Source organism: Adiantum capillus-veneris, chromosome 9 (genome assembly GCF_014529385.1).
Source record: "Adiantum capillus-veneris isolate H3 chromosome 9, ASM1452938v2, whole genome shotgun sequence".
Classification (NCBI taxonomy): domain Eukaryota; kingdom Viridiplantae; phylum Streptophyta; class Polypodiopsida; order Polypodiales; family Pteridaceae; genus Adiantum; species Adiantum capillus-veneris.
Genome location: NC_140939.1, coordinates 33,089,704 through 33,233,882, shown reverse-complemented (window position 1 = coordinate 33,233,882; position 144,179 = coordinate 33,089,704). Strand labels below are relative to the sequence as shown.

General features: G+C 41.9%; 1 long non-coding RNA gene across 1 annotated transcript; it reads right to left on the bottom strand.

The window, feature by feature from the left end:
• Positions 1-62,999: 62,999 nt before the first annotated feature.
• On the bottom strand, positions 63,000-142,164 carry LOC147450312 (uncharacterized). The gene is made up of 4 exons (XR_015189106.1): positions 142,076-142,164; positions 131,497-131,661; positions 110,134-110,227; positions 63,000-63,278 (listed from the first exon to the last, which is right to left on the bottom strand). It is a non-coding gene; the product is annotated as an uncharacterized LOC147450312 (long non-coding RNA).
• Between the last annotated feature and the right edge of the window lie 2,015 nt (positions 142,165-144,179).

The following is a 144,179-nucleotide window of genomic DNA, read 5'->3' as shown; positions in this document are numbered from 1 at the left end:
TACATCAGAACAACCCACATTGATATTTCCTCCTTCTCATTCGTTGAGATGGAAACACAGCCAGCAGAAGGGCTAGGTGGCGAAGAAGAATTTCAAGTACCATTCACAAACACTGATGAAGTTCCAATGGTCCAGTTGTCAAAAGCTGAGGAAGATGCACTTAAAGAAACGATTACCCAGGAGACATAAGTAGTGGAAAGCAGCAATGGATTGGGAGTTGAGAGTTCTTCATTCTATTTATGTTACTCAACTCACTCCCAACCAAATCAATGCACAATGGCATCAACAATCACTACCATGTGCCTTGATCAAGGTAGAGCTGCTACAGGTCAAGGAGAGACTTTATAAAGACATACAAGTAGAAGGCGCAGATGAAGTCCACCACAAGTGGAGAAAGAGATGGCTAAACAAGAATCCTCGACACTTGATTCTGTTTACAAGAGCACCTGCGGCACTTCAAAGAGACCCAAATTTTTGTCCTGTACCAAGAGTAAGGACGTGGCAAGCACATGAGGCAATGACAAAGAAGCGGCCTACATGGCTGAATTATCCGAGATTGCCAGCTCCAGAGAAGGGAACGTCGACAGAGGAATACATGGTGAAAACCCTAATGGACGCCATGGCATTCTTCAAAAGTCTCCCTCATCTCTCATGTGCTATGCTTTACAAAATTTGCCGAATGCTGCTCACAAGCATTGAAGTTTTTCATGAGCCAAAGTAAGCAGGAGCACCGGGGATGTCCTTTCTTGAGGGCAATAAGAGTCTATGCTACGACCTAAGCAGCCAATTTACCGAAGAAGGCCTCTATGGCTTCTACGCCCACCGTATGTTCTTGCCATCTCATAATATGTTAGCGTTTAAGAAAGCGTTCTACACAGGGTTCTTCACTTGGCAAATGAAGAATTTTGGGCCAGTAATCAACAACCTAACTTCCAAATTCGTAGGCTACTCTGCTGTCGAGCTAAAGAACAGAGTCACTATGCAATTTTTGCAGGTTCTAAACAAAGAAAGGAAAATCAAATATGAAAAAGCTTTACATGCACTTAAGGACCACCTCACCAGCCATCAACCCGAAGATTATTTTAGCCCATAAAGTTGTATCAAGGGACGACACATGCGGGGAGGGGAAAAATGTTAGCAGCAAGCTAACTCGGATACCATTTTTTGGAGCTCTCCTTGTAAAAACACTTATTATTTTCATAAATTGGGAATATTGTAACTCCTATTTTTCAAATAAAACTTTGTAAGTGATGAGCCGGGGCTACAAGCTTCGAGATTCTATCAACCTGTCTTAACCCATCTTTAGTTAGAGCTCCCAGAGTTTTCACCACCAAAAACCTTGGCTAAGGTATGAAAGCCAATTTTTGTAAGTTATTTTCAAGTTTTGGATAATGAAATACATAGTGTGAGCTAACGGCGCTCAGTTCTCTCCTTCTCGCACTTCCTACTCCCTCCCCGATTGTCCCATTGCAGTCACGTCTGTTGTCTTGCAACCGCAGGTAAGAGCTCTACGCATTGACGTAAGCATTTCACAGTATTTTGTAGCTTTTGGGGTCACCAATCCGCAACCTAATTTCATCATAATTAGGAATTTAAGCTTGTAAATCAAAAACTAAATATAGGCGGGGTACTGGGACATTATTGCTAAGCATTTAGATACATTCTGGGTTGAAAACGATTAGGTCAAAAATCCACTGCTGTTAATATGTATGATTTTTTTAGTTGGCCTAAAGTGGGATTTGAGACCATAAGCATGTGTGTTTAGGTCTTATAAACATGTCCTAGAAGTTTCATTACGTTTGGATGTCATTTGATGCTGTAACAGATGTGATTTGTTTGTCGATGAGCGATTGGCTTTTGGTGATTTCAGTCGCTTGAGTGTAGCATGAGTTAGATGCGATTTGTTTGTTGTTTTCCAAGAGATTGAGAACCTCTTCTAGCCTCTATGCACTAGTCGAGTCAGCTTCGTCCCATGGATTGACAATTTAATTGTGGTTCTCGCTACATCTGTAATAAGATAGGAGTGAGGTTAGACACCCGTCCCACAGTGGGCTTCCACCCTTGGCCATGAAATTGAATCAACCTCATTGTGATGTGGAAAAGAAAGAGGGAGAAAGAAGGGGTTGATGTTGACAAACAGAGAAAGAGATGGAGATGTTGATATGCACATACACACATAATAGTACACAAAGAAAGGGGGAGACAAACTCTTACACAATCTTCCGTAGGAAGGTGATTAAAGACGCTCCATATCCCAAGACACAAGTTATTGTAATAATTTGCACTATTGAATCAAATATTTAAATGCTATTATTGAGCAATTGGTGTATTTCATTATGCATATATGTTTCTATCCTCAAATTGAGATACCTCATTGGTAGTAAATTATTGTCAAGAAATTTTTTTCTAAAGAGATAGAAGGGAGAGAGAATCATAAATGTTAAAAATCATATTCAAAAACACACACTCGACATGCCACATGAACAATCTAGCCCAAGTCAGGTAGCTTATCTATTGGATAGCTTTCAAAGATGTAGAGAGAGAAATGGCATGGCTTCCAAAGTTTATGTTGTGGTATGTTGGATACATCAAGGGACTAAGAAAGTTAAAACTTATAAATATGCGACATTAGTTGAGTAAATGTACGAATCTATGGGTGTAGTATCATATGGAACCATGAGTCACTCAACCAGCACCAATAATGACACTGTAACACTTGAAATACCAATTTGAAAATGGTCAAAGTGCACAAATTTATCAGGGCGGTATGGATTGCTACTTTGTAAAGTTAGAGAAGAGACATAGTGAGTTCAAGGACATAGTGAGTTCAAGGACCTAGTGCGTGTGGACTATAGTGGTGACCGATACTTTGATGATGAGGGGACTATAGTGGTGACCGATACTTTGATGATGAGGGGATAATGTATCTAGTTGTGGAAAATCCCTATATTGTGGACAAATGGGGAATGACAGGCACAAAAGACAAAGTTGACGTAGAGCCTAAGGATAAGCCACTTAAGTTGGATATTCCAAATGCAAAGCTAAGCTGACTACATGAAACAACATGGGTCAACAAGGACAACTTGTGGGGGTGTACAAGTACGATAACAAAGAGAAAATGTCTCTTACAAGTGTGATGAGCCCTACATTGGGGAGTTGTCAGAGCACAAACAATTGTATGTCTTTACATACATTGAAGGCAGAGATACCCATGTAATCATGCTTGATAAGTATGGGCAAAAGTACTCCACAATAGACCATAAATAACTTGAGAGGTATACATACTTTGGGGGTCTTATCCATTAGTATTATGTCACTCCAAGCACATTTAGACCTACATATTGAAAACAAGACCAGAATTAGAAAGATTGAGTCTGGATAGAACGAGGATTGTTGATTCAATTAGTCAACCTCAATTTTTAGTGTCGAGATTAATGGGATCCTTGGATTCAAGGGTTCCAATGGCCACTTACAAGGGCACTAAAGATCCAAGCATGATCTATACGACAAGAATTCTAGATACCTAGATAGAAGCAAGAGATGTGCAACAACCTGAGGAGAGAACTATAGCAACTAGAGTTCCTAGTGGGGGATACGAGGCTAGAGATGTCCTTGTAAGAGAACGTTAAGTTGTGAGAATGGTTCAAGAAATGCAACGAATGCGAACATCACAAATAGCAAAGTGTGTTGCCAAGACGTACAATGGGTTAGGGGATCCATATGCACATGTTTCACTCTTCAAGCAAGTTTTGAGATCTAAATAAGTAGTGGATTTACATACTCAGTAGAAGCAATTTGGGCTAGCATTGGAAGGATCAGCTTCAGTGTGGTTCGAACTATTGAATAGCTAAGATTTACCAAACATAGATAAACTTTTGCAGTGGAATTCTCTAAAAGGGGAATCAAGAACAATAATGTGTCCCAAATTAATGCTTTGAAGCAAAAGGAGAACGAGAAAGTGAAAGAAGATTCAATTTGTTTCAAACAATACATAAAGAGATGTCATGTGCTAGAGTTATCACAAGATGAGAGATTAACAGTTCTCTTTATAGAGGGCTTGAGGAACGAGACTCTCAAAAAGAACCTACACTTGAAAGCATGCACCACATTTGAGCAAGTCACCAAAAGCATTGTACCTAGTTGATTTTTGCAAGGCTTACAGAGAGGTATCCGAAGATGTAGATAATGCAACTAGTAGTTGTTAAAGTTTTCGCATATCAAGTGAACTTCCCAATGTGATCCCATTATTTAGTTTGTCTTTTAGGTATTTATTTTATTTATTTGTGAAAGTCTGGGTAGGGAAATTTACTGAGGTTGCTATATAAGAAACCCCTTGCCTCCATTGTATATTTCATTCAGTTATTCATTGCCAAGGTTGATTAGTTCAAAAGACTCTCTCTCTCTCTCTCTCTCTCTCTCTCTCTCTCTCTCTCTCTCTCTCTCTCCCGTGCTCACTCCCCTTGGTCTCTACGCTTCTGCACCGTTGACTTTGACATGGTAACCGAGCAAGGTCATGCTTGAAGACCCTTGGAAAGGAGGAGCAAAGTGGAGGAGAAGAACACATTGCTGATGTTGCCCCCTCACTCATTGTCGCTACCCTTTAGCGTTTTAAAATGTTGTTGGGATAGTGGGCTGCCTGCTCTGCAGGCAGTCACTCGTCAAAGCTCTTGTCTCTAGCATTTCAAAACGCTATCACTAGCATTTCTAGATAGCAGAGCAGGCGTCAACTATTCCCTAGGCTATGCATTTTAAAATGCTTGCCATCTTTTTTCCCCGCAGCCCTTTGTTAATGGCATTGTTCCCAACCCCTTGGTGTCCATTGCATTTTGAACTGATATTGTTTGCCCTTTGGCCCCCCTCTGCGACAAGTGACAGTGCCCTGGTGCCCCTTGCATTTTAAAATGCTACTCTGCAACCAACAAGCCTCCTTTTTCCTCTCTTGCTACGTTTTAGAAAAAAAAAATGCAAGAGCTTACAAAGGCATCTTGGAAAAAAATTAAAAAAAGAGACAATGGCATGAAAGAGGGTCCCACAAGCAGTGTGGGGCACAAGAGACACTAGGTGCGGCTTGGGAGACGAAGAGGCGGGAAATTAAAGTTGCAGAGAGGGATTACAGGGAGAGTGTATAGCAACTTGGGAATTGCAGACAAGAGGAACAACTTGGAGATTGGAGATTAGTTTTTGGATTGGTTTGTGCAGCCACCCTTGGAGTGCAAGAATGTTTCCAAAAATTCAAGATCTTGCAACTTCATCATGGTCTTCCCTTGCTCAAGCACCACTGACAAATTGAACAACAATAACTACGCTCATTAGAATTTGATTATACAACTCTAGTTCTCACAAAAAAAATTATGGTATGTTGTCAACAGCTCAAATCCCTGTCCCACGAGGGATTCCCACAATAGGTACACCCCCCTTCAAGATGACAAATATCTCAAAACATGTGTCGATTGGGATGTGGCTAACGCAAAGGCAATGTCGGCCATTGCATAAATTATCACAAAGGACCTTTCTCCATCTATTCAGACTTTGAAGATTGCCAACAAAATGTGGTTCAAGCTTGTAGGAATGTTTAATCGGGATTCTACAATGTGATCAGTCACCCTTCTTGGATAGTTATGTGCCATCCACTTTCCTCGAGGAAGTTCCATGCAATCACTTCTTATGAAGACTAAATTTATTCATGATCAACTATTGGCTATGAAGAGTGCACTGACAAGTACTCAATTAGTAGCTTTCGTTCTCACAAAGCTACCTAAAGAGTATGAAACTGTGGCTAGGACACTTCGGCTACAAGTCACAAAGGAAAAGCTAGAATTTGATGATCTCGGCTCTTTTCTCATTGAGGAGGACCCCATGTTTGTAACTCAAGGCAAAATTCAAATTTCTAAGACAGAGGAAGCACATGGTGAAGAACTTGCTACTTTGGATTCCAGAAAGAGGACGAAGTATCGTTGTTACAAATGTGGAAAGCATGGTCATTTGGCCAAGGATTGCAAATCCAAAGGCAAAGACATAGATTCTACAAAGGACAAAGGTAAAAGCAAGCAACAAGAGAAAGGAGTGATAGTGACTCAAGGAAGGACAATAGAGACGTTGTTGGTGTGGCGGTGACTACACTAGCACGGACTCCCACCTTCTAGTCACATGGAAATCCGTGTCACCACTAGCTTAAGCCAGAGAGAGGCTTGTGAGTGGCATATAGGGGCAAGAAGTGCTCCATATAATTAATTTAGACCCTTATGCTGGATTTCACGTTATTGGTGTTTGGAACCATAGGTTAGAGTTCAATGCACGTGCATCTGGTAGGGAGCCAATCAGACATCTAAAACACTATGGATGGGTGCACCTATTCATTGTTGCTAGTATGCTGTTAAGGCGGTTACGCGCCTAGCGGAAGCTAAATAGCGAGAACTGAACCAACAACAGAATTTGTCAGACGAGGACGGAGCTTGACCCGCAGGCGCATGGAAACAACCAGGTGGGTGTCAAATCACCTACTCGACCTTCTAATGACAATCACTACTAAGGAAATCAAATCTAAGTTCTAAAATACGCAAGTGACTGAAATCCGTACTACGAACGAATGCTATACGAAACAGGATCTAGAATCATCGAATCGATCTCAAACTCAAGGGGAAGTCTATGCACTAGGTAAGAACAACACCCTAAAGACTTGAACTGCAAAATCAACCTATAACCACTCCGTGCGGTAAACGCGTATGAAGACAGGCCGAAAAATACAGGTGACCGAAACTTGACCCCGATGGTACTAATGTGTAGCTCTACTCGTTGTGGTTCTATAGATATGCTGCACGCTCTATTCCGACACACGAGTTGGAAGAAAACTCACACCGAAGCTCGTAGGAACTTACCACACATAGAAGCCGATAACGCGCACTCTTGGTATCAGTGCGTAGCTCTCGCCGTTGCTAACACAATGGCGGTGTCGCTTCTCCAATGGCGGCTCCGTAGCTCGCGTAGCAAGGAGATAAGACTCTCTCTCTCTCTCTCTCTCTCAGACACAGTCACGGCGCTCCAAAACTCACTTTGATTAATTTGAATGCCCCTTTAGGTTACAAAACTTTGGCTTATATACCTCAGCCTTGGAGGTGAGAACATCTCTAATTATTTACATCAGCAGGTGAAATTACGTCGGGTTTACAAGCTGGAAACTCAATTGAGTCCCGTTACTTAATGAATGGCTCAAATCAAAATTAATGTCGGAAAGACATTTATTACAATCAATGGTTACGAAATGATGGGTGTGAGCAAAAATGCGGGTGTGATCCTCTGCTGGGTCAACACTCCCCCCCCTCCGCGTTCATGTCGTCCCTGACATGACTTTGAGGCTTGATCAATAGAGTCCTGTAGTCTTGAGCATCTGCAAATGTGATTCGTAGCGTAGGTTGCCGATGGTCAAGGTTGGGCCGAATATTTTGCTTTCGTGAGTGAAAAAGCCGGTGTAGAAAGCTTCTTCGAATGTTTGCATGTGGAAGCTAGGCAAAAACATAATTCTTTGGTATAAGAGATGTAACACCTTTGGTGATGGCTGCAAAGAAAGATCATACATCATATCTGTCACTGTGTCGGCCGTCGATAGTAGACTCGAGGTCGTGGCTTTATCTGGCGCGAACACTTCAATGCATGCTAAGAGAGTCCTGCAGATTTTCTTTAGCATCTGACACGAAAGGTCAGGAGAGCCAGTAAAGAGTTTGATGGTGCCCGTTAGGGTTTTCACCATGTAGGCTTTACCTATTCTCTCTCCTTCCTTTGGTCCTGGCATCCTTGGGTAATTAAGCCAATTTGGCTTCTTTTCTGCAATCCTGCCATGCTCTTTCCAGCTTCTGACTCTTGGCACCGGGCAGAAGGTTGCATCCTCCCGAATCTCCTTTGGAGCCTCTACCAAGTAGATGAGGTAGGCTGGGTATTTGTTCAGCCAACCTTTCCTCCATCTAGGTTGAGAATCTACAATCTTCTTTGATTGTTCATCCTTTGTGATGTCGCCTTCGTAAAGAGCGACATACTGCTCCTCCTCTATTCTCTTTTTCGTCTTTATCACTTCAAATTTCATCAGAGGGAAAGGCAGGCTGGGTTGCATCCACTCTTCATGGAGCACTTTTGTGTCTAAACCTTGAAGTCTAATGGAGATGAGGAGTCTCCTTTCCCATTCCATTTCCGCCTTGGCACTTTCCTCTATTGACTTTTCTATTTGGTCCTGGAGCCTTTGTTCTTCTCCTTCATAGATTCCTGAAGTCGAGGCCACTTCTTGAACTGGGGCTGGATCTTCGATTGTGGTTGCCTCTCCAGTTTCTGGTAGCTCTATGGCTGCTCCCCCTGCTTCTTCTTGAGGTGTCTCTGTTTCTCTTCTTTGTTGCTCTTGGAGGTCTTGGAGCTGTTTGCGGAGGGCCTCATTTTCTGTCCTTAGTGTTTGGTTTTCTGATGTGAGCCTCTCCTCTGCAGCCAATGATCCCTCCGCCATGTGCAATCTTTGTACTTGCTCTAACCTCAGCTCTCTTTGCAAACTTCTGACCTGCTCTTCCAGAGCTGGTACGAGGGCTCCCTCTTGTTCTGTTCCTGCTCTGCTAGCTCTAGGGGTGGTCCTGAGTCTCATGATTGTCCTTTCTTGAAGTTCGACTCTTTCCCTTAGCTCAATGAGCTCATCCTTGGCTGCCTCCAGCTCATCTTCTATTCGCTCCTTTGCTTCCTGTGAGCTTGTTACCTCTCTTGAAGCTTCGGCTAGTTGGAGTATCAAGCCGTCTCTCTCGTTTTCTGCGTCGTAGAGTGATGCTTTATGACTTTCTGATTCAGTCATAGCATTCTCTAACTGCTTCTGCAACTCTGCTTCCTTTTGTTTTGCTGTCTCAAGTGCTACTTCCTTTGCTCTGGATCTTTCTTTAATCTTGCTGAGCAGTTCATGCACCATGTGCATGTCTTTTTCATCTTCATCTGTCAACTTGACAGCTCTTTCTGCCACCACTTCCAATGGCTTCGGCTCGTCCATTTTTTCTTCACCCTCCATTGTACCCTTTGTCTTTTCTTTCGTCCCTTTCCGATCATCTTGTTTCCGTAGGGATATCCCATAAACTGCCACTAGGGCCTCTTCTTCACTGTATCCGATCGCGACCAGATCCTCATAATCATCTTTCTTTTGCTGAAATGGATCTATCTCCTTTTCCTTGGTCCCGGCCTCCGGTTTTTCCATAATTTCTGTTTCTATTTCTATTGTGGTTCCCTCCACAATAATTTCCATCTTCTTCGGGCTTGGTACAACAGTAAAAGAGGGCTGATTGTCTTCAGTCACCTTGGCTTTCCCTTTGTTTGCTTGCCTTACTGTCTCTTTAGGTTCAGTAGTCTCATCTATTTTTTTCTTCCCCTTGTCGTCCTTTTGCAGCTCAGCTTTTAAAAGCTGCACCTCCTCTTCAGTATAAGGCTCGACAGGTTGCTGCTCCAGTATGGCCTCCGACTCCTCATAAGCTCTAATGTATTGATCATATTGATCAACATGAGGCCTGGCTGAGCTGGTTCCGACTTTACTGGGGTCTGGCACCCACATTTCTTCGAAGTCCCCCTTTAGAGCTCTTTCCGCTCTAAACTGCTCCACCAGCCTTTCCATCCTTGCGGATTTTTGACTTTTGGTTTGCTTGGGATCGGCCTTCTTCTTCACTTTCTTCTTGAGCGGCTCGTCCACGGCCTCTTCAGGTTCTGAAACTATTTCTAGTTTTCGGCGTGCTCTTGTGGACGCCCTCTTGGATACTTCTTGCTGTTCTTCCTCCTCATCGGCTTCTCTGAGCCACTCATTCTGGGAGGGAATCTGTGGACCTTGATCCCTAGCTCCAATAGCTTCATAAGCTATTCTTGTTAGGATTTCTCCTCCTCCTATGTACTTTGGCTTCTGGTTGTGCATGGCGATTACTTGCTCGTGGATGTATTGAGCATAGTTCACCTCTTTTGGCATGTTGCTCTTCAGTGCCCATGTGATGGTTGTCGCAATGGCATGGGGTGGTGTAGTATACTTTTGGGGTCTTTTGCTGCACACATGGAAAAACTGGTTGTATAATCGGCAAAGGGTTGCAGCTCTTTGATCTGCCATATCTCCGTAGGTTGTATTTTGTTTCTTTGATCCATAGACCTCTATGGCTTCCCTTCTTTCTCTGACAGAACTCCCTTTGTTGTGCAGCTTCAATGCATCTGCAATGAGCTGTGGAGTGATCTGTACTTCAACTGTTTCTCCATCCATGGCTGTCAACGTGGCTTTCCCATCCTTCTGAATGGATGTTGCCAACTCATACACCCTTCTTGTGTCTACACCTGATGGTCTCGAGGTGAAGAACCTGTGTAAGTCAGCCTTTTCCAGGTATCTGCTTATGTTCTCTGATCTGCTATAGTCCACTAATTCTCGTGGGATCATAGGTACATCGACCGATTGCCCTTGAGGATCTCTGAAAGTCCCCTGGTAGATCTTTATTTCTTCTTTTTCTAGTACTGCTTCCTCCATCCAAGTCTTGGTTGGCTTGAGGGTTTCTATTGGAATATCAAAAGGTTCTGCCTCTGCAAGAGCATCCTTGATGGTTGGTCTTTTTCTCTTAGTTGCCGATGACTTAGCGGAATCCATGGATCCTGTAACTCCAATTTCAGAAGTTAGCGTCTTTTTAGTACTGAAAGCCGAAATGAAGCTTTTAACTATTCAAATGACTTGAAAATTGAAACATGAGCTATTCAGGGCCTAAGGATGCAATGTAGGTGAAATAATATGCAAACTGGGCTCAAAAACATGCTTGAGACATCATACGCGTATGATGTCTTTTGTGTCAGAATGACTTCATATTGGTTGTGCTTGTAGCTGATAGTGTATACATGAGTATCATATGCTTGGATTTGAGTTTGGATCCCATTTGGTCAAGTTTTGGCCAGTTTACTCCAGTTCAGGCTCTTGACAAAATTTTGAAAGGGAATTGGATTTTATGATCCAAATTGGATAAAACTTGGTGGATTACTTTCAAATGGCATGTAGAACACTTCTGTTTGGTGGTTGAAGCCCTGAGATGCCAAAATCACATAGTGAGACATCATACGCGTATGATGTCTTTTAGTGCATTTTTGACCAATTTTCTCTATAAGCTTGGTTTTGGCTTTAGATAGGCTTATTCAGTGGATTTATCAAGTTTGGATAGAATTTGGACTAAAAATGGCTCTGGAGACATCATACGCGTATGATGTCTTTTTCATCAATTTTTCATGGGATTGGTTCTGTGGACTCTCCATGTGCTAGTGAAGGACTGTTTATACTCAAATCTTGGTTTGGACTTGAATATGTTGGATTTGGGACAAAAATAGGCTTTGTATGAAGGATTTTCTCTTAATTGGGCTAATGGGGTGATCCACTTGACCAAATGGTTCCAAACTTCATATGTAGCATGTATTAGATATATATAATGGATGTATGATGACAAATGAGCATTTTTGGCTCTGTAAGTGCAAATAGACATCATACGCGTATGATGTCTTTTGTGTCAAAATGGTGCTTTTTGGTTCCAGATAGCTTGTAGATGTGTTAATCAACAATCCTACAAAGTTTCAATGAGTTTGGAGTTATTTTGACAAAATTAGGACCAAAAATCAATTTTATGGCCTTCTTTGCGTCTTTTTGGTTTTCCTTGGGTTTTCTAACTCCAATTCTCATGATACTTGGTTCATAGGATGTGATTAACATGTGGAATGAGGCTATGCACTCAAATGTTGAAATGAATGTGAAAATCATGCTGTGAGACATCATACGCGTATGATGTCTTTTCTTGAAATGTTGGTCTTTTTGTGCAAAGAATGCTTTGTGCTAGTGCCCTAAGCCCTGCTAACTAGTTTTCAACTTAAAAAGTCATCAGTTTAGCTAAAAAGCCCCCTTATAGGCATTTCAGTCTTCGAAGTCGTCTTTTTGCCTGGAGTTGAATTTCTTCAACTTTTCTTCTTGAGAGTTGCATTTCCAGCTCATTGGATATGTTGTGAAGCCATCCAGTTGGTTGGACTTGACTTTGGCTCCCCGTTCTCCATCTTTCTCCATTTGGTTGCCCGAAAGCGTCTTTTTCACCATCGGTAAGTGAATCAGCTTTCTTTTGGGTTTTGCTTGCAAACATAAGTCATCCATGTATAGTTGAAACTGCTTGTGAAGTTTCATGTCATTTGGTCGTCAATTTTAGCCGTTATGCCAAAATGACGCTTTGTGTGTCCACAGCCGAATCGGTTGTTCCGACCTACTTTTGGTGGTCCAAACCTGGAGATACTCCATGGTTGCATTGCCCTCGATGTTGTTAAGCTTCCTGAGAAGTTTTGTGTCGTTCCGACAACTTTTTTCTGTTTGCCTCTTGCAGGCTCTGTTGACCTAGGGTTTTTCCAGTCGTTCTTTCTCGAGCTTTGAGTGCTAGAAACTCATCTCCTATACTAGGGTAACCCACCTCTAAGTTCTTGCAAGGTTTGGTTAGGCGGTTGTGCCCCTACCTAGCGTTCCTCCCCATTCCCCGTCTGCTCTTGTTTCTTGGTTTTGGTGAGTTTTCGCGACAAAAGTTAACGATAAGCATCAAAAGCTTATGGCAACGAGTCTACCTCTCATGTCTGGTGTCCTCTGAGCTCTCGTAGCAGTCGTAGAAGGCGGTAGAAGGTCGGATGCTCCTTTGTGCTCTTTGCTCTTTCCAAGAAGGTAATAGTGGAAATGAGCTTGATAGTGAAGTGAAAAATACTTAACTTCGGGCTTCCCGGATCACTTGTTACCAAATTTGACATGTGCTCCTATCTCGCCGTGAAATGCACTTTAGGATTTGAAATTTCTCAATTTGGACTCTGTTTGACCTGTTTCTGAGAAATCTGTCCACTTTGCCAAAATTCTGTCATTTCGGGCTTTCCGCAACTTTTTCAGAATTGTACCCAATTTTTATCCTGGGTTGCCCTTGTCATTAGGACCATCACCGTCTATTCTTTTCTTTTTTCCGATCTCATTTCACCTGCTTTTTTATTTTTCTTTTATTTTTATTAAGAAAATCATAAAAAATAAAAGAAAATAGCAAATTGAAGCCAAAAATTTCCAAACATACACGATAAATAGCTGGTAACCCTGTGTATATGAATATACACTTCTTTGTGATTTCTGGACTTGGATTACCACTTTTTTCCACTTTTTAGCTCTAAAAACACTCTTATTTAGTGATATTTACACATCTAGAGACCCAAATTCATCATCTGATCTCTTCTTTGTTGCAAAACAAGGTATATAAGGGCATAAATATTATCAATATCCGCAATCAAACATAAAAAATTGCAAAATCATGTAAGACACTGCCCTTGTAATATAATTTTTGTTTTTCTTTGTTTTTTCCGCTTGTAGCTGCTTTGTAGCTCCTGTATACCTCCCCCCCTCCGAGTCTGAGTCCTCCCGGACGACTATGAAGTGTCTTTGGGTGAAGCATTGTAGTTGTTTTGGTCATAAGTTCCCAATGCAATTGTAGAGCGACGATACAACATTCTTTCCAATAAAGCTGCTCTTTGTTTGATTGAAGATTGGTGGTCGGGTTTTGGGTTGGTTTTGGCACTTCTTTAGTAGAATCAGTAGATGGATTCTTCGTTACCTTGTTGTCTTTTTTCGCAATCCAAATCTGCTTCCGCTTTGCTTGTGCTTGCCACAAACTCTTTGCAACCCAAACCTGCTTTGTTCTGTGTGTTGATTTCCTCGCCTTGAAATACCTAGGAGTTTCCGTTGATTGTATTGAAGGGAGTTCCTGTTTACAAATCTTTGGGATCCAAATTTGCGTGCTGTAGCTTTGTGCCGTCATGACCTTCTTTGGAATCCAGATTTGTTTCACTGTCCTTGATTGTCGGGGATCACTCTGTTGTCTGGTATTGAAGACTCTGTTTTCCACCTTTTTGTTCTCTGGCACAGCCTTTTTTGGTCTCCATACCAACTTTGACTCCGTTGTTTTCCAAGGTTGAGCTGTTATATTATTGCTTGTCTTCCTTATCCACTGTTGAGAATTCCTCGTCGAAGAGTAATCCGGTTGTATAGAAACTTTTGGTTGCCATTGCTCTTCTTTTTCTCTGTTTGTTGTTTGCCCTTGTCCGTGGATTCTTCCTTTGGAGTTGGCTCTGCTCCTTTGGTGAACTTAACTGATTGACTTTCACCTTCGTATTTGATAAGCACTGATTTAGAACTCCAGTCAATCATTGCATTGTATTGCTTCTGCCATGGTTGTCCTAGCAATAATGGATGTTGTGTAGCTTGGTCTTCAACCACGTAAAACATATGAGGATACACATATTGGTTAATCTGTATATGTAAAACTGTGCATCCGACAGTTTTGATTGAATTCTCAGAGTAACTCTTTAACTCTTGCTTGGCAGTTTGTAGTTTAGTGTCATTTGTCAATTGTCTATACAAACTGAGTGAAAGTAGGTTAGCTTGAGCTCCTGAATCCAATAGTGCTTTGGCTTTGATTTGGTTGGTCCCTACTTTGCATTCAATGATGGGTTCTTCTTTGTCATTTCCCATTTCTGTTATACTAACTGCGTTTATTCGTATTGCTCCTTCATTGCGCTGTTTCTGACGCAGTAGTCTTCTTTTCTCCATTCTTTCCTTCGCCTCGGCTTGCGCTTCCTCCTCAATCTTTTTCTTTTTCTGGACACGCAGCTTTTCTTTATGTATTTTGAGAAGCATGTCTTGTGTTAGCGGCAACAGATACTTTTTCACTCTGCATCCACTAATCCAATTGGGCATTTCTTCTCCGTCTAATGTAGCAAGCTTGACGGCTCCACTTGGTGATAGATCTTTAATCACCAGAGGTCCCATCCCTCGCTTTTTAAGCTTTTTTGCATGTTGTTTCAGAGTGTAAACTAGGACATAGTCCCCAACTTTAAACTCTTTAGTCCGCACATGCTTATCAAAAAATTCCTTTTGTCGCCTTTTTTGAGCGTAGATAGAAGCTACTGCTTTTAGGCGAAGCTCATCTAGCTTTTCCAGGTCATCTATTCTATCAGAGAGCTCGTGCCCTGTCCACTCTAGATCCTTAGCCACCCTTAAGGTTGAAATCAAGAATTCTAATGGTAAGATAGCATTTAGCCCAAAAACCATGTTATATGGGGTCGTTCCTATTGATGTTTTATATGCTACCCTATATGCCTATAATGTTGAATGCAACTTCTGGTCCCAGTCAGTTCTCGACTCAGATACAATCTTCGTAAGGACCGTACATATGGTTTTGTTTGTTGCTTCAGCTTGTCCGTTTGCTTGTGGATGATACGGGGCTGATTTCCTATGGATTACCATGAATTCATCTAGAAGGATCTCTATCACTTCATTTATGAAATGTGTGCCTCGATCACTCACAATTTCTATTGGCAATCCATATCGTACAAAGACGTATTCATATAGAAATTGTGCCGTGGTCCTGGCATCTGCTTTTTGAGTTGCCTTTGCTTCGACCCACTTTGTTAGATAGTCTGTAGCCACAACGATGTATTGTGCATGAGTCTTATATGCAGGAGGTGAAATGGGTCCGACATAATCAATCCCCCATTTTGCAAAAGCTCTTGCCCCCATCATTGGTCTAAGCGGCATATCATCTCTTTTAAGTGGTACTTTGGTCCGCTGACAGTCATCACACCGTTTAACGTATTCCTCAGCGTCCATATGTAATGTTGGCCACCATATTCCTGCGGCTAAGACAAGTTTTGCTGTCTTATCACCTGAGAAATGGCCTCCACCTACTCCTCCATGAGCTTGCTCCAGGATTATCACATACTCAGACTCTGATGCGCAAATCCTAAGCTGGTTGTCTTTACCTCTCTTATAGAGTTGATCTCCTATTAAAGCGTAATCTCTAGCTTCTGTCTCTACAGATTTCTGACGAGCTTTTGACGTTCCTTCTGGGAAAGTTCTATTTGTGAGATATTCAACAATATACTGACTCCATTCTGGAGCGATCATTATCTGATATAATGTTGAATACTCGGCTGGCGGTTTTGATGAACATACAATACATACAGTGACATATTCATGTACGCTTTTTTTCATTCCTGGCCAATAGACTCCCAATTGTAACAAATTCCTATATGTGTTCCTTCTTGAACAATGAAATGCACATTCCTGAACATGTGCTTCGCACAGATATATACTATATTCCTCAGGATTGATGCATAGTCGTAAAACATGATCATTTCCCAATTGATACAACCTTCCTGCAATCAATTGAAGATTCTTGGATTGCTGAATAGCAATATGTTTTAGGTTGTATTTCTTCTATCGAACTCTCCTCCATAGGTTAATAGGTCAACGACATTTTGAGACCACTTAGGTATCATTTCTATGTTGAACAAGTACGCGTCTGGCATGTCGTCATCTACTCCTATAGGGTCTTCTCCATTCGTCAATCGCGAAAGATGATCAGCTCTAAGATGTGTTTTTCCTTTCTTTACTACTACCGTGAAGTCGAATTCCAGTAAGATAATGAACCATCTCACTATTCTCCCGGTATTGCATGGTTTATTCACTAGGTAGAGCAAGGCTTGGTGATCCGTAAAAAACACAAACTTGTTGGCTAGAAGATAATGCCGAAATTTCTTCACAGCATATATCATTCCTAATCCCTCTCGCTCTGTTGTGGTGTAATTCTTCTCTGCATGGTTGAGCTGTCGACTGGCGTAACAGATAGGAAAATCCATGTTTCCTTCTTCTGGCTGAGCTAGAATGCATCCTATTGCATATGCTGAAGCATCTATGTGCACATGGAATATCTTCTCCCAATCTGGTGATTTCAAGACTGGAGCAGTAATGAGTGCCTCTTTCAATTTCTTGAATGATTCCTCACATTCCTCTGTCCATTCAAAGTTCACTATTAGCCTGTAAAGTGGTTGGCCTATTATAGCGTACATGTAAATGAATCGTCTATAATATCCACAATGTCCCATAAAGCTCTGTACTTGTTTCGCATTGGTTGGTCTAGGCATATCCACTATAAATTTTATCTTCTCTAAATCCGTGGATATTCCGTTTTGTGAGACAATATGTCCCAGAATTCTGCCCTGTCGGACCATAAACACACATTTCTCAGGATTGAGACAAATGCGATATGTCCTACATTTCTCAAATACTTTTCTTAGGTGTTCTAGATGCTCATCTCTCAGTAGAGAATGTACACATAAGTCATCCATGTAGATTTCTAGAAACAGCCTTAAGTATTCTTTGAAAGCATGCGTCATCAGCCTCTGGAAGGTTGCGGGAGCATTGGTTAGACCAAAAGGCATAACCCGATAAGCATAAATTCCCCACTCCGTTGCAAAAGCTGTTTTATGTTGATCTTCCAATGCTATGGCTAGCTGGTTATATCCTGAAAAACCATCAAGAAAGGAGTATGCTGTTTTCCCTGATACACGCTCTAGAACATGATCAGTTATCGGCAGGGGATAATTGTCCCTGATTGTTGCAGCATTCACTTTCTTTAAGTTGACACACACCGGAGTTTTCCGTTCTTCTTAGGTACTACCACAATCGGAGATACCCAATCAGTGTGTTCAATCTCGTATATGAATTCAGCTTCCATTAGCTTATCTATCTCCTCCTTGATTCGCTTAGCAAAAGTATCATTATATGTGTATGGTCTCTGTCTGCTAGGCTTTGCGTCTTGTTTCAGTGGGATTGAGTGTTGGCATATCGATGGGTCAACTCCCTTTAAGTCCTTATAAGACCATGCAAACACATCCCTATACTCTCTGAGAAGACTCAAAAGTCTCTCTTCCTCGCTTGGAGACAAATCTGTGGCTATGTACACCGGTCTAGGTGGCTCACCTCGAGCTGCTAAATCAACTTTTTTTGCATCCTCCGGTCCGTCATAAGATTCGTTCTCCTTCCTCTCTCGAATAGGTGGGGTTAATATCACCTTCCTATCCTCTATTGTGAATTTCCTATAGTGAGAGGGAACATCCATGTTTTCCTTGATTTTGACGTTTTCGTCCTCTCCACTCTCAATTTCTGTAGTCCAAACTTCTTTCAGAGTTTTCTTGAGCTCTCTGTACTTGTTTCTACGTTCTAGCTTGGACTCCGTGTGTTCTCTGTTGCGCTTGTTCTTTTCTGATTTTTCTGTTTCAGTTTTCGTTCCATTATTTTGAACTTGATTTCTTGAGCCTCTTTTGTCTTTTCGTAAGCTCTTTTGATCACTGCCTCTCATTCTTCCAGAAATCTTATCCTTAACACAATCTTCAGCCTTTACTAGCATTAGGAATTGATTTTTTCCTCTTATTCTAGGCATCGGATTGGTTCTAACCTCTTTTGTTTTTTTCTTTGCTCTATAGTGTTTCTGGCGTTGTTTAGTTTGGTTCGGAAAATCATAAAATCGGACATCCGTTATAGTTTCTTCATTTCCGCTGGAATTGTCCGTTGACTCGTTGTCTGCTTCATTTCCCCACTCAGGATGATCGGGAATGTCGTGAAACACCTCTTCTTCATCTTCCTTTTCCAGTGTATCGTTCTTTTCAGTTTCTTTTTTGAGGACAGTTCTCAACATGAAATACGGAACCACATCGTACCCGTCCTTGTCGCAAAATTTCGTTGTGGGACCATCCGGAATTGCACAAACATCTAGGGTTGCTAGAATGTGTGTCCACTCTAATGGTTCAAACGTATCCTCTGAAAAGGGTTCTCCTACATAAGTTTCGTCTTCGATAGCCCTTTCTAAAACACATTCTTCTCGTTTCAGACTTCCACATTTCGAAGCTCCACACATCCATAACTCCTTGGGTTTACCTAACCAAGCTGGAAATTCGGATCCCGCCAAAGTAGCTGAATCAAACTCCTCTACCGGTGTTCGGTTCACATCTTTGTAGCTATGGTCTTTCAGGTTCACATGTGTAGTGGTTTCCATATTTCTCAAGTATATGTGATCGTAGCCCCAATCTTGGACCATTTTCAACTGTCTCATGAATGGTCTTCCCAGTATGATATCATAGTTATTCTCCTTGCCAAAATCGACAATGGCGAAAGTATGTTCGTATTCAATGCTGCAAGAAGTCACTACAACTTTCTCTAATAACCCCATAGGTTTCTCCATGTGTCCATCTGCTAATTGGAGTTTCAACCTAGTCTTCCTTAGTGCTGGTTTCCCCCATTTTTTCCAGATTTCTTTTGTAGCTATGGCTACCCCAGCTCCGCTGTCTAGTATTGCCATTGTGTTCACTCCTTGGAATTCAACTGGTAAGGTTGTATTCCCCTCTTCACCTTCGCAATACTCTCCGACCTTGTTTAAGGGTACAGGCTTAGCGTTCTTTTGTGGCTTGCTCAGCTCCTCTATGCTCTCTTGCAATCTCGATGTTGGATCTTTTATCCCGAATTTCTCCAAGCATTTTCCTACAGTGGTCCACATATGTGGTCTTAGCCTCAAAAGCTCAGCTAGAGTGATAGTGCATGTCACTGGTGTTGACAAAATCTCTATCAATCCTTGCGAGTCCATGACTTTTTCTGATGAGATTTTTCGTGAGGGAAGTGCTCTAATCTCGGATTTTGCTTCATACTCTCCTAAGTATGAAGGTAAGGTTTTCAGTGAATGAGGTTTGCTCTCCATTGTTCTAACAGAGCCCCCATCTCCCCAGTAAGATTGCAGATCCAAGTCTACTTGAGATCCTGCCTCAAATTCCACTATGGGAGGATTCCTGATGTCCTTTTCCCAATTTGTCTGATTAGCTTGGCAACTTAGCTCGTTTGCAAAGTTTGCCTCTCTCACTTGTTTCCAAAATTCATTGTAATCCTCATCTTTTCCGTAAATCCTCTGTATGACTGGATGAAAACTCTCTATCTCCTGATCGGTTGTGTTCAATACTATGCGGTCATCCGTTTGTGTATTTTCAGGCTTTTGTGCACTGGGAGTCTTTTCAGCTACCCGTGAAACGATAGTCTCTTGCTGAATTGGGTTTTCCTTTCCACAATTCATTGTTTCTTTTGGTGGTTCTAATAAGGCTTGTGCAGTCTCGATCATTCTCTGGCACATTTCAAGTCTCTGCTTTTCCAATTCCGCGTTTGGGTATGTCATCCACCTCTGTTCTTGTGTTTGGTTGTTCCTTAACCTAGCTTCGTAAGCTCTCATCAGTGCGTCCAATGGTTCGTGTACCTTGTCTACTAGCACTGATCCCCCGGAGCTTAAGCTCGTTGTTTCTTTGATACTCTTTTGTTTCGTTCTTTCTGGGCTCATCTCTCGTTTCCCGTTTTGACTCTCAAGTTTTTCTAATCTAGCTTTAGTTTGCTTTAGTTCCTCAGCTAGAATAGCGTCTTCACGTTCTTTTCTCAACTTCATGCGTGCTTTTCTAGCTTTCCATGTGTTTTTCTGACTCCGCGGTCCTTGACTAACCACTTCAGTCGCTAACTTTCCATTCTCAGGTTCTCTAGTGGTTTTCTTAGCTTGAGCTCTAGTAACAACTTGCGTTGGTATCAGAGTTTCATTTTCAGACCCACTGCTGGTAGGAATAGTTTCTAGCATATTCAATGTCGACTTTTGCACTTTGTTTGGATTCTTTGAACAATCCTCAATGAAGTGAGTAACCCCACACTCAGTGCAATAAGCGTTAATTCTAATGATTTCCGTATGTGGGCAAACATTCATCAGATGGTCACCTCCACACTTGTAACAGGGTCCTAGTGCTGGTCTTGGTCCCATTTGATTCGTCCTTTGTGGATATGATGGTCTTTGTCCTGTTAACCCTCCATGAGCTATGAACATCAAGGTTCTTGCGTCCATATTGTATCTCTCTTCATCAGAAGCACTGGTAACTGTGGGTATTCCAACATTCCCCATCATGCCCCATGGTTCTGGTTGTTTTGGTTCTTCTGGTGGGTAATACACTGTCGGAGACATGTGTGCACCCGATTCTTCGTAATAAGCTTGAACAGGCACTAAGGCTTGTTCTTCCTGATTCTCTAAGGTTGGTGCATATCTAATGCCCACTGGTCTTGCTCCTGGTAAAGGTGGTTGTTGTCCCAATACCGGTTGCGGTCTTTCTATCCCCATAGGTCCTGGTACATTTCCCGTTGGGTATCGAGGTACTGGATGTATCTGAGGTGGTGCTAATTGAGCAGGAGGTGCATACTGGCGCTCCCTTACATACCCTTTGTTGTAATAACACTCCTCTGTTGGATGATTTGTCCATTTTTGTTCAATAGCACACCATTTCAGTGTTTTTGGCAATGGTTTTTGGTATGGTGCCATCCTTTTTAGAGCATCTTCTATCATTTGCTCTACATTTGGCATGTTTGTTGTTTGAACATTCTTTTTAGTGGTAGTCTCGCTCGCTATGGAGGAGGAGCTACTGGATGCAGAATCTGTATCCGCTGACACCTCTCCATAAACCGTACAGTTATCCACTAAGTACAATGCCTCTCTCGTTACTTGCTCGAAACTTGTACAAGCTTCAAGTGCAAGTCCTTCTTGAGAGTGTCGTTCCTCAGTCCCTCAATAAAGAGAACAGATAGTCTGTCATCTTGTGGTCGTTCACGTACTGGACATCTCTCAATGTATTGTTTGAAGCGAAGTGAAGCTTCCTTCACTTTTTCGTGTTCTCTCTGTTTAAAAGCATATATTTGTGAGACCGTATTGTGCTTAATCCCTCGTTTTGAGAATTCCTCAGCAAACTCTCTTAGCAAATGGTCAATGTCATGGAATCCCCCTATGTTCATTGGTTGAAACCATGTCAATGCAGTACCTTCTAGAGTAAGACCAAATCCCTCGTATTGTGTATGGAAATCTGTTATCTGCTCAGCTCTTAAGACTTGCTTAAAGAGTGACACATGTGCATACGGATCTCCTGAACCACCATACTTCTTTGGCATACACTTGGCTACTTGAGATGGTCTCATACGTCTATGATCTGCTACCAATCTCATTGCTCCTGTGTCCCGGCTAAAGCTTTCTCTAGCATCATGGACTTCATGGGTTACCCTTGTCGGTTCCTCTGCCCTGAATCTACTACTGGGAGGTAAATGTGATGGTTCCGCTTCAAACCTTGGACCTGGAGTGGTATAGGTGGGGATTGGAACTGCACTACCTCGATTCGTCTCCATTGACTCTCTGGAATGTAATGATCCCATTGGTCCGAGCTTCGAGTCCCAAGGTTGACTGAAAGAGTCAGCAACCTGAGTTCTTTGTCCTCCTGTTGTCATTGAGTTTTGCACTCCAGTTGTTGGTGCTGGTCTATGTGAGCTAGAAGTAACATAATACTGATGTAGTGGTCCCCCAAAGTATGTATATCCTTCTAATTCTTTCTTGCCCATTGTTGAGTATTGCCTGCCATACTTATCGTAAGCGGCAATTTTCACTTCCGATCCCTCTGTGTAGGTAAAGACATAGAGTCTTTTTTTGTCTGTCAACTCTCCGGTGTAGGGTTCTTCACATCTATAATAGAGATCTTGCTCCCCATTATTATATTTGTACAGCCCCACATAGATGTTATCAGTGTTGATCCTTGTAGTTTCATTCTCTCTTCTTAACCTCGCATTAGGGAAGTTCATTATTGGTGCTTTCTCCTCGAGTTCTTCATCTATTTTGGCTTTGGTGCCCATCAATCCCCACTTGTCCACAATGTTAGGGTTTAGGACTACCAAATACATGGTACCCTCGTCATCTAGATATCTATCTCCGCTATAGCTCACAGGCACTAAGTCCTTGAACTCACTAGGTCTATCTTCTATCTTTACACAATAGCGGTCCATTCCATCTTTGTAGATCTTGGCACCTTGCTCATTGTCGTACTGGTATTTTATGAACAATAGCTTCATGGTGGCGGAAGGGTTTGATGATCCTGCTGCCATATTTTCTCTGTTGTTCAGGTTCAAGTGTTCCAAGTTTTCGGTAAAAATCTCGTAAGATCTCTCCGAAGAAGTATCAGAGACACTTCCTTCAAAGATCGGCTCTAATGGTTGCACCCAACTTTGGTTTACACTTCCCTCGGTTGATATGACACTTGCTGGTTCCCCTTGTTTTGGTTGATTATTCCGGAGATTCCTGCCCGATCTCAAATTCATCAATTCCCCTAAAGGACTGTAACTTTTCTGTCTCGGCAATTTGTTTTCCCAGGTTTTTGTGGTCAGAATTGATCCAAACTGATTGATACTTGGTCAATTGTTTAATCTTGTCAGTTGGACATCTTCTGTTTCATCAAGTGAGAATTTTGTTGCAGTTATGCTGAAAAAGACATTATACGCGTATGATGTCTTTTTTCACAGATTTTGACTATTTTGGTTATGCTCACTCTCAGTGGCCCCTTTATGCTCTGTTCACTCACAAAATTCAGTTTGAACTCTGTTTGAGCAAGTTATGGCTGGTTCAGGCTTTTCTTGGCAATTTTCTGCTTTTGACTTGTTCTTTGGGTCAATTGTGATCCAAATGGTATGAAACTTGAAATATAACCTCTAGACAGCTATTACAATGGATCTGTGTTAGCAAAGTATCAAAATATGTCCAAAATTAGGTCAAAGACATCATACGCGTATGATGTCTTTTTCATCAATTTGGGTCCAAACTTGATATTTATGCTTTCTACAGTGTTTGTAACAATCTTGTCAGGTCAGATTTCAAAAATAAGCAGTGGAAGTGCCAAAAAACATTATACGCGTATGATGTCTTTTGTCCCAGATTTTGACTATTTTTGGTTTTAAGCCTTCTCCAATGTTTATAATTGAGTTTCAAGTGTTTTTGTCAGGTTTGAATGTAAAATCAAGATCTGAATCCAAAATTTCCTATTCCTTGCGTTTCTTGGACTCCGACTTGTCTTTTTGGGTTTCTTTGAGTGTTAATGCTCTTGTTTTAAGTTGATCTTAGGGTAAAACCCCCTTTCTAAACACTCTGGCAATGTCAAATTTTCAATTTTAGTCTCTGTTTAGGTCCTAAGACATCATACGCGTATGATGTCTAAAGTTGCAGATTTCCAGTTTTTCAGCACAGAACTCTTCCAATAGCTCTTTTAAGTGCTCAGCAACAATCAGTTACACAGAAAATTTTTCTGAACTTTGTTTATTGCATATTTCACTACCAAAGCGACTTTTTCAGTGATCTAACATGCAATCAAACACATCAAGCAAATAGAACACCAATTGATAGCTCTAGATCAGGATCAAATCAGGCCCTACCTAAGCTACTTCTAATCATAAAATGGATTTTTTGCAATTGAAAATATAAAGAGATTTACTACCACACAAGGAGTAGCAATTGCTTTTTATGTCAACAACCACTTAAACACCATCAAAAACAATCTAATCTAAGCTAAACTAAAAATACTGTCAACACGGAAGACCCAGGAATACCCCACTTCCTAGTATCTCTCGAGACCTTTGGAGTCCACCACTCCTAGATCTGTTCTAACTAAAGTATACAAAGTAGTTTATACGACTCACCTCGTAGGATTAGTCTAAGGTCACCTACTTAGGGCTCTCGTCCCCGACAGCGGCGCCAAATGTTAAGGCGGTTACGCCGCTAGCGGAAGCTAAATAGCGAGAACTCAACCAACAACAGAATTTGTCAGACGAGGACGGAGCTTGACCCGCAGGCGCATGGAAACAACTAGGTGGGTGTCAAATCACCTACTCGACCTTCTAATGACAATCACTACTAAGGAAATCAAATCTAAGTTCTAAAATACGCAAGTGACTGAAATCCGTACTACGAACGAATGCTATACGAAACAGGATCTAGAATCATCGAATCGATCTCAAACTCAAGGGGAAGTCTATGCACTAGGTAAGAACAACACCCTAAAGACTTGAACTGCAAAATCAACCTATAACCACTCCGTGCGGTAAACGCGTATGAAGACAGGCCGAAAAATACAGGTGACCGAAACTTGACCCCGATGGTACTAATGTGTAGCTCTACTCGTTGTGGTTCTATAGATATGCTGCACGCTCTATTCCGACACACGAGTTGGAAGAAAACTCACACCGAAGCTCGTAGGAACTTACCACACATAGAAGCCGATAACGCGCACTCTTGGTATCAGTGCGTAGCTCTCGCCGTTGCTAACACAATGGCGGTGTCGCTTCTCCAATGGCGGCTCCGTAGCTCGCGTAGCAAGGAGATAAGACTCTCTCTCTCTCTCTCTCTCTCTCTCAGACACAGTCACGGCGCTCCAAAACTCACTTTGATTAATTTGAATGCCCCTTTAGGTTACAAAACTTTGGCTTATATACCTCAGCCTTGGAGGTGAGAACATCTCTAATTATTTACATCAGCAGGTGAAATTACGTCGGGTTTACAAGCTGGAAACTCAATTGAGTCCCGTTACTTAATGAATGGCTCAAATCAAAATTAATGTCGGAAAGACATTTATTACAATCAATGGTTACGAAATGATGGGTGTGAGCAAAAATGCGGGTGTGATCCTCTGCTGGGTCAACATATGCGTAGGATGTGTTCCACAATTCATTAGCTAGGAGTATTATATTATGGACATGATGTGTTCACAGTTCACAAATGGGGATTATTGGACGTAGTGTGGTCTACAATTCAAATTTTTTGCAAAGGCAGTTAATGCTCAAGATAGCATTATTCTCACGTACAAAGTTGAGGGTAGAAAAGTTGAGGTGTATCCAATAGTCCAAGGCCTTCTATTGGAGTGTCCATGATAGCTTCTTCATCAACTTGGTCTTAGTATTGATGTCCACTATGAGCTACAGAGAGGGTGTTAGAGTTTTGGCATCTCAAGTGAACTTCCAATGTGATCCCATTATTTAGTTTGGCTTTTAGGCATTTATTTTACTTATTTTGTCAAACTCTGGGTAGGGAAATTTAATGAGGTTGCTATATAAGCAACCCCTTGCCTCCATTGTATAGTTCATTCAGTTATTCATTGCCAAGACTGATTGGTTCATGAGACTCTCTCTCTCTCTCTCTCTCTCTCTCTCCCCTTGGTCTCTACGCTTCCGCATCGTTGACTTTGACAATAGTGCCTCTTCTATTACGAGTGAATCCATAATGAAGCATGATGTTTAAACCACAATGGTGCTAAATGTTGATCAAATGATTAAAGAAGCGATTGGGAGAATGAACCGAGGCAATAGACTAAAACCGAATGTACGACAACAACAGATGAAGAGATGTGACACATGTGGAGGGGATCATCACACTCTATGATGTAACGCTCAGTCTAGGACCAGCAGCATCAAATGTGCAACGTGTCTTTAAATGGTGTGCAATTGAGCAAAAATGGACCAACCATGAGACAAAAAAGTGTTTCAACAACAAAAATTACCTAAAGAAAAGGCTATATGAACCTCTGGGGGTGTAACCTTTACCACCACCACCGAGATGCCAAATAGGCCCAACTAATGCAGCCCAAGGGGGGGACAAGCCTCCACCAGTGCTGGGCCAAAAAACTCCTTTATCTCAAGAGAAGTGGGAAATTGCTAGATATACACAACTGATAGAAACCCTTGCAAATCAAAAGATGTTGCCACCCACGTCATATTACAAAGAACTAGCTAAGACACCAGAGGGAACCAAAGAGTATTGCATATGTTGATGAAGATTATCCTTCTTGGGTAAGCACAAAGATGTTGCAGAGACATCATATGTTGTCCAACCTATGAAAAATCATTACATGATGGACGAGAACACACTCATCTTTGTATAGCGAATCACAATGACAAACTTAAAGGAAATCCTTCTAGGACAAGATAGAGATGAGGGCTCCATAGGCATCTTAATTGAAAGGTCCATGCCATGAATGTGGAGGTGATCATTAGCTAAGAGTTTGTCCACATAAGTGTGAACATAAGAAGATTTTTGGGTTCTGTGATGGATGTGAATTAGATCATGTTCTTCCAAATTGTCCCAAAAATCCTAACAACAAGGGGAAAGCAACAATGAGCATCATTGAGATTTTTCCATGCTCGAAAGGACCTAAAACCAAGCCTACAATTCCAATAAATGTGGTGACAAGAGCTCAAGCTCAAGAAGCTACAAAAACACAGCTCTCGAGGATGAAAACAAACTAGCAATTCAAACGGAATTTGAGAGTTTATCGATAAGGACTTAACGAAAATTGTGGAAAGCCAAAAGAGACAAAATGAAAGCAAAAAGGCTAAAAGAGAAAACTACCTTAGAAACAGAGCTGCAACAAACCAAGGAGCAATTGAAAAACAAAATGGATAACAATAATCAAACGGAAGGAGCTATGTCATCCAAAGTATCATCAGGAGGTTCACTCTAAGTGGAAAAAGTTCTAGGACCTTTAGAGGCTCTATTACAAGCTTATGAGGCTAGACTGAAAACCAACCAGACATTAGAACAAAGATGGCTGACATATCCACATCTTGAATTAGAATTGTGCAAACAACTCATAGAGATAGCTCAAGATCTAATGGAACCTGAAAAACTAAACATCCCTAGACAAGAGGTCTTAATCCACAAAAGGGATAGGAAAATTGAGCACAAAATAAGTGAAATAATTGATCAAACAAATCTTGAGACTAAAACACCATTGGAGACAAGGATAGTGGCTAATACCACTGACGACGCCAAGTCACAAATGATGATGCCCATTCTAGAAGTGGAAGAGACATGTCCATAAGCCTTATGGGAGATGATACGGAATAGAAAAGATGGTAGTGTGACTTTCAAGTCTCCTCCTATCATTGAGATCAATATGAATCACAAGTTTTATCTTGGAGGTATGCAGTTTTTGTACGGTGATGCGAGAATGGAAGTATATATAGAGAGTAAGCCTGAAACATTGAAGACTTTGTCGTCTTTCATAAGAGAGCATGAAATGAAGTTGGAGGTCAAGGTAATGCCTTCTCAATGGAAGCCAATTCCAAAAATGATGAACACTAATAGCCTACACAAAGAAATTTCGACTCTTATATATTGCACGATAATTGTCTTAGAGCTATTACAGATTAGATCACATTTGTGGGGAGAAGGGGCTAAAAACTTGGAGAAGATGGGGCTGAAGATCCCTCATCAAGACATTCCCATAGATGATCAAATGGGTAAAACAATACAAGACAAACCAAAGGTAAACTAGTTCCTATAAACAAGGTGGGTGACTACTGTGAAGGGGAAGAAGGGAATACCACCTTTTCGATGAAGCACAAATGGGTCAAAACGATTGTGGTACTAGATAGTGAGGCTGGGGTGGCCATTGCTACAAAAGAGATATGCAAAAAATGGGGGAGACCAACTCTAAAAAAAACAAGAATGAAAATATAACTTACGGATGGTTATGTAGAAAGACCACTCGATATGTTGGAAAAAATCATAGTGTCCTCATGTGGAATAGTGTACAAGCATACCTTTGCAATAGTGGATTTTGGTAAAAGCAAGAACTTTGATGTCATTTTTTAGAGACTATTCATGTGTCTATTTAAAATGGTACAAGATTGGGGCTACGACCGTATCTACTTAAGGCACAAGGAAGTTACAACAAGGATTAGCATCAAGGACCATAGTTACAGAGATGTTAGTAAAACAAAGACCAATCCCAAGAAATGGAGGAAAACAAAGACCAAAGACACAACTGAAACATTTAAAACTTGAAAGAGGTTTGGATGACTAAAATGGAGAGTGAAGAGGGCTCAGACATGGATAAATTTTCCCGTGAGCTTACATTATTGTCTCTAGTACATGACAGCAACGACTGAAAAGAATCTTTCACAAACACAACATCTTGTGACACCAAGATATGTTTCATATGTGGATGGTATAACTTGTAACCTTTGCTCTCGGTACTGTGACAAAAAAAATTGCATTTCATAGCCTTATCATCCAAATTTTTGCGTTGTGTTTGTAGCACCAAAGCATAAGCCAAACAACCAAAAACATGCATGTAATCAATAGATGAATTTTTATCATGCCATGCTTCATAAGGAGTCATGGACTGCAAAGATTTTTTCGGACACCCGTTAAGTACATAAGTGGCACACATAATAGCCTCAAGCCAAAACAATGTGGAAAAGCTTCGCTTTTGACCATACATCGTGCCATTTTTGTAAGTGACCTAATTTTCCTCTCAGCAACACCATTTTGATGAGGTGTATACAACACTGTACATTGTTGTTTTATCCCACGGCTAGCCAAAAATGCATAAAACTCATGAGACATATACTCCCCCCCTCAATTTAAACGAAGGGTGTTTATACTATATTTAGAGAAACTTTCAAACATAGACTTGCTTGAAGCACAACACTTTGGACATAGCCTTGCTTGAAGCACATAAACACTTTGGACTTCGCTTAAAGCGGAGATACGTATGCATGCCTGAAGTACTCACCAATGAAAATCACAAAGTAAAGGTAATTGCCCAAAGATAGAGTTTGCATGGGCCCACAAACATCACTAGGCACAAGTTGGAGTCTGCATGTAGCCCTAACTGAACCATCCTTTGGAAATTTTGAACACTACATCTTACCCAAAATACAACCTTCACAAACATGCATCACAGGTGCTGCAAGAGGTGGCGAAGAAGAAATTGTATCATATTCTACAAACATATCAAACTAGAAAAATTTAGATACCCAAAACATGCATGCCAAAGCTTTGCATCTGAAAAAGCCTTTGAATCCACAACTGCATTTGAAAAATTCTAACCACACTAGTCATAAAATTGATCTTATACAGCACATGACATAAAATGCTAGATGCAACAATTTCAACACAAAAATTAAGATCATGAGCTATACATCTGTCATCCACAAATTTCACAACAAGACCAAGTCTAGCAAGTGCAAATACATACAAAAGGTTCTTTTTTATCCCAAGTACATAATGCATCAACAAGTGTGAAAGAACTACCATTCGTAGCAACCAACACAATCTTTTTTAACTCCCTTGATCGGATAAGAGGAATTTTTAGCAAAGTGACTATATTCCCATGAGGGATAGCCTTGAGAGAGGTAAACAAGTCATGATGTGAGGTAATGTGCTTTGTAGCACCACTATCAAAGTACTACACATGTGAATTTGTAGCAACTCACATACATGCATCGTGAACAAAAGGATCATAAGTGCACTCTGCACTAAATGCCCATTATGCATCTCCACTAGCATCGCAATCTCATTTTGAAAAAGACTCTACAATAGCTGCACTTGTAGTGAAATTAGCCTCTTTTGCCCTTCAATTTTGGACACAGCTTGATCAAATGATCATTGACTTTACAATAATTGCAACACATCTTCTTCTTCACTTTTTCAACAAAATTCCCAGATAAAGTGCTACCAATAGATTTATTAGGAACAAGTGATTTACCACTTGCTGAAGAACCATGAGAAGTGGCTACATTGTTGTTAGCACTTTACTTTGAGCAGCAATAAAGGCATGTTCAATTGCACATTATTTAGCCATGTTATTTCTTGAAAGTGACTCTTGCAATAGCAATGTGCATAATGCATCAAACTTGACAATATCGGGATTTCCTTGGGTCATAAGTCTCCAAGTACTAGCAAAAGTTTGGTAAGAATCTTGCAAAGCATCAAGAACAGTCTGCACAAGGGAATTGTCAAAATTACTTCGTCTGCTCATTAATCCACACCTTTTTATTGCTTGAAACCCTTGGCAACTAGACAAGCCTTGTACCTAGGCTTAGGATCTTTAGTTGTATACTTCTTCTTGTATAGCCACTTGCAAGGTAAAGCATGTTTTCCCTGTGGTAGTTCAACCAAATCCAATGTCTCACTATCCACAACCGAATTGTATTCTAATTGCATAGCCTGCTCCCACTTAACGCTATCATCCATTTGTATAGCTTCTTTGTAGCAGGTTGGCTCTCTAGCGTTAGTGACAGAAATGTGGTTTATACCTGGCTCAAACCGCTCGGGCACACATGATACTCTCTTAGAGTGTCTCGGTGTCTGATTGTTGGACTCTGCTCTCTCTAAAGCAATAGAAGTATCTTGCACTTGAAGATTAGGTGCATCACTACTAAACTGAGTTGTTTCGGAGGCTACATCCTCAAATCGAACACGTTTGTACTCAATTTCTTTAATGGGATCTTGTGCATCTTTGACTCATTGAAAATCATATGTGAGCTACGAGTGACTCTGCAAGATTCTGGGTGCCATGATGATAGCCCATCTGTCCATCTACACCATAACCAATAAAAATGCATTTGTGTGAGTTGGGATCTAACTTGCAACGAAGTTCTTTGGGCACATGTGCATATGCCTCACATCCAAACACACGTAAATGCTCATAGCTTGGCATTTTCCCAGTCCATAACTCTTCTGGAATCTTGAAACTCAAAGGAGAGCCAGGTGACCTATTGATAATGTGCAATGCTACTGTCAGAACAAATTTCCTCCAAAACTCTGGAGTAAGTTTTGCCACAAAATTCATAGAGATAACTCGCTCTTGAATTGTGTGATTCATTCTTTCAACTATCTGTTGGGGTATAGGCACATGTGCCTTGCCTGGTCGCCCAGAGTCTGGGCGCCCACTGACTTGTATACCTTATACATAGCATAAGTGTATAGAGGGCTGCTCACTCTTTGAGTCTCCCCACCCATATCTATGTGTCGTGTGTCTCCTTCTCTCTCTCACTCTCCGTCTGTGGTGCTCTCCGATCCCCTTCAATTGGTATCAGAGCGACAGGTGTGAGAGTGTAGATGGACGGCTTCGCGATGAACTCGTCGGCTATGGCGGAGAGGTCACAGATCTGAGGAAAGAAATAGAGGAGGCTTGTGGACAGCCATACAGAGGCTTGCAGGAGAGCTCTCAGGAGCTTCCTAGTGCTCACAGATCAGTCCACGGTTCCTGTACAGATCAGTCCACTGTGTACAGCATTTTCCCTCTTCTCGGCAAGCTTTGCAACGGCTACATCGACGACATATTGGATCTTGGAGCTTCCATAGACATGGAAGCATTGTGAGATTGATACATTCAGCTCACGCATCGAGGTGGGAAGTGAGTTTCAGCCTTTCTATGAGCTCAAAGAAGCACAGAAGAAAGTCGTTCAGCTTTTGGCAGTTTGACAGCAGTCTACTATTTTGCTCATAGCTTGAGCTACAAAGCTCCGATTCCAAAACTTTTTGGTTCAAAACGGAGCTGGCTTCAAGATCTAAGACTTTGTAGAAGGAATTTTTTTCTGATTTGGAGTGCAAGTGGGTCTGAAATTAAAAACACAGAAACTATTTTTCAGGACAGTTTTGGGCTCTGTTGTTTTCTTTGCTACAGACAGCTTACCCATGCACACTGCAGGTAGCAGGCACATATGAGGTGTTACAATATCGGTTTTGACTCCCAGGTATAGGTTGAGTCTAGTACTCCCACAGGTGTTGCCAGTTGCAGTTGAGTGGTTTTTGCAGTGTGGTGGCTTGCATACATGGTCTTTGAGCGGGTAATGCTCTATGTATGCTTATGTAGTGAGCAGTAGATCTTGTGAGCAAGTGCAGAGGTTGGTTGTCGATGACATGTATGGTCACTTGTGGTACTCTTTGTGAGCATTTATTGGACACAGGTTTGCAGAGCTTATGCATGTATTTTGAGTGTATTTTGATGCGCATTGATTGCTCATTGTATTGAGCTTGCAGGACAATGGTTATTTTGTGTTGATAGCCATTGTGCGTCAAAACTCTGGCAAAATTTTTCCAGGAGTTTTATGCGCATGAGTTGATGCGATCCAGGTTGTGATTGTGATTGCACTCAGTGATTACGTCCAGTGTTCTCTACAGGTGGGAGCTTAGTGCATGTATGCATCGATACTGCACAGTGTGGGCTTGGTGATTAGCTCACGGTTTGACAGGCATACAGTTATCTTGGCACACTCACAGGAGTGAATATTGTGATGTATGCTTGTGTGGCTACGAGCTAGGTAGCCGGATTCGAGCACTAATGGCTTGAGGTTTTTCAACAGGTTTCAGCTCCAGGTTTACAAGTTACAGGCAGGTTTGAGGGCTTATTTGGGCGCTGAATTTTCAGCCATTGTTTCCTCTTTGCAGGTGTCCATGTATGGCTCAGTTGTAGGCTGATCTGGGACACGTTTGTGACTTGTTTATGCAGCTGTTGAAGAGCTGAATTTTGGGGTTGTTTTGGGGCTGATTTGTAGCCATATTTTATAGCCATACAGGAGCTTGGTTTACTCTACAGGAGCCTCGTACACTTGGCATTTTGGATTTGCCTCATTGCCATTTGTGGAGCACAGTGTGGTTACACTACTGCGAGAAATTTTATGTGTGGATTTGCATGAGCATTGTAGGTGCTGGTGAGCTCTTTTTTTGAGAGCATTTTCTCGTTGCAGGTTGCTTCTTTTGGATCAGTTGAGTGCATTTCATTGCTACCGTACCTAGAGTAGAGTTACAGCTCTTGGTTATTTTTGACATTCACTTTTAGTAGTCAATATGTGTGAGACTTTCGAGTCTAGGACAATGACTCATGAGAGACAGCGTTCTCGTTCGCGTCGACGCTTGAGATGTTGACATTGTGGTCACACAGGATACATTAGACGACGATGCTTTCGTCGTATGAGATAGCACATGAGACAGGCTAGTCTCAAGGATGCAGTAGATGCTATAGGCTCTGTTGACTTGACAGTTGCAGGATCAGATACAGAGTCTGAGTGCCCTAGTGACAGTGAGGTCACATTTGCTTCCTGTATTACTCCTGATTTTTTGACGTCTGAGGATAGTGCACTTCTTTTGCAGTGGGTGCTAGATAGGGACACTACTTTTCATGTCACTCCGTATCGTGACTGGTTCAGTAGCTATTCTAGCAGAGTGCATGGTAGTGTGCGATTGGCAGATGGGTCATTGCATGAGACTACTGGTTCAGGAGATGTGAGACTGTCATTATCGAGTGGTGCATCGTACGTGCTCAGAGATGTGCGTCATGTGCCAGATTTGACGATGAGTTTGATCTCCGTTGGTCAGCTCAGGGATAGTGGATGTCAGGTATCGCTGCTTGAGTGATCTTTTGTGTTGCATTTGGGTTCGCTAGTGATTGCGAGAGGTGCTAGAGTTGGCACATGGTACCCATTGCACGTACTGGTGCGAGATGGTCGAGTCTCAATCTTGTTACAGCCATGCAGAGAGCGAGAGACCCGGACAGTCTCTTTTGCTCATGGGTTGCAGGGTGCTTTGCATGGAGTGCAGAGTAGTGATCTCGTTGTGCACACAGTTGGGGCACGACTTGAGCAGTTACACAGAGAGGTGACAGAGTCAAACATGCATGATTTGCTAGTGACTGAGCAAAGCAGAGAGTCAGTTGTGCGAGATACTTCTATGAAGGATAGACAGGTAGAGCGGTCTTGCTCTAGTGAGTCACAATAGGAGGAAGTTGTGCAAGAGTCTATGCATAAGGAGTTAGAGCATGAGAGCTCTAGTGAGTCACAGCAGATTGAGAGGTCATGTTTGCAGTGGATGATTGCTCTCCGATCCCCTTCACTATCCCATTCTATGCAAGTGTATATGGACCAGTAAACTGCCTACGAATGCCTCTTCGATTGTAGAAATTCTTGAACTCCATGAAGACATATTCTCGACCATTGTCCATGCAAAAAGCTTTGGGCTGTTTTCCTGATTGGTTCTCAACCATGGCAATGAATTTTTGGAATGTAGAAAAGACTTCTCTTACGCTTAAGGAGATACACCCACACCTTTTTGGTAAATCAACTATGAACGTGAGAAGTAGTTTGTCCCCCTAGAGTCTTATGTGGCATAGGACCACACAAATCATTGTGCACTAAGTATAGGGGTTTTCCTAGTTTCTTATTCAATGGTGAAGATGTCAACCTAGTCTGTTTTCCATATAGACAATGCTCACACATAGATAGAGTGCTTGTCGACACTTGATACAAACATAGAGTACAGGGATCTGTTTTTAAAACCTTTCATCATGACAAGGTTGTTCTTGCAAATCAGCCAAGAACAATTACCAAATACTGTAGTGTAACCAAGGTCATCCAATTAAAGAAAATTCTTTGTAAGCTTGGGCACATGTCTGACATTTTGTAACACAAAAGTAGTACCATTATGCATTTGAAGCTTCACATTGCCAATGCCGATAATGTCAAGCTCATAGGAACCACCAAGCTTGACTATGCCATGCATGGATGCATAAGAGGAAAACCAATCTTTATGTTGTGTGACATGAAAAACTGCACCAAAATTGAGAATCCAATTCTATGTGTAACCCTCATCCTATGAAACCAATGCATCTGGAGTGAGATCCGAAGTGAAGATGGGAACATTTGAGGGACCTGTTGTCACCTCTGCATGAATCACTATGGCATAACATTCATCACTAGAGGAGGATCATCCTCTATTGCAGTGGTAGGAATGGGAGACTCAACCACGCTGATCTCCTCAATCTTTACCGTACTTTTGCCTTAGCCATAATTATCTTTCTGCATGTTTTTCTGCTCTCTTAGAAAACTGTGACAATCCTTTTTGTAATGAATCTTTTTATGGCAATAGTAACACTTGACATTTATGGCACTGCGCTTTCTACTAGAGTTCCTATTTCTGCTTGGACTACGAAGATTTTGCTCTCTACTTTTGCTTTTGCTTTTGTTCTTGTTCTTTTCCACAGCCTCTTTGCTTCGTTGAATTGCCAGCCATATATGCATCTCCATGACTAGCATCTTCAAGAGTTTTTATGTTGAATCTCTTCAGTGAGCAACGCATTTGTGACATCATTAAACACTCACTTGCCATTGGGATTTGAATTGCTAATGGCTGAGCAAAATATGTCCCATGAACTAGGTACAGAGCATAACATGAATATAAACTTGAGTTCGTTGTTAAAATCACTAAAGCCTTGAGATGTCAATTGATTGAACAAGGAGTTGAACTCTTTTAAGTGTCCACAAACTATGCTACTGTCTTTCGTGTTGAGCTTCATAACCTTTTTCGTGAGAAAAACTTTGTTGGATGCACTTTTGCTCTCCCATGTTGAACATAATCTATTGCATAGAGGTTTGACTGTTGTCTTCCCTATGATAATGAAGAACACTGAGTCAGCTAGATGTAGATGTATCGTAGCCATAGCTTTCACATCCAAAAGCTCCCACTGAGCCTGTGTATAGTCATCACCCTCCCCATGCTCTTTTAGTGGTTCTAATAGACCTTTGTTAGTCAAAACATCCTTCATGCGCTCTTTCCACATGGTGAAGTTGTTGCCATCGAACTTGCGGATGAAATACTCCTCATTTTCTGAAGAAGAAGCCATCACTAACAAGAGGGTTTGAGAGGTGCCAAACTATGGAAAGAAGCTACAAAAATTTGGGCAGAGTAACCTTTGTATCGGGAACAAAATCTCAACCGAAATAGGATCAAAAGTGCCAACAATGAAAGTACGACTTGCAAGAGAAGTCAAAACTCAACTCAAAAACTCATAGAATGTGCCAAGTGCACTACTTGGGCATGTAAAAAACTATCACTATCAATGGACTGTCGTACATGATGTCAAGCATAAAATTCCATAAGATACATCTTCTATGGCAAGCATATGTAGTGGAGAACTCCAGCCACCACCGAAGGTGTCTCAACATACAAGAACACCCCAGCTCAAAGGAAACCTCATGTCATTGACCCTCCAAAGGCTGTGCAGACTCAAAGACACTAGCCACAGTTTCAGAAAGGGCTCTTCCCAAAACGAGTCTCAAAAACGACCGCCAAGACTAGCCAAATATGGCTCCACAAAAAACGTACATAGGTAGTATCCGCAACATGCGTACATAGAATCTACAACAAGTGACAAAATCCTTGCTAGGATCGAGCTCTCAAAAAAGAGCGATCAGCATAAAACTATAACCAATGTGAAGACATCACTTGTATGGTCGTAGCTCAAGTCTACGCCTCAACCGAAAAATGTCCGTCGGTTGGGTCTCCAACGCGTACACCACCTATAATGTCGATGCTAACAACTATGCCTCCGTGCAGTATGCTAAAAAAAATGTCTCTCAAGTGATCGCAAAAAAAGGTGGTCGATGTGGACTCAAAAGTCCCCTGTAAAATTGTGCATCAATGTATACTAGGAATGCCGGTGTCGAATTCCACCGCCCGATGGAAATGTACTTGGTACGGATGTCGGGTATCACTCCTCTATGACAGAGGTACCTCGCTCGTGCATGCCATCAGTAAAACCGAGTGGCAAAGTTGATGCCAAAAAATAAAGTCGATGCCGCCTTTTTCTGCCGGACGGAAGCCCTTGCCGATGCCAAAATTGAACTGAGAGCTGATGGCGCTTTTGCGCCCTACTTGTACATCAAGGTCCTCGAATTCATAGTTTGAGGCTGATCCGCCACAGGGAGTTGGGTCTATGCCGGTGTGAACCCATTAGCTGGCCAAAAACAATGTCGTCTTGCTCTCGTTTGTGTATACACAGCTGAGAACGCAAGCGCTCTCTCCCTCAATGTCGAGAACTGACGAGAGAACACGTTTTTCTCCCAAGATGTGTGTGTATGCAATCATACACACACTCTTCCTCTCTTTCAACTCTGTTGAAGCTTCTTTCACCCTTTGACTCGGGGGGGGGGGGGGGGGGGGGGGGGGGGGGATTGTTGAGGGCTTGTGAGATTGGCCCCATTCACACAGAGTGCCTTAAAAGCCTTAAAAAAAAAAACTTAATCCTCGGCTTTGTCGAAATGACGAAGGCATACAGATTGGATTGACAAGCGAGGAGTGTGTGGGTGTGTGTGTGTGTATGTGCTTGGTGCTCTGCTACGGCTTGCCCCCACCACCAAGCTCTTTGCGACTGCTCACTCTCTGCTTAATGTCTTTCCACACTCTTCTACTCAATGCAGCCAGAATCTTCTCGAGTTTCACTGACTTCGCTTCCAAGCCTTCAAGGCTTGCTATGCTCTGATTGCCTTCTTCTGCTCAATCTACCTACCCAGCGCCCGATTTGCTTGCTGAAAGCTGCACCAAGGCTCTCAAAATTCCATTGATTTATTGCTCTTGCTAACCTCCTGTTGTTCATGTCCCAACCTTTCTTTCCCTTTGCTTGACTCCAACCAAGGCTCACAATTTCAATTAGCTCCCGAACTGCCCTTTGATTGTTTGCTAAGCCCCTTGAGCTCGATTCCCTGCAAGCTTCCAAGCTCGTCCTTCAAGACTGTCTGCATAGCTCTTTATCTCCCAAGATTCCCCTCCTCGTTTAGGGTAGCTGCACACACGGGGTAGTCGAGGCTCGGGGCGGGACGCTCGAGCTCAGGTAACAGTTGTAGGAGTATCCGGTGCGGAGTAATGAGCGCAATAGGGGGAAGGAGAGAAGGGGGAAGGGAATGAAGCAGACACGGCACGGTTTAGGTTAGTGGAGTAGGACGTGAGAGTTAGAGTCAACACTCACTTTCTCTCCCTATATTCATTAGAGAGTAAGTGAATAGGGGGTGGTTCCCATGGCCATTTGGCCTACACCCCAACACCTACATCCACAGAATTAGGACGTATATTAATGCCTTGCACAACATTCTAAACGCCTGTTGACACAAGAACATATTGCATCATGTTAGCCCACATTAGGTAATTGTCCCCCTCTAATTTATCCTCGGCACCAAACATCTTGAACACATTTGTGTTGTTGTCAGCCATAGCAAGTGCCTGCACCTAATGTGAAAATTTCCCGAAAAGAGGAGAAATGAAGCAGGACTAACACATGCTATGTAGCACAACCTAAAGAAAACTATAAGGGACATGTTATGCAAAAAATAGCCTGAAAAGAGGATAAATGAAGGAGGACTAACACATGCTATATAGCACAACCTAAAGAGAACTATAAGGGACATGTTATTTAAAAAATAGCACTGATAGAAGACCTACACAAAAGGAAAAAATTGTATCTGCAATACAACCTATAGTGGAAACAGAGGCCAAAATGAGTCCGAATGGAAAATGTGAGGAGACTTAGCTCTTCAAGATGACCAAAATTATTTGTCGACCTACTGAAGCTCACCAAATCACACCCAAATCTGACAAAGTTAGCAAGCATGTGTTCGGGATGTTGGCGATTATGCCCAAGAGGATGCAACCTGCTCTATTACCAATTGTTGAAAATAGGGTTGCAGGGAAACATACACAACTTGGAGAAGACAAAGAAGCTCAAGGCCCACAACAAATAGTAGTATTGATTAGTCCACAAATGAAAGATAAGTTAGCCCTAGAGTGATGGGCGTTGGTGCAACCAAAGTTGGTATGTGAAGGGAAGTGCTCTATGCCGAGCTATGGGTGCTAGCATGCGCATGGTAAATGGCTAAAGCAGGAACGAAGGCCTTGGGAGAGCATGTCGTGGCAGAAGTGTATGTCTAATGCAGTTTTTAAGGCCAAAAAGGCACCAAAATGGTCTAGTGGGGGTGACAGGTAAAGGTGCCCGAGATGCTGATTTGACACTCCGAAAGATGGTCTTCGAGATGCTCTGCAAGTTGGTCCAGACGGCTCCTCAAACGGAGTCCCGGTGTGAAAGTTATGCTTGTCAAAAGATGGAATGCTTTGCAGACTCCCGACGGGCAGCGCATGTACACACAGGTGGCCAAAAATGGGATCAATGGATACGCTTGTAAAGCTCAAGCTCTGAAGCATGCCGGTCTTTTCGGTTCGCCATTCGAAGCTCAGATGTGCAGGTTATGGCCTGTGGAATATTTAAAGGGGGTCGGGTATGTGCTCATCGGCCCACGTTGGTAAGCGGGCCGGCAAAAGTTCTTTTGAGCTTGTTGGGATTCTAGAAAATTACATGCAAGGTGGGGAGTCCACAAAAATTTGCGGCTCATTGATAGGAGTCGTAGGCACCAAGATACGCCTAGTTCAAATCGACAAAAACTCACGACGGGAAGGGTTCGAATGATTTTTTCCATTTTGGGATGTGGTACCCGAGGCCATGATGACTTTAGATGGTGGAGAAGCGCCAGGATTTTGGAGTCGGCAGAGTGGATGTCCCATGTGGCATGACCAAAGAGCTTATTGGATAAACCCGAGCACGTGAAGCACTGGCACCATGGAATCCTTGGCTATGAGTGCAAAGGGAAAGGGTGGCTGGAGTTTGGGGAAAAACAAAAGGGAAAGACTCAAAAGCTAAGGGAGAGAAAGAAAAGGGTTTTTTGAGAAAAAAAACTAAGAAGCATTAGAGCCAGCGCCACTGCTCAGGGAGGTTTTTCTTTTCCTTTTATCTTTTATCTTGGGAGAGGAGGGTGAAAATTGGGAAGAAGAAAATCTTCATGTGCTCGACGATCGAGGCCGACAGGCAAGGCGTTGTTCATGAAGCGGCTCGAAAGAGCGAGATCTCTGTAGAGAAGAAGCCAGCGAGGGCTGCCAGGAGAAGTAGCTTCTGCCAGAGCGAAGCGAACGATGGATTTTTTGTCGAGGCATGTGCCGACGGAGTCGAGCTTCGAGGCATGTGTGTGCCCCTCTATATGAAGCAAGTGATGGCCATGGTGCGGCCTAGAGGAGAGTGTATGGATTTCATACATGGTGTTTTTCATTGAAGGAAAGCTATCATTGTCGATTTTGGCGTCGTCTCTCCCCCCTTTCTCCCTTTCTTCTTTGCTCATCTCCAAGGTGTGTGGTGCCGGTGTGTGTGAGCGTGTGCGTCCCCCGGGTCCCCTGTGTGTGTGAGAGAGAAAGAGAGAGAGGTGTTCAGTTGTGGAAGAGTTGGAAGCGGGCAAGATCGGTGTGATCGATGTCTGAGGATTCTACAGAGCATGTGTGCGTTAGGCGAAGTGCAGGCGAGGCCTACCTAGTGTGAATCTTTTTTTTAAAAGGTGTTTTCAAGAGGACAGGGGTGTTGTGGATACCTTGAGCTATATAGGGGCCATTGCGTGTGTGTCGGTTGTGTTCCCCATTCCCCCTCTCCATCTTCTGGTGCCCCCACTAAGGAGCACACTAATGCTCCTATTTGAAGACAAAGTGATGATTTTGTAATGCCAAAGGTGCGGCCTTTGAAGAGCAGGTGCTGCTAGAGAAGTAGTGGATTGGACGGGATTTCCCATTTTCACTGGGGTCGAAGATGCAGGAACCTGGCTCGAAGACTATGGGTTGTTCGTGTTGGAAAGCGGTTTGTCGAGGGAAGAAGGAGCGGTACAGGTGTTTCTTATCCTGGTTCGTGGTAAAGTGAGGCTATGGTTCAATGGCCTGCCTAATGAGGAAAAGGTGGATCATGAAGCACTGGAAGCGGCTTTTTGAAGCAAATATGTAGCAGATACGCAGTTGGATGAAGTAAAGAGAATTTTGGACAATTTGAAGCAAGGCTTGGAAGCGGATTTTCAAGCGTTCCTATGGGGGTTTGAAGTCCTTTAGGGAAAGCTGATAAAGGTAACTGCTGCTGAGAATGTTGGGTTTTTAAAATTGAGCAAGTTTTTGGATTGCCTGCATGAAGAAGTAAGAGACAAAGTGGAGATAGATGGCCCGGTGTCATACGAAGAGGCTGTAGCTCTAGCGAGAGGGCGGACCAAAAAGATGCTGAAGAAGCACAAAGCTAGGCAAGGTTTGCAAGGCACTGTGATGCCAAGACAGTATCATGCGGTGGTAGCCGAGCCACAGGTAGTACAAAGAGAAGTGCATGTGCGAGAAGAAGCAAGGGTTCTTTGGCTACAGAGAGACATGGTGGTTCCTATGCCGAAGATGCCGGCCAGAGCGGCTCCAATTGTGGAGGATGTGCAAGTGGTTCCAAAATGGACAAAGGAGGTGCTGTCAAGTCAAGGTGCAGCTGTAGAAGCTCCATTGAAGTGTGGTAAGGGCCAAAGAGCCCGATTTACAGACGAGGTTGAAGCAGTGAAGCTAGAGAAGATTCCCGAGCTCGATACAGAGGAAGAGACTGGGTCGAGTGACAGTAGCTCTATGGATGCTGACACAAGTTGGGAGATCGAGGCCTCTCAGTCAAGGTTTGATGAGTTTGATCTCTTGCAAGTGGGTGGAGATACAGTGAATGTGTGTGAGGAGCAAGGAGCAATGCATACCATTATGCTTCGTGGAGACCGAGTGGAGGATCTCGAGCCTACAGGTGGAGATATGCAGGTGAAGGTGATGTGTGGTGCCATGCTAATGGCCATGTTGGTTAAGACTGCAGTGGAGTGTTCCATGGTGGTACAACACGTGCAAAGATTTGCCAGAAGGAACGGATCAGCCTTGCCTATGGAAGAAAATGAGGATAATGCGGTAGAGAACGAGTTTCTCTCCTCCTTGATGAAGCATGATGCATCAGTAGAAGAGATGCTTGAAGAGCAGGTGATGGAAGCCGACAAGCAAGTGGTGCTTATCGACCTCGAAGGGCCAGTAGCTGAGGAAGAGCTCGCCGATGCTAGAATTGAGTGCATGGCATGTGAGAAGGGCAATGTGGAGCCGAAGATAGAAAAGTTTCCTATACAGTTAGTGCACTCTATGACAGGTGATGGGAATTCCAAGGTGGTGTCTAAGATTTCTAAGGAGCTTTGCCAATGTTGGTTGAAAGGGATGCTGATAAAAGTTGCTGTGCAGTGGGCTGTTGAGCAGGTACAGGATTTTTCGGATGAGGATCTAGCTTTACATGGTTGGGAGGGTGGGTTAAGTATGTCAGATATGTCAGGTCTGTTCGGTGCGAGCAATGGTGCAGGTATGTCATTGGATGGTGAGCAAGATGGTGCCCTATTTCATGTGTTTAGGGATTTTTTGTTGCAAGTGGCAGTATGCCATTCGGTGCATGGAGTGGTAGGAGTATACTATTGGCAGTTTGGGTGTGCGGTTGGCTATGTGCCTTGGTGTGGCACTATGCAAGGGTATAACAGGTGGGTTGAAGAGACCAATGTAAGGTGTTTGACCCAGGCGGATGAGGACAGGTAAAGTAGGGGGTTGGGCAACCCACATACGCAAATGTCGTGGGTGACAGATGCCAGGTTTTGTACATACTGTAGGTGGTTTTGTGGTGTGCAGAGAGTTTGTTTTGGTGTGACAATTTTTTTAGTGCAATAAGCATGTTTGTGGTTGAACATAAATGTCCAACGAGGGGGTGGGCAATGATGGTGCAACCAAAGTTGGTATGTGAAGGGAAGTGCTCTATGCCGAGCTATGGGTGCTAGCATGCGCATGGTAAAGGGCTAAAGCAGGAACGAAGGCCTTGGGAGAGCATGTCGTGGCAGAAGTGTATGTCTAATGCGGTTTTTTAGGCCAAAAAGGCACCAAAATGGTCTAGTGGGGGTGACAGGTAAAGGTGCCTGAGATACTGATTTGACACTCCAAACGATGGTCTTCGAGATGCTCTGCAAGTTGGTCCAGACGGCTCCTTAAACGGAGTCCCGGTGTGAAAGTTATACTTATCTGAAGATGGAATGCTTTGCAGACTCCCGACGGGCAGCGCAGGTACACACATGTGGCCAAAAATGGGATCAATGGATACGCTTGTAAAGCTCAAGCTGTGAAGCATGCCGGTCTTTTCGGTTCGCCATTCGAAGCTCAGATGTGCAAGTTATGGCCTGTGGAATATTTATAGGGGGTCGAGTATGTGCTCACCAGGCCACGTTGGTAAGCGGGCCGGCAAAAGTTCTTTTGAGCTTGTTGGGATTCTAGAAAATTACATGCAAGGTGGGGAGTCCACCAAAATTTGCGGCTCATTGATAGGAGTCGTAGGCACCAAGATACGCCTAGTTCAAATCGACAAAAACTCACGACGGGAAGGGTTCGGATGGTTTTTTCCGTTTTGGAATGTGGTACCCGAGGCCATGATGACTTTAGATGGTGGAGAAGCGCTAGGATTTTGGAGTCGGCAGAGTGGATCTCCTATGTAGCATGATCAAAGAGCTTATTGGACGAACCCGAGCACATGAAGCACCGGCACCATGGGAAATAAGTACAAAAAAATCCTTGGCTATGAGTGCAAAGGGAAAGGATGGCTGGAGTTTGGGGAGAAACAAAAGGGAAAGACTCAAAAGCTAAGGGAGAGAAAGAAAAGGGTTTTTTGAGAAAAAAAAACTAAGAAGCAGTAGAGCCAGCGCCACTGCTCAGGGAGGTTTTTCTTTTCCTTTTATCTTTTATCTTGGGAGAGGAGGGTGAGAATGGGGAAGAAGAAAATCTTCATGTGCTCGACGATCGAGGTCGACAGGCAAGGCGTTGTTCATGAAGCGGCTCGAAAGAGCGAGATCTCTATAGAGAAGAAGCCAGCGAGGGCTGCCAGGAGAAGTAGCTTCTGCCAGAGCGAAGCGAACGATGGATTTTTTGTTGAGGCGTGTGCCGACGGAGTCGAGCTTCGAGGCATGTGTGTGCCCCTCTATATGAAGCAAGTGATGGCCATGGTGCGGCGTAGAGGAGAGTGTATGGATTTCATACATGGTGTTTTTCATTGAAGGAAAGCTATCATTGTCGATTTTGGCGTCGTCTCTCCCCCCTTTCCCCCTTTCTTCTTTGCTCGTCTCCAAAGTGTGTGGTGCCGGTGTGTGTGAGCGTGTGCGTCCCGTGGGTCCCCTGTGTGTGTGAGAGAGAAAGAGAGAGAGGTGTTGAGTTGTGGAAGAGCTGGAAGCGGGCAAGATCGGTGTGATCGATGTCTGAGGATTGTACAGAGCATGTGTGCGTTGAGCGAAGTGCAGGCGAGGAGGCCTAGCTAGTGTGAATCGTCTTTTTTGAAGGTGTTTTCAAGAGGACAGGGGTGTTGTGGATACCCTGAGCTATATAGGGGCCATTGCGTTGTCGTGCCGCTCCACTCCTATGACAAGAAAATGAGCAAAGGAAAGCCAATCAGGTTTATTTGAAGCTTAGATGATTAATCGATAGTTATAAGGGCTTGTTAACAAGCCAGTTTTTAAGCTGAAAGTGTGTGAGATGCGGCTCTAAGGGTCAGAAGATGTCTTGGTAATGCTAAACAGTGAGTATTCTTGAAGTGAGCATAATTGGGATTTTATTAATCCAAGTTGAAGCACTCAAAAAGCTCTACATGCCTATCTTTACGGCTAGTCAATCGGAGCTATGGGTAAGAAGTTATGACAGTTTTAAGTTGAGTCAGTAGCAGATCCGTACCGGATTCGGCAACTGCAAGTGAGGGGACAAAATTGGAATGAATGCATCAGTCTGAAGTGCTCACTTTGTGGAGCATGTCGTTCTTTTCAGATCGGAGATCGGGTTTACGGTTGCCAAGTTATTGGCCGTTAAAGTATCACTGGGGCCGGGTTCGAACTGCCTTGGTCGCCCTATTCACTCACATTTATCTGGCTTAATGCAGTGCGGTGCCAATGTGTATGCCAAATGTGGGCCGATGCAGGTGCAGTAAGTGCTTGAGGAATATCATGTTCGAAATGTCATCTTTTGGAATGCAATGATTGCAGGGAATGCCGAGACAGTTGTGGCAAGGTCTGCAACACTAAACTGGGTAACAAAAATGTCAATGATGATGTCAGTCGAGGGCGGCTGAAGAAAGATGTTGATGATAGCAATGCTTTAATCGATGTTTACGCCAACTGTGGTGGCTTAGGAAAGCATAAATTCTTTTATAAGGTCTCACTGCAAGGTACCATGCAAATGCAAAGGACTTACGGAGCCTTGGTCAACTTACATACAAGCGATGCCTTGGTAAGTTTGTCTGTCTAATGTGGTGCCCTTATGAAGAAGGCCGGCAGCCCAAAGGCCCAAGGGCCATAAACCCAAAGGCCGCCCACACCTTAAGCAATGCCCGCCCATGGGGTGGCCACCCAAACAATAAGGGATTTAATTGAGTGTGAAGCCAAGTAGAAAAAAGGGAGGCATGGCGTGCAGCCAGGGGCGGCAGACCAGCAAGGAGAAAGGGAGAATGTGCAGGCCATGCTGATGCTCGGATGAGCTCTCCGTAGAAACGGGAAAGACTCAGAAGGCCCTTGCGATCGTATTTGGAGCCACTGCCGTGAGCATTCAGGATGTTCAAATCCGGCCCCGCCACGTCATAGGGAAGGTACCCATTAGCGATGTCGGTAATGGGTAGGCGGGTTCTTTTTGGCTAAAAATAGAGGCCCATGCAACTATATAAAGAAAAACAACGGTTTCCTTCAGGGAAGCATCTTGGGGGGCTCTTTTCTCCTGATCATAAGCATAAGCTCGATTCCTTCTCCTCCTCATGAGCCCATTATTGCTAATCCTCCTCATACCTTCGAGCCGATGTTAATCCTCCTCATGCCTCCAAGCTGCTGAACCTTCTCGATAAACGAGAGTTCCCAGACTCCTTAAGCGGGGAATTCCGGAAGCTCTCATCATCGTAGAGCTCTCAACCTCCTCATAAGGGAGGCTAATCCTCCGAATCCCCTCGACATATCTTGAAGCTCCGTAAGCTCGGATGCTAATCCTCCTCATGCCTTAAGCTCACAAGGAGATTAAGCTCGAAGCCCTTAATCTAATCTTCCTTATAAGCTGGAAGCTCTTAAGCTTTCATTAACCCGAAACCCAAATCTCATGAGCCTCATTAAAAAGCCTTAAGCCATTCTTAAGCTCTATATATCAAGCTTGATTTCTAATCTCTCGAGCTAGTTCACGGCAAGGCACGCAAGCAAGGAAGATGGGGGTCGCAGCTTGAGCAAAACCTTGTCACGGATTAAAGCAAGTAAGGAATTGAAGGCTGCAGGATAACGGAACTGAGCCAATTCCTAATCTCAATTCATTAGCCAAGCATAATCTCTGAGCCTAATCCTAATCCATTAGCTGAGCCTAAACCCATTCAATTCTGGAAGGCAAATCAGGTGGCCAGTGGAAGAGGATGTTCCTAATCCATAACGGGAAGAAGCAGAAGGCATTATTAAGCAGGTCATTATCACTTTCTTGATTAGCACCGGGTTTAAGCCAGGATTCATCTTGTAAAGAGCATTAAGACTCCATTAACGATTGATTAATGATGACTACTGTGGATTAACTGGAATTAAGAGTACCGTTTTCTTTTAGCTATGTCTTGTTAATTGTGCCTGCTGCATTTCTCTTCCCCGCACCTCTCACAGCCAGGGGCCCGGTGCCTTCCTGGCTCACCTTTCGCACAATTATCCCCTGACATTCTTGGTGAACCCGACGCGAAACAAGCCGGGGTGGGAGGTCAGGATGGAGATTCCACCAGAATTGAAGCAGTTTATTGAAGATTACAACCTGAATAGATTTGATAAAAATCTAGCAACAGCAGATCTGCCAAAAATGTTGGGCCTAGTTCGGAGATGCTTGGAAGAAGTAGAAGCTATGAAGATGAAAAAGCAGCTTGATGATGCAGTGGAGATGGCACTTGATGCCGTGCATGAGCAGTATGGAATTTTTCAAGGTCATGATCCAGATGGACTTCTTACATGCTATCAAGCGGAGATGAAGAGCCGAGGAATTCCAGAAGATCGTATGATTTCAACCTTTGAAGAAGTTGTAACCTCTGAGTTTAAAGACAAGATTCGAGAATTGGAAGAGACATACCCCACACAATGGGATTATTTTGCGGATGGTTTTGTTCATGAAAGCTCAAGAATTATCGAGCTAACACTGAAGGAGATTAATGAACGAGGCCAGATTATGCAGTTCCTTAATTATGATCAATTTGGGGATCATATTTCTGCAAGAAGCCAAGCCAAGGTAAATTCAGCTTTGGAAGAAGCAAATTCAACTTCAAAGGACCATATTTTAAGCAACCAAGCAAAGGTACATGATGATTTTTCTGCTGAAACACAAATGTATGAATTTTTTTCAAAGATTTCTCGCATGGAAGTTACTTCGAATAATGGTTCTAGTGAAGAGCTAGACTGTACATCAAATTTTTTTCAAGCTACTGACCTTGGCAAGGGATTCTCTCAACAATTTTATCAAAAAGATGAGCCACTACAGGCTTTTAATGGTTCTATTGGCACTATAGCTGAGAAGGGTAGTAGATTTATTGCAGATGATTGCATAAACAAGTCTATTATACATGCAATAGCTGATGAAGTGGGCGAGACTGTGAACATAACACAGGATGTACCTGATAATGACAGTGAGCTTATGGTTGCTTCTGGCAATATGTTTTCCGATTCAATTATCACAGAAGCAAATTCCATAATTGATGGGTTTTTGGCCCAAGCTGAAGGAGAAGGTTATAAAAGTATAGAAGAGCTTTCTGATGCATGTACCCCTTCAGAGGGGGTCCCTGATCAACCTTTTTCGAGTTATAATGGCTTGCTCAGTAGCATGGATGCAGATGAGGAAGTAGAGGACGATATTCAAGATTGTCTACATCATGCTAATCATGAACAGGATATTGACATGGATTGTACATCTATGCTTATTTATGGGCTGCAAGAGGAGCCAACTCCTATAGCTTTGAAGAATGTTGAGACCTCTAAGGATGATTTTCTCAAAGATGTTATGGATGAAGATTTCTAGGACAAAGCTATTATTCATTATCAACCTCAAGAGCCAGGTAAAAATCTCTCTAATGATACAGGTCCAGAAAGTCCTAAGATTTTTCGTAATGGTTGTGAAGCTAGAAGGGGTGATGATGTTACATCATCCCTGATAATGCATAAAGTGCTCAGGAATTTTCATTTCTTTCAGGAATGTGCCAAATGTGGCTGGATTTGGATATTATTCCTCATTCTTATGTCAGTGATGTCCTGGCTACCAGTTAAAGGAAGCCATAATTCTTTGATTCTTGCTGGTAACAACCTTAAGTTACCAAAAGTTTATGATATGTGGCTGCTGCACTATGCTTCAAGTGAAGCTGTAGTATATTGCAGAGGCCATCAATGCTACGTGATTTTAATGGTATTTGATCCAGGTGATTTGACAGATCTTCAAAAGCAGGTGCACTATGGATGGGTATTTTTGGGTCTACATGGTGGGTTCTTTCTGCTGGATCCTGGCATAGCATATGTGGAGCAGAAGTGCTTGAAGTTATTTGATTCAGAATGTGTGTGCTTATGTGGATACTATGCTGCTCCAGTATTGGGGCAATTTCTTATTATTCCGTTTTGATCCTTGGAGCTATTGAAGAGGAACTGCCAGATTCAAAGATTTCATTCATTTTCCTGTAGTAGCAGGTTACTTGGCAGTAGATTTATTTTTGGATTTATGCTAAGACAGTAGTGTTTTTGGTTATATGATCAATAAGCTTCCATGGCTAGCTTCCAGTTGACATCTTGGACAATTGTTATAGTATCTTCACATCTTTTGAGAATGGTTCTGCTACAAGAACTTGAAGTAAAGGACTTGACAGCCATTCCGTGTGCAGACAGAGTAAGGCATACTTGAGCTTGACAGGGTTCCTTAAAGAGAGCTGGTGGTCAAGACGTGTGCATAAGTAACTGGAGCACTTGAGTCTGGCGGGGTTCACTAAACAGATTTTCATAATTGCATGCTTTGGAGATACGACCACTACGGTTCAAAGATTTGTGATGGACAGCTACCAGATAATTGAGTTAGATCTTGATGTTATGATTTACACCTTATCTATGTTTTACATAGCTTTTTCAACTACGTGAGCTTGATGACAAGTAGCATAAGGTATTTATAGAAGATGCAGCTTGAAGACCGGTTGGCACAGACCGGTGGCTGTGCAGGTTCAGAGGGGGTGAATGTCGTGCCTCTCCGCTCCTATGACAAGAAAATGAGCAAAGGAAAGCCAATCAGGTTTATTTGAAGCTTAGTGGATTAATCGGTAGTTATAAGGGCTTGTTAACAAGCCGGTTTTTAAGCTGAAAGTGTGTCAGATGCGGCTCTAAGGGTCAGAAGATGTCTTGGTAATGCTAAACAGTGAGTATTCTTGAAGTGAGCATAATTGGGATTTTATTAATCCAAGTTGAAGCACTCAAAAAGCTCTACATGCCTATCTTTACGGCTAGTCAATCGGAGCTATGGGTAAGAAGTTATGACAGTTTTAAGTTGAGTCAGTAGCAGATCCGTACCGGATTCGGAAACTGCAGCTGAGGGGACAAAATTGGAATGAATGCATCAGGCTGAAGTGCTCACTTTGTGGAGCATGTCGTTCTTTTCAGATCGGAGATCGGGTTTACGGTTGCCAAGTTATTGGCCGTTTAAGTATCACTGGGGGCCGGGTTCGAACTACCCTGGTCGTCCTATTCAATCACATTTATTTGGCTTAATGCAGTGCAGTGCCGATGTGTATGCCAAATGTGGGCCGATGCAGGTGCAGTAAGTGCTTGAGGAGTATCATGTTCGAAATGTCATCGTTTGGAATGCAATGATTGCAGGGAATGCCGACACAGTTGTGGCAAGGTCTGCAACACTAAACTGGGTAACAAAAATGTCAATGATGATGTCAGTCGAGGGCGGCTGAAGAAAGATGTTGATGATAGCAATGCTTTAATCGATGTTTACGCCAACTGTGGTGGCTTAGGAAAGCATAAATTCTTCTATAAGTTCTCACTGCAAGGTACCATGCAAATGCGAAGGGCTTACGGAGCCTTGGTCAACTTACATACAAGCGATGCCTTGGTAAGTTTGTCTGTCTAATGTGGTGCCCTTATGAAGAAGGTCGGCAGCCCAAAGGCCCAAGGTCCATAAACCCATAGGCTGCCCACAACTTAAGCAATGCCCGCCCATGGGGTGGCCACCCAAACAATAAGGGATTTAATTGAGTGTGAAGCCAAGTAGAAAAAAGGGAGGCATGGCGTGCAGCCAGGGGCGGCAGCGCAGCAAGGAGAAAGGGAGAATGCGCAGGCCATGCTGATGCTCGGATGAGCTCTCCGTAGAAACGGGAAAGACTCAGAAGGCCCTTGCGATCGTATTTGGAGCCACTGCCGTGAGCATTCGGGATGTTCAAATCCGGCCCCGCCATGTCATAGGGAAGCTACCCATTAGCGATGTCGGTAATGGGTAGGCGGGTTCTTTTTGGCTAAAAATAGAGGCCCATGCAACTATATAAAGAAAAACAACGGTTTCCTTCAGGGAAGCATCTTGGGGGGCTCTTTTCTCCTGATCATAAGCATAAGCTCGATTCCTTCTCCTCCTCATGAGCCCATTATTGCTAATCCTCCTCATACCTTCGAACCGATGTTAATCCTCCTCATGCCTCCAAGCTCCTGAACCTTCTCGATAAACGAGAACTCTCAGACTCCTTAAGCGGGGAATTCCGGAAGCTCTCATCATCGTAGAGCTCTCAACCTCCTCATAAGGGAGGCTAATCCTCCGAATCCCCTCGACATATCTTGAAGCTCCGTAAGCTCGGATGCTAATCCTCCTCATGCCTTAAGCTCACAAGGAGATTAAGCTCGAAGCCCTTAATCTAATCTTCCTTATAAGCTGGAAGCTCTTAAGCTTTCATTAACCCGAAACCCAAATCTCATGAGCCTCATTAAAAAGCCTTAAGCCATTCTTAAGCTCTATATATCAAGCTTGATTTCTAATCTCTTGAGCTATTTCACGGCAAGGCACGCAAGCAAGGAAGATGGGGGTCGGAGCTTGAGCAAAACCTTGTCACGGATTAAAGCAAGTAAGGAATTGAAGGTTGCAGGATAATGGAACTGAGCCAATGCCTAATCTCAATTCATTAGCCAAGCATAATCTCTGAGCCTAATCCTAATCCATTAGCCGAGCCTAAACCCATTCAATTCTGGAAGGCAAATCAGGTGGCCAGTGGAAGAGGATGTTCCTAAGCCATAACGGGAAGAAGCAAAAGGCATTATTAAGCAGGTCATTATCACTTTCTTGATTAGCACCCGGTTTAAGCCACGATTCATCTTGTAAAGAGCATTAAGACTCCATTAACGATTGATTAATGATGACTACTATGGATTAACTGGAATTAAGAGTACCATTTGTTTTGAGCTATGTCTTGTTAATTGTGCCTGCTGCATCTCTCTTCCTCGCACCTCTCACAGCCAGGGGCCCGGTGCCTTCCCGGCTCACCTTTCGCACAATTATCCCCCGGCAGCGTGTGTGTCGGGTGTGTTCCCCATTCCCCCTCTCCATCTTCTGGTGCCCCCACTGAGGAGCACACTAATGCTCCTATATGAAGACAAAGTGATGATTTTGTAATGCCAAAGGTGCGGCCTTTGAAGAGCAGGTGCTGCTAGAGAAGTAATGGCTTGGACGCGATTTCCCATTTTCACTGGGGTCGAAGATGCAGGAACCTGGCTCCAAGACTATGGGTTGTTCGTGTTGGAAAGAGGTTTGTCGAGGGAAGAAGGTGCGGTACAGGTGTTTCTTATCCTGGTTCGTGGTAAAGTGAGGCTATGGTTCAATGGCCTGCCTAATGAGGAAAAGGTGGATCATGAAGCACTGGAAGCGGCTTTTTGAAGCAAATATGTAGCAGATACGCAGTTAGATGAAGTAAAGAGACTTTTGGACAATTTGAAGCAAGGCTTGGAAGCGGATTTTCAAGCGTTCCTATGGGAGTTTGAAGTCCTTTAGGAAAAGCTGATAAAGGTAACTGCTGCTGAGAATGTTGGGTTTTTAAAATTGAGCAAGTTTTTGGATTGCCTACATGAAGAAGTAAGAGACAAAGTGGAGATAGATGGCCCCGCGTCATACGAAGAGGCTGTAGCTCTAGCGAGAGGGCGGACCAAAAAGATGCTGAAGAAGCACAAAGCTAGGCAAGGTTTGCAAGGCACTGTGATGCCAAGACAGTATCATGCGGTGGTAGCCGAGCCACAGGTAGTACAAAGAGAAGTGCATGTGCGAGAAGAAGCAAGGGTTCTTTGGCTACAGAGAGACATGGTGGTTCCTATGCCGAAGATGCCGGCCAGAGCGGCTCCAATTGTGGAGGATGTGCAAGTGGTTCCAAAATGGACAAAGGAGGTGCTGTCAAGTCAAGGTGAAGCTGTAGAAGCTCCATTGAAGTGTGGTAAGGGCCAAAGAGCGCGATTTACAGACGAGGTTGAAGCAGTGAAGCTAGAGAAGATTCCCGAGCTCGATACAGAGGAAGAGACTGGGTCGAGTGACAGTAGCTCTATGGATGCTGACACAAGTTGGGAGATTGAGGCCTCTCAGTCAAGGTTTGATGAGTTTGATCTCTTGCAAGTGGGTGGAGATACAGTGAATGTGTGTGAGGAGCAAGGAGCAATGCATACCATTATGCTTCGTGGAGACCAAGTGGAGGATCTCGAGCCTACAGGTGGTCATATGCAGGTGAAGGTGATGTGTGGTGCCATGCTAATGGCCATGTTGGTTAAGACTGCAGTGGAGTGTTCCATGGTGGTACAACATGTGCAAAGATTTGCCAGAAGGAACGGATCAACCTTGCCTATGGAAGAAAATGAGGATAATGCGGTAGAGAACGAGTTTCTCTCCTCCTTGATGAAGCATGATGCAGCAGTAGAAGAGATGCTTGAAGAGCAGGTGATGGAAGCCGACAAGCAAGTGGTGCTTATCGACCTTGAAGGGCCAGTAGATGAGGAAGAGCTCGTCGATGCTGGATTTGAGTGCATGGCATGTGAGAAGGGCAATGTGGAGCCGAAGATAGAAGAGTTTCCTATACAGTTAGTGCACTCTATGACAGGTGATGGGAATTCCAAGGTGGTGTCTAAGATTTCTAAGGAGCTTTGCCAATGTTGGTTGAAAGGGATGCTGATAAAAGCCGCTGTGCAGTGGGCTGTTGAGCAGGTACATGATTTTTCGGATGAGGATCTAGCTTTACATGGTTGGGAGGGTGGGTTAAGTATGTCAGATATGTCAGGTCTGTTCGGTGCGAGCAATGGTGAAAGTATGTCATTGGATGGTGAGCAAGATGGTGCCCTATTTCATGTGTTTAGGGATGCTTTGTTGCAAGTGGGCAGTATGCCATTGGGTGCATGGAGTGGTAGGAGTATACTATTGGCAGTTTGGGTGTGCGGTTGGCTATGTGCCTTGGTGTGGCACTCTGCAAGGGTATAACAGGTGGGTGGAAGAGACCAATGTAAGGTGTTTGACCCAAGCGGATGAGGACACGTAAAGCAGGGGGTTGGGCAACCCACATACGCAAATGTCGTGGGTGACAGATGCCAGGTTTTGTACATACTGTAGGTGGTTTTGTGGTGTGCAGAGAGTTTGTTTTGGTGTGACAATTTTTTTAGTGCAATAAGCATGTTTGTGGTTGAACATAAATGTCCAACGAGGGGGTGGGCAATGATGGTGCAACCAAAGTTGGTATGTGAAGGGAAGTGCTCTATGCCGAGCTATGGGTCCTAGCATGCGCATGGTAAAGGGCCAAAGCAGGAACGAAGGCCTTGGGAGAGCATGTCGTGGCAGAAGTGTATGTCTAATGCGGTTTTTTAGGGCAAAAAGGTGCCAAAATGGTCTAGTGGGGGTGACAGGTAAAGGTGCCCGAGATGCTGATTTGACACTCCAAAATATGGTCTTCGAGATGCTCTGCAAGTTGGTCCAGACGACTCCTCAAACGGAGTCCGGGTGTGAAAGTTATCATTGTTCGAAGATGTAATGCTTTGTAGATTCCTGATGGGCAGGGCAAGTACAGACAGGTGGCCAAAAATGGGATCAATGGGTACGCTTGTAAAGATCAAGCTATGAAGCATGCCGATCTTTTCGGTTCGCCATTCGAAGCTCAGATGTGCAAGTTATGGCCTGTGGAATACCTGTAATGGGTCGGGTATGTGCTCACCAGGCCACATTGGTAAGCGGGCTTGTAGAAGTTCTTTTGAGCTCGTTGGGATTCAATAAAATTGCATGCAAGCTGGGGAGTCAACCAAAATTTGCGGCTCATTGATAGGAGTCGTAGGCACCAAGATACGCCCAGTTCAAATCGACAAAAACTCACGACGGGAAGGGTTCGGATGGTTTTTCCCGTTTTGGGATGTGGTACCCGAGGCCATGATGACTTTAGATGGTGGAGAAGCACCAAGATTTTGGAGTCGGCGGAGTGGATCTCCCTTGTGGCATGACCAAAGAGCTTATTGGACGAACCCGAGCACGTGAAGCACCGGCACCATGGGAAATAAGTACAAAAAAATCCTTGGCTATGAGTGCAAAGGGAAAGGATGGCTGGAGTTTGGGGAAAAACAAAAGGGAAAGACTCAAAAGCTAAGGGAGCGAAAGAAAAGGTTTTTTTGAGAAAAAAAAACCTAAGAAGGAGTAGAGCCGGCGCCACTGCTCAGGGAGGTTTTTCTTTTCCTTTTATCTTGGGAGCGGAGGAAGAGAATTGGGAAGAAGAAAATCTTCATGTGCTCGGCGATCGAGGTCGACACGCAAGGCATTGTTCGTGAAGCGGCTTGAAAGAGCGAGAGCTCTATAGAGAAGAAGCCAGTGCGGGCTGCCAGGAGAAGTAGCTTCTGCTAGAGCGAAGCGAACGATGGATTTTTCGTCGAGGCATGTGCCGTAGAGTCGAGCTTCGAGGCATGTGTGTGCCCCTCTATATGAAGCAAGTGATGGCCATGGTGCGGCCTAGAGGAGAGTGTATGGATTTCGTACATGGTGTTTTTCATTGAAGGAAAGCTATCATTGCCGATTTTGGCGTCATCTCTCCCCCCTTTCCCCCTTTCTTCTTTGCTCGTCTCCAAGGTGTGTGGTGCCAGTGTGTGTGAGCGTGTGCGCTCCCCCGGGTCCCCTGTGTGTGAGAGAGAGAAAGAGAGAGAGGTGTTGAGTTGTGGAAGAGCTGGAAGCGGGCAAGATCGTGTGATCAATGTCTGAGGATTGTACAGAGCGTGTGTGCGTTGGGCGAAGTGTAGGTGAGGCCTTGCTAGTGTGAATCGTCTTTTTTGTAGGTGTTTTCGAGAGGATATGGGTGTTGTGGATACCCTGAGCTATATAGGGGCCATTGTGTGTGTGTTGGGTGTGTTCCCCATTCTCCCTCTGCGGCGTATATACAATGCACAGGGGGAAAAACCTCCTAGTGAGGGAAAAAATGACTCGACGGTCCTAAGTGTCTTCACACACATCACCACCACATATGTATGGTAACAATTTCTACGGATCTTGAGAAGATTCAAGTAATTGTTGTTGTATCGAGAGTAACAAAAATTAAAGGAGATACAAGCCTTTAGGGCCATTGCAGTTACTGTAGACAATTCATCTATATATATGCGATCATTTTGTCAAACCTCTGTACTCTCTTATCACAGAATTTGAGTGGACCGATGACTTTAAAGAAGCGTTCTAGTTATTTACGCAAAAATTGATTCTTGATCCAATTTTGAAAGCTCCTAATTGGACAAAGATCTTCCATGTCCACATTGATGCATCACCTTATCCTTTAGGATGCACTTTAGCAGAGCCTAGAGAGAACAACACAAATTTTCTTGTGTGTTAATTGAGTAGACAGCTAAATAGTGCTGAAAAGAATTACACAACCACAAAGATGATCTATCTTGTGAAGAAGTTCATACACTACCTTCTCACAAATAAGTTTTTGTTTTTTGTGGATCATCAATAAATATTATACTTGATGAATAAACTCTGCAATATAGGACATATATGTTTGATGGTTCATCATCTTTCTTGAGTTTGATTTCATGGTGGTGGTGAAAAAAGGAACCACACATCAGAAAAAAGGAACCACACATCAGAGGGTTAACCATTTGTTTAGATTGACTTGTGGGGAAGCACTCGCTGAGTTGATGATGACTCACCAAATTCCTATCTTTTCAACATTGAGATAGTGCCAAAGTGGAGTGAACATGGCATACCTTAGGATTGTTTGTACCACTTTTGTTGTAGTTGCCAAGTCGGTATGATTGATAATTTATGGGTGCAATGTAGTAAGTATTGGAAAGATTATTGAATTGGGCGAGGAGGTAGTTGGTTGTGTTGGTACCAGGGCCTCTCTCCTGATTCTCTATCCTTTTATTTAACATGTGGTAGCATGAGGATTTGCTAAGAAAGTCTACAAAGTACATGTTGATGTTGTTAGAGTTGGATTGCTTAAAGCAATAGGCTTACTCATAAACCATAAATGTTTATGTTCAGACTAATGGATGACGATTTTAAATTGCTCCATTTCTATGCTTTGAGAAGGACTACCATCATGCATGGCTAAATGTTAAGACAGGACATAATCAATTTAACAATAATCATGTTATTGATGCTCTTAGGCAGGGCTCATCCATGATGCCTACCTAATGTTTTACAAGGGGATGATGGGGTATTGTTGATGTCGCATGAATTTTCAAGCAAGGCAAGGCAAGATAAAGAAAGATTTAATTTAATATATTTTGCTCATCTAACAAACGTGGTTGTTGAGAATGATACTAAAGGACATCAACATGCTGTAAAAAATAATTATGGTGCTCAAAGCAGAAAGCAGAGACACACTCATGTCCACAAATGCTCGGCTCTACAATACTCTACTTGGTCATATAGAGCCCTTTTAATCGACTCAATGACAATGGTCATGAGAAAGGGAGTTCAAGTGCCTGAATAGCTTATAACAATGTCTGGAAAGCTTGTCAAATTGTAATTTTGCCACTACTCTTTGGTGCTCCTCGGAAAAGCCCAAAGTGAAAAATCTTGAGCATAGCATTGTCTTGCTTCCAACTTAAGGTAAAGTGTAGCTTTCCCACTAGCGCTTTCCCCTTTTTGGATGCCATTATTGGGTAAACTTCTCAAAAGCTAGGCATCACATGTCCATTGATCTTGAACCCTTACCATTGAGCTCCTTGAAAGTTAGGCATCACATGTCCATTGATCCTGAACCCTTACCATTTTGTCTTAGGCATTCTGGAGTGCAAAAGACTTGCATCACCCTACCTTGGCTCTTTCGTGTTAGGTAAAGGTGGTGTGCCTCACCGTGCTTTGCCCATGTCCGCCGCTCACATTTATCTCCTTATTCTTTATACATACACAAAATAAGGAGCTCTCACTCATTCTCACATTGTGCTCATACAGTGAGATCTGGGGGCTCCACCCACATCCTGTGTACTCTCTCTCTCTCTCTCTCTCTCTCTCTCTCTCTCTCTCTCTCTCTCTCTCTCTCCGCACATGCACCGCATTCGCGCACTCACAATTGGTATTAGAGCTTTGGCGATGCGTGCAACAGCTTCCCAGCGAGACGGAAGCGACGGAGCTGGACGGAGGCGGATATGGCTCGGCGGTGTCAGATCTCAGCTTAAGCATGTATATTCAGCTTGTGTAGAGCTTGTATAGCAAGCCATTGCTGAATTTTGCAGAAAAAGAGCAAGAACAAGCAGTGTCGTAGCTCATTTTTGTTGTTTCGGGCTCTCGAAATAGTGTTTCGGGCTCTCGAAATAGTGTTTTTTGCATAGCTCCGTCACATGGAGTCGGATGGATATGATCCAGGAGTCTAGGTTGGGGTTGTGGCACATTCCAAACATGATGATGATGTCCATTTTTTGAAATTTTTCTCTGAATTACAGCATGTGCAACAGCAGCAACTTTATGCTGCGTTTTTTGGTTGAAAACGGAGATTTTTGGCATATCTCTCACACCTAGACTCGGATACATGTGATCCAGGAGTCTACCTGAGGTTTTGGCACGTTCCAAACGTGCTGGTCATATCAAAATTTTAAAATTTTGGATACTGAATTTTTTGTAGCAGCATGTCAACAATCTCGACATATCGAGGTTTTGTAGTTTGATTCCTACAATGTAGAGAGTGATGCGGTTTGCATCTTTGGCTATGTATGGAACACTGTGGTGCTATTTGAGAGAGAATTCACCTTGTTTTTTGTGTATGCAAGTCATACTTTGGGATGTGACTTTCAGATCGTTACACATCCGGATGCGGTTTCATGCGCATTGTTTGACTATGTGGGGCATTTCAAAGAGCTTTTTTAGCACGGTTTTGTGCAGTTTCATGCTATGTATGCATTATGCGGATACAATTTGAGCTAGCAATAGCTCATAAATAGCAGTTTTACAGGTTTGCAATGTTTTTTGGATAGGTACACGTCCATAGAGCTACTCGATCATGAGTGAGCCAGTTTGCCAGGCTTTTGGCATTGCATGTAAACCATTTGTGAATTTTGCTACTGAGACAGTGTTTATTGTCATGCGTATTTGGTGAGACTTTTTGAGTTTTTGCTCAATTTCCAAGGGAAACTCTGTCGAATTTTTCCCAAGATTTCTCGCCATGGTCTTATGCGTATTCGCAGTTTGCTCTCTGATGGTTTAGTGGTCAAGTTGACTCCCACTCTGGCAGTTATCTGCAATTTTTTGTCTTGTTGTTTGCATTGAGTTTTGACTCATTTTGCAAAGGAAATTTTGTTTGTTTTTCCCCGTCTTCTCACCATAAAAGTTTGCAGTATTATACGATCTTGTACAGTGGTCGATATATTCCCACTTTGACAGTGATTGAGTGTTTCACTTTTGACAGGTTTTGTCAATTTGGACAAGGTTTGGTGTTCTTGTACCCCCTCTCGTAAGAGTGAGGATTTTCGTATATTTTTGTGGCTATAATACAGGCTAGTCATAAGTTTCATAGTTTTTTTCATATTTCTGCAGGCAGTAGTTTCTCTTGTGGGACGCGTTTTGAGCTAGTTTGCTCTCTACATGCATATATGGTTATGCGCTTTACGCTCGGTTGAGCAGTTTGTCCCGCTTTATGCTTGCAGAGTTTACAAATCGTGGAGTTGTTTTATGCATGTGTGAGCATCGATTTTGATGCGATTGATCATGCTTTTGAGCATTGTGTAGTGGTCGAGTTACCTCCCACTTTGTTTGCCATAGTTTTGGCATGGATATGGAGACGCTTCAAGTTAGAGGCGATTCTCGCTCATGATCACGGACTGACATGTTGGCACTACGGCCATGATGGGCATATTAGGCGCCATTGCTTCAGACATATGAGGCAGCAGAAGAGGCAGATGCATGGTGCTACTATGAGGACAGATGCTAGAGAGTGTGCATGTGACGGGCATGTCACTTTTGAGTCTAGCTTGCCTTCAGACTACTTTGTGTCTTGGGATAGCATATTATCTACATGTTTTCTACTAGACAAGCATGTAGTTTCTCACGTGACGCCACGTCGTGATTTTTTTCTCTATTTCTCTAGTGGGAGACTTGGTTGTGTGCAGTTTGCTGATGGTTCATCATATGACATAGAGGCTGCTAGAGATGTATGCATGTTCTTACCTAGCGCTGCATTGCTTACGCTATGAGATGTATGTTATGTACCAGGACTCAGCCAAAGTCTCATTTCAGTGCGTCAGTTTTGCAGAGTAGTAGACATTGCGTAGTACTGCTTAGAGAGAATTTCAGATGCATAGGGGATCACTAGTGATAGCCAGAGGTGCTAGGAGTGGTATGGTATACCCTTTGCATATTTTTGACACATGAGGCGGTGTAGTCTCTGTGTATTTGCAGCCATGATTGGAGCGAGAGACGAGGCGTGTCTCTTTTGCGGATGTGTTGCATGGAGAGCAGGTTGTGCATTTGTCTTGTGGTGGTGACGTTCATGCAGACAGTGGTATCTTTGGGGATGCACAGCTTTGCCAGTCATCAGTTGAGGTGACGTCAGTTGAGCCAGAGACCGATGCATTGTTCTATGATGCGTTTGATATGTTCGAGGGCAACAGTGTCCTTCAAATAGCTATTTTGTGATTGTACTGGTACTGATTTTTTGGTTTTGCAGTCATTCTCAATAGATATACCTTTTCCAGACGATGCTGACATGGTGATGCATAGTCAGGTGGTTCCTGATGAGGATGCACATGGCACTGAGGTTGCTAATAGGGATAAGTTGGCACACATAGTGCATGTTTCATCGGCTTTCGAGTCTCTCATGTCTGACCTTTTAGTCTTGAGACCTGATCTTGTTTAGGTTGGTGCATTTGTAGTGGGAGTTGTGAGTCGTGCGATGACTGACACTGGCATTGTGCATTGTGGAGTCATGCAGGTCGTCACTCGATACCTGCATTAGGAGTGTCATCGTAGCTCTAGCCCTACTAGTATGGAGTTGCATCTACACTATAGCGGTTACAGAGTGAGCCAGTGGACATAGGTTGAGAGCCGTCTTCTATCACCCTCTTGTATATACTAGTTGTAGGTTAGTCTTCTCGCCACTTATTGGCACACAGCCTTTAGTGGGAGAATGTTAGGTAAATGCGGTGTGCCTCACCGTACTTTGCCCATGTCCGCCGGCCAGTGTCCGACCGCCCACATTTATCTCCTTATTCTTTATACATACAAAGAATAAGGAGCTCTCACTCATTCTCACATTGTGCTCATACAGTGAGATTTGGGAGCTCCACCCACATCATGTGTACTCTCTCTCTCCCCTTCTCACTCTCCGCATATGCACCGCATTCGCGCACTCACATTTGGTACGCCAATATGAGCACAATTTACCTTCTACTATAGGATCCTTCAACCTTGTGGGTTCTTGCCAATAATAGTCACTAGGGCAAGGACAACATGCCTTCGAGGGAAGCCCAACCCTGAAGAGAGTACATGTTGTGCTTCGGAAACAAGTACCTCAAAAGTATATGGTATTTGTCTCAATTGACACCTAAGTTACAAGGGACATGCTAAGAATCTTATGCAAGGGCAATATCCTCTTCTGTTAGCATTCCTTTCAAGTTCCTCCCCCGATGTCTCACCATCAAAAAACCTCTACAGTAGCAATCTTCACAAGGTAGGTGTATTTGTTCTTGTGTATTAACCATAATTATAGCTCATCATAAGTGCATGATTTTTTGAAGTGCTTAGTAACAGAAGAAGAAAAATAATAAGGGCGTGATGATTCATGTAATTGTGAGAAATAAGGAGAGGTGGGGCTAATCATAATAATGGGGCCACTTGGTGTGGTGCTTTCCTAATTAGACAATGTCCCCTTCGTAGCTCTCAAGTTTGGACTTATGAATCACACTGGCAAGTCTTTGGGCCAAAAAATTGAAGGAGTTCATCCACAACTGGCCTTAAGTCCTTTTGAAGATTGCTACAGGTTTGACATAGAAGCTGAAAGCATTTGGAGATATTTACCAAACATCCCCCCCCCCCCCCCCCCACCCACTCAAAACAGTCACTAATTTTGATTTGGAAAAATGGGAGACTGTTGACAGAAACAAGCCCAAGGTCCAAGAACCACTAGGCTATATGCATATTCTTGTACATCAATATTGCAAATAGATTTTTTCGTTCAAGCATGGTTACATGTAAGACCTTCTGATACCTGAGGTTTAGGGAGTTGGTGCTATCACATGCCCTGAGTCCACATCTCACTTTCCAGAAAGGGGGGGGGGGGATACTGGGTGTTTATGTTATTGGCTCCTGGTTATCTGAGAAGTATGGTGCATATGTTGCTTTTGACTACTTGATTGAATAAAGAGTAGCAGATACATGAGATCTTGGTGCATTTGAAAGGCTCACACCAGACATGTCTCGGGTGCCAAGACCTTTACTACAGATATAGTGGGAATTGATGATGTGATTGCTAGTCGAGGGTTGTTGGAGAAACACATTATGCTTGCCAAACAATTGGTTCATATGTATGCCAAATATGGAATTTGTATGAAAGCACAAAAAGTTTTTGATGAACTTCTTATCCAAAATTTTGTCTCTTGGAACGCGTTGGTTGCAAGATATGCCCAACATAGTTGTGGCAAGGAAGCTCCGTGTTGTTTTCACAAAAATGCAAATGGAGGGCCTCTCTTCAAGCTCTACGCCCTTACGCAAGGCATTGCCATAGGTGAGGAAATTCACGGTGTGATTGTTGGTTTTGGAGAAAGGTTTCATTCATAATGGTGCCTTGGTTGATATGTATGCCAAATGCGGCGTCCTCATGAAAGCACAAAAAAAAATTTGATGGGAATCCTCTCCTGGATATCATCTCTTGGAGCACATTGATTCTAGGATATGCCCAACATGGTTGTGGCAATGAAGCTCTAGGTTTTTCCAACCAAATTCAAAGGGAAGGCCTCTCTATAGATGCAATCTCTTATGTTTGCACCTTCAAGGCATGTGGCCTTGCTCAAGACCTTCACATTGGTGAATGTGTGCTTTGTCATACGGGTTGGAGTTTGGGAACTTGCAAAAACATAGTGTGCAAGCAGCGAATGGCTGCAAGCACACAACTAGACAGTCCTAGCAAGCTCAAAGGGGGTCACTCACCGCTCAATGCTTCCATCGTGAAGGATCCCGTGCTGCAAAGAAGAAGGAGCCGGCGCTGTGCTCAGCCACCTCATTGCCACCGATGCCACCGCAATGCTCTCTCTCTCTCTCTCTCTCTCTCTCTCTCTCAAAAGCATACACACACTCATACAGACGTGAGCACACGAAAGAGGAGAAGACAGAGGTAGAGCAAGAGCACTTCTTAGCTTGCACCTCCAAGAATGAGGATTTTAGGTCAAATGGACGTTTTATAAGAGTCTAACCCATTCATAATCCTACACACCTATTGGACCGACAAGTCCGGTCAATGACTCGATCAAATAAATAATAAGGCGTCCATCGAAGGTGATAGGGTGTCTGTGAGGGTTAACATTCCCCCCTTCTTGATGTAGATTCTGTCCTTGGAACCTATTGAGATGAAGATCGTTCGTCGAGGTGGAAGAGCATCTGCGGTTGAATGTCTTTAGCTTTCTTCAAACACTGCAAAATCAACCAAAAATGGTACAGTAATTGCATTCTCATATAGAATTAAAAAGCATATACAGTGAATAGGCACACAAATTGACTGGTAACAGAATATTAAACAATTTCTCAGGAGTAAACATTAAAATGTAATATAATCAAACACATAGTACTTGTAAAAGTTATGAAATAAACAAGTCTGGGGTCACTAATTTAACAGTTGAGAAGCACTAGAGGTCAACTATTACTACCATGGGCAAGCTTCTCAATTTTCCTCTGGTCAATTAAGTTGTTTAACCGCAAGAGCAAAGTATTTCATGTTCGAGGGACTAGAGGCTATACCAAAAGACCTTGTAGTTAAGCTACAATAAAAGGAATTGCTTATGAGATCATCGCCTGAATTATTTCGTTTTCTTTGACCCCCCAAAGTTTTTGCACATTAATTTAATTTTTGATGTGTGTGCTTATTTTGTATGCCTTGGGCTTTTTGCTTTTCAAGGAAAAGCGCCCACAGTGGGAACCTTTGGGGCTCTAGTACCATAGGCAATACATGTGAGTGAAGTACCAAATTAGAATTTTACATTGTTGACACTTTTTTTTTCATTACCTTTCAATTTTGTAAGTTTGAGGGGTCATATTGACATTGTTACCCTCCCCATGCTCATCACAATAGTAAACTCCCTTTATGATAGTTAAACTAAAGGTCAAGAGGGGTTAAGCCCACTACACAGCACTAGTACATTGCACACAATGCTACCTAAATCGGATTAAGAACCTAAAGTCACCATTGACAATTAGGAAGGCATTTCCCATGGTATTAAGAGAAGATCTCTAATGTCTATCTGGGTCAAACTAGCTTAGTCAGACTACTTGATTCTTAAACCTAGATAAGGGATTATGATTGAAAATTACATTGAATCTAAATTTTAATCTAAGAAAACGTGCTGAATATTGTGCTTCCAATCACAATTAAAGCATACGAACATGGATGCTAAAAAAAAAGACAAGAGGAATGCTAATGGACAAGAAACACTTGTTTGTGCTGATGATCGCGCTCGAGAGTGAATGAGACAAAGATTGCCTGAAGTTCAAAATCGCAATTACTGCAAACGTTCTTGTACACACTAAAAAACACAAGGAATACCTCTAGGAGTCACATCAGTGGAAAGAGGCACCAACCTTTATTGAACACAATCAAACAACATAAAGAAACCTAACCTATTTATTTGCACCCCCCTAGAGATTCAAGGAAACAGGATAATGAATAGATGGGCGGGTAGCCCTATGTCTAAACCCCTATCCTCATCAACATCAAGAAAAACAAATCCATCATTCATGAGACCATATGTGCCATCCATGTAATCATGTAAATTTTCCTGGTCATTAGAAGCACATATGTTCACTAAGAATGTCACTAGGCGTTCATAGTCATCTTGGTCAAAAGGGTAAGCTTGTGCAATCTCAGAGACGTTCTCTACTAAGTAGGGATCATTCGTGGTCAAGAGACGTATCAGCCATTCTAATTTCTCAAAATTCTTCTCACACGTTAGCGTATCTACCAGATCCCATTCACAGGCAAGCTCCGACTAGAATATGTGAAACACTTGTGAAAAGTAAAGCCGGTACCTCTCACCCAAGGTAGGAGTGGATAACTCTAGCGTACTAGCCATATCTATACACACATATAGATGCTGGTTAGTCTGCAAATATTGTAAGGGTCGTGTCAAAATGTTGTGTCCTTGTGCATAATGTGTTATTATGATTTTGGGAATTGTACTAGAATTTGTAGGTCTCAATCTTTTTGTTTGGTGGCTCTTGCTCTTTTACTTTCTTTCTTTTTTCTTGAGTATAGGGTTATATATATACATTCCCTAAGATTGGGAGATTGAAAGGTTAGGGAGGAAGGTTAAGAGGGGAGCAAGTGAATGATGGATGTCAGCAAAACTCCCCCCTTCCTTGGGTAGATCATACCTTTTGGAACAATATCATCACCTTTTGAAACCAATTGTTCCAAGTTGTTATGGGTGAAGATTTTGACCAATAGCCTCAACCGCCCTAGGCATTTCATCTAGTTGCAAGGGTGGTAAGATACACTTCCATGATTTTACTTGCAACGTTGTTGTAGGTGGTGAACTTACAACGGAAGGTGCAAATTCTTTCTTGTTTGTATGGATGTTTACAATGGTAGGTGGAGGTTGTGTCGAAGCTTGTATTTTTGTATATGAACTACATGAAGAGCAAGAAGCTTCATTTGTTTTTTCTAGCGAAACAAGCCTTTCTCACTTTGGTACCCAAACTAGCTCCGGATCAGGTGTATAGTGTTCTGTGATCTTTCCCTTCCTACGATATTCAATCAGCTTCATTGTTACAGGATTTGACTCACATGGGTTTATAGGTGACAGGTAAGAACATGATCTACATTTGGGCACCCAGATTTTATCATTATCTTCATAGTAGCCTTGGGCTTCCAACAGTTTTTTAGGAATCCAATGCAATGTTGTCTTATATTTCTTGGAGCGAGTGGGGCGTCTCTTGCAAGGCTTCTGTTTTTTAGCATAAAAAATGGTCACTAAAGAAGCTTTAGGGACCCATTTGTATGTTTTCTTTGTTATATCATGATGCATCTTTTGTGTCTCAAGCTTTGTTTCAGCTACAGAAATTGAAGCTCTAGAGGGTTGGGCTATAGTTATAGATGGTTCAACCTCTTGGACATGCACTATTTTGGGTTGTATTTTCTCGAGAGGTGATATCTCAAGGACTATCGCTTGATGGCACGGCTAAGAGTTGGTTTTTGTGTTGTGACACTCCCATTCCCCCAATCAATAGTGCATTTAGTCGCTATCATCCACTTGCATCCTAGGTTTATATTGCCCTCCATTGTCACAGTAGGCATGACCAAAAATTCTTGAGCTACGACCCCGTTGTCATAAATGACAGAAGTGTGCCAAGTTCCAAAAACCATAGTTTTTTTCTTGTTGATACCCTTAACTTGGATAGTACTCTCAACTAGAGATGGCTTCCTAACTGACACCACACTCCATATGATAGCAGATTATATTTAGCACCCGTGTCTAATAAGGAATTATATAGTACTTTTCCATAGGCGCTATTTAACTCAATAGGGTATCGTAGAGGTGTGTCAGAGTCCAACCAATCATCCTCTGTTTCAATGTGAAATGCATGTGTGACTCCAAGGTTGGCCTCTTGTTAGTGTCTAATATGTTGCTGTTGCTCCTTAGCCTCAGCTTGAGCTTGTATCTTCTCCATTCTTCTTGTGCCTTGGCTGCCCTTTCTTTATGGATGGCACGTAGCTCCTCTTGGCTTAAGGGATCATAGTATCTTTTAAATTTTCTCCCATTGAGGAATCCAATGGTTTTAACTCCATCAAGAGTTTCCACATAAATGGTACCTTGTGGGGTGATTTTTCATACTCTATATGGTTCTTTTCCCGTATATTTCAGCTTTTTCTTCTCATTACGCACTCCATACATAAGGAATTTATCCCCAACCTTGATATCCTTGTTCTTTAAATGACGGTTTATTTCTCCTATCTTTCTCCACAAGTACATTTTGCACAGCCAATTGTCTTTCTTCATCTAACCTCTCAAGGATATATAAGCGCTCAACTAATGGGTTACCATCCCAAACTTCTTGTGAAGCTATCCGCAGACTAGGAATTACAAACTCCCGTGGCATAACTGCTTCTTGGCCATATACCATTTTGAATGGTGTACAATTAATAGCCACTTTGTAAGCAGTACGATAATCACATAGAGCTGATGTCAGCTTCAAATCCCAATCTGTGCGATGAGCTTCCACTGTTTTGGTCAAGATACAAATCAAAGTTTTGTTAGTGCTCTCAGCTTGGCATTTGTAGACTTATGGTGGGCTATCAAGAAGTTTGTCATGAGTTCCTTTATCACTCCATTTATAAAATGAGTACCATTGTCACTCACAATCTCAAAAGCACAACCAACTCGTGTAGTAATGCTCTCAAAGAGAAACTTAGCAGTTGACCTTGCATCAGCCTTGCGTGTCACCTTGGCTTCCATCCACTTTGTCACATAGTCAGTGGCAACAATAATATATCAAGATTGACTCGTGTTACGAGCTGCCAAACTAATTGGATCTACAAAGTCTAAACCGCATTTTTCAAATGGTTGAGTCACTTTAATAGAATGTAAGAGCATCTCATCCTTTCATTGTGTGATCTTGTAACGTTGGCATTCATCACACCCTTTTGCAAAAAGTGATGCATCTTTGAATAAGGTAGGCCACCAATAGCCTGATTGCAACACCTTTCTACCAATTAGTTCCCCTGAAAAATGTCCTTCGACTATACCCATGTGGGCTTCTTGTAGTATGTATAAATACTTATCCTCATGAGCACAACGTCTAAGAATATCTTCCTTCCCTAGCTTGTAGAGAGTTCTTGCAATTAGAGAATAAGGTTCACATTCCTTTAATAGTTTTCAAGATATATCCTTACGACGCTCTCTAGGTGGAAAACCATTAACTAAAAAATTTGCAATCTTCTCATGCCATTCAGGCATGGTCTCGACTAGGAATAGGAAAGTGTCGGGCAATTCATCATTGATTTTAGTAGGAGCTTCACCATTGGGTATGTAAGACAAATGATCCACCATGATATGTCTTTTATCGAGTCTCACCACAACGGTAAAATCGAACTCAAGAATAATTAAAAACCATCATGTAATTCTTCCCGTGGAACAAGGTTTACTTATTAGATAAAACAATGCTTGATGATCAACATAGAAAACAAACTTGTTGGTAAGAAGGTAGTAGAAAAATCTCTTTACTGCATAAATCATAGCTAAACCTCCCCGATCTTTAGTGGTGTAGTTTCTCTCAGCATCATTTAATTGACGACTTGCAAAGCTAATGGGATAGTCCAATTTATGTTCTCCTGGTTGAGCTAGAACACACCCAATAGAAAAGTTTGATGCATCAATATGCACATGGAAAATTACATTTCCAATCGGGCACTCGTAGAATAGGAGCACTTGTCAAGGTCTTTTTTAATAACTCATAGGCATGGTCACACTCCGATCTCTAGTGGAACTCAATAAGAAACTTGTACAATGGGCGAGCTATCTCGGCAAAGTTTGAAATAAACCACTGGTAATAACCAACATGGCCTATGAACCTTTGAACTCCTTTATAGTTTGTAGGTGGTGGCAAATCAAAAATGGCTTTAATTTTGCTCTCATCTATGGAAATCCCATTCTTGGACACTATATGTCCTAAAATGACTCCATGTTTAACTCAAACTTGGCATTTGAAAGGGTTTAATGAGATGCGATACAATCTGAACATGATAAGTGTTCTTTCCAAGAGGAATAAACACAAAGGTCATCTAAGAAAGCTTTTTCAAAACTCCCTCAAATATTCACTAAAAGCAGTGTTTATTAATCTTTGGAAGGTAGCAGGGGCATTGGTTAAGCCAAAGCCATAACACAAAATGTGAACACTCCAAATTCGTTTATAAAAGCAATTTTAGCTTGGTCCTCTAGTGCAATTGTGATTTGATTGTATCCAGAATACCCATCTAAAAAGCTATAAGCTTCCTTCCTTGCAACTCTTTCAAGCACATGTTCTGAATATGGCAAGGGGTAATGGTCCCTCCTAGTGGTGGCATTGATCTTCTTGAGATCCACGCACACTCTAAGTTTCCCATTCTTTTTTGGCACAATCACTATTGAAGACACCCATTCTGAGTGCTCAATAGAGTATATGAATCAACATTTAACAAGCTTTTCAATCTCTTCTTGAACAATCTTTGCATACTTAGGATTCATTGGGTAGGGTTGTTTGTTGGACAAGTTTAGCCATGCTATTCATGGGGATTGTGTGTTGCACCACGGAAGGTGAACAACTTTCATATCATGATATGTCCAAGAAAATATATCCTTGAATTTCTTGAGAAGCTCTTTGAGTACATATTCCTCAGTCTCTGTCAAATCTTGGGCAATGTAAACAGGTTTGAACTCCTCACTGGGTCCGCTAACTCTATTTCCTTAACTATCATCGGACCATCATAGACTCCATTACTTCCATCGATAGGTGTTCTTTGGGCCTTTGTATACACAACCTTACGCTCCTCCGTGGTGTAAGATTTGAAATGATCAGGTGCAGGGCGTAAGTCCGTGGGATCTTGTTGTTCTGTGGGCTGTGATTTGTCTTCCACTTCCTTTTGTTGTTGAGCTAGCTCTCAATTTTGTCGTCTCCTTACGGTATGGCTCAACTTTGGCTTCTCTGTAGCTTCTAGTTGTGCAATGTCAATGGGCTGTGGACTACACCACATGATGCTTTGAAGGTATTCTCCCCAATTATCTACCAACTTCCAATGAGCACCACATGCCCCTTTATAATTAAGCCATTCTACGATCAATTTCTTTTCATTTATCCTAGCACACATATTGGCTCGATTCACCGCCTCTTATATCTCTTACTCCTCTTGTCTAATTTTTAATTACGGCCAATCTCCAATGAAGAGTCACTAGATAAATCGCTACTTGTGTCTTCTTCTGTCCCGGATAGATTGTCATCTAGGGTACCACTGGGCCTTGAATGGTTTGTCCCCATATTTGCACCAAGATTTAACTCAGATTCTTCATCCTCAAAGTCGATTTCAATTGATGATTTTGACTCCAAATCGTGTGGATTATAGTCTTCTGAGACGCTACTGGTTCCAATGTCAATCAAGCTTTCATCTGGTAGGTCATCAGAAGCTATATGCATTGACCCCATCATATTTAAAGGTACGAGTGGTGGCATATCATCCCCCTCAGGTGTTACACAGATCGTCCCCCTATTTCCCCAAGTGTCTATGGTTGTTGCTAGGTGGACCCAATCCACATTGTCGGTCTCAGCCATCCCAAGTAGAACATCCATATAAGGTGAATCTTCCCCAACATATGTGTCCTTTTTACACGTTTAACAATACTACAATGGGGCAGAGTGAATTGGGGTGTCAGACCTATGATCAGTTATAAATATGTTTCCTAGAGGATGTGCTCGACCACTTACAAGATCAACTCGAATGACAGAGTCTTGAAACAGAAAGTAGACATGGATTTTAGACCTCTCATGCACCATTTTTTCTTCCTTATGAAAGGACGTCCTAAGTTCATCTCAGATGGCATAGTGTGCTTGAAAAAATCCATAACAATGAAGGCATGTCTTATTTTGTGTCCAAAGACCTTGATCTTGGATCTTCTAACATCCCAATAGGTTTAACAATAGTCCCATTGGTCATCTTTACCACTATGTTTGTAGTTCCAACGTGAGGTCTTCCCATAGTTTCCCATCAATTTTTAGTTATAATGCTAATCCGAGCGCCACCATCAAGGATTCCCTTCACAGTTAATCCCTTGGTAGTGATTGGTATGGTCGCATTGGAGTCATCGTCTTCAAAGTATTTTCCCAACTTGTTAACAGGTATTTCAACAACAGAGTTCTCATCTAGGTTGGGTTGTGGATCTAAGTGTTCCTCCTCTATTGACACCTTCCTAGCTCCATCCATCTGTGAAAATTGTGGTATCCCTACTTTCAGTTCTCCATTGAGGAAAGCTTGAAGAGCTAAGGACATCTCCACGTCTCCATATAGTTTAGACATGATGGTGGTTCTAACTTCTGAAGCCATGAAATCCATCAATTTGGTAATATTTAACGGCACTTTTTGGGCTTCAATCCCTTGACATGGGGAAGATGGGATCTCCATTTTTTCGATAGGGTTAGGTAATCCCTCTGTAAACATTCTCTCCAACAAGAAGGGAGTACGCCCACTTTCCCATGACTTAAAGTCACTTTCTTCTTGGATGACACTAGGTATGGCTAGTACTCTATGGTCTTTGTGAGGTTGATTTCGTGTAGGGAACACTGTGTTGGTAATCTGGATCTGCCTAGGTGCTGGCTCTAGATCCTTTTGGGTCTCTTCTACCAAGCACATTGATTGCTTGACTCGGTCGATGTAACATTTAATGCACTAGTAACTTGTGTGTAGCGGAAATTGATAACATAGTGAGCATTTTCACTAAGAACAAGTTCCTAATGAGCATAAAGAGAGTACTAAATTTGAGAAAGCAACATAGCAATTTACACCTAGTTAATTTGGCTCTAAATCCTTTTGGGTCCCTTCTACCACACCCATTAATTTCTTGACTCGCTCGATGTAACATTTAGTGCACTAGTGGCTTGTGTGTAGTGGAATTTGATAACATACTGATGATTTCATTAAGAACAAGTTCCTAATGAGCATAGAGAGAATACTTAATTTGAGAAAGCAACATAGCAATTTACACCTAGTTAATTTGGCATTGACAATACTTGAAAAGAGAGAGAAATAGAACAATTGACAACAATTGAGGACCGGATTTACATGGAGCCGGTCCCCCCTCCATAAAGGCTTTGTATTATAGCTTCTTCCATCAAAGGAGACTTTTGTACAATACAATTCTTGTGTTCCTTGACAAAACTCCTTTGATGCAATGAAGATGGAAGCTTCATGCACCAAATTATGCTTGAAAAACATAGCTAGCCTAGCCTTAGTCCCAAGACCTCACACACCTTCAAAAATGGTGAGAGCTAGCAGGGAATGAGGATGATTGAGAGGAAGAAGATGTATCTTACGAGAAAGAAGTATTTCCCTCACATAATCACTCTAATAGTGTAGCTTGGCTTAGTAATTAGCATGGTAGAGGAGATGAGCATGCCATTGAAGCTTGGCTCTTGGTTGGATTTGCATTCCATAACCAAGAGTTGTTGGTGTAGGCCTCTACTTCTCAATGTTTGGAGAAGGAGATGGAGTGTGTGTGTGTGTGTGTGTGTGTGTGTGTGTGTGGCAATGTGTTAGGTAAATATGCAACCGTCTCCCTCTTCTTGGTCGACCCCTCTTGCTAATTACTCATGTTGACTTTTCATTGGCTCCTGCAAAGCTTAGCCAATCACAAATTAGAAGCATAATTGATAGCCTTGTGACATGTGTCCCCCTTTCCCCTTTTGTGAGAGCTTTAGGTAATTAAATAATTCATTTAAACTCTCATTGAACCTTTTAGTCTTCTGGCCAATAGGAATCAGGCAAGCCATTAGGCTGATGGATGCTCATTGGACCCCTTGGTAGACTGTCCAACAGTCTTCTACGGAGCTTAATTTTCTATTGGTTCCTTTTATCAAGCATTTTGAAATTGATTAGACTAGTTTTACTCTAGCCTAATTTTCATTGGTCCACCTCTATGGTCATCCAATAGGATTTGAGGGAAAATCGGGGGCAACTCGCCTAGGAGCCTGCCATGTGTCCCCTTTGGGGAGAGCTTGGGAGTGTGTGTGTGTGTGTGTGTGTGTTTCTCTCTCATCCCCTACCATTAGGGCTCGCGCCCTTCCTATGGATGTAGGAAGACTTTTTAGTCTTCCCTTGACCATCCAATTTTCCCCTACTTTGGCCATTGGACAATTGAATTAAATTTAGGAACTTCAGCCTATGGAAGTCTTAATGGAGCTGAACCTTAGGTCTTTTAAGCCCCATCAAAGCACATTGATTTTTTGCAGATTGTCATCCTTTGGGTCCCTATTTTTCCTCCTTTAATTCCCTGCAGAGACCGGTCTGGCAGCCTTACCAATATTCTAACTTTTACTCCCCTGGTACTTCCCCATATTAAATGATCAGTTTAACATGAGAAAATCATTTGGGAGTATTAGATATTAGTTTTGATGACATTACCTCTCTCTTGAAATCATAGTCGTCCTCGAGTATGAGGTAGAGAAGATAAATCCTAGTCATTAGTGCATTTGCTATCGGGTAGAGGATCCCTATTTTGACCTACGACATCATTCCAGAATGGATGACTAGTCCATTTGGTGCTTGAGAGCCTGAGCTACCGCAAGCATGTCTGCACATTAGTCTGTATCAATCTTCCACAGTAGAGTGACGAACTCTACTTGGCGTTCGAGAGACGTCGTCTCCACAAAGATGATCCTAAGCATGCATACTTATCAATATTTGTGCACAATAAAGAAAAAGAGAGTCTTATAAGACAAAAACTTTGTTCATTTATACATATTTACATTTGCTTACTCTAGGGAATCATTGTAAGCATTGACAAGGTTTAGGTTATCCTTTAACTGTATGCCTTGCATCCATCTAGCATCTTCAAAAGGATAATTTTTAAACTTGATAAGATATCGTTGAATAGTCTTACCACTTGTAATACCTTGTATTCGTGTCTGAGAATAGACTCGGGCTGCAGCACCTCTTCTTGGTCCTCGATCTCCGGTGGGTCTTCAATAATTGATTCTTGAGGTGGCTCTCCTTTGTAAGGCTTTAGTAGGCTCACGTAGAAAGCATTGTGTATGAGCCAATGCTTGGGCAACTTAAGTTGATAGGTCATCTCATTGATTGGCCTAAGAATCTAAAAGGGACCATAATTACCTTTTTGCTAACTTAGTACTTTTGGTGTCCTGTAGGATTCTTGTCCATTGTGTGCCTTAATCGAGCCTTGGGAAACTTAAGCAATACCCAATCATTTTGTTTAAAGGCTAGGGCTGTTCTGTGCTTATCAGCAACAGCCTTTTGCCTTTGCTGAGAGATGGATATACATCCTTAATATTTTCGAAAGATTCTTGCAGGTCTCGGCTATATTCATCTATAGCGAAGATCTTCCCATGTACCTTGAGTAGCAGGGGACTTGTTTATCTTCACTCTATCACCTCAAAATGTGCTTTTCCCATAGAAATATGTCCAGTGTTATTGTAAGCATACTCCACTAAGGGTAAGTACTTCTCCCATTGGGACTTTTGATCACTTCTGTGACATAAGATTTTAGTAGATCAAGAATTGCTAGGTTAGCTATTTCACTTTGGTCATCCGTTTGGGGATGATAGGCTGAAGAGAAGTTATAGCCTTGTACCTCAATTCTCAAAGAGACCCTTCCAAAAATTACTGGTCATTCTAGGATCTCTATCCGACACTATCGACATTGGCAAGCCATGGTATTTGAAGATTTGTGATATAAAGAGGGTTGCCATTTGATGGGCCTTGATAGTCTTTTTGATAGGTATGAAATGTGCTTGTTTGCTAAACATGTCTGCTATCGTCGATATTCCCGTATTTGTTATGGAATAGATATTTTACTATTTTTGCAACTGACAAGTGGAAAAGGTTGGACAAAGCTAGGCCTATGCGAATGGAAATATATATATTGTACATTTTATTATTCCAATGCTCTTTATGAGCTTTGGCCATTTATGACCGGCCAGCCAGTTTGTACTCAATTTGACCATTCAAGAAACTTATAACTGAAATACGTGCAAGAGGGAAATGGTCACTCTTGCACAGGGGGAGATTGCACCCAGTGTCTGTGTATTCTTATCTCCTCTCTTCTCTTCTCTCTCACTGTACCGATGTAGCACTCCACTCTAAGAGGTGCACCTGTGCATGTTCTCTTCCTCTCTCTCGCTCGCTGTCTTCTGTTTGCATACATCGTTGATTATGTGCTATGCGAGGAGTCAGGTATGCAGATTCGTTCATTCATGCTTAGCAGTATGTTGTTTCGGGTATTTTGCAGGGCAGTCATGCATTCGTTTGTAACAGTGGTATCAAAGCCATGTGAAAATGCTCCTTGAAGTGCTCGAAACATCCGAACAACGAGATTTGTAGCAAACAAGTTCCACAACTGGTTTGCTCGCTTTGTTTATTTTATTAGCATGATCTTTCTTACATTTTTAATTTTCCTCTTTGCATGGGTGTATAGAATAGCTATGTAATTTAATTTTAGTAGACTTAGCTTGTCTAACACTTTAATTATGATGAATTAAACACACAAGATTATAGGATGAGCATAAGGGGAAAGAAAAAGAGAAGTAGCTACTACCAAATACAATAGGGGCAATGATGTCTGCTATTGTCAAAGCCCTGAACTCTTTGCATTCATTAATTTCCTTGCACAAAGATGAGCTTTTAGACATCTCTCTTCATTTCTCTAACATGGTGCTTGTCAAGCTTGCAACTGTCAAAACCATTCTCTTCAGCTCTTTTGAGAAAAATGCCGGACTCACTATCCTTCTATGTTGCGGCCACTTCTCTCCTTCTAGAGTCACGAACCCCTTTGCAAATAAGTCCTACAGTTGAAGCACCAGGGAAGGCTTTGGATAGTGACCAAACTTATTGGACAACATTTCCTTGCAAGGCTCGGGATCAACAAGCATCAATCTAGGCTTGCCAAACCCAGCCAATAGACATATGGAATGTCTGCACAGGAAAATTCCCATCCTGGTTCACTTCCATAAACTTGCTTAGAGCAGACAAAATCCATTTATTAAACTTTGTGGTGAAAACTTGCATCGACATTCATTTATTAAACTTTTGCCATTATGTGACCTCTGTGAGCGAGCTCTCATCATCTCCTAGAGCTGGGATCCCCTACTCATCATTCTTGCAACTCACGTGTAGGGCACCCAGTGAGAAACTGATAGGAGGATTACGCTAGCAAGTTGGTTGCGCACCATATTCCCAACTAGGTAAGCTTGGCCATCATTAGCACATGCAGTGGCGTAAAGGCACAGTGTCACCAGCACACACACAGACAGTTCTCTTGACTCTCTCTCTCTCCTCTTCACACCCAGCCAACCTTCAATCTCGCCCATTTCTTCTTTTTTTTCATGGTCTGCATGGCGTCCCCCAGCCACACAAACCGCAACCACCCTCATGCAAAAGTGGCGAACGACCTTTCTCACAGACAGTTCTCTCTTTCTCTCTCTCTACCTGATCGCCTGCAACGATCAAACGACCTCAATTGGAGTTGAACTCTGTTTTTCTCCTCTCAGCCACTAGGAATAAATCTCTCTCTCTCTCTCTCTCTCTCTCTCTCTCTCTCTCTCTCTCCTAATGGCGTCTCTCTCTTTTGACGACAACCGTCCATAGTTCTCTGTCCATAGTTCTCTCTTGAGTTAACCACCCTTGAGCCCCTTCTCACTCCCTCACTCACCAACCATGTGGTCGGCTACTGTGTATGACACCTCTTACTATCGCATGCAGCCAGTGCTTTTCAATGGTACACATCTGCACTAACTATGGGATGGCCCATATTTGCGAGAGCAAACGACTCCTCTAGTGCATGGCCAACCATGTGACCAACCGTTGTCTCCAACACATCTTTTACAACCAACCCCATCAATATGTGCAGCTCTCTCTCACACATATGCTGTCTGCATGCCGTTTTTGATTGTGTACCACCCACCGGCCCAATCCCATCATCTTCGCCTACTTGACACACCCTAGAATAATTTAATCAGTCGTTCTCTCAAACCACCCAACTTCACCATTTTCCATCAGATTCTCAAATGTTTGATGATGCTGCTGTTGGAGAGCTGTCACCTACACTCGTATAGAGTTAATTGACAATGATGCTGGCCACTGATTCAGACCCGGGCGTTCCTCCTCTTCCCAAAGCTGTTCGATGACCTAGTACAGAAGCAGATGGTATCGAACTTCGAAGCTATTCAAAAACTAATAAGAACTCCTCCCGCCTCCTTCCCCCTCTCTCTTCCCCAGTACGACTACGTATAGCGACAGGCATTGAAAATGCTATGGAGCGGCAGACATTGATAGAGCTCTTGAGCGACGGACTTGGATGAAGCTCTTGAGCGACCGACACGATACTTTCTCTGGGCTGCTCCCTCCAGCTGGCAAGCCGTTTCCCCACAAGTCAGGACATGAGAAAGACTAGTTTTATCCTATGCTCTAATGACCATCACCTAAGAGAAATAACAAAGACAAATAAGACCATTTAGTGTTTTTCATCATTTGTGTACATTTAGCCTTAGCGATCTTACACATATAGAAGAAAGGTGCATTGTACGTACGTGCTCAATCTGGGGTGGTCGCTCTCAAGTTTGAGCACCTTAGAGCCTACCTGAGCTTCTCTCTCTCCAACAACGTTTGTTGCCGAGCATTCTCGGACATTGACGATGATGATCCTTATTTTAGTCTTTTAATCTAATCTTTCACTTTACTTCATTTAATTTTTATATCCAGGTATTGTATTGCATCCACAAGGACTATAAGAGCTTGGTCTCACAGGCCATCTTGGCTTTTACAAGACATTTACCATACCCTGTTTCATTACATTTCCTATACCCCATATCGGCAAGTTCTACGGGCACCATCGACCACTTCTCCACCGGTTCAATTTGCGAATTTTGTCTCCCATGGATTCTCAATCTTCCACCGACACCTATGGCTTTGCTTCACCCAATGACGCACCCCTTCTCCCCGACAATACCCAGTCCTTGCAGGATGAGCTCACACAACTTCGACGAGATTACAACCGCCTGGAAAACCACTTTCTAAAGCGTTGCCTTCGACTTTTGGACGTGCAGTTCTGTGTCCATGCCTTAAACTCCATTTTTAATGAGACTCACAGAACACCTCTTTGGATGCACACCCTCCACTGACTCCAAGAAAACCTCGTCTCGACCCTCCTAGTACTACTTTCCCCGACCCTACACAATAGACATGTTTTTTTAAAATTTTATTTTGTAATAAGCCTATTAAGGCTCCCTTTTGCCCTCCTTTTGTAGATCTCTACTGTAGCCATTTATTTTTGTGGATATCGCAACATCTCTGTCGGATCAAGGATTCATAACTAGTGTTTTTGGTTTGCTTTAAGTTGTCAGCACTTCTCGTAGCACACGTAGTCTAGCATGGTTTTTACGGGGAAAAAATTCATACATATGCAACACATTATTTCTCGCAATTTTGTCCGCATTGTACTCAATGATTTTGATTAGCACCAGCTAGTATATATTTGATCTACTCATATCTACAAATATCCCCACTAACAGCCTCCGCTGTAACCACTTTCTGCAATGTGTATCATGATACTACATCGTCTTTTGTGATTCGTTCAAGTTATAACAAGTCATGAACTCATTTGTAGGGATTCAAATTTGATGTATTTGCAACTTTATGAAAAAAAAATCTTGCTAAACTACTCTCTCATATTTTTTTACTCCTTAGTAAAACTTGCTCAACATGACTACCTTTATTATATTCAACACACCTTTAGGGCAATATAACTATCTGTCCCGCCAATATTCACCCACATGAGATTATTTTCACTACTTGTTTCAAGTCCAATCATTCACATAGAGCCACACAAATCAGAATGGGCCCTATTTCCTTTTGAGTTTATTATAAGCATATTATTAACAACAAAGGGGTGCTTATTCGACTGTGTATACTAACCCTTTTTATACAAGACAAGGCTACCAAATCTTCTTACATAAGCTAAGCAGAATAATCCCATTTTCTCATTAATCAAAGGCTAATCATGATAGGCCTCGGTAAGTAGTCAACATACTTTTATCCTTCATATCGAGTTGTAATGATTCCACCAAAATTTCATTCTTACTTCTTTTATTTTGGCCCATTGAAGCAACTTTGAGTTTGGTTCTTGCATTTGTTTTATGTTTCTTTGTGGCCCTAGTTGATCTATGCTATTTAATAAGAAATGTAGAAATTTACTTTCCGTTCACATTTGTCTCAGTTGTATACTCATCCCTTTTGTAGCTGTCATTGCAAGTTCATGACTAATTATTAACCCCACGCTAACACATTTTGGATCTATTAGCTATACTTTGGTGTAAGTTTGCTAGTTGCAACACTTATACCTCTCTCCATGTGCCAACAATGGTATATATATTTTCAAATACAGTATACCCTCCTGGCTATGCAACATTGTCTTGTCAACTCAATACTCCAACACTGCTACGGTCAGGGCTTACTACACGCACGGTATGAAATTTTTATTGACATGATTATTCATTAGCTATGCAGCTCCTCATTTGAGCTAGGGTGCTCTGGGATATCGAGCCACAGTTTGTAAGTGCTTTGCTATTGGAACATACTCTAATTTGGTGTCAAATATGTAATAAATATTTTCTTTTTATACCTTGCTTGGTCCACTGGTCGCAAGCACACAGATCCGTCGATCTAGGCAGTGTGTAAACATTCATCCTATGATGATTTGTTGATTTAGGCAGCACACAACACATAATAGATTCAGAAGTTTACAGAATATCAGTGCAAATTCTTCGGTTTAGGCAGCATAAGTGCCGATTCTCCGATTTAGGAAACACCGATCACAAAATCATGCTACAGTAGCTAGCCACCACTGTAACTAGTATGATTTTGTTCCCCGAGCATACAAAATGAAGGATATTTGGATTTGGATTTGCAATGCGTATATGTTGGCAGATAGTTGGAATTGGATTTGGAATTGGTATATGATGCTTTTCTGTCGCGATAGTATTTATAAAATTGGACTTGAGATTGATGAGAATTGATTATTGAATGATGAGTGTGACCAATGATATCCTGATTCATCAGGGTATGACATATACTGCTTATTCTAGTGGTATGGGACACTAGAATAGGTAGTATGTGGATGACGGCAGGCAGAAGCAATGTTATCTAATTTTATGGATTTTTCTTTTACTATTTGATATAGAGTTCTAATCATTGTTTTTTACCAGTATTGTTTGCAGAATTTTCATCTTCGCAATTGAGGACAGTTGCTTTCCAACAAAGAGGTATTTATGGAATTGATATTTTACTATTTTGCAGCTAACAGGTGGAAAAGCCTATGCGAATGGAGATATATATCTTATACATATTATTATTCAAATGCTCTTTTATGAGCTTTGGCCATTTATGATCGGCCGGCCAGTTTGTACTCAATTTGACCATTCAAGAAATCTATAAATGAAATACACGCAAGAGGGAAATGGTCACTCTTGCACGGGGGGAGATTGCACCCAGTGTCTGTGTATTCTTCTCTCCTCTCTTCCCTTCTCTCTCACCGTACCGGTGTAGCACTCCACTCTAGGAGGTGCACCTCTGCATGTTCTCTTCCTCTCTCTCTCTCTCTCTCTCTCTCTCTCTCTCTCTCTCTCTCTCTCTCTCTCTCTCTCTCTCTCGCTGTCTCTCTCTGTTCGCGTACATTGTTGATTATGTGCTATACGAGGCGTCAGGTATGCAGATTTGTTCATTCATGCTTAGCAGTATGTTGTTTCGGGTATTCTGCAGGGTAGCCACACATCTATTTATAGCATTATTCCCATGGATATACTTGGGCAATCCAAAAGTAAAAATCCATGGATATGCTCTTTCATGGTGAATTAGGGATTGGCAAAGGTTGAAGCAATTCAAGTTGCTTCGCTCTATCAAACTTTGTCTTTTGGCATACCACACATTTTGAAACATACTCTTGTATGTTTTCTTTCATGGCAGGCCAATAGAAATATGTTACTATCCCTTTTAGGGTAGACTGAATCCCTCTATGACCCACATAAGGAGGAGTATGATATTCATACATTACTTTCTCATGTAGTGAGTTAGTAACGCATAGTCTATTGCCATAGAGAAGATAACCATCGTGTAGGGTAAATGGTTCTTCCTTCTTCCCTAGTGCAAGGGCTGAAATCACATCTCTAAAATTGAGATCGATAGCGTACTCATCTATCATAGAAGATAGATCGTTGTGACTGGCTACGGATAGCGCATTCACTCTCGCTCGTCTTGAGAGTGCATCGGCCACTTGATTATGCTTGCCAGCAATGTGAGTAATATGAAAATGAAATTTCGAAAGGAAATTTTCCCACCTCATTTGTTTGTCGGAGAGCTTCGTCTGCTTCATGAAGTACTTAAGGCTTTGGTGATCCGTTCGCAGAATAAAACGAGTCCCCAATAAATAGTGCTTCCACAAGTCTAGAGCATGTATAACTGCTAAGAGTTCCTTCTCATATATCCCTAGAGCTTGCTCAACAGGGTCGAGCCTTCGACTTTCATAGGTTATGGTGTACCCTTCTTGAAGCAAAACAGCTTCAAGGCAATCACCACAGGCATCGCATTGGACCTCAAATGGCTTTGAGAGATCCGACAGTGTAAGCATAGGTTGAGAGATAAGCTTCTCTTTAAGCTTTTCAAAAGCATTGTTCTCCTTGGTGGACCATGTATACCTAACGTTTTTCTTTGTTAGGGCATGTAATGGTCCCACGATTTGTGAGAACTTTTTTATGAAGCGTCTATAGTATGCACACATACCTATAAAGCTTCTTAGTTCATGCAGATTCCTTGGATTAGGCCATCCTTTTATTACCTCTAACTTTGATGGATCCATTTGGATGCCATCTTGAGAGATAATGTGACCTAATACTGAATCTCTTGTAAGAAAAAATCACTTTTCTTTTGATTAATATAAAGTTTATTCTCTCGTAAAACTTGAAATATTACCTAGAGGTCTTGCTTGTGTTCGTCTAATAAATTAGAGTAGATGATTATATCATCAAAGAACACTCCAGTAAGGTTCGGTGAGGCTTGAATAGCTTCTCTATCAAGCAATTAAATGTGGCTGGTGCATTGGTCAAGCCAAAAGGCATGACAATGTACTCGTAAAGACCAAACATAGTGCAAAATGTAGTCTTTACAATGTCTTGATCAACTATACTTATTAGATGGTAGCCACTTTTTAGGTCAATCCTATTGAAGTAGGTCGATCCCTGTAGCTTATCAAATAGGTCTTCTACCCGTGGAAAGGGAAACCTATTCTTGATAGTGATCCTATTTAGTGCTCTATAGTCGACACGCATACGATATGTGCCATCTTTCTTTTGCACGAATAACACTGGTGAACAAAATGGAGATAAGCTAGGCCTAACCATGCCTTTCTCAACCAACTCATGCACTTGCCCCTTAATCCCCTCTTGTTGAGCTTGAGAAACCCGATAAGGAGGTTTATTAGGCGGTGATCTTCCTGGAAGAAGTTCAATTGCATGGTCGTCATCCCTTCGTTTGGGAGGTAACTTACAAGGGATGTCATCAATAAAAACATCTTGGAATCCCTTGAGAAAATTGGATAACTCTGATTCCTTTTGATTGCTTATATCTTCTTTTGCTAAAACATTAAGTTCATTTTGAGAATCTTTAAAAAAAATCATGTACACGGAAATAAGCTCTTTATTGACTTATTGAAAGCTTGCTTATGTACAATGGGTATGGTGTTACCCAACTCCTTTGCATCTATGTACATATATTTTTCCCTGAACCTAAAGTAGATTTGCCTTTCAAGGAATTTAACATTGGCAGTCATGCGATCAAACCATGGTGCCCCTAGGATTACATCCTCATGCTTGAGAGGAGAGACGAAGAAATCCTCCTTGTCCACATAGCTTTGGACATGGAGCCTCAATTTCCCAATTAATGGAGTGACTGAGGCTCCTTGCCCCTTGAAAGCACCATCGGCAGGTAGGACATTTCCCATCTCATAGGCTTGGATGCCTAGCTTGGTGGCCAACTCTGTGGATATGAAATTATGAGTAGAACCAGGGTCAAAGAGAATGAAAGCATCATGTTCTCTTACCTTTCCCCAAGCATGGCGTAGAGGAGATCCTTTGTGATGAGCATCCTCTTCTTGAATTTCAACCAAGGTAGCTCTAGGAGGCTCATTACGTGTATTCTTGTGGAGGCAAGCATGATAGGCATGCCCTTGCTCCTCGGACGTGAAACAAGGGTTATCTTTTTGATAACACTCTAGCTCTTCAGGAGAGAGTTTATTTTTGCCTTTATAAACTCCCTTCTCCTTAGCTTTGTTGTTGTTGGTGTTGCCTTTGGGAGACTTTTGGACATTGTACTTCCTCTTAGGCTCGTTACAATCCTTGTTTTCCATGGGCTTAAGATTTCTCTTAGCCCCTTGTTGGAAGTTGATTCTTGAAGCCGCCATGTTATGGTGTATGACCGCAGATATGGTGCATGGCCTTTGGGAGTTAACATACTCCGCCATTTCCTCAGTTAAACCCGCACAAATTATTGCTTTTCTCTCCAAAATCCATCTTTTTGAAGACAATGGCTTTGAAATGTAAATCCCAAAACTTGTCTACATATTTGTGAATAGATTCGTAGGGAGAGAGCTTCAAGCTTCACCATTCGGTGAGTACTTTGTCTTTGGCATCGGTAGCCAAACACGCGGCTTCATGATGGAAGCTCTTAAAGTTTTCCATTTTTGTGGAGCTTCACTGTTTGCTCGTAGGCTAGACCACCATTGCCTGGTGGAATTTTGAAAATGCATGGCTACATGACGTAGCTTAGAGGACTCCGTGAAGCCCTCATCTTCAAATGCCACATCGAATTGTTCAAAAAGGACAAGACTTTGTCCGTAGCACCAAAAGTGCCATTGTAGATAAGGAAAGAGATGTTCTTTCCTCCCTCTTTGAACTTTTTGATCTTGGACAACCTCTTCCACAGGCGGCATAGGATTTCCTATGGCCTCTTCTTTTAGGTGGTTCGAGAGATACACCATCACTTTGTTCAAAAGAGGAAGAGTATGAGGAGGATGGAGAAGAGGTGACCTCTTTCTCGCCTTTTTCTTCCCTTGTTCCTCCTTGTTTGCACCATCACTTTCTTCAGAGAGGAAGAGGATGAAGAAAATGGAGAAGAGGGTGACCTCTTTCTCGCCTTTTTCTTCTCTTGTTTTCTCTCTTCCCTCTTTGAATTATGGTGTAGAGAAGTATGCAATGGTCTTCTCCGTTTAGGGGGCGTTGGAGAGCGTTTTTCCCACCTTCTTCGTGGAGCCATCTCCACCGAGGTGGCAGGAGACTCACTTCTTTCTCGTTCTTTCGGTGGGGGCTCTACCGTTGAAACTTGGGTTCTCCTTTGGAAGGGAGATGTGTCATCAAGAAGTAAGTTTTTGAGCCCTTCGTACGGATCCTCCTCTTCTTCCCTTATCGGAGAGAGTCCTCTTTTGGAAATTTCATAAGGATCTTTCCTAGGTAATCTCTCTTCTTGGTGGGGAGTTTGGAGAATACCATGGGTGCGCAATTGCTGTAGCACTTCACCTTGGAGGGATGGATTGCCCAAGGCTTGTTGAAGCCTAGAAACAAGATAGTTTAAAAGCATAGGGACATCATTAGTTTCTCTTTCATTAGCAAAATCAAAGCTATCAACATTCATTTCAATCTCTTTTCCCTTGTCAGCCATACTAGAAGATTTTAGGTGCAAAATTTTACTTGTACTTTGGACAAAGATAAGCACTCAAGCATCTATACCCATGGCTCGAATATTATTAATTGCAAGGAATAGAAGAGAGGGTTCAACAGAGCCAAGACAGCACCGCTTCCTGTCAAGCTTTTAATACCTCAATAATGGTTAAGCCATAGGCAAGCCCCATAGGACTCCATTATTAAGACCATAGCTCTCGACGGTATCCCCATTAACTACATAAAGTAGGCGTGCTTCAAGGATGAAAATTCCCTATTCTACTTACTCTTTTGCAATTAATAACACCAACCATTTGTAGCAAGCTCTAGGACCTCTCTTCTTGAGCAAGAAAAGAGAAACCAATAGCTCTGATACCAATGTAACATTTAATGCACTAGTAACTTGTGTGTAGTGGAAATTGATAACATAGTGAGCATTTCATTAAGGACAAGTTCCTAATGAGCATAGAGCGAGTAATTAATTTGGGAAAGCAACATAGCAATTTACACCTAGTTAATTTGGCATTGACAATACTTGAAAAGAGGGAGAAATAGAACAATTGACAACAATTGAGGACCAGATTTCCCCTCTCCATAAAGGCTTTGTATTATAGATTCACCCATCAAAGGAGACTTTTGTACAATACAATTCTTGTTTTCCTTGACAAAACTCGTTGGTGCAATAAAGATGGAAGCTTCATGCACCAAATCATGCTTGAAAAACACACCTAGTGTCCCTAGACTCAGTCCCAAGACCTCACACACCTTCGAAAATGGTGAGAACTAGCAAGGAATGAGGATGATTGAGAGGAAGAAGATGTATCTTACGAGAAAGAAGTATTTTCCTCACATAATCACTCTAATAGCATAGCTTAGCTTCGTAATTAGCATGGGAGAGGAGATGAGCATGCCATCGAAGCTTGGCTCTTGGTTGGATTTGCATTCCATAGCCAAGAGTTGTTGGTGTAGGCCTCTACTTCTCAATGCTTGGAGAAGGAGATGGGGTTCTCCTTGCACACATGAGTTTAGTGTGTGTGTGTGTGTGTGTGTAGACGGCTGGATAGTTCACTGTGTGGGAACGTCTTCTTAGGAGATGGGCAGCGAATTACTTAGTAGTTACTATGGTAATTACTACAGTAAACCCGAAGTGTATAAATAAGGCCCATTACATTGTAATCGGGTTGGTAATTGTTATCATTTGGGTTAGCGCCTTGGCTACAATTGCACTTGAGAATCATTGGCAGTATTGTCGGCTGTACTTTTTGTAAATCATATTCGTTGTAATCTTGATCTGTAATTCCAATCATGGCATATATTCCAGTTACACTTACTTCTCGTCCAGTCTTCTGAATCTGAATCCGAACCTTATTTCCAGTACATAAGTTTGATTCTTATTTCAGTATCCAAATTCCAGTCTATTGTCTGAAATCTTCCTACACTAGTAGCTGAAATCTTCTAACACTGGAATTAGCTGTCTCAAGAGATCAACTCCAATTCCATTTTGGCGATCACGGTGGCTCGAGCTAAAGCTCGTTGACTGAAAGACTCTTCTCCCAGTTGGAAGTTTTCAGCAATGGCACCAAAATCTAGTCGTGGCCGGAAATCCACCATTCGTGTTGATCCCATTCCTGAGGAGTCAGGAAGAGAGTCCGACCCCAAGCAAGAGAAGATGACTGACACTGAGGCTCAAGAGGAGCATAGTCAGGCTGATGAGGCGCAGGACTCACAGCACTCCAGTCATTCTTGACGCCGATGGGCAGAACGGGAAGCACGGAAAGCCAAGAGTTCCAAGAGTTCTCGGTCCCGGCAAAGAGATGAGGATACCAAGGGAAGTAAAGGTAGTCACGGTACTTCTAGCAGACAAACCAAAGAAGACATTGACACTGAGACAGAGACATATATTGATTGGGATGCTGACATTGACAATTGCAAGAAGACTCCCAAGTGCCATTCTGAATCCAAGAAGAGAAGTGGCAGGATCAGTAGTAATCGGAATGATTACACAGCTTCCAAGTCGCCATTAAACTTACATGGCATAAGAGTCTAGAGTCGGGCAGCTAAGCCACTAAATGAGCGAAGTGTCAGACCCAAGCTTCAAGTTAATATTTTTCTGTGGTCTATGAGTCTAGCTAATAGGTATAAGCTCAAGCTGGAGAGTTGAGCATACATAAAGTCATGTCGCTCATGCTGGAAGAGGTGAGCATAAGAGTCAAAGTCCATATAATATATAAGGTGGAGAAGGTGGAGTAGTCCAAAAAAACAAAAAAAAAACTCACGCACTTGACACAGTGAGGAAGAGTGGAGAAACCTCGACAGCAAAAACCCTTCTGTGAGGAGTGAAAGCTTTTGAAGTACTCATGCTATATGTTTTGCTCGCTACACTAACTCCATGAAGAACCCATCAATACTCTTCTCTCGCACCGCATCTTGTTCAACATGCATAACTCTGTGCAAGCATATAGATGTCCCATCAATGGACATATGCATTAGGCACTCTTTTTTATTCCACCCATGCACTTATACAAACAAATGACGATGACCAAGCGGAAACAGGTTTTATAAGCCTTTGCTCAATAACAATGACTTAAACTTCAAGCTACTAACACTTATCCATGTATATCAAGCCCATACTAGTAGCCATATGGCCATATGTACTTTAACTCAGCATAACTCTATAACATTAGAACCTAAGTACATATAGCCTCACATTTAATTATGACTAAAGACATTTTTTCCCACTGGGTTTTTCCCTTTAGTCTTATCCAGGTATCCAAGACCTTCATTTTGTATATACACTATATTTCACTTTTACTCTTTTATTTTTTATAACAACAAAAACAAGAAGAACCACGATATCCCCACACTAGTAATTGCAATCTATTGACAAGTCAAAAGGGAGAGGCCAAAAAACAGCTTGACAAAGCTTCAAGTCAACTTACAGGTACGACTTCCAGATAACAACCACAGGAAAAGCAAACTAGAGCTACAATGACAACCACCTGTTGCACTAACAAGTCGATACAACCTCATGCAATTCAAGATACAACAACCAATCGGAGGGGGAGAGTTCCATGCTTCAGATACACTACAGGTACAACTTCAAGGCAACTTTAACATCACGCAAAGCAACCAACTGCAGAAGAGGCTGCCACAACAACTTCAATCAACACCAACACATCAAGAACTCGTCAAGGCCAGCAAAGACATAGGGTCTTGTCGGGGACGACAAGAATTCGGAGGGGGAGAGTGTTGAAAGGACGCCCTTTCAACAACGTTTCCATAAAGATTCCTCAAAGATTCTGTAAAGATTCCACATGAAGATGGTGATGAAGTAATGAAGATGAAGATGGATGCTACAATATGAAGATACGAGTTCATGGACGTCATCGAATATCCCATTATTATTATTTTGAGCCATTACGGCCACTTTTGTAATGTTTACGGGAACCTCATATTTTAAATCGGCACTTGTATTTTGGCCGTAGATGCTTGTATAATGAGTAAAGACAACTCAGTTTCTTGTAATTAAGCTCTGTAGAATCCTAGGGACAATTCAGGTCATTTGGCCGGACATTAGGTTTGAAGGCTTTGTATATAAGCTGAAACCTAAGGCTTTGTAAGAAAGACATAACGTTATCTCAAATAATATACAGTCGTGGGTTCTGCAGCACACAGTAGTGAGCTTTACGCACACACACCATCGCGCACACTAATCACATTGCAGATATGAGAGTAGGAGCGTGTTAGCATTGAGGAGCTCTCCGCGTCAACGCAAGCAATGCATGCCGAGGACCACATCGCGAGCCCGCCTGCTACGAGCTATATTTGGTTGTAAGTACCTCAAACGACATCCGATTTGAATGATCAAGTAGTCGTTAGAATCAGGGCAATAAGCTCTTCGTGTTGATGTCTTTGTAGATCAGTTCCGGACTCTTTGGAAATTAATGTTTTGAGTCTATCGCGACAACGATTAGAGGTCTTACAGTTATGGTTTTCAGGGTTTAGGTATTTGGCCATGTAGGATATGTCCTTGTGAGTCTCCCCCTCCGATTTCGAGTCATTCTGATATGATTTGAAACTGTTTCGAGCTTGTAGTGTTTCGTAGGATGCGTTGTCTATTTCTTTGCTTTATGGTAGTGTTGTGGTAGGATTAGTGACTGTAGAGTGTTGTTAGTGTCTAGCTCAGGGTTGACAACCCAGAGATTGCCTCCATGCCCTAGTCGGGTCAGCTACGTCCGCAGATTGACAGTTTGTTGGTCTGTGTTCTCGCTGTGCTCCATCGTTCGTTGCGGCGTACCTGCTAACATGCATCCCTTGATAGTCGCCATTCCTGCCTGTTAACCCTCACGGCTCACGGACACCCATCACCTACGACGGACGTGTATTATGTATTTGGTAGAGTCAGGTACCGGGCTTGTCGGACCAATAGGAAAAGGGTAAGAGTGATCGCCGATGAGAGGCGCACTTTAACTTGGACATTCAAGGGATTAGTTGGTTAAGCATGGGCGCCCAAGTGTGAATGGGGTGAGCTCCTATAAAAGCCAACTAAACCTAATTTTTACTCATTCTCTCATTTGTGCAATTGAAGAGTGCTCTTGCTCCATCTCCATCTCCATCTTCTTCTTCTTCACCTCCTTGTGTGTGTGTGAGAGAGAGAGAGAGAGAGAGGGAGAGTGTGTGTGCGATCGAGCATTACGAAGGCACGACGGCGGCGAAGCGGTTGAGCGCGGCACGACTACAGCTTCTTCTTCATCGCGGCGAGGAATCCACCACGAAGGCGAGCGTAGAGCGGTGAGTGACACACCCTTTGTTCTCTTGAGCTTGCTAGTTTAGGCTTGTTGTGTGCTTGGAGCCGTTTGTGGCTCGCACACGGTGTATTGGCAAGTCCCTTGCTTCGACAGTGTGGCAAGGAGCGCACATTTTTGGCGCCGTTGCCGGGGATATGCCCTACACTAAGCTCGGTTAGCACTTTACGCTTCCTTGTGGTGCAATTTCTATCATAGGAAAGGCAGGGAAGGAGTGCGTGGAGATTTTTCAATTTCTTGCGTTTTTTCAATTTTTGCAATTTCTGCAATTTTCTGCATTTCTGCGTTTTTTCAATTTCTGCAATTTCTGCATTTTCAATTTCGGCGTTTTCAATTTCGGCATTTTCAATTACGCGAGCGAGCGGACGGTTAAATTTTTCGAAAATAAAAAATGTGACTCTTAAAACGGACGGGTTGGTTTGTATAAAAGATAGATCGGGATCATTTGCCCAAGCCCAAGCCCAAGCCCAAGCCCATGCCTCAGTCCTCAATCTTATGATATATATTAGACTCACTCTTATATATATACCCTACTCCCTCAAGAGAGAATGAGAGCATGTGGGACAAGTCCTCCACTCTCCTCCTTTCTCTTCCCACTTGCACCCTTAGACTTTCTAGTTTGGGCCTAGTTCCCTACTGGAAATTGACAGTTTTAGGGATTCCGAGGGCATAGAGTGACCAAATGGAGGGCTGTAAAGCACGGCACGACCCTCTGACCGATACGCTCGTTTCGAGCTATCACACGGCCCATTCCACGACACGCTCTAAAAAATCTAGCAAAAAAACAAACAAAAAACACGCTAAAAACTAGTCACAAGGCCTCCTAGAGCAGCTTTTTGACACCTTAGGGTATCAAAAGCACATGCACTTACGCTCTGGGCGGGTGCTAGAACACGAGCATATTGAGGGTGCCTCTGTTCATACGGACACCCATTACCCATCCACGATAAGCTCTAGACCCTCAGCGGGGACACAAGGTAGCACCACCCAAGACCCTAAAATAGCCGCTAGTGATTCCTCCTCCGACTCAGAAATCATGGAAGCATACCCTACCCAAAACACTGAGAGAGAAGGCCATGCACCTCCCGAAGCTCCACAGCCTAGTACTAGTATGTTTAGCCATTTCATGGAAACATTAGGTAGAGCTACTCGCTCGGAACCTGATGCAAATGAAGCACACGAAGGGGGTGGGGAAGTGGACTCTCCTTTCACATCGCACGTGGACCCCACCACCCCAAAGAGTGTCCATGTGGATATCCTACCAACTTCTTACCAAGAAGGCCCTGTTGAGCTGCCTCCTTCAGAAGTTCCCTCTAGAGTACCGTTGGTGACAAGTAAAACCACGGGGAGCAACATTGCTTCTACCTCACAAGAAACCGTTAACACGTCGACTCTAGAAGGATTGTTCATTAATGATCATTGGACATACGACCTCCACACTGAGGTGTTGACGGATCTACACTCTGGCCACGCCTACCATGTAGGATGGATAGAGATTGTACAATCCACCTCTAGTGCCACGAGCATCGAAGATCAACAGAAAATGATCTGTAATGTTATCCATGGCATTATTCAATCTAAAAGGCAAAACCGAGGGGTAAATATACTCTCAAATGGCCCCATGAGATTTCTGGATACGAGCAAGGCTCAACAGCCTACTCTATCACAAATGGAGACTCCTCTAATGAGCCCCATGGACCCATCTTACGTCATTTCACCTGGGGTCTCTATGCAATCTAAGCCTCCGAGTGACAACTTTAGCTTCCCTAACTTGGCTCAACCCTCTATTAAGGAAAACCCAGTGCTCACTCCAGGGATAAGCCTGACAGAGAATGTACCGATGACATCTACGGTTAGAGCAGTGCCACTACCTAGTGTCGTAGTACCTAATATGGGGCCTCGACCATATGTGCCTCTAGCCCCTTATGCACACATGGCCCCCACACCTCCAATTGTACCACTTGTTCATGCTCCTCGAGTGCCGCTCCCTAGCCCTTATCCGAGTGGACCTATGCCCGGTTATGTTCCATATCCTGCATCATCCACACATATGCCAAGACCGGCACCCGTCCCTCTCCCACATATGATTCCAAGAGTACCTCCACCGGCCCTGCCCCCTCACATAGGTGACTTGGCAGCGTTTGCTCAAACCATAGGTCGATCTATCGCGGAAAATATGCGTCACGCATCTGACAGAGAGCCTAGAAGTAAGGCAGTACAAATCGCCAAACTCACGCAAAAATTCAATGGGGACGAAGATGCTAGAAAACACATTGAAGTGTTTGAACAAGTATGTGATTCCTTAGGGGAACGCAACGAACTACATAAGTGCAATTCCTTAAGCTTGACATTAAGTGGGAAGGCTGGAGATTGGTATAGGACCCTAAGGGTGGACGAGAAAACAATCTACCCTACCCTTCGAAGGTTTTTTCTAAAGGAGTACATACGAGAAGGTGTGCTTTGGGGTGTAGCATCTCAGCTACAGAAGGCCGAACGTAAGGAAGGAGAGTCAGTAGGGGACTTCATTAGTCGTCTAAAGCACTTAAACTCTCGCTGCCCTGTAAATGAGCGCTTCAACAATAACCAACTGCTTGATCGATTCATTCGAGGGTTGAGGAATGAAGGAATCTATAATGGACTAGTGATTAGAGGTATCACAACCTGGGAAGATGTCACTGCCAATGGAATCCAACTAGAGGACAACTTGATGATAGCAGGCATGAGGGTGTCTACTGACACGAGATCCACTAGCTCACAAGCCATTGAGTATGAACCCATGACTGCAAAGCCCATTGCCAATGAGCCAAAGGTATTTGAGACATTCTTGACAGATCTCACCAAGGCAATCCAAGAGTCTCTTAAGGATAATCGACCCCCTCAAAATAGTCACATGTATCCAAGAAGGGAGCAACAATGGTGTTCCATTTGCTTAGGTCCACATAGCACTAGTGAGTGCCCTACGTCTAGAGTAAAATTTAATGAACTTGCAACGCATGTGGTAGGTATGGTCACCAAGCTAAGGATTGTTTAATGATCAAACGTATGATGGAAAATAGACCACCTATAGCCTGAACGGATGCGCCTCGAGCTCCTGTATTGATGCCTACTCCACCTGTTGAGCAACTACCGCAACACATGGTCCCTAGATCTCAAAATGTTGTACAAGCTACACTGCTACCACCTCCTGTGCTAGGACCGCAACCCCCGCATCCAAGAGTCGCCCCTATGAACCAAGTGGGTTGCGAGCCATCAAATGCTTATGCAGATGGCTGTGAGGAGGAAATAGACACTAGTATTGCCTACGGTCTTGATACATTGGAAGAGTGTCCTATATACTACATGGAAGATTGTTGGGGGCAAGTCAAGCCGGTTTATCAAGCTACTGCTCTCGCATCCAGAGGTCAAAATATCAACATCCAGGCTAGGAGGCCACCTCTTCAATGCTACGAGTGTGGTGGACCACATCGAGCAGCGGAGTGCCCTATTAGGCTGCAAAAGAATGCTGCACAGATGCAAATGAATCAAGGGAGCACGTCTGCAATGCCAATACTCACATGTAATCGTTGTGGCATAGATCACTTGATTGCCCAATGTCCCTATAACCCAAATGCGCCTAAAATCACACCCCTAAATTTGGTCGAAATTGCTAGTGTGACATCGCCAATACCACCCGTCACGCCCGCTTATGCGATTACACGGTCCATGCTTCAAGGGCCAGGCCATATCCTCGAAGAGAGAGATACCATGTCAATTATCCAAGCAAAGAAAAAGAAGACACGAAGGAAGAAGTCGCAGAATACGGAAAATTCAAAGCCAAGTTCCAAAACAAACATAGGAACAGGAGATGACCCCGTGTATATGAATGACCTCGAGGATGATTCAGATTCAGTCGAGATAATGGAGACTAGAACCAATACCACAAAGAGAAAGATCGACAAAGAAAACCGTAACATGGAACCAAATGAAAACCGAATAAGAGAAAACCATAAGGAGCCTCTGAAAACACCACAAGTGTTTCCAAATCCAATCCAAGACCCCCAAGATAAACCGCAGGGGCAAAAAGGGAAGAATCGTAAAAAGAAGATTGGGACGTACCCAAACCCTGTAGACGAGATTAAGCAGGTGAAACATCTAAGAGGTTTAGTGGAGGAGACTCAAAGGAAACTAGAACCAGAACCCATGCATGTCAAAATTCATGACACAGTGTTTCCCACGCAAGTTCATCCACCCCACATGAACCATAGACCGTTAGCCATATCTAGTATCATCCAAGAAGGGAGTGAGGACGGGACATCAGAAAGTGAGCATACACCCTTCTTGTTGGAAAGGATGTTTAACGAAGGTATACCTGATCCCATTGAGGAATATGAGATTCCATCCTCACCAGTTCCTAGTCAAGGACCTACACCCTGCAAAACGCCAATGAATGTTGCCAAACTAGTGGACTTCATGTCTTCTGAGGTCCGAACCACGATCATAGCAAAGCTGTATGGAGATCCTGAGTTATTCCTTGCACTTCGAGCATTCCTTAACGGAGAGCTACAAACGAGATTACCGCAGTTTGCGCAACCAAATAGGCCTGACTTGATTATGATTGATGAGGAAAATCATGTGCAATCACTTGACTTAGATGGACACGAGTCTGTGATCGAGGTACCCATTAACGAATTAGGGCAGTATTTTGAAGGCGACGAGTCTAATGTGACCCTACCCATCACTACCAAGGGATTAACTATAAAGGGAATTCTTGATGGTGGTGCGGGAGTTAGCATCGTTACAAAAGATTGTTGGGAATCCATGGGAAAACCCCGCCTCAGTGTTACTAACATTGTGGTAAAGATGGCAAATGGTACCATAGCCAAACCTATGGGGATGCTCAAGGATCTTAAGATCAAAGTTCTAGGACACAAGGTACGACATACGTTCATTGTAATGGATTTCTCTAAACACCTTATGTCATATGAAATGATTTTAGGACGACCATTCATGAGGGAAGCACAAATGGTTCACGATTGGTCTAAAAATCATGTCTATTTGCAATTCCAAGACTCTGTCCTTAGAGTGGATTTGGTGACTGGTAAGGTACACCCCTTAGGGATTAAAACCATTATTGATCATCGCTCTGACACCATAGTTCACTCGGCCCCACTACAATATTGTTACACTTGTAAGAAGGATACGGACATTGGCCAAGATTCTCCTTATATGGATATCCTACCTGGGATGACTGAGTCGGACAATGTGGATTGGGTCCACCTAGCATCAACCATAAACACTTGGGGAAATAGGGGGACGACCTGGGTAACACCTGAGGGGGATGAAATGCCTATACCCTTAAATATGCTACAAGCAATGCATATCGCTTCCGACAAGACTCATCCTAATGTAACGAAGAAAACATACAAGTGGGTCCCTAAAGCTTCTTTAGTGACCATAGCTAGTGCTAAAAAACAGAAGCCTTGTAAGAAACGTACCACTCGCTCCAAGAAAAGTAAGAAAATGTTGCGATGGATCCCTAAACGACTATTGGAAGCCCAAGGATACTATCAAGGAAATGATCAAATCTGGGTGCCAAAACGTAGATTGTGCTCTTACCTATCACCTGACCCAAGTGAGCCCAATCCCGTAGCTCCAAAACGAATCAAGGATCGTGGAAAGAAAAAAATCACAGAATGCTATACACCCGCTCCCGAGCTAGTTTGGGTACCAAAGAAAGAACGATATGTTCCACCTAGCTCAGGAAGGGGGGAGTCCCATGAAGATTCTAGCTCCTCATGTAATACATCCATAGAGATACAAGCTTCTACACAGCCTCCATCTATAGTAGTGGACCTCCATGAAGCTACAAAAGAATCCACACCTCCCAGTGTTCAAGAATCACCTGATGAACCACTTCAAGTTCGATCCTGGGAGAGTACCTTACCACCCTTGCAGCTTGACGAGGCACCTAGGGTAATAGAAAACTAATGGCAAAAATCCTCACCTATTACCAATTGGAACAATTGGTTTCAAAGGGTGACAAGCTCATTTCAAACGGTATGATCTACCCAAGGAAGGGGGGAGTGTTTGTGGACATCCATCATTCACTTGTTTCCCTCTCAACCTTTTTCCCTGACCTCTCAATCACCAATCTTAGGGAATGTACATATAAAGCTTTATACTCACAAAAAAAAAAAAAAGAGCAAGAGCAATTAGCAAACGAGTATGCACAATTAAAGTCAAAACATTGACTCAGACCTACACATGTCACATCTGGTACAGTGAAACAGAAACCTATGTCATGAAACACCTTTGATCCTCATCACTTGAGTGATGGAGGGTAGGTAAGATTAGTACGATAGGAGTGTTTCCGTTTTAAAGTTGAGGGATTAGCGAAGTTCTCTTTTCCCACTAATGTGCCTCCTGGAGGTATTCCTTTTGTTTCATAGTGTGTACAGGAGCGTGTTGCTATTGATAGGATTTGGACCTTCATGGAACCTTTCTCTCGTTCACACTTCAAATCAAGCGCGACCATCGACACAAACAGGTGTTTCTTGTCCATTAGCATTGCCCTTATCTTTTTGCATCTATGATTGTCTGCTTTGATTGTGATTGGTAGCATAATATTCAACGCATTGGCTTAGTATCAAACATTTAATTCAATGTAATGTTTTGTCATAATCACTTGTTTAGGTGTAAAAATCAAGCTGTCCGACTAAGCTAGTTTGACCAAGCTAGGTATTAGAAATCTTCTCTTAATACCATGGGGAATGCCTTCCTAATAAGCAATGGTTACTTAGGTTCTTAATCTGATTTAGGCAGCATTGTATGAAATGTACTAGGGCTTTCTAGTGGGCTTAACCCTATTGACCTTTAGCGTAAGTATTATAAAGGGAGTTTACTAATGTGATGAGCCTGGGGAGGGTAACAATGTTATATGACCCCCCAAAGTTACAAAATTTAAATGCTGAAAATGAACAAACAAAAAATCAAAGTGCCACAATGTAAAATTTTAAGCTGGAAGAGAAATCTCAGCTTGATTTGGTACTTCACTCACATGTATTGCCTATGGTACTAGAGCCCTAGAGGTTCCCAGTGTGGGCGCTTTTCCTTGAGAAGCAAAAAACCCAAGGCATACAAGATAAGCACACACATCATAATTGAATCAATGTGAAAAGACTTTGGGGGGTCAAAGAAAAAGTAATCAGTCAGGCGATGATTTCATGAGAAATTCCTTTTATGGTAGCTTAACTACAAGGTTTTCTAGATATAGCCTCTAGTCAGCCCTCGAACATCAATACTTGGCTCTCGCGATTAAACAACTTAATTGACCACAGAAAATTAAGAAGCTTACCCATGGTATTAATATTCGATCTCTAGTGCCTTTTGACCGTTAAATTAGCGACCCCAGACTTGTTTAATTTTTTACCTTTACATCTGTTTATGCATTTGATTACATTGCAATTTAATGTTCATTGCTAACAAATTGTTTGAAATTCTTTTACCAATCAATTTGTCTACCTAAAACTGCATATGCTTTTTAAGAGAATGCAATTACTGTGGCAATGTTGTTTGATTTTGCAGTGACTGAAGAAGGCTAAGGACATTCATCTCAAATGCTCTTCCACCTCGACGAACCAGCTTCAACTCAATAGCTTCCGAGGACGGAATCTACATCAGGAAGGGGGGCATGTTAACCCTCACGGCTCACGGACACCCATCACCTACGACGGACGTGTATTATGTATTTGGTAGAGTCAGGTACCGGGCTTGTCGGACCAATAGGAAAAGGGTAAGAGTGATCACCGATGAGAGGCGCACTTTAACTTGGACATTCAAGGGATTAGTTGGTTAAGCATGGGCGCCCAAGTGTGAATGGGGTGAGCTCCTATAAAAGCCAACTAAACCTAATTTTTACTCATTCTCTCATTTGTGCAATTGAAGAGTGCTCTTGCTCCATCTCCATCTCCATCTTCTTCTTCTTCACCTCCTTGTGTGTGTGTGAGAGAGAGAGAGAGAGAGAGGGAGAGTGTGTGTGCGATCGAGCATTACGAAGGCACGACGGTGGCGAAGCGGTTGAGCGCGGCACAACTGCAGCTTCTTCTTCATCGCGGCGAGGAATCCACCACGAAGGCGAGCGTAGAGCGGTGAGTGACACACCCTTTGTTCTCTTGAGCTTGCTAGTTTAGGCTTGTTGTGTGCTTGGAGCCGTTTGTGGCTTGCACACGGTGTATTGGCAAGTCCCTTGCTTCGACAGTGCGGCAAGGAGCGCACATTGCCGTCAATGACTGACTCTTTGCTTTCTTGTATGTGGAATAACTGACTGCATTTACTCAAGCTCTTGTGTCGACCAATGTATTTGTGATATGATTGTTGAGCTGCCCTTTGATGTGAAGGTCCATTCCATCTAACCATTCATCATCTGTTGACATGGCATATTTCTAAAATTCCCATTGTCGGTCATCTATTTCTAGAGTGTTGATGGGAATAGGTATTTGTTGATTCTTGAGAGCAGCTTTCCTTTTGAGTACTCGAAGCCAAGCTTCTTCTTGAACTCTATCAATAACCTCCTGTCACTTTATTTTCCTTTGCTTAGCTGCATGCATTCTTTCTAGCAATACATTGGTTAGTGGCAAGTTGTACTTCTTTAAACGACATCCACTAATAAAATTAGCCATCGGTTCACCATCTAGGGCAGACAACTTAACTGCTCCACTTGGAGATACATGTTCAATGATAAACGGTTCATTTCCCTTTTTCTTAAACTTGGGAATGTGTTGCTTAAGGGAATAGACTAAAACTAAGTCCGATTTTTTTAAGATGGGAATTAAAAAACTGTTTTTGTTTCCGCTTTTGTGCATAGATGTGAGCTACAGCAGTTAGCCTTTGCTCATCTAGCTTTTCTAAATCTTCAAGTCTCTCTAAAAATTCATGTCCAGTCCACTCAAGATTCTTAGCTACCCTTACTGTCGGCAATATGAATTCTATTGGCAGTATGGCATCAAGACCATAAACAAGGTTAAAGGGTGTAGCATTCAAAGCTGTTTTGAACGAAACTCGATAAGCCCATAGAGCAGCATGGAGATTCATTTCCCAGTTTGTCCTTCCTGAACTAACCACTTTAGTCAATACCGAGCTAAGAATTTTATTTGTATGCTCAACTTGTCCGTTTGCTTGTGGGTGATAGGGAGCTGATTTGTTATGGATCACCATAAACTCATTAAGCAGATACTCGATTACCTCATTGAGGAAATGAGTTCCCATATCACTGACTATTTCTATTGGTAGTCCATACCTTGTGAACACGTACTCGTATAAGAATGCGGCAGTGGTTCTGGCATCATTCTTTTGAGTTGCTTTAGCCTCAGTCCACTTGGTCAAATAGTCCGTAGCTACAATGATATATTGAGCTTGGGTTCTACAGGTGGCTGTATTGGCCCAACAAAATCTGCGAAAGCTCTAGCTCCATCATTGGTCTTAAAGACATGCTATCTACACGGGTTGGCATTTTTGCTCGTTGACAAGCATCACACCTTTGAATATACTCTTTGGCATCTGCAAAAAGTGTTGACCACCATATGCCTGCCATTAAGATTCCTCTTACGGTGGTCTCACTAGAAAAGTGACCTCCAGCTAATCCAGCATGTGCTTGTTCTATAATGGAAATTTATTCGTCTTCATTTGCACAAAGACGCAAATGTTGATCCTTACCTCTCCGATACAATTGGTTTCCAATAAGAGCATAGTCTTTTGCTTCTGTTTCAATTGCTCTTTGATGGCGTTTACTGATATCCTCAGGAAATGTTCGGCTTGATAAGTAAGTGACTAGATAGTTACTCCACTTAGGAACAAGATATGTTTGGAACAATGTTACATGACGTATGGGTGTTTGTTTTTGACATTGAGGATAATCCTCCACAAAAGAATGAACATCACTCCTCATAGTTGGCCAAAATACTACAAGTCTCAAGATTCTTTGCATAGTTTGGTCTTTTGCAAAGTGAAGTCCTACTATGGTAATATGTGCTTGACTTAGATATTGGGATTTCTCCTCATGATTAATACAATATTCCATCTCAATTTCTTTTGTATAGCCTACCAGCTAGTAACTGATACATAGACAATTGCTCAATTAATCCAATTGTAATAGGAAGTGGTATTTGCGAATCTACTTGAGCTATGGTCATCAATGATACCATATTTTTCGACCATCGAGGTATCATTTCTACGGAGAAAATATATGCATCTAGTAGATCATTGTCTACTCCTTTAGGTGGTTCCCCTGAAACAATCCTAGACAAATGATCTGCTCTTTGATGAGTAGTACCCATTTTTATAACTAGAGTGAAATCAAATTCCAGAAGAATGATGAACCGTCTCACTATTCTTCTAGTGTTGCATGGTTTGTTGACCAAGTATAATAAGGCTTGGTGTTCCACAAAGAACACAAATTTGTTTGCTAATAGGTAATGTCTACATTTTTTATGGCATAGATCATTCCTAGTCCTTCCCTCTCTGTGGTGGTATAATTCTTTTTCTTCATGTTCAAATGTCGGCTAGCATAAGAAATAGGAAAATCAAATTTTCCGTCTTTTGATTGAGCTAGTATACATCCGATGGCAAAATTGGAAGCATCTACATGTGTGTGGAATATCTTATTCCAATCTGGTGCTTTCAATATCGGAGCTCAAGTGAGAGATTGCTTAAGCTTCATGAAGGATTCTTCACACTTATCAGTCCATTCAAAGTGTGTAATCAAGCTATACATGGGTTTTGCAATTATAGCGTACATGTAAATGAACCACATGTAATACCCACAATGTCCCATGAAGGCTTGAACCCCCTTGACGTTTGTCAGTTTAGGCAAATTAGCAATAACATGAATTTTGTCCATATCAATAGCTATGCCATTTTTAGACACTATATGTCGAAGAATTTTTCCTTGTCTACCCATAAAGGTGCACTTTTCAGGATTGAAGCAAATACTATAAAGTCTACATTTTTTGATTACTTTTTTGAGGTATTCAAAATGATCAACCCGGATTGATGAATGTATGCATAGATCATCCATATATACGTCCAAGAAATTCCTAAGATATTCTTTAAAAGCATGTCTCATCAATCTTTGAAAGGTGGCAGGAGAATTAGTTAACCCAAAAGGCATAACCAGATAGGCAAAAATACTCCATTCCGTTGCAAAGGCAGTTGTGCGCTCCTTGCCGCACTGTTGAAGCAAGGGACTTGCCGTTACACCGTGTGCGAGCCATAGACGGCTCCAAGCACACAACTAGCTTAACTAGTAAGCTCAAAAGAGGGAAATGGTGTATCACTCACCGCTCTACGCTCGCCTTCGTGGTGGATTCCTCGCCGTGATGAAGAAGAAGCTGCAGTCGTGCCGCGCTCAACCGCTTCGCCGCCGTCGTGCCTTCGTAATGCTCGATCGCACACACACTCTCCCTCTCTCTCTCTCTTTCACATACACACACACACAAGGAGGTGAAGAAGAAGAAGAAGATGGAGATGGAGATGGAGCAAGAGCACTCTTCTATTGCACAAATGAGAGAATGAGTGAATTTTAGGTTTAGTTGGCTTTTATATGAGCTCACCCCATTCACACATGGGCGCCCATGCTTAGCCAACTAATCCCTTGAATGTCCCAGTTAGAGTACACCTCTCATCGGCGATCACTCTTACCCTTTTCCTATTGGTTCGACAAGCCCGGTACCTGACTCTACCAAATACATAATACACGTTCGTCGTAGGTGATGGGGTGTCCGTGAGCCGTGAGGGTTAACATGCCCCCCTTCCTGATGTAGATTCCGTCCTCGAAAGCTATTGAATTGAAGCTCGTTCATCGAGGTGGAAGAGCATTTGAGATGAATGTCCTTAGCCTTCTTCAGTCACTGCAAAATCAAACAACATTGGCACAGTAATTGCATTTTCATAAGTGATTAAAAAGCATATGCAGTTTTAGGTAGACAAATTGATTGGTAAAAGAATTTCAAACAATTTGTCAGCAATGAACATTAAATTTCAATGTAATCAAATGCATAAACAGATGTAAAGGTAAAAAATTAAACAAGTCTGGGGTCGCTAATTTGACGGTCGAAAGGCACTAGAGATCAAATATTAATACCATGGGTAAGCTTCTTAATTTTCTGTGGTCAATTAAGTTGTTTAATTGCGAGAGCCAAGTATTCATGTTCGAGGGCTGACTAGAGGCTATATCTAGAAGACCTTGTAGTTAAGCTACCATAAAAGGAATTTCTCATGAAATCATCGCCTGACTGATTAATTTTTCTTTGACCCCCCAAAGTCTTTTCACAGTGATTCAATTTTGATGTGTGTGCTTATTTTGTATGCCTTGGGTTTTTTGCTTTTCAAGTAAAAGCGCCCATACTGGGAACCTCTACGGCTTTAGTACCATAGGCAATACATGCGAGTGAAGTACCAAATCAAGCTGAGATTTCTCTTCCAGCTTAAGATTTTACAGTGTGGCACTTTGATTTTTTGTTTGTTCATTTTCAGCATTTTAATTTTGTAACTTTGGGGGGTCATATAACACTGATACACCTCCCCAGGCTCATCACACTAGTAAACTCCCTTTATAATACTTAAGCTAAAGGTCAATAGGGTCAAGCCCACTAGAAAGCCCTAGTACATTTCACACAATGCTGCCTAAATCGGATTAAGAACCGAAGTAACCATTAATTATTAGGAAGGCATTCCCCATGGTATTAAGAGAAGATTTCTAACACCTAACTTGGTCAAACTAGTTTGTCGGAGTGCTTAATTTTTAAACCTAGACAAGTGATTATGACAAAAAATTACATTGAATTAAATGTTTGATACTAAGCAAATGCGGTGAATATTAGGCTACCAATCACAATTAAAGCTGACAATCATAGATGCAAAAAAGATAAGGGGCAATGCTAATGGACAAGAAACACCTGTTTGTGTCGATGGTCGCGCTTGATTTGAAGAGTGAGTCGAGATAAAGTATCCATGAAGGTCCAAATCCTACCAATAGCAACACGCTCCTGTACACACTAGGAAACAAAAGGAATACCTCCAGGAGGCACATTAGTGGAAAAAGGTACCAACACTTATTGAACACAACAAAAAACATAAGGAACCCTAACCTAATTATTTGCACTCCCCCTAGAGAGTCAAGGGAATAGGATATTGTAGAGGTTGGGGGGAGACCCTAAGGCTAAACCCCTATCCTCGTCGTCGAGATAAACAAAGTCATCATCCATGAGACCATATGTGCCATCCGTGTAGTCGTGTAAATTTTCTTCTTCATCATAGGTGCCCATTTTTACTAAGAAGGTCACTAGACACCTATAGTCATCTTGGTCAAAAGGGTAGGCTTGTGCAATGGGAGAAACGCTCTCTACTAAGTATGGATCAGACGTGGTCAAGAGACGTATCAGCCATTCTAACTCCTCAAAATTCCTCTCACATGCTAGCGTACCTATCAAATCCCATTCACATGCAAGCACTGGAAAGACCATGTGAAATATTTGTGAAAAGTAACGATTGTACCTCTCACCCAAGGCAGGAGTGGATGACTCTAGCGTACTAGCCATATCTGTACACGCAAATAGATGATGGTTAGAGTGCAAATATTACAAGGGTCGTGTTCTTGTGCATAATTTGTTTTTATGATTTGTATTATGGCTCTTGCTCTTTTACTTTTTTATCTTGTTTTTGTGAGTATAAGGCTTTATATATACATTCCCTAAGATCGGAGATTAAGAGGTCAGGGAGAAAGGTTGAGAGGAAAGCAAGTGAATGATGGATGTCCACAAACACTCCCCCCTTCCTTGGGTAGATCATACCGTTTGAAATGAGCTTGTCACCCTTTGAAACCAATTGTTCCAGTTGGTAATAGGTGGAGATTTTTGCCAGTAGTTTTCTATTACCTTAGAAGACCATATTAGGTATTTTGGTAAAAATCTCACATTATGGGAATCTCCAAATCGACCGAATTCATGTAATTTGGGAATTTTCCACTTAAAGTGGGAAAAATTGAGGTGTGTGGCTAGTAAATAAAGTGAAAATCTCATAGGATTGTGGTGTTGATAAACACCAAAAGTCAAGAGGATGTACAACACATGGATTTGAATAATAACTATAAATTACATAAAACAAAGGAAGATACAAAAAAGATTTTGTTTACAAATTGACTAGTATAGTCACAATAGAAGCTCCACATAATTCTACTCCACATTTGATACCATATCTGAACTTTGATCCAAGTGTGGCTGATGTGCACGAGTGAGGCCTTCTTTGGCTTTTAGAGCATGTCTTTCTGGAATCTTTATTCTAGAAAATGGTCCTTCTTTGTTGGGTCTCCAGGACCAAACAATTGCATCTATAGTTTCCCACACTTGTGGGTCCTTATAGTTGACAGCCCAATAACCCTTCCAACAATTACTGTAAGCTTGAGTATCTGTCATCCCACTTTTTCTCGCGCAAGGTGCCCAATATTGAATCAAGAGTTTTTTGTAGTTTGGCGATGTAGGCTCATTATCAATGTCAGATAAAGCCATTGCAAGCCACACTGGATAGATTTCTGTGTCACTCGGAACAAGCATAAGAAAGTCACCTTGGTGCACATCAGACATAGGGTCAAACTCTTCCCTTGGCCTATCTCGTTGAGGCCCACAAAAATGATCGTTCAACTCTTCAAGGCCTAGGAATCTTTCTGCTCCTTGTTGCAAATTCATTGTAGTGCTTTGTAGGTGAGAATATTCTTGAGTTTTTGGCCAAAACATTTCATACAAGACTCCCTCTGATATGATTGCTTTTCCAATCTCTTCAATTACCTTACTCCAATAATCTATCACGGGTCTATAATATCGCGGAATACTTGAACCATTCCCTAAATTTTTCCAAAATTTTATATAGTTCTTTAGCCCTAAAATGACTTCTTCGTGGGCCTTGACATACTCCGCCATTTGTACCAGAGGTGGATCTCCATGTGGTAACATTGGCTTGCTTTCTGTGTCTGTTTTCCAAAGGCGAATACTTCCACTCCAACTTGATACACCTACATGTGTCTTATATTGCATCATTGGTGTCTCATCCTGCATAAAGAACTTGAACTGAAGCGGTTTGGAATGTCCAACAAGTATGTCTTGTCCATCACAAAGATAGCCATCACAATATTGCTTGAAATCGGGGATCTTTGTGAGAAAAAATGGAGCTGGAGATGAAGATGAGCTGTTTCGTAATGTATCCATCAAATGTGGCAAAGTATAGGTTTGTGTAACTCTCAACTTCTCTGAAAACCTACTAAACATGGCGTCTATGTCCTCATGTGTATGCCCAACCATTAAAAATCCCAGCTGGATGGTTTTGAAAACACCCCTTGCAACAAGCATTGACAAATAGGCAAATAAGTATCGATTTTTGTTTTCCCCTGCACAATTATCCAATTGTAGCAACAAGTTCTCTGGCAATTTGCGAAATGTTGACCCCAATTCCTCTTCTGCAATTTTTGACGACTGCACAATGGGCTCTTTTCCATCACTCAAGTTATGGTAGTCCAAAGCATCCCTTGAGTTCAAAGCATGTAGTAGTGAAATATTGCTCCTTGGAAGTCCATTTGTTACTAGATCACCAAGATGATGCTTATCTATCCTCTCGAGGTTATGTAAACAATTAGCAATTGAGCCAATTGTAAGATTTGGATCAGCTGGCCACAAACCATTCAAGACAAAGTGTCCGTAATGACCTTCTCCATGTCCATGAGTGATCATGCCAATCAATGCCACCTGCAGATTATATCCTGAATCCACACCCTTGGGAACAATGCGTAATCTAGGAATGGCAGTCTTCTTTTGATCCATCTTATCATGGATTATGCATACATATTTTTGTGGTTGAGTTTCTGAATACGTGCGCCATGCATAATATAGGCTTCTGCAACTCTTTTGTTGTGCCATGTGAACTTCTCTCTCCCTCAAGAGAAGAGCTCTCTCTTCAAGAGAAGGTTTAGCTTCTAACCTTGCCTTGATTGAGCTACAAATATTGCACTTAGAGAACTCACTCGTCTTTGTTAAAGTGACATGTGGGTACTCTTTGTTCCAAATTCTACCAAAAGAAGATTGGGATAGCTTCTTCTCATAGCCCATTTGGTCAAGTGTCGTGTTGATTTCACATAAAATATCCACTTGTTTGTATGTTGATGGAATCACCAATTGAGTCTCTCTTGAGCCATCTAGCAGTGTTCTACTTCTATGTGGCATCTTCTCAGAGTTGTTTTCCACAAACTCATTTAGTAGTGCTCTTGCTAAACTAGTATGTTGAAGTCCCCTTCTCAATGTACATGTGTTCCCATGTACATATTGGCGCACACCATTTTCAAAGTTCTCCTTGTATCGATAAATGATGTCTTTGGTATTCCATGTAGCTCATACCATGCTCTACAACAAACAATAGAGCCATTTAGCCCGAATTGGTATCGTGACTTCTCATCTTTCTGATAACATATAGAAAGAACATCATAAACATAATTAGTGCGTGATTTTTGAGACTCTCCCCAAAATTGTTGTCGTAACCTTGTCACCATATCACGATCTGCAAATTGGCAGCATTTTTGTGCACAACAATCAATGCATGATACCCTTTGAATTGATTTGTTTGAAAGGTAAAAAGTCGAAGCTGGTGCTGCTTTTGATTTTTGAGTTCTGTTCATGAAAGTGTATCGTCTCTTCCTTGACAACTGGACAACATTACTCCCATCAAGTTTTTTTCCAACATTGCCATCGTTGGATACATCCTCATATGTAGCATGCATGCCATCAACAGGAACAAAGCGTTGTAATGGGCTCCCATTCAACATTGTTGTCTGCTTGATGGGCCACTTTAGCAAAGTGATGCTACCCACTTCAACCACATCATCAATGCTTGCATTTTCTCTTTCAATACCCACACCCACACAATCAGGACCAAGTTCCTGAAAGTTGACATAATCATGTGGAAATACATATAAGATGGTCCCTTCATTCATGGTTTGCATCATTGTGTCATCTTTTAAAAGGACCCTCTGATTTCTCCAAGACTCTCGAATCATTGCTTCAAATTCTGGGCTTGTCATAGGTATTGCATCTGTAACTAGAGGATCAGAATGATCATGTTCTTCATCACCATTGTAGCTTTCGTGTGGATCAATTAAGTTCCCATTTAATACAAAAGATTGCAAAAGAAGCTTTGACCATCGAACAGCACTCCATAATGAGCCTTGGAGAGATGAAGTATCCATTGTAGGAAAAGGTAGGACCACATCCTTCAAGCATTCCTCCACTAGTATGGAGACATTTCCCAGCCCTATCTTTGTACCACCACAAGTGGAATCTGGATCTGTTCTACACACACAACCAATACGAACGATTTCATTGTCAAGTATCATATGTACTTTCTCCCCAGATTCGAAGTCCATCCTATAAGTAAAAAGATTACATTGTTAAATCCATAGTTATAGAAAAATACTCTTCAAACAAAAAATCATGCTACAACATGAAAAAGGTTTGCATAGGTTGGACAAGTGGTGAACCTTGAGACCAAATCCTCCTTGCTATATTAATGGAAGCAAGGTTGGACAAGTGGTGGACCTTGAAACCAAAGCCTCTTTGCTATATGAGAGCATAGGTTGGACAAGTGGTGGACCTAGTTGTAATACCCACTGCCACCTATCAACTACTATAGGATTATGCTTTCCAATGTCCAAGTATCCCTTGAGTCTTTCAAGGTTGAACACGTGGTGGACCTTGAAACAAAAATCCCCTTTCTATATCAGAGCATAGCTTGGACAAGTGGTGGACCTAGTTATAATGCCCAATATCCAAGGTGAAATACCTTAGGACTTTGCTACCTTGCTTGCCAATGTTTACGTAGCCCCTCATTTATTTAATGGAAGTAAGGTTGGACAAGTGGTGGACCTTGAAACCAAAGCCTCTTTGCTATATTAGAGCATAGGTTGGACCTAGTTTTAATACCCACTGCCACCTATCAACTACTATAGGACTATGCTTTCCAATGTCCAAGTATCCCTTGAGTCTTTCAAAGTTGAACACGTGGTGGACCTTGAAACGAAAATCCCCTTTCTATATTAGAAAGGTTGAACACATGGTGGACCTTGAAACGAAAATCCCCTTTCTTTATCAGAGCATAGCTTGGACAAGTGGTGGACCTAGTTATAATGCCCAATATCCAAGGTGAAACACCTTAGGACCTTGCTACCTTGCTTGCCAATGTTTACGTAGCCCCTCATTTCTTTAATGGAAGCAAGGTTGGACAAGTGGTGGACCTTGAAAGCAAAGCCTCTTTGGTATATGAGAGCATAGGTTGGACCTAGTTGTAATACCCACTGCCACCTATCAACTACTATAGGACTATGCTTTCCAATGTCCAAGTATCCCTTGAGTCTTGCAAGGTTGAACACGTGGTGGACCTTGAAACCAAAATCCCCTTTCTATATCAGAGCATAGCTTGGACAAGTGGTGGACCTAGTTATAATGCCCCTCCTTTCTTTAATGGAAGAAAGGTTGGAAAAGTGGTGAATCTTGAAACCCAAACCCTTTGGCTATATATAGAGGATATCTTGGACAAGTGGTGGGCTTAGTTGTAGTATCCAATGTCCAAGGTCCAAGGTGAACTATGTAAAGACCTTACTTCCAAAAACAAAGTCGTACAAGTGGTTCTCCTTGAAACCAAAACCTCCTTAGTGTATTAGAACATAGCTTGGAGAAGTGGTGGACTTAGTTGTAATGGTGAATGTCCAAAGCAAACTATTATAGGACCTTGCTTCCCAAATCAAGTTTGGACAAGTGGTGGATCTTGAAACCAAAACCCCCTTACTCTATTAGAGCATAGCTTAGATAAGTGGTGGACCTAGCTGCCATGGAAAATGTTCAATCTGAACTGCTGCAGGACCTTGCTATTAAATGTCTAAGTAGAGCTAGCTTCTTTAATGGAATCAAGGTTGGGAAAGTGGTGCATCTTGAAACCAAAAGCCCTTTATTGTATTAGAGCATAGCTTGGACAAGTGAGGGACCTAGTTTTAATGTGTGATGTCCAAAGAAAAGTATTACAAGACCTTGCTTTCCAATATCTGAATTGGTCAAGTGGTTAAAACTAAGTATAAAACTTTGACCATTTTCTTCTCGAATTGCCAAAAAGCTAGTTTTAGACACCCCTAAATGAAAATGGTTTAGGGTGGCCTTAAACAATGTTTTTTCAAAGACTTGAACAAAAGGGTTGCCGAAGAGTAATGACAATTTATTGTGGCTTGAAGTGCCTGAGTATGTGAAAACAAGCCTAGGTTTTCCACGAGGCAAAAGGTGACATAATAAGAACATTGGAAACTTAGGATTGACCATGTGGCCTAAACTTTGGCAAGTGAAGTGGTGGCCAAGTTTTGTGTCACAGTGTGCACTTGGCCCTATATGTGTTGACCACTTGGCTAAATCTAGGACCATAAGGCCAAACCTTTGGCACCTTAAATATAGTATGGGACATAATCTAGAACTGCTATAGTAAATTAGTAGTATAGCTAATATGTTAATATTTGTATTATATTTAAGTATATGCTAATATAATTTATGTTCAAAATTTCACTAATGAAGAATGTTCCCATTTAGCACTCCAGATGCGGGGTCTTAGGGCAATGCCACAATGGGGTGACAAGGCAGCGCTTCCACGTGAGGTTTGGGGGTAGCGCTCTTGATGGGGATGTGGAATATAGCGCTCTCGATGGCGGGGCTTGGGAGGTTGATTTTGGGATATTGTTCTGGCCGGGGTCCTGGGGCAGCGCCCTGGGCGGGGTCAAGGGCGGCAGCCCTTGTCGCCTCCGGCGCGATTGCCGGGCGGGGTCGAGGGGCAGCGCCCCCGCGGGGCTAGGGGTAGCGCCCAAAGATTTTTTTTTAAAAAGTGAATTCCTAGTATAGAGTTACGCATGTTTTTCATATTTTCAACCATGATTTCTTTAATTTTGGCTGTGTGAATTGGTTAATTTTTTATATTGCTTTTGTTTTTTTTAATCCTATGATAAAACATGGACTTGTAGCATACGTGGCATTCTTATAAACCCTATCAAGATTAAGCACACAGAGAGCGCACGAGCAACGCACACAGAGAAAGCAGGCGAGCAGCAAACACACAGAAAGCGCACACGGATCGCACACAGTTGGAGTATACGCGCGCGTAGAGGAGCAAGCTCGGCATCGTACACAACACACAGGTGGAGTGCACAGGATTGAAAGTTCGCGCACAAGATAAAGAAACAGCAGTGTACACAACGCTTTCCAGAAGGGCAGGATCGGGCAGTCTTCTCAGGAGACATTGCACACCTCACGAATAGAGAAAAAACAGGTATTTCTCTCTCTCTCACTCTCTGTCTTTCTCCATATAGAGAAGATGGTTCTCTGTAACTCTTCTTGCACACACACTCTCTCGTCAAAAGACAGAGATACATAGTTTAAAAGTATCCCCGCACACATACACATATTCCCACACATCGTCTTCCTCTCTTCCACATACATAACCACAATGAAATCTGTTATCTTGCTATCTCTCTCTTGAAAATACATGCACATATTCCCACACATCGTCTTCCTCACTTCCACATACATAACCACAATGAAATCTGTTATCTTGTTGTCTCTCTCTTGAAAATACGTGCACATATTCCCATACATCGTCTTCCTCTCTTCCACATACATAAACACAGTGAAATCTGTTATCTTTCTCTCTCCTCTCTCTAAAAAACAGGTATTTATCTCTCTCTCTCTCTCTCTATCTATCGCTGTATCTTGCTATCTCTCTCTTGAAAATACATGCTCATGTATGTGTGCGTCTGTGTTATCTATGTGTATGTATGTATATTTGTGTTATTTCATTGTAATACTCATACATAATGCAGATACACAATTACACTTAATTACGATATGCACACATAGTATATATACATACATAAATATCACAAATAACTAACACATTGTAATACTAGTAAAATTGAATGGAAGACTTACTTGCGTGATCTGTTAAAGTCGATTCTTGTAGCGAGTTCTGGATGTATGCTGAGCTGATTTTCCTCTAATCGATTTGTAGATATGATTGTAACTTCTGTTTCTCAAAAATAGTAGTGTTGTTTAGTGATACACCTAATGGACATAAATGGTTTAAACTAGGACATGTAGACAAAAAATACGTGTATTTCTTTGGATGAATATATACACTTTTTGGTGACCCTTACCACAAGTGGTGGACCTTGAGACCAGTGGACTATAAGGACCTCCAAACAATACCTTGTACACTCAATCCTTCTTGGTATCTAGGTTGGACAAGTGGTGGACCTTGTTCAAATTCTCTAACCACTCTCTCTAACATGGTGACATAATTTAGGTGTGATAAACTCATATCTATGCAAACTAATATCAGTTTAGGCTTGTTAATTTGAATTTGTTTGAATTTATGTACAATATAATGATTTGAGGTTTGCATATTTGAATTTAGGTGGTATAATGATATCTTTTTGTGGTAAACTTGAATTTAAAATCAATTTTGCGTGGAATATTTTAAATTTAAGTAGTAAAATTTAAATTTTTATAAAAAATTTTGAATTTTAAAATTTGGGCGGGATATTTTAAAATTTAGGCGGGATATTTAAGATTTGGAAGGGATATTTTAAATTTAGGCGGGAAGGTTTTGAATTTATAGCGAGATCTCCCTTACATAAGAGAGTATAGGTTGGACAAGTGGTGGACCTTCAAGCTAGAGCATCCATGCTACTGGACATGATAGGTAGGGAATCTAGTTGAATATTGTATGTATAATATATATGTAATAGATCTAGCTTGGACAAGTGGTGGACGTTGGAACAAAACCCCATGTAAAACATATTATGCACATTCCAAGTGGTCAAAAAAAATATCATTTAAGATATAGCCTTATAGGTTGGACAAGTGGTGGACCTTAACACCCAGATATTCTTCATATAATGACATAGAGTGGAAAACTGGTGAATCTTGAGACCAAACCATGCTAATAGCGATAATAGCTTGGACAAGTGGTGGACCTTGAAAGTAAACCCCCCATCTACGAAATATCGTGGGTTTAAGGTATTTCGATGGAGCCTAGCATCTTGGAGACATCGTGCATCTTGCTTCCTTATGTTTCAATGGAGCCTATCTTGGACAAATGGTGGAGCATCCTTCTCTCCATGTTTCAATGGACCCTAGCTTGGACAAGTGGTGGACCTTTGCTTCTCTCTATTATTCAATAGAGTTAGCTTGGACAAGTGGTGGACCTTGGAACCAAACCCCCATGTAAAACCTATCATGGTCACTCCAAGTGGTGAGAAAGAATAACCTTTAAGATATAGCCTTATAGGTTGGACAAGTGGTGGACCTTAACACCCTAATATTCTTAATATAATGACATAGAGTGAAAAAGTGGTGAATCTTGAGACAAAACCACTCATGCTACTAGCACTAATAGCTTGGACAAGTGGTGGACCTTGAACGTAAACCCCCCATGTTTCAATAGAGTTAGCTTCGACAAATGGTGGAGCATCCTTCTCTCCATGTTTCAATGGAGCCTAGCTTAGACAAGTGGTGGACCTTTGCTTCTCTCTATGATTCAATAGAGTTAGCTTGGACAAGTGGTGGACCTTGGAACCAAAGCCCCATGTAAAACCTATCATGGTCACTCCAAGTGGTAATAAAGAATAACCTTTAAGATGTAGCCTTATAGGTTGGACAAGTGGTGGACCTTAACACGCGCATATTCTTAATATAATGACATAGAGTGGAAAAATGGTGAATCTTGAGACAAAACCACTCATGCTACTAGTGATAATAGCTTGGACAAGTGGTGGACCTTGAATGTAAACCCTCATCTACGACATATCGTGGGTTTAATGTTTTTCCATGGAGCCTAGCATCTTGGAGACATGGTGCACCTTGCTTCTCCTCATGTTTCAATGGAGCCTACCTTGGACAAATGGTGGAGCATCCTTCTCTCCATGTTTCAATGGACCCTAGCTTAGACAAGGGGTGGACCTTTGCTTCTCTCTATGTTTCAATAGAGTTAGCTTGGACAAGTGGTGGACCTTGGAACCAAACCCCCATGTAAAACCTATCATGGTCACTCCAAGTAGTAAGAAAGAATAACCTTTAAGATGTAGCCTTATAGGTTGGACAAGTGGTGGACCTTAACACCCACATATTCTTAATAAAAGTGGTGAATCTTGAGACCAAACCACTCAGGCTATACCAATAATAGCTTGGACAAGTGGTGGACCTTGAATGTAAACCCCTCATCTACGAAATATCGTGGGTTTAATGTATTTCGATGGAGCCTAGCATCTTGGAGACATGGTGCAGCTTGCTTCTCGTCATGTTTCAATGGAGCCTATCTTGGACAAATGGTGGAGCATCCTTCTCTCCATGTTTCAATGGACCCTAGCTTGGACAAGTGGTGGACCTTTGTTTCTCTCTATGTTTCAATAGAGTTAGCTTGGACAAGTGGTGGACCTTGGAACCAAACCCCCATGTAAAACCTATCATGGTCACTCCAAGTGGTAATAAAGAATAACCTTTAAGATGTAGCCTTATAGGTTGGACAAGTGGTGGACCTTAACACGCGCATATTCTTAATATAATGACATAGAGTGGAAAAGTGGTGAATCTTGAGACCAAACACTCAGGCTACTACCAATAATAGCTTGGACAAGTGTGGACTTGAATGTAAACCCCTCATCTACGACATATCGTGGGTTTAATGTTTTTCGATGGAGCCTAGCATCTTGGAGACATGGTGCACCTTGCTTCTCCTCATGTTTCAATGGAGCCTACCTTGGACAAATGGTGGAGCATCCTTCTCTCCATGTTTCAATGGACCCTAGCTTAGACAAGGGGTGGACCTTTGCTTCTCTCTATGTTTCAATAGAGTTAGCTTGGACAAGTGGTGGACCTGGGAACCAAACCCCCATGTAAAACCTATCATGGTCACTCCAAGTAGTAAGAAAGAATAACCTTTAAGATGTAGCCTTATAGGTTGGACAAGTGGTGGACCTTAACACCCACATATTCTTAATAAAAGTGGTGAATCTTGAGACCAAACCACTCAGGCTACTAAGCAATAATAGCTTGGACAAGTGGTGGACCTTGAATGTAAACCCCTCATCTACGAAATATCGTGGGTTTAATGTATTTCGATGGAGCCTAGCATCTTGGAGACATGGTGCAGCTTGCTTCTCGTCATGTTTCAATGGAGCCTATCTTGGACAAATGGTGGAGCATCCTTCTCTCCATGTTTCAATGGACCCTAGCTTGGACAAGTGGTGGACCTTTGTTTCTCTCTATGTTTCAATAGAGTTAGCTTGGACAAGTGGTGGACCTTGAACCAAACCCCCATGTAAAACCTATCATGGTCACTCCAAGTGGTAATAAAGAATAACCTTTAAGATGTAGCCTTATAGGTTGGACAAGTGGTGGACCTTAACACGCGCATATTCTTAATATAATGACGTAGAGTGAAAAAGTGGTGAATCTTGAGACCAAACCACTCAGGCTACTACCAATAATAGCTTGGACAAGTGTTGGACCTTGAATGTAAACCCCTCATCTACGACATATCGTGGGTTTAATGTTTTTCGATGGAGCCTAGCATCTTGGAGACATGGTGCACCTTGCTTCTCCTCATGTTTCAATGGAGCCTACCTTGGACAAATGGTGGAGCATCCTTCTCTCCATGTTTCAATGGACCCTAGCTTAGACAAGGGGTGGACCTTTGCTTCTCTCTATGTTTCAATAGAGTTAGCTTGGACAAGTGGTGGACCTTGGAACCAAACCCCCATGTAAAACCTATCATGGTCACTCCAAGTAGTAAGAAAGAATAACCTTTAAGATGTAGCCTTATAGGTTGGACAAGTGGTGGACCTTAACACCCACATATTCTTAATAAAAGTGGTGAATCTTGAGACCAAACCACTCAGGCTACTAGCAATAATAGCTAGGGATAACCATTAAGATATAGTCTTTCAAGGGGTGAGAAAGAATAACCATTAAGATATAGTTTTATAGGTTGGACAAGTGGTGGACCTTAACACCCAAATGTTCTTAATATAATGACAGAGAGTGGAAAAGTGGTGAATTTTGAGAGCAAACCACTCATGCTACTAGCGATAATAGGTTGGACAAATTGTTGATCTTGAATGTAAACTCCCCATGTACAAAATAACGTGGGTTTAAGGTATTTCGATGGAGGCTAGCATCTTGGAGACATGGTGCAGCTTGCTTCTCTTCATGTTTCAATGGAGTCTATCTTGGATAAATGGTGGAGCATCCTTCTCTCCATGTTTCAATAGACCCTAGCTTAGACAAGTGGTGGACCTTTGCTTCTCTCTATGTTTCAATAGAGTTAGCTTGGACAAGTGGTGGACCTTGGAACCAAACCCCCATGTAAAACCTTTCATGGTCACTCCAAGTGGTCAGAAAGAATAACCATTAAGATATAGTTTTATAGGTTTGACAAGTGGTGGACCTTAATACCCAAATATTCTTAAAGTGGTGAATCTTGAGACCAAACCCCTCATGCTACTAGCGTTAATAGGTTGGACAACTGGTGGACCTTGAATGTAAACCTTCCATGTTTCAATAGAGTTAGCTTCGACAAATGGTGGAGCATCCTTCTCTCCATGTTTCAATGGAGCCTAGCTTGGACAAGTGGTGGACCTTTGCTTCTCTCTATGAGAAGAATAAAGTGAGCTTGGATAAGTGGTGGACCTTGGAACCAAACCCCTATGTAAAACATATCATGGACATTTCAAGTGGTGAGAAAGAATACCCTTTAAGATATACCCTTATAGGTTGGACAAGTGGTCGACCTTAACACCTAGATCTTCTTTATATAATGACATAGAGTGGAAAAGTGGTGAATCTTGAGACCAAACCACTCATGCTACTAGGGATAATAGCTTGGAAAGGTGACTGACCTTGACGTTAAACCCCACATGTAAACAATATCGTGGGTTTAAGGTATTTCAATGGATCCTAGAATCTTGGAGACATGGTGCAACTTGCTTCTTTTCATGTTTCAATGAAGCCTATCTTCCACAATGGGGGATCATCCTTCTCTAAATGTCTCAGTGGAGCCTAGCTTGGACAAGTGGTGGACCTTTGCTTCTCTCTATGTTTCCATAGAGTTAGCTTGGACAAGTGGTGGACCTTGAAACCAAACCCCCATGTAAAACATATCATGGTCATTCCAAGTGGTGAGAAATAATACCCTTTAAGATCTAGCCTTATAGGTTGGACAAGTGGTCGACCTTAAAACCTAGATCTTCATAATATAACGACATAGAGTGGAAAAGTGGTAAATCTTGAGACCAAACCACTCATGCTACTAAGAATAATAGGTTGGACAAGTGGTGGACCTTGAATGTAAACCCCCCATGTATGAAATATCATGGGTTTAAGGTATTTCAATGGAGCCTAGCATCTTGGAGACATGGTGCAGATTGCTTCTCTTCATGTTTCAATGGAGCCTATCTTGGACAAATGGTGGAGCATCCTTCTCTCCATGTTTCAATGGAGCCTAGCTTGGACAAGTGGTGGACCTTTGCTTCTCTCTATGTTTCAATAGAGTTAGCTTGGACAAGTGGTGGGCCTTGGAACCAAACTCCCATGTAAAACCTATCTTGGTAACTCCAAGTGGTGAGAAAGAATAAAGTTTAAGATATAGCCTTATAGGTTGGACAAGTCGTGGACCTTAGCACCCAGATATTCTTAATAGAATGACATAGAGTGGAAAAGTGGTGAATCTTGAGACCAAACCACTCATGCTACTAGAGATAATAGGTTGGACAAGTGGTGGACCTTGAATGTAAAACCCCCATGTACAAAATATCATGGGTTTGAGGCTTTTCAATGGAGCCTAGCATCTTGGAGACATGGTGTAGCTTGCTTCTCTTCATGTTTCAATGGAGCGTATCTTGGACAAATGGTGGAGCATCCTTCTCTCCATGTTTCAGTGGACCCTAGCTTGGACAAGTGGTGGACCTTTGATTCTCTCTATGTTTCAATAGAGTTAGCTTGGACAAGTGGTGGACCTTGAAACAAAACCCCCATGTAAAACCTATGCTGGTCACTCCAAGTGGTGAGAAAGAATAACCCTTAAGATATAGCCTTATAGGTTGGACAAGTGGTGGACCTTAACACCCAAATATTCTTAATATAATGACATAGAGTGAAAAAGTGGTGAATCTTGAGACCAAACCACTCATGCTACTAGCGTTAATAGGTTGGACAAGTGGTGGACCTTGAATGTAAACCCCCCATGTTTCAATAGAGTTAGCTTCGACAAATGGTAGAGGATCCTTCTCTCCATGTTTCAATGGAGCCTAGCTTGGACAAGTGGTGGACCTTTGTTTCTCTCTATGTTTCAATAGAGTTAGCTTGGACAAGTGGTGGACCTTGGAGCCAAACCCCCATGTAAAACATATCATGGACATTTCAAGTGGTGAGAAAGAATACCCTTTAAGATATACCCTTATAGGTTGGACAAGTGGTCGACCTTAACACCCAGATCTTCTTAACGTAATGACATAGAGTGGAAAAGTGGTGAATCTTGAGACCAAACCACTCATGCTACTAGAGATAATAGGTTGGACAAGTGGTGGACCTTGAATGTAAACTCCCCATGTACAAAATATCGTGGGTTTAAGGTATTTCAATGGATCTTAGCATCTTGGAGACATGGTGCAGCTTGCTTCTCTTCATGTTTCAATGGAGCCTATCTTGGACAAATGGTGGAGCATCCTTCTCTCCATGTTTCAATGGACCCTAGCTTAGACAAGTGGTGGACCTTTGCTTCTCTCTATGTTTCAATAGAGTTAGCTTGGACAAGTGGTGGAACTTGGAACCAAACCCCCATGTAAAACCTATCATGGTCATTCCAAGTGGTGAGAAAGAATACCCTTTAAGATATAGCCTTATAGGTTGGACAAGTGGTGGACCTTAACACCCAGATCTTCTTAATATAATGACATAGAGTGGAAAAGTGGTGAATCTTGACATCAAACCACTCATGCTACTAGTGATAATAGGTTGGACAAGTGGTGGACCTTGAATGTAAACCCCCCATGTACGAAATATCATGGGTTTAAGATATTTCAATGGAGCCTAGCATTTTGGAGACATGGTGCAGCTTGCTTCTCTTCATGTTTCAATCAAACCTGGCTTGGACAAATGGTGGAGCATCCTTCTCTCCATGTTTCAATGGAGCCTAGCTTGGACAAGTGGTGGACCTTTGATTCTCTCTATGTTTCAATAGAGTTAGCTTGGACAAGTGGTGGACCTTGGAACCATACCCCTATGTAAAACCCATCATGTGCATTCCAAGTGGTGGTAAATAATACCATTTAAGATATAGCCTTATAGGTTGGACAAGTGGTGGACCTTAACACCCAGATCTTCTTAATATAATGACATAGAGTGGAAAAGTGGTGAATCTTGAGACCAAACCACTCATGCTACTAGGGATAATAGGTTGGACAAGTGGTGGACCTTGAATTTAAACCCCACATATACAAAATATCATGGGTTTAAGGTATTTCAATGGAGCCTAGCATCTCAAAGACATGGTGCATCTTGCTTCTCTTCATGTTTCAATGGAGCCTATTTTGGACAAATGGTGGAGCATCCTTCTCTCCATGTTTCAATGGACCCTAGATTGGACAAGTGGTGGACCTTTGCTTCTCTCTATGTTTCAATATAGTTAGCCTATATTAGACAATTAGTAGACCTCGAATCTCTCCATGTTGTCTAGAGCTGAGCTTGGACAAGTGGTGGACCTTACTTCTCCCTTCCCTTAGTTTACTAGCTTAAATGATCACTATGTATACTTGCTTAGATCTAGCTTGAACAAGTGGTGGAACTTGTATTCACACAAACTTAATCCATTACAAAAAAGTATATGTTAAAATAACATTTGGTTTTTTTGTTTCAGGAAAGATGGCTCCAAAAAAACAGGTTGCAAGGGTTGCTGTCTCAGTTGACTATACTTGCAATGATCTTAGGAAATGGTATTTGGACATACATGGTATAGAGGGTGCACAATTTCATAAGGTGCATCTATTTATTGCCAAAAAGGAGAATGACAGCTTGTTTGAAGATGTTGGACAAGTTGTGGAAGCATCTGTCTCTGTAGTTGATAGTCATCCAGAGGTGGAATGCATTGACATTCTAGTTCCAATGAATCTAGAATTTCAACTATCTCCAGGAGCATATGCATTGGAGCGCATGTCTAGAAACAAAGAAGAGACAATGTTTTCTCGAGGATGGAAGTTTGCAGAATCAAATCCAAATATCACAGCAGATCAACTTCAAAGCTCCATCATTGCCACACTACAACGAAAAAAGGTGAAAGCTTCACGACCACCATCCACAAAGAAGCAAGCAAAAGTGCAAAAAGTAGAAGCTAAGCGAACTAGTTCCATTTTGGATGTAGACAAGGCATCTTTGGCATCCTCATCAACAGAGGGTTCAATGTCAAAGATGAGAATTGTGGATCCAGATGTTTTAGAAGCTGAGGCCATGAAAGGACAAGAAAAAGATACAGGTGGAATGAATAAGTACATAAATTATTTTCCTTTCCAATATAGGGAATTTGATATCCCTATTCAAAATTGTTGGCTTGCTCCTGATCACTATAATGCACGTATTATGGATAAAAAACACGCTGAAAGTGTGTTATTTGGATTTTCACGGAGTACGACCAAGCCTGCAGCATGTGCATATTTGATGCCTGTTCGAAATGCAAAATCAAAGAAGGGGACTCCTTTGGCAGTAGAAGAGGTAGAGGAGCAAAAAATTAAAGATTATCATTATTGGATTCTTGATGGGCAGCATTCAATCTATGCTGCAAAAGTTTTGCTTCACAATGAACAAAACAACAAAGAGATCTTTGAAAGACTGATTAGCGTGTATAAATTTAGAAAGGCTCGCATTGTTGTGAATGCTCCTCCATTTGTTGCAACTGCTATATCTGCCATTGCAAATGAGGAGGCTCAGGCATTGTATGTCAAGCAACCTTACAGCCAAATATTGAGACATTTACGGAGTCAATGGATCTTCTCAGGACGACCACCAAAGGCAGCAAGTGGAATTGCAGAGGGACATGCATCTCGTGCCGGATGGGATGTAAGTTATTTTCTTTGTCTTTTTGATAGTGTTTAATTAACAAATCTTGTCAATAGTTTAATTATTTCTCTATTATTTTTAGGCTTTTCTTCGATTGGCAAGAATGAGTGCAGCAGCAAGTTGGATTGCTAAACAGGCACACATGGTCACGTACTCTGATTTAGTTTATGATTGCTGGATAGAAATCATTGAAATCTAGAAGAGGAGAATAAGAAACCCCCAACAACTGTATTTAGATACCTTTGTGGCCTTGAGGAATCAGAGGTAAAGACTATTCAAGAAGAGATTAGAGATGAGAAGATTTTACTGTCAAAGAGTGCAAAGGATGGTGATGCAACTGACATGTATGATCGAATCAAGCAGTTGAAGCAAGACAAATTGATTCAAGATGCACTTCTTGAAGGCTTCAACAATTTGAATGAGTCTTCACCATGTAAAGACTGGGAGGAGGTGGTCAAAATGTATAACATCAATGATGTTGTTTATAAAACAATTTTAATGCTATGCGAGGAATGGATCAGATCTAGTTTGACGCGTGGAACAAAGAAAATGGCTTTTCCAGATGGAGCAATAAAATACATGCAATGGGCAATTCACCTTCAAAAGGAGAAAACTGAGCCTAGAGATTTGCCATGGTCAATCTATGTGGTGAGCCTACAAATGGAAGGCAATCTCTACTTGATGCGCCACTTCAATAATAAAGTGCCTATTGGCTTATGTGTTTTAGATATGACAAAAAACGTTGGAGGCAATTTGAAGTGGAGTGAGGAGACATTTAACAATGCTTTGGATGGGATCTTGGCTATTGCTGGAGGGTCAACAGATCCTGGATTTGTCTTTCTTGCATTTGTGGATTTCACTAACTTCACAAAATTGCAATGTGCCTTTCACGCCATGGGAGATAATCTGAGCTACCATTGTTGTGGTGCATTGCATCACTTTCCATCAGCTCCTTGCAAAGGAGCAATTCAATTCCTACAGTTATTGCCTTCTTGGGACAAGGCAATGCATTTGAAGACCTAGAAGAAGATCAGAGGAACATCCCATGCCAATTGATTGTTCTCTTCTTCAAGTAGCAGATAACGATATGTCAGATTTGCAATATTTGGAGGCCAAAAAAGAGCTTTGGTCAAGCACTACATTCGTACATATTGTTTTGAAGACCGCAAGCTTGTTGATGTTTTTGGTGATGGCTCCTTGGTTGCACAAGAAGGAATACAACAGAAAAAAGAAGTTATCTGCTTAATTGATAGTGTGGAGGAGGCAAAAAGCGTGGAGACCATGCTGCTAGACTTTGTTAAGTCTCATGAAGATATAGAAAAATGGGCTGGACTTCAACAATCCACTTCGCAATCAGGCGACATTGTGCCTGTTACAGAGGAGTGCTCTCCACAAAGAGAAGAAGAACAACAACAACACCATCCTCTGTCAATGGAGGACTTTTTGGAAATGGAGACACGTATGTTTTGAGTTTCTTGTGCATGTTAGTGTTTCTTGTTACTGATTTGATACTCTTAATGTTAGATTTTGCTTTATATAGTATTGATTGAGTTTGTATTTTTTATCTCAAGCATTCAAGGTTTGAATGTAAATAGTAAATTACTTGAGTTTTTGAATGGTGGATCTGTAGACTAAAACTATAACATTTAATACTCACAAAGACTTAATTACTTAAGAGCTTGAACTCAATAAGTTTTGGACCTTTATCAATACCCCCTTGATATGATACATTAGATCGTAGCATGGTTAAATGGTGATGCTTCATAAATTGAACCTAGCTTAGACAGGTGCTGGAGCCTAAATTTAAACTAACCTTGCTAGAAGGGAGCTTATGTTTGGACTTTGAGAACTAGCATAAGTAATCAATTAGAGCATAGATTAGACATGTGGTGGTGGCCGGCCTTAGAGACCAAAATCTTAATGAGCTTGGAAAGGTATTTAAGTACTGCAATTTACTTAGTTTTAGTACTCATTAAATGCATAGCTTGACAAAAGGTGGACCTTACATGGATCCTAATTTCAAGAGGTGTGGTAGACCTTCAAAACAAGCTCATATAGCTTGGACATGTGGTAGACCTTGCATGAAGACTAGTTTAGACAACAAGCTCATATAGCTTGGACATGTGGTAGCCCTTGCATGAAGACTAGTTTAGACAAGTGTGGTACACCTTGTAACCAACACCCATTTGTTATATTAGCTTGGACAAGTGGTGGACCTTGCTTTTATGTTTCAATGGAGCATATTTTGGACAGGTGGTAGACCTTGTTTCTCTCCATGCTTCAATGGAGAGAAACTTTAGCTTGGACAAGTGGTGGACCTTGTTTTTATGTTTTAAAGGAGCATATTTCGGACAAGTGGTAGACATTGTTTCTCTCCATGGTTCAATGGAACCCACCTTAGACAAGTGAAGTACCTTGAAACCAAACCCCCATAATACAACCTACTAAATAGGTTGGAAAATTGGTGGGATATGAAACCATCCATGATAGAGCATAGTATAGGTGAAAACGTAGTGGTCCTTATATCAATTACCCATGCATAGCTTGGACAAGTGGTGGACCTTGATTCTCTCTATGTTTCAATGGATCCTATCTTGGACTAGAGATATATCTTACTTAGTTCCATGCTTCAATGGATTGTAGCTTGGATAAGGAGTGGAACTTCAAACAAAACTCCACAGCATAGCATATATTAACAATTCATGGGTTTTATAGAGATTGTCTTGCCTATTTTGGAGAGTTGGTACACCTTTATTCTCCATTCTTCAATGGATCTGAGGTTGGACAAGCGGAGCTGGAGAAGTGGTCAACCTTAAAATGAAACCTCCCATGCTACAACCCATCATAGATCGTATATGTAGTGGACCTTGAAACTCTTTTATGTCCCTAGCTTAGAGAAGCATTGCACTCTTGATTATCTCCATACATGAAGGCAAGGTTGGACAAGTGGTGGACCTTCAAACCAGAATCTCTATGCAATAATAGGCAAGTGGTGGAGCTTGTTTTCTCCATGTTCCAATGGAGCCTAGCTTAGACAAACAATGGAGCTTGCTTCTCTCCATGTTTCAATGGATCCTAGCTTAGAAAAGTGGTGGAGCTTTGCTTCTCTCCATGTTCCAATGGACCATAGCTTAGACAAGTGGTAGACCTTGAAAAACACCCCCCGTATACAACATATTATGGGGTTTTCATGTTTCAATGGCTCCTAGCTTGGACAAATGGTAGAGCTTGCTTCTCTTTATGTTTCAATGGATCCAATCTTAGCCAAGGGGTGGACCTTGAAACAAGAATCCCCCCCCCCCCCCCATGTACAACGTATTATGGGTTTTGAAAGCACTGGGAGAAAATAATAGCTTTGATAAGTGGTGGACCTTGCTTCTCTCCATGCTTCAATGGAGCTGAGGTTGGACACATGTTGGAGAGAAGATGGTTGCCCATGAAATAAGACCATGCATGCTATAATCAATCATATGTCGTACACATGGTGGACCTTGCAATTGTTTTATATGCCTAACTTGGACAATTGGAGGACCCTTGATTACCTCCAGATATCAACAACAAGCCAAGTTTGGACAAGTGTAGTACCACCAAACCAGAATCTATATGCTACAATAGAGTATAGGTAGGACACGCGATGAACCTTGATATCAAACCATCCATGCTACTAGAGATGATAGGTTTCACATGTGGTGGAACTTTGTATCAATGTTCTATGTGTAGTTTTTGACTAGTGATAGACCTTGAAACTAATCCCTCTAGGCTACAAGAAAAAAGAGATGGATGAGGAGGCTAGACTACTTTTGTTGCATCAATGCATCCCATGTTACCACATATACTATAGGGTTCTTGGATAAGTGTTGGATCTTGTGTCAATGCTCCATGTCTAGCTTGGACAAGTGGTGGACCTTGGTTCTCTCTATGCTTCAAATGGGCAATAGATTGGAGACACAGTGGCCTTTTTTTTCCAATGATTTTATTTTTTGGAAACCTTGGAGGCACCATGTAAGAGGCACTCTAAGTCTTCCATACAATGGAACTATTGGACTATAAAATAATGATATCTTTCTTTGATATTGTCATTATTATGCATATTTTCTTCTTTTTGCAGACACAAAGGAGTTAAGTGATATAAAAACTAGATGTATTTCACACTATGATTGGCATGAAGATCCTTTTGGGACACCAACTTTTCCTATTCCCAAAGATGTAATTTTCCATATTAACGGTGTGGATTTTGAAGTGCGACTTTCATGTATTGAAGGAGCTGGTTATGGGCTATTTGTGCATACTACCCTGGAAAGTGGTTTGACTATTCTAAACTATGGAGGGCATAAGTATAGATTTCAAGACTGGAAAAAGATATGCAAAATATTTCCAAGAGCTTATAAATATTCTCTTCTAGAGGATCCAAACATAGAAGAAGAGGAAGATCAATCATACATTATTGGTTGTGTAGAAGAAGGAAACGTGTCGGGCTATATAAATAGTTCTCACAGTACAAATGTCTGTCCCAACGTACGCTATACATTTGATCCAAATTTGCCACCTTGGCATAAATGCACCTCTTCACACATCAAGTCAGAAGAATATGGCCATGTATGCATTGAGACTATTTGTCAAGTTGAAGCAGGAGAAGAGTTGTTTGCTGACTATAACTTTACTTGACATTGTAAAGTATTGTACATGGATGGAAATCTCAAGTACATGCATCATTTTCATTTTTCATGGATGAAATCTCAAGTGAATATAACATTTGATTATTGTTTAGTTTATGCTCAACGAGAATCTAGAGTGCTCTTATGCTTTGTGTGTTGTCTAACATATTTGACTACCTTGGCCATAGAATCTTGATTCTACTCTAGATTTGTGATAAATCTTACCAAAATTTAATCAATGTCTAGGTTGGACAAGTGGTGGGGCTTCAAACATTACTGTCTTAAACAAGTGGAGTTATCTTACTTGAATAAGTGGTGGCCTTTGAATCCAAATCTAAGCCAAATCTCTAATTATTTTCTTGTAGTCTAGGTTGGACATTTGGTGGACCTTGTATCCATGTTTCCTCAACAAGGGTGGCTTTTAGTTTTCACTTTAAGTACTCATCTTTAATAAAGTGTAGGATGGAAAATGTTGAGTTAGTAGATTGTATTTTAGACAAGTGGTGTTTGGTGTACGAATGCTGAAAATGGTTGCAAGGATTCTAACAACGACTTTACCTTAAATAAATTTCTTACTAGGAGTTCTACATATAAATATGGTGAATAAAATTCTAGTGGTTTTGAGATACCATTTGTGTGTGTGTTTTCTTAGATTCACAAACTGGGATGGATAATGCTCCTATGGTTCAGTCAACAACTATAGAATCCATAGATTCTATGGTTTCTAAAGTGCCCAAGATGGATGATATTTCTATACTAGAGTCTAGTGTTGTGCAACTTGAGCAAGCTTCCAATAATGAGAACCAAGAAATCGATGCTTCAAAAATGCAACATACATCAAAAGAGACTGAAAAGTCCACTCACGAGCTATTGCCAATTGGTACTACGTCATGTAGCGTAGATGTTGAGAAATCCATGCTTACAATTATATTGGATTTAAATGGTCTATTGTTGAAACGTTCCCCTCAACCATCCTCACACCACAACTCAGTGCAAATGGATTCAAAAAGATATATTATACTCAGGCCAGGTTGCATCCAATTCTTGAAGACTATTTTACAAAGGTTTAATGTTGCAATTTGGTCGACAGCTACTAGGAATAATGTGTATCAAATCCTTGCAGCACTAAACAACTTAGCTGAGGATACATTGCCTTTCTTTGCAATTTGGTCGCAAGATGTTTGCTACACCGCTCAAACTCAAAAATTGTTTAGACCCGACAATCCAAACGTTGAGGCAATGTTCAAGCCTCTAGCCAAAATTGCCATGGGGTTTGAATGTGATCCACAAAGAACAGTGCTTATTGATGACTCTCCTTACAAGGGATGTATTTCACCAGCAAACAATTGCATTTTTCCACCACAATTTGATGCTGAGAAGATGGTTGACAATATGCTCTTGGAGGAGCTACTGCCATACTTGATTCAGCTTGATGAGAGAAGGGATGTGCGTGATTTAATTGCTTCTAATCGTTATGGACAACCTATAGTGACAAATGATAGTGAATACAAACAAATCATGGAGTATTGGAAGCAGAAAAATGATGTTTGGTCAGCTAAGGTGTTCTTTACAAGAAGAATACCACCTGCAAAAGGTGACAGAGATGAAACTATCATTGAAGATGCAAGTGACACAAGCCACCACAATGAAATGAGAAGAGCCCAAATACAAGAGATCTTGGCAAAGGAGCGTACACCCATTGAAAGCATGAAGGCGTCACAATTGACCACTTTAGCTAGGCAATTGGGTTGTAACACAAAAGGAGTTTTGAAGGCAACCACAACAAAGGCTTATATAAATAAGGTGAAAGTGAGAACAATCTTCTAAGGCTGGATAGAAAGCAACCCTAAGGTACTAGTGACATGTCATATATTCTTGATACACATGCTTGAACACTCATGTGCATGGTATCTAACAAATCTTTCTTTTTATTCCTTCTTGCAGGATCTTACAAAGGATACTACTAGATGGAGCTCAATCAATAGAGATTTTGATATTTTTGCTCAAAATAATGAAGCAGTCACCTACATTTTTTGTTTATCAATTTCTTGAGAGACTTTATTTTAGTTTGTAATCATCAAATGAAATGAAAAGTATCCTTCTTATTAAGATTGTTGATCTTTTTCTTGTTCAAACCTTTCAATTGTGATTTATAGTTTTGTTAGCATGAGATTGTGCTTTTTTAGTTTGAAAAAAACTGTCAAAGATCCAAGTCTTTTTGGCTTTACTTAAGTTATTAATTGTGAAAGATCCAAGTCTTTTTGCTTTACTTAAGTTATTGATTGCCTATGTAATAGTCCTTAAAACAATATCGGATGGCTTTCTTGCTCCCATGTCTCACATTGGTCTTTAGGTAAGACAAGTGGTGACCTTGAAAGTATGGTCTCATATCTCGATCAAGTGAAGAGACATGAAGCTTAAATATCACTACTATGTATCTAGTGTTAAACTCCATCGAGACAAAGACTAGATAGCCAAATTGCAGTCGAGTTTAAGTGAAAAATCCATTTGAGCTAAGGTAAAACTTATAGTGCCTCATTTTTCTAGGATTCTACCCCATCAAGGAAGTTAGAATCTAGCACAAACCAATTAAGACTCTTTTGGAGCCTAGATAGGACAATTCGTGGAACTTATGAAACTTATTATTGAGTTAGAGTCTAGTTTAGATAAGCAAAAGATCTTCAAACCAGCACTTGACTTTCTTACTATTCAATATTCAAAGTCCCTTGAGGCTAACAAATTACATACCCACTTGTAACCTAACTAATGAGTAATTATATAGATCTAAGCAAGTATATATAATGAGTCTTCAAACTAATAATCCAAGGGAAGAGAGTAGCAAGGTCCACTACTTGTCCAAGCTCAGCTCTAGACAACATAGAAAGATGCTAGTTCTACTAATTGTCTAATTATAGGCATGGAGAAATGATAGAAGGTTGACCACTTGTCCAACCTATCATCTCTAGTAAGATGGGAGGTTTGGCCTTAAGATTCACCATGTAACCAACCTATACATCATTGTATTATGAAGAGTAAAAAAGCAAAGCTCCACCACTTGTCCAAGCTAGTTCTAAAATCCACATGGAGATAAGCAAGCTCCACCATTTGTCGAATCTCTCTTCCATTAAAACATGAAAAAACTCAGCTATGTTGTACAGGGGGACTTTTTTCCAAGGTCCACCACTTGTCCAAGCTAGGATCCCTAGTAGCACGAGTGGTTTGGTCTCAAGATACACCACTTGTACACTCTATGTCATTATATTAAGAAGAACTATGTATTAAGGTCCACCACTTGTCCAACCTATAAGGTTATATCTTAAATGGTATCCTTTCTCACCACTTGAAATGCCCATGATATGTTTTACACGGGGGTTTCATTCCAAGGTCCACCACTTGTCCAAGCTAACTCTATTCAAACATAGAGAGAAGCAAAGGTCCACCACTTGTCCAAGCTAACTCTATTCAAACATAGAGAGAAGCAAAGGTTCACCACTTGTCAAAGCTAGGCTCCGTTGAAGTATGGAGAGAAGTAACCTCCATCATTTTTCCAAGATAGGTGCCATTCAAACATGGAAAGAATCAAGATCTACCATGTCTCCGAGATTCTAGGCTCCATTGAAACACCCTAAAACCATGATATTTTGTACATGGGGTGTTTACATTCAAGGTCTACCACTTCTCTAACGTATTATACCTAGTAGCATGAGTGATTTGGTCTTAAGATTCACCACTTATCCACTCTATGTCATTATATTAAGAATAACTGGGTGTTAAGGTCCACCACTTGTCCAACCTATAAGGGTATATCTTAAATGGTATCCTTCACCACTTGTCAAGGTCCATCACCACTTTTCCAACCTATAAGGTTATATCTTGAATGATATTTTTCCTCATCACTTGTAATGTCCATGCTATGTTTTACAAAGGGGTTTTGTTCCAAGACCCACCACTTGTCCAAGCTAACTCCATTAAAACATAGAGAGAAGCAAAGGTCCACCACTTGTCCAAGATAGGCTCCATTGAAACATGGAGAGAAGGATGATCCACCATTTCTCCAAGATAGGTTCCATTGAAACATTGAGAGAAGCAATCTCCACCATGTCTCCAAGCTAGGCTCCATTGAAATACCCTAAACCCATAATTTTGTACATGAGGGGTTTACATTCAAGGTCCACCACTTGTCCAACCTATTATCCCTAGTAGCAAGAGTGGTTTGGTCTCAAGATTCACCACTTGTACACTCTATGTCATTATATTAAGAAGAAATATGTGTTAAGGTCCACCACTTGTCCACCCTATAAGGTTATATTTTAAATAGTATCCTTTCTCACCACTTGAAATGCCCATGATATGTTTTACATGGGGGTTTCATTCCAAGGTCCACCACTTGTCCAAGCTAACTCTATTAAAACATATAGAGAAAGAAAGGTCCACCACTTGTACAAGCTAGGCTCATTGAAACATGGAGAGAAGGAACCTCCACTGTTTCTCCTAGATAGGCTCCATTGAAACATGGAGAGAAATAAGCTCCACCATGTCTCCAAGTTGCTAGGCTCCATTGAAATACCCAATACCCATAATTTTTTGTACATGGGGGGTTTACATTCAAGGTTCACCACTTGTCCAACCTATTATCCCTAGTAGGTTTGGTCTCATGATTCACCACTTGTCCACTCTATGTCATTATATTAAGAGGAATTAGGTGTTAAGGTCCACCACTTGTCCAACCTATAATGTTATAGCTTGAATGGTATTTTTTCTCACCACTTGTAATGCCCATGACATGATTTACATGGGGGTTTTTTTCCAAGGTACACCACTTGTCCAAGATAAATCTATTGAAACATAGAGAGAAACAAAGGTCCACCACTTTTCCAAGCTAGGCTGCATTGAAACATGGACCTTAATACCAAATTATTTATAGTAGCATGAGTGATATTTTGTACATGGGGCGTTTACATTCAAGGTCCACCACTTGTCCAACCTATTTCCCTAGTAGGTTTGGTCCCAATTTCACCACTTATCCACTCTATGTCATTATATTAAGAATAATTGGGTGTTAAGGTCCACCATTTGTCCAACCTATAAGGTTATATATTGAATGGTATTTTTTCTCACCACTTGTAATGCCCATGAAATGTTTTACATGGGGTTTTTGTTCCAAGGTCCACCACTTTTCCAAGATAACTCTATTCAAACATAGAGAGAAACAAAGGTCCACCACTTGTCCAAGCTAGGCTCCATTGAAACATGGAGAGAATGATGCTGCACCATTTATCCAAGATAGGCTGCATTGAAACATGGAGAGAAGCAAGCTTTACCATGTTTCCAAGCTGGGCTCCATTGAAACACTCTAGGGGGTTTTATTGAAAGCCCACCACTTGTTTAACCTATTATCCCTAGTAGCATGAGTGGTTTTTTTTCAATATTCACCACTTGTACACTCTATGTCATTATATTGTGTTAAGGTCCACCACTTGTCCAACCTATAAGGTTATATCTTAAATGGTATCCTTTCTCGCCACTTGAAATGCCCATGATATGTTTTACATGGGAGTTTCATTCCAAGATCCACCACTTGTCCAAGCTAACCATATTCAAACATAGAGAGAAACAAAGGTCCACAACTTGTCCAAGCTAGGCTCCATTGAAACATGGAGAGAAGGAACCTCCACCATTTCTTCTAGATAGGCTCCATTAAAACATGGAGAGAAGTAAGTTCCACCATGTCTCCAAGATGCTAGGCTCCATTGAAATACGCAAAACCCATGATATTTTGTACATGGGTGATTTACATTCAAGGTCAACCATTTCTCCAACCTATTATCCCTAGTAGGTTTGGTCTCACAATTCACCACTTTTTCACTATATGTCGTTATAATAAGAGGAATTGGGTGCTAAGGTCCACCACTTGTCCAGCCTATAAGGTTATACCTTGAATGGTATTTTTTCTCACCACTTGTAATGCCCATGACATGCTTTACATGGGGGTTTTGTTCCAAGGTTCACCACTTGTCCAAGCAAATTCTATTGAAACATAGAGAGAAACAAAGGTCCACCACTTTTCCAAGCTAGGCTCCATTGAAACATGGACCTTAATACCAAATTATTCCTAGTAGCATGAGTAATATTTTGTACATGGGGGGTTTGCATTCAAGGTCCACCACTTGTCCAACGTACTTTTCCTAGTAGGTTTGGTCGCAAGATTCACCACTTGTCCACTCTATGTCATTATATTAATAATAATTGGGTGTTAAGGCCCACCACTTTTCCAACCTATAAGGTTATATATTGAATGGTATTTTTGCTCACCACTTGTAATGTCCATGATATGTTTTACATGGGGATTTTGTTCCAAGGTCCACCACTTGTCCAAGCTAAATCTGTTCAAACATAGAGAGAAACAAACGTGCACCACTTGTCCAAGCTAGGCTCCATTGAAACATGGACAGAATGATGCTCCACCATTTATCCAAGATAGACTCCATTGAAACATGGAGAGAAGTAAGCTCCACCATGTTTCCAAGATGCTAGAGTCCATTGAAATACCCAAAACCCCTGATACTTTGTACATGGGGGGTTTACATTCAAGGTCCACCACTTGTCCAACCTATTATCCCTAGTAGCATGAGTGGCTTGGTCTCAGGATTCACCACTTGTCCACTCTATATCATTATATTAAGAAAAATTGGGTTTCCATATCTAAATGGATCTTTGCTTGGATAAGTGGTAGACCTTGAGACCTAAATACCCATTCTACACTAGAGCATTGGTTAAGCCTTATACACTTCAAGCATAACTTTAACAACAAGTAGTAGTTATTAGTTGACTTAAGTCTAGTTGAACTCCATGGTATTGAGACTAAGAGAGAGTGTAGCATAAAAAAGAGTCAGGATTTTAATTTGACTTTCTTTCTATTAATGAGTAGATCATAGATGGATTTTGGTATCTAATAAAACCTTAGGGTAGACAATGTAAAACTCATGTCTATTGTTGTGTTTGCATTAAGTGTTCTTGTTCTTTAATTTCAGAACCATTATAGAAAAATGGATTGGCTATATGCTGGCATAAATTGAAGAAAACTATTGAATTACCCATCCAACCTCCTCTAAGACCTTGTCTAAGGAATGAATCACCTCCTTATCACCTACCACTTGCTTTCAAGGACATCAAAAGAGTACTTATCTTGGATCTAGAGGGGTTACTTCTCAAGACAGTTGAAATGAAACATGGAGATTCTATGCCATCTTGGGCTCAACACATGCGACTTGTGGAGGACAAAGATGAAGTTTATCATGTGGTGCGACCAGACGCACAAAGTTTTTTGGATTTTTGTGCCGAATACTTTGAGCTATGGATATGGAGTTGCTATAACTTAACAAGGGTGCAACGCATCACACAAAAATGTTTTCCTGAGCAGTATACCAAGTTCAAGGTGTTTATGAGTAACAAAAATTGCCAAAATTACAAGGGTTTATCACAAAAATCTGAGTGATATTTGGAAGATATTTGAGGATTTGGATGAAAACAATACCTTAATTTTTGATGACACTCCATATAGGGTGATGTGGAACATGCCAGGGACATATCTTATATTTCCAAAGATGTGGAGGCAAACTTCCGAGCAACTTCAAAACTTCTTGCAGAGAACCATAATTCCATGGTTGGTAGGATGGTTGTATGCAAGAGATAAGAGAGTCTATACATACAACACAATTGTAAATCAGTATAGTGATTCTGAGACAAATTATGTCCTTGGTGTGTACTTGTCAACACGAAAGCATTGAATAAATATGGCTATAAGATGCTTTTTTTATTCTAGTGTGTATCTTTCAACATTTGTATAATTTGATATAGTCTTTTTTTTTATTTTAAAGGTGTGTCAATTTTATGAACACTTGAATGGAGTGCACCCTACTCTAAGGGGACTTCAATGTACTATTGGAGTGCATCCTATTGTAAGGGGACTCTGATGTATTGCTAGAGTGCACCCAAATTTTTGGGGACTCATTTTTTATTTGATTGGGGCCTATGTTGGGTCATATAGTAAAAGAAATTCATTTTTTGTCAATTCATATCGAGGTTGCATTTATTTGGAACTATGAAAGAATTGATGTTTGATGTCAAAATAAAACTTGTAAGTGTGGATCAGAGAATTCATGGACTTTAAATATGTGAGAGGGATCTTTTTCTTGGGCACAAATGTTTGCTTCAAGAATTTTGTCATTACATACTTTATGTGAAAGAGTTTTAGAACCTAAAAGACTTTGAAAACAAAACTATGGAATCTAAGTGCATATATTCTTGAATGGCTTGAAAGTTGATGTATACATGCATGTCGCCTTGATGAAGATTTAGATCTGACAAGATGGAAAGATATAATTCTTGGACGTTACCTTTGTCAATTTGGTAATAACATATTTAACTTTCTTTTAATATGGGTGGAAAATATATTATTATGTGCATTTGGAACTTAATTGCTTGACCTTCAAACCAAGATTCCTATGTTATTTTTTCATATACTTTTTTGTACTGAATTAAGATTGTGGATGCAAGGTCCACCACTTGTTCAAGCTAGATCTAAGAAAGTATATATATTGAGTCTTCAAACTAGTAAACCAAGGGAAGAGAGAAGCAGGGTCCATCACTTGTCCAAGCTCATCTCTAGACAACATAGAGAGATGTTATGTCTACTAATTGTCCAATATAGTCATGGAGAAATGATAGAAGGTTGATCCACTTGTCCAACCTATCATCTCTAGTAAAATGGGAGGTTTGGCCTTAAGATTCACCATGTAACCAACATATACTTCATTGTATTATGAAGAGTAGAAAAGAAAAGCTCCACCACTTGTCTAAGGTAGTTCCAAAATCAACATGGAGAGAAGCAAGCTTCACCATTTGTCCAAGATAGGTTCCATTAAAACATGGAAAACCTCATATATGTTGTACATGGAAGCTTTTTTCCAAGGTCCACCACTTGTCCAAGCTAGGATCCATTAAAACATGGATAGAAACAAGGCTCCACAACTCATCCAACCTTTATAGCTGTGAAGTGTACCGGTTGTTTAAACTAGGCATGGGAAAATAATAGAAGGTCCACCACTTATCCAAAATATTATCTCTAATAGCATGGGAGGTTTGGTCTCAAGATTTAGGAATTGGCTGACCTGTATTTCATTGTATTATGATGAATTTGGTTTTAAAGTCAACTACTTATCCAAGCTATAAGTTTATATCTTGAATGGTATTCCTTCCCATCACTTAGAAAACCAATGATATGTTGTACATGGGGGCGTTTGTTACAAGGTCCACCACTTGTCCAAGCTAGTTTCATTGAAACATGGATGAAGACAAGCTCCACCATTTGTTAAAGCTAGACTTCATTGAAATCTAGAAAATCCATTCTATGTTGTACATGGGGTTTTTGTTTTAAGGTCCAACACTTGTCCAAGTTAAGATCCATTGAAACATGCAGTAGAGAAACACTCCACCACTTGTCCAAGCTAGGCAACATTGATAGTAGTTGGTTTATTTTGAAGATCCACCACGTGTCTAAGCTAACTCTATTGAAACATAGAGAGAAGCAAAGGTCCACCAACTGTTCAAGCTAGGCTCCATTGAAACATGGACAGAAGCAAGCTCCACCATTTCTCCAAGATAGACTCCATTGAAACATGGAGAGAATCAAAGGTCCACCATTTCTCCAAGCCAAGATCTAGTTGTCCAACCTATAAGGTTATATCTTAAATGGTAATCTTTCTAATCACTTGGAATACCCATGATATGTTTTACATGGGGGTTTTGTTCCAAGATCACCACTTGTCTAAGCTAACTCTATTGAAACATAGAGAGAAGCAAAGGTCCACCACTTGTCCAAGCTAGTCTCCATTGAAACAAGGAGAGAAGCAAGCTCCATCATTTCTCCAAGATAGGCTAGCATGGATAAGTGCACCTTGAAACCAACCTTCCTATGAGGCAATAGAGCATATGCTACATATTTTATGTATGCCCCATGCCTCAAATTAAGAAGTTATAGATTAGAAGTGGACCTTGCTTAAATGTCACATGCAATAAATTAAGGAAAAATAGCCAAGTGGATTGTATTCCTCAATGGATCCTTGCTTTCACAAGTTGTGAACCTTGAGTCACTTTTACATTAACTTGGACAAGTGGTGGACCTAGAAACCAAGCTCTCCATGTTGAGATAAGTTGTAGGTAGCACAGTAGAACATAGACAACGATAATGGATGCAATATACTCCTCTCCTAATAATCCAATTGATTGAAACCATGATATTTTAGTTGTTTTCATTGTGTATTGTATGTGCATAAAGTGGAATGAGACCTTAAGAAAACTCAAATTTTTGACAAAATCTCTATATTTTATACATGATATATTGAAAGTTGTCCAACCTGGGAATTGGGATTTTCCCACTTTACCTAATATGGTCTTTTAGGCACCTCGTCGAGTTGCAAGGGTGGTAAGGTACTCTCCCAAGATCGAACTTGAAGTAGTTCATCAGGTGATTCTTGAACACTGGGAGGTGTGGATTCCTTTGTAGCTTTATGGAGGTCCACTATTGTAGATGGAGGCTGTGGAGAAGTTTTTACCTCTACGGATGCATTACATGAGGAGCTAGAAGCTTCATGGGACTCCCCCCTTCTTGAGCTAGGTGGAAGAAATCGTTCTTTCTTTGGTACCCAAACTAGCTCGGGAGCAGGTGTGTAGCATTTTGTGATTTTTTTCTTTCCACGATCATTGATTCGTTTTGGAGCTACGGGATTGGGCTCACATTGGTCAGGTGATAGGTAAGAGCACAATCTACGTTTTGGCACCCAGATTTGATCATTTCCTTGATAGTAGCCTTGGGCTTCCAATAGTCGTTTAGGGATCCATCGCAACATTTTCTTACTTTTCTTGGATCGAGTGGTACGTTTCTTACAAGGCTTCTGTTTTTTAGCACTAGCTATGGTCACTAAAGAAGCTTTAGGGACCCACTTGTATGTTTTCTTCGTTACATTAGGATGAGTCTTGTCAGAAGCGATATACATTGCTTGTAGCATATTTAAGGGTACAGGCATTTCATCCCCCTCAGGTGTTACCCAGGTCGTCCCCCTATTTCCCCAAGTGTCTATGGTTGCTGCTAGGTGGACCCAATCCACATTGTCCGACTCAGTCATCCTAGGTAGGATATCCATATAAGGAGAGTTCTCCCCAATATCTGTGTCTTCGTTACACGTGTAACAATACTGTAATGGAGCTGAGTGAATTGTTGTGTCTGATCGATTATCAATGATGAATTTATTTCCTAGAGGATGCGTTCGACCACTTAAAAGATCAACTCGAATGACAGAGTCTTGGAACTGTAAGTAGACGTGGTTTTTGGACCAGTCATGCACCATTTTTGCTTCCCTCATGAATGGACGCCCTAAGATCATCTCAAATGACATAGGATGCTTGGAAAAATCCATAACAATGAAAGTCTGCCTTACCTTGTGTCCCAAGACCTTGATCCTGAGATCCTTAAGCATTCCAATAGGCGTAACAATAGATCCATTAGCCATTTTTACCACTACGCTTGTGGCTTCAAGGTGAGGTCGCCCCATAGACTCCCAACAATGCTTTGTCACCATGCTGACTCCCGCACCACCGTCAAGGACTCCCTTTACAGTTAATCCTTTAGTAGTGATTGGCAGAGTAGCATTAGATTCATCACCTTCAAAGTATTGCCCCAACTTGTTAACGGGTACTTCAATTACAGATTCATGTCCCGCTAGGTGAGATGGTGGTGCTAAATGTTCCTCATCATTCATTACCGAGTCAGGTTTGTTCATATGTGCAAACTGTGGTAATCCGGCTTGTAATTCTCCATTGAGGAAGGCTCGAAGAGCTGAGACTAGCTCGGGGTCTTTATATAGTTTGGACATGATGGTGGTTCTAAATTCTGAAGACATGAAATCCATCAATTTGGCAACATTTAATGGCATCTTGTGGGACGTAGGACCCTGACAAGAGAATGGTGAAGATGGAATCTCCACTTCCTCTAGGGGGTCGGGTATTCCCTCACCAAACATTCTCTCTAGTAGGAAAGGTGTGTGTCCACTTTCAGATGTCCTACCCTCACTCTCTTCCCGAATGATACTGGGTATAGCTAACGGCCTGTAATTATTGTGAGGTTGAACTTGTGTGGGAAACACTGTGTCCGACATCTGGATGTGTTTGGGTTCAGGTTCTAATGTTCGTTGAGTTTCATCCACCAAACCCCTCAGTTGTTGGACTCGTTTAATTTCCACTGTTGGGTTTGGATAGGTTCCAATCTTTCTCTTGCAATCCTCATTTTTTGTCTCTCGTGGCTTATCTTGGGGGTTCGCAATTGGGTAGTTTAACTTTGAATACTCTTTTGGTCTTTCCCGTATCCAAGAATATCATTAGGCCTGTTGAAGGCATGTTGATCCCTGTGTTCTGTCTTTCTAACTCGACAATCCTATGGAGGACATCACAGACTTTCTGTTGTTGCTCATCTATGCTAGTAGCACCCGATGTGGATTGTAGAACATCTAACCAACCCACATGATAGGTGTGTCCTGTGTACCGATTAGTTAAAGCTTCTGCTTGTAGGTCATACTCCCAATTTTTGTTTAGGAATATCCCATCTAGGCCTGGCATGCTGGAGGTTTCCCTTGAAGTGGAAGCATTATTGCTCCCCATCGCTTGCCCCTCCGTGACTGCTACCTTGGGAGCACTCGGTTGCTTGGTTGGCATGATTGTTGTCATAGGAGCCTTTGCTTTCAGGGCTCGACTTTGTTCTAGCCCTCGTAGGTTCTCAATTTCCCTCTCCCTTGTTGCTTGCATATAGCGTTCGATCTCTTGCACTTCGGCAAGACTCCTACCATCGGGTAGTAAAACCTCAGAGGGAGATAGTCCTAAAGGATCAGGAGGTGCAGTGGATGGAACATTCACATGCACAGTCTCAAGAAGCATAGGGTCCATTTTAGGCATGAATGACAAATTTACTTCCCCACTCCCTTCATTTATTTCATTAACCGCATGTTCGGAGCGAGTAGCTCTACTAAGGGTCTCTTTTAAACGGCTAAACACGCTGGACCCGGGCCGTGGGCCCATGGCATGCATGTCTTGACTTGAACTATCAGGGTTTGGTGTAGGATACCCCTCCATGACTTCATAGTCAGAGGAAGAATCACTAGACGCGATATGAGGATCTTGGGTCGCGCTACCTTGAGTCCCGGCCGAAGGTCCAGAACCTAGGGTGGAGGAATAATGGGTGCCCGCGTAAATGGAGGCACTACCAATATGCCCGTGCTCTAACACTCGTCCAGAGCGTAGGTTCATATGACTTCCACACTCTAAGCGCGTTGGTGAGTGCCCGTGAAGGCCGCTCACTTAGTTTTTTTTTTATAATGTGTTTATAACCCAAGTTTTTCGTTGTTCTTGGTTATTTTTTGTAACCAAGCCACAAAATATGGCATGTAATAGCTCAAGACGAGAGTTTTGGTTAAAGAAACGTGTCGTGCTTTACAGCTCCCTATTCGGCTACGTGAAGCCCTCGAAATCCTAAAAATAGTCTTTATAGTCCTCGAAATCCTAAAAATAGTTTTAAAATATACAAAGGTGTATAAACTATATTTTAAAACTGAGGACTGAGGTCTGGGTTTGGGCTTGAGCTTGGGGAATGATCCCCGGCCCGATCCTTCTTTTTATTTTTTTTTTTTAAAAGTAAAAAAAAAAAAAAGTCGCCGCGGCCGCGCCGCGCACACACACACTTAACCTACACCTAACTTATCTACCTACAGCTAATAGAGATACTGCCACACACACTCTAACACTGTTTACACAATACTACAGTAGCTAACAGATCTACAAAACTAACCTTACAGAACTAACATTCCATAGCTAATACCTTAATTCTAACAATACATTGCAAAAAATTGTAACTCCTTCTTTACAGAAAACAAAAAAGACAATACAGTGTAACAAAATGTTCTCCACACAACCACACACCTTCCTTCTTCACAAATCCTTCAATTGAAATTGCATCACAAGAAAGCGTAAAGTGCTTAACCGAGCTTAGTGTAGGGCATTTCCCTGGCAGCGGCGCCAAAAATGTGCGCTCCTTGCCGCACTGTCGAAGCAAGGGACTTGCCGTTACACCGTGTGCGAGCCATAGACGGCTCCAAGCACACAACTAGCTTAACTAGTAAGCTCAAAAGAGGGCAATGGTGTGTTACTCACCGCTCTACGCTCGCCTTCGTGGTGGATTCCTCGCCGCGATGAAGAAGAAGCTGCAGTCGTGCCGCGCTCAACCGCTTCGCCGCCGTCGTGCCTTCGTAATGCTCGATTGCACACACACTCTCCCTCTCTCTCTCTCTTTCACATACACACACACACACAAGGAGGTGAAGAAGAAGAAGATGGAGATGGAGATGGAGCAAGAGCACTCTTCTATTGCACAAATGAGAGAATGAGTGAATTTTAGGTTTAGTTGGCTTTTATATGAGCTCACCCCATTCACACTTGGGCGCCCATGCTTAGCCAACTAATCCCTTGAATGTCCCAGTTAGAGTGCGCCTCTCATCGGCGATCACTCTTACCCTTTTCCTATTGGTCCGACAAGCCCGGTACCCGACTCTACCAAATACATAATACACGTTTGTCGTAGGTGATGGGGTGTCCGTGAGCCGTGAGGGTTAACAGCAGGTTTATGCTGGTCGTTGGGGTCAACAAGCCATCTAAAGAGCTGTAAGCTTCTTTACCTGCAACTCGTTCTAAAACATGCTCAGTGATAGGAAGAGGAAAGTTTCTCTAATGGTAGCTGCATTCACTTTCTTGAGGTTGATACAAACCCGTAGTTTTCCATTCTTCTTGGGTACTGTCACAATTGGAGACACCCAATCTATGTGTTCAATTTCATAAATGAATTCGGCTTCCTTTAGTTTTTCAATATCTTCTTTGATTTTTTCGACAAATGTCTCATTATATGTATATGGACTTTGTCTGCTTGGTTTTGCATCATCTCTCATGGATATGGTATGTTGATAGATTTCTGGATCAACACCCTCGAGATCCTTATAAGACCAAGAAAAGATATCTGGGTATTCTTTTAGTAAGCTTAACAAGAGCTCTTCTTCTTATTTTGTTAGGTCATTTGCAATGTAGGAAGGTCTAGGCTCTTCTCCTGGTTTGGCCAGATCTATCTTTTGTGCGTTTTCAGGTCCTTCATAGGACTCGCCCCGTTTTCTAGTTCCCTGACAGGTTGTTCGACTATGAATTTTTGATCCTGGAGAGTATATTTCTTGTAATGGGATGGAACACTTAATCTCTCTAACGTTTTTCCATAAGTGTCCTGGCCAGTCTTCTTCTACAAATGGAATTCCGTCTAAGGCATCTTCACTGTCCGACACTATAAGTTCTGTCTCTTTTGTTCCTAGGTGGGGTTCTACCACCACTTCAGATTTTTCTTTATTGTTTGCTTCCACAAGCTCCTCAGGTTTTGTCATACTTTCGAGCTTGGGTTTTTGTTTTTCCAGCATCTCTTGCGTGATTCTTACCAAATTTTGATGAGCTTCAAGATTAGCTGCTTCCATGTCTGGAGAAGGATAGTTTTTTCATTTGTTTTCCATGTTTTGGTCTGCTTTAAGACCCACTTGGTAGGCTTCAAAGGTTGCATTAATAGGCTAAAAAGTTTTATCAACCAAAATTGATCCTCCAGATTTCACGGTGGTTTCTTTGATTTCACTTCCAGTTTCTTTCACCTTTTCCTGGAATAGCTTTTTTGCTTTCTCCTCGATTTTTGCTCGTTGTTTCTGTTTTCTCATCTCATACCTTTTGTTTTTGCTTGTTTTGGTCTTTTGAAAGAAAATTTTTGTATCCTTCGAATTATCAGAGGAGTTATGTTTCTTTTTCTTAGCATGGGCTCTGGTGATTACCTGGATTGGAACAATCGGTTAGGATTTTTTGGACAATCCTCTGGGAAGTGTCCTCCCTTTTTGCAACATTGTATGCAATAAGCTTCAATTGGCTGGAGGTTTTTGTCAGGCTCTGGGTATTCATTTTTCCAATGATCGTCTGCACCACAATTATGATAGTTTCCAGTTCTTGGCTTAATCATGGGTCTTACCATAGGAGGTCGAACACCTTGATTAGCTACATAATACATTGGTGCCAGCTCTGGTGGAGTATAAGTCACAGGTTCTTCCATTGGTGGTGGATGTGAATGATACCATTCTCCTTCTACCATTACTGTAGATGGACTAGACTCAGCATAGGGTGTAACATGCACTAGTGCTTGTTCATCTATGACTCCCTCTGGATACATGTACTGGATATGGAGGTTGTTGGCCCAACACGGATTGAGGTCTTTCCATACCCATCGATGGTCTTTGAGTTGGGACCATATTAGGCTGATATCTATACATGGATTGTCCTTGTGGCCTCATAGGCACGTATTGAGCATTCCCATCATACTTTGGTCGGTAATAGTACTCATTGGTCTCATGGTTGGTCCACTTAGCCTCAATTGCACACCATTTCTGTGGCCTAATTGGTTGTCGTTATTAGGTGTCCCTTGTGGTCCCCTCATAGGTGCTTTTTGCATGTTAATCATGTTATTCATCCTTTTGAGCATGAATTCTATGGCTGAAAGTGGTGCTGCAGCAGCCGTTCCCACTTGTGCTGGTTTAGTGGATACTGTTTTTTCACTTTAGTTATCCTTAGGGACATCTTCTTCGTTGAAAATATCACAATTGTCTCCTAAGTCAACAGCATCTGACACACACTCTTCTAGGGTTGTATGCTTCTTGCTATACAGTATAGCATGAAGTTCTTTGTGTAGCAGTCCCACTAGAAACAATGATACTAGTTGTTCTTCTACAGGTATCTCTAGCTCTGGGCATCTGGCAATGTATTGTTTCATTCGAGTTGCACAATCCCTAACATACTCACCTTGTTTCTGTTTAAAGCTTTAGATTTGAGCTACCGTATCGTGTTTGATCTCCATTTTGGAATAAGCAGCTACAAATCCTTGAGGTACTGTGTTCAAGTCCATGATTGACCTTGGTAGAATGTTTTGGAACCATGTCAATGCTTTTCCTTATAATGTCATTCCAAACCCCTCGAATTGAGTATGGAAGTCAAATATGTGTTCTGCTCTCAGCACTTTCTTAAAGCTTGCTAAGTGGTCATATGGATCCCCAAATCCACTGTATTGTTTGACCCATTTCTGAAAATCAGCTGGTTTGACACGCTTATTTGGTTAAACTCCCGGTCTCCTGGTAGTTGGTCTTGTTCCGAGTCGTTCAAACCAGTCTGTTGGAAATAGTGACTCATGTAGCCCTGGACTGGCTTTAGTGTCACCCAGTTTTCTTCGTAATGAGGTGGTTTCTGGTTTCTTAACATTACTCTCAGAAGATCTCTCATGGTGTTTATCTCTTGGAATAGTTTCTGGTCCTTGGCCCAATATCCAATCCCTTATGGAATACCCTTGATATTTGGTTTGTTCTACCTCTTCAGGAGTCATCATAACAAAGTTATTGTTATAACAATCCCTAAATAGGTATTGGTAGATCTGGTGATCCCTTATCTTTGATCTTGAAGATATAAGTTGGTGGTCCTTCTTTTGTTGCCATATATGGAATTATGGTGTTTACTTCTAGCCCTTATTTGTCTATCACGTCAGGGTTTTCGACTTGTAAATACTGAGTTTTGTTTCTATCCATGTACACTTTTCCTTGTTCGTTTGTCCAAAATTCCTCTTTTAACTCAACACCATGGTCATCAATGCGAATAGCATACTCATCGTTAGGACCCAGGTAAACATGAGCTCCATGGCGATTAGTCTTATAAAAAGAGAGTATATGCTTATAGTGCACTGTTGTTCCGGTTTTTGAGTGAGTCGAGTAGGAAGACATTTCAGATGTTGAATCTGAAAAAGTATTTGAGACTTCTTCAAGGATAGTGTGCAAGGAATTGCCTTGATTCACACTTTCTTCGGTGGATACTCTATTGGAGGTTTCTCCAAATATGTCTTGATTTCCTAGTACACGACCAGATCTAAGGTTCATAAAGACTTGTAAAGCCCTGGATAAAGTACTTACCTTTGGATTGACTTGTTGTCAACTTCTTCCACTTGACTTGATTGCAACTTCTATCAAGCTGCTAATTCCTTGTCTGCAACCTGATTCCTGTATCAATTTTGATCAAGTTAGCTATTCTTTCGCAAGGATTGTATAGTTTTTGCTAACTATTGTGATTGGTCTATGTGTATCACTTCAAATCGAGCTAATTGAGTCAGCGGCGGTTGAGACTTTTAGATTCAACTTTTGCAAAAAATTAAAGGATTAAGTGCAAAGGGTGTGTGGTCATTTCAAGGTTATTGCATGTCTCCTGAGTCCTATTATTATCGGGACTCTATTCTTAAACTTCCTGCACTGGCGCGGTAGGTCTTAGATGGAGCAACTTCACTACCCTACTTGCCGCCAGCGTCCCTTTGGCTCTCTCCACGCTACTCGGGCCCCAGATTGTGATGGTCTTCTCTGCAGTAGCCTCATCTTCAGCGCCTATGTATTGCAAGATAGCCTCCTTCATGTCGGAGGAGAACGGCGCTGTTGCTGCCATATAATCTGATATTGTTGTCCTTTCTCCTCCCAACAACTCCTACTACAAGCCGACTTATCAGTGCCCAGTTTGTACTCTACTCTAAAGCCTCCCGCGCCGATGCGGTATAGCTTAGGATAATGTACAAGTGCAAAGGGTGTGTGGCCATTTCAAGGTTATTGCATGTCTCCTGAGTCCTATTATTCTCGGGACTCTATTCTTAAACTTCCTGCACCGACTCGGTAGGTCTTAGGTGGAGCAACTTCACTACCCTACTTGCTGCTAGCTTCTCTTTGGCTCTCTCCACGCTGCTCGGGCCCCAAATTGTGATGGTCTTCTCTGCAGTAGCCTCATCTTCAACGCCTATGTATTGCAAGATAGCCTCCTTCATGTCGGAGGAGAACGGCGCTATTGCTGCCATATAATCTGATATTGTTGTCCTTTCTCCTCCCAACAACTCCTACTACAAGCCGACTTATCAGTGCCCAGTTTGTACTCTACTCTAAAGCCTCCCGCACCGACACGCTATAGCTTAGGACAATGTACAAGTGCAAAGTGTGTGTGGTCATTTCAAGGTTATTGCATGTCTCCTGAGTCCTATTATTCTCGGGACTCTATTCTTAAACTTCTTGCACCGGCGCGGTAGGTCTTAGGTGGAGCAACTTCACTACCCTACTTGCTGCCAGCTTACCTTTGGCTCTCTCCACGCTGCTCGGGCCCCAAATTGTGATGGTCTTCTCTGCAGTAGCCTCATCTTCAGCGCCTATGTATTGCAAGATAGTCCCCATCATGTCGGAGGAGAACGGCGCTGTTGCTGCCATATAATCTGATATTGTTGTCCTTTCTCCTCCCAAAAACTCCTACTACAAGCCGACTTATCAGTGCCCAGTTTGTACTCTACTCTAAAGCCTCCCGCGCCGACGCGGTATAGCTTAGGACAAGGTACAAGTGCAAAGGGTGTGTGGTCATTTCAAGGTTATTGCATGTCTCCTAAGTCCTATTATTCTCGGGACTCTATTCTTAAACTTCCTGCACCGGTGCGGTAGGTCTTAGGACCACGTACGAGTGCAAATGTGATAGTGTAGACTATGCAAACGGTAAGCCTCAGCCCTCGATCATCATCCATGGACACTCCATGAAACTGTCCCGCATCGGCGCAAGACAGTTTCATGGAGTGTCCCATCTATACTATCGAGATCATGAAAGGTCAAAACATCTCTGCACCTCTACAACACTGACGATTCATCTTCACACTCGTGTGCTACGCCTCCTCTGCACCCTTGCCCCTCTATTGGCCTTGACTCGAACCTGCCTTCCCCCTCCTCAACCTCTGTCGTCTTTCACAGCAGCCAGCAACTCATGCCTGATGCACCTGTTTTACCTGTTGCCTTCCACTTGATGACCTTGCTCTTTCGCTTACTTACTGATGCTATACAGTGCTCTCATCTGATGACCCGACTCAGCCCTACTCAACCCCAACCGTGATAGCCTGTCCACCGGTCCTAGCCTCAACAACTTCTTGCATCATGGTGAACCTACCCCTGCCTATGCCTATGGTAGTTGTTCCCTTCTCTACCCAATCACTTTATGCTGCCATCCACACCG